This window comes from Danio rerio, chromosome 5 (assembly GCF_052040795.2).
Source record: "Danio rerio strain M-AB ecotype USA chromosome 5, GRCz13ab, whole genome shotgun sequence".
NCBI lineage: Eukaryota > Metazoa > Chordata > Actinopteri > Cypriniformes > Danionidae > Danio > Danio rerio.
The window spans coordinates 11199269-11343447 of NC_141025.1; the positions used below are offsets into that span (position 1 = coordinate 11199269).

Genomic DNA, 144179 nt, shown 5'->3' on the forward strand with positions numbered 1-144179 from the left:
AGAGAGAACATTACCTGATGAATCGTTGGTAATATTTCCGGAACATGATCGTGTCACAGTTTAGCAATTCAATTTATTAATTCACTCCTCCTCCTGAAGTGACTAACAATGCACCTTTGCTCTTTGCTTTAAACCAGCCTTTTTTTTTTTCGCTAGCTTTATTCATATTTCAGCATAAAAGAGAGTCAGTTCAGTTCTTCATTAACAGCTCTATTAAACTAAACATTTGGCTCACTGATTCAAACTAGAAAGTTATGCATATTGTACATTGAGTTGTTTTGGGAACAAAATGTTCAAATCATATTTCTGTATATATAGTGCCACAAAGGTGTCAAAGTTTAACATTGTTCCGTAAAATCAATCTGCTGTAACACTATTGCTGTGATGCTAATCTAGTATAACCCCAGGAGTCACAATCCAGTGGAAAAAAAAGAAAGAAAGGCGGATGACTTTTTTATTTGCATGATTTTTTAATGTAACTTTTAAATATTAAGTATAAAATATATTATAAGTTAAAACTATTTTATATTTTATATTCTGCAAGTTATGGATAAAATATGATAGTTCTATCAGTTTAATAAAATATATGGGATTTTTGGAAATCACCAGGCGACCCCATCCCCCCCTCCCTTTCATTGTCTATCGATACCCCAAGAGGTCCCGACCTCCATTTGAGAACCACTGCATTAAGAGAACCGGCAATATGAGTCTTTTGTTTATTATATCTAATAGTCATTGAAAAAACATTGAAAAAATTCTGAATATTTTCACAGATTGGGATGGTATGTTATGTTATGCTAAATGTTTTGTTATCTGTCTATCCATCCATCCAGGAAGAGGATTTCAAGGTATTAATTAATTCATTCATTCATTCATTCATTCTCTTGTCAGCTTAGCCCCTTTATTAATCCGGGTCGCTACAGCGGAATGAACCGCCAACTTATACAGCAAGTTTTTATGCAGCGGATGCCCTTCCAGCCGCAATCCATCTCTGGGAAACATCCACACACACATTCACACACATTCATACACTACGGACAATTTAGCCTACCCAATTCACCTGTACTGCATGTCTTTGGACTCTGGGGGAAACCGGAGCACCTGGAGGAAACCCACGCGAAGGCAGGGAGAACATGCAAACTCCACACAGAAACGCCAACTTAGGCGGCAGCTAATTTTAAAAGACTGTGGCATGATTTATTTTTACTATTTTTTTTTTGCCTACACGTTTAAAAAAATAAAACATTTTATTATAAAACATGCAAAGTGAGAGCTTTAAATTTTACCCCTGTCAAAGCATGGAGTATCATTTTGGCTGGTTAGTATACGTAGTCAATTTTACATGTAGATGTTGTATTATAAGCTAACTGTATTCATATTTCAGCATAAAAGCTAGTCAGTTCAGTTCTTTATTAACTCTACTGAACGAAGCATTCACTGATTCAAACTGGAAGTTACTTATACTGTACATTATTGGTTGTCTGAGGAATAAAATGTTCAAACCATATTTCTATAGCTGTATATTCATTTTATTGAACTGGTCAATGATTTTGATTCTGATTCGGACCACCAAGTTTTGATTCATTACAAGAACCGGCGAAATGAGTAATTTGTTTGTGAGTCTGATGTACTTAAAACAGCCTTTAGCAGTTCGTGAATCCGACTAATTTAGTCACTCGGTAGCCTATATGCACACCGCTTATTTAAAGTATCAGGACATTCATTCGTTCTTGAATTTTGCTTTATTTGTTTATTCTTTAAAGAACCGTTCGTCAGAGTTTGATTCACGTTCCTCACAAATTCACAAAATCGGCTCATACGAGTCATTCGATCGAGAATCGATTCACCAGGTGCGGTCGTGCTGTATGTTTATGAATCACTAAAATCACCGGATTTTAAGATCAGTTTGTTCGTGTGTCTGACTGCGTTGGTGAGAGTATGTTTTTATTAATTTTTTGTGTGCCGAAAAACAACCACAACGAGTCTTTTGTTCGTCATTCTGAATCGGATTTCATGCCACGTTGTGACCACGACCGCCGCGCCACGCCGAAGACTCAAATCTGAAAGACTTATTGAGGTAGGTTATGTATTAACTGCTTTTTAAATTTACGAGTCAAAACAGATTGTAAGCTCACTTTCAGAAGATGCTAATGATTTTGCAGTGGTGTAGTAGTACTCTGTTAAGTAAATGAAGGCTTTTGTAATGATTGTTTACAGTATAAACATATTATTTGCCTTTTATGTCTAATTTACAAAAGTGTCAGTTACTGTTGTACTATAACGTTACCTACAGTAATATTGCAATATATATATATATATATATATATATATATATATATATATATATATATATAATATTAATATATTAATATTAATATATATATAATATTAATTTATAAAGGACAATGTGATTGAACGTTGTTAATTATCTATTGTTTGTGCTACACTTCCTCAATACTACTACTTATTGAGATATAGATTGGTTTTATATTTACACTTTCAGATCTCCTCCTTATAAAATAATTTTAGAAATTATTTGCAAATTATAAATAGTGAAATCATGTTAGCCACCACTATCAAAGTACAACATGTTTACAGTCAAATAAATAGTGCTATTGTTGTTTTAAAGTCATATGTACATGTGTTTTCAGAACGAATATTTAAATTGCCATAACAATATAGGGAGCATGTCACAACTTGTAACTGAATGAATGTGCAAATATAAAATCAGCTTTACCACAATACTTTAGAAATACATAGAGTAATATCGTAGGAATATTATGTACAAAAATGTAAACCTCCTCAATACTTTTTAAAGGGCTATAGCAAATCAAATTTTAGAGCTTTTTTTACTTATTTTTTTACTACCTCAATAACTTAGTACTTTTCTTTTTAGCCATTTTTCCATTACTATAATACCATATCTAGCTAGCAAATTAAAGGTATAATTTCCTACACTGTTGTGTTAAACAATTTGTGGAAAAAACTAAAATAACTTCTTATTCATTAGATCTGTAAGGCATTCTGGCAGAGGTGACTGTCTTTTTTTTCTCCTTGGAAATTGGCAGCGTGTAAATTTATTCCTTTTGGCTTCGGGGCTATTTTGTTAATTGAGAAAACGAGTCTGTTGCTTCGTGCCTTATTAAGGGATTTTCTTAGTCTAATTCTTCTTATCTCCGCGCTTAGATCCAGCTCTAATCAGTGCTATAGGACTAGTATGCTGGTGTAATGCATATGGAGATAATCCCCTCCAGACTATCAGGTTAATTAGAGAGGCCAATTCTAATCACCAACTCATTATAGATATTAATTGCCACCGTACAAGCCAGATCAAGTAAATTATGGATGCTTAATTATCGATATAGTCTGAAATGAGACAGGAACTGTACAGGATCGAATGGAATCGTCATTATAATAGATGACCAAGCCCAAATGCTGTAGTTCTGTCAAGAAAACGCATATACTGTGCTGTCTGCGTATGTTAAGTTTAATTTTAGTACCTAATTGGTATTCTATGCAAATGTGCATGGTCAGGAGTTAGCAGGAGAGCTTATTGTTGCACTTGTGTCACAGCCACCTGTTGCTTTTATAAGCTGGACTGAAAATACGAGAGACTAATTAACATAAGCTTAAAATGTTTTCTGTGACATTCGTGTAAATTTTCAAATCATTAAATGGAAAGTTGGCTGTGTTGGAACTGTTTTGCCAATTAAAGTGTGTTTCTAAAATCAAATGTGCTTTTTAATTGCTGTACTTGTGTCGCCTTGGTTGTTAAAATAACTTAACTTACTAAATCTAACACTTGATGCTTGATATAAACTTTAAAATGGAATGGAATAAAATAAAAAAGGTAAATGGAGGGGGTTAAGTTTGTATATTTGCTACTAATAAAAAAAGTCCCTTTAATGCAAGTCATTTTACTTGGCGCCATCTTTGAAACGCCTCTTGTACAGTATGCTTGGGCATTCTGTCTAAATAGGGAAACATCAAATTCTCCAAAGCTGTTTACCAAGCTTACGATTACATTTCATTTTTGGAATCGGAAATAACATTAAACAACAACTGTCTCCTAATGCTGTGTTCACAACAGATGTGGAAGGCGCGTCAAGCACGAGTGATTTGAATTATAAGTCAAGGCAAATGTGCGAATAGACATCCGGCAGCATGATACGTGTGAATAGCGCGGCCCGAATGGCAGGAATTGCGCAAATGGGGCGGTGCGAATGACGCGATATGAATTGAGCGTTTTGCACAAGTTGCTTGAGTTTAAAAAGCGATTTGTTTATAGCGCTTTGAGTTTGAGAAAAGCGCAATATAAATAAACTGTATTATTATTATTATTATTATTATTAAAAATCTGAACTTAAGCGGACAGTCGTGATTGTGATTGTGATCGTGATGTACGCCTGTTGTTGGTGTTCCGGGGGAAATTCTCCAGCTGACACCGACAGTTTCTGGAGCAGTTTATGAGCTCATAGAGCTGGATGCACCTCTGAAAGGATCTAGTGTACTCAGACACGACCCTAAACGTATCGATGCTGTTTTTCAGCCTTCATAAAACACATAAACACTGTTATTTTCTTAATAAAATCCATGCTAGCCATTTAGCAACGAAGCTAGAGTCACCGGGCAGACAGAAGCCCTGCCCATCACGCAAATCCACGTCTGTTCTGAAGTGAATTTGATGCGGGAATGAAGCGTTTTTGAGAATTGACGCATGATTGAAGCGGGGTTTGACGTGTGAATGAAGCGATTAAACTCAAATGTTCAAGTGGCTATTTATGCGCTAATAGTGCGATTTATCAGCCATTCCGCGTCTGGTGTGAACACAGCATAAGTTTTGTTTTTGAATGTTCGAATCAAAGAAAATGTAGAATTTTTTCAGGTTACCAAAGCTAATGCACATGCGCACTCGAAAGAAAACGAGATCACGACACCAACCTCATTTAGGCCGTGTTACACATTATCATCCTCTGAATAATGCTTTGTATTGCGCTGGTATTCTGAAGTAATTCAGAACTTGGTCTTGATGGCAAATCCGCTTCAAATGACAGCGCAAAACCAGAACACTTTTGTTTTCAAGTGTAGTTGGTTAATTTAAAAGTACATATTTCAGGCTTTATGTGGTTGTATTTCTTATGTCTCTGAAGCAAGTATTCGCTGAGATTCCAGTGTGTTTGCTGACCACCAAACTGTCGTAAAAGCTCACGTCTGGTCTGAGCCCCTTCCTTTGTTGAAATGTCAGTCTATAGCAATCGATGATTGGCTCCTGTACTAGTAGGGGGCTTCATTCACCGTATTGACTGTTACACTTTTAAAACATGTTACACCCATTAAAAAACTACAGGATTGACACACCTTGTGTATTCTATAGTCTTTGCGGTCCCACTTTATATTAAGTGGCCTTAACTAATATGTACTTACACAGGAATTAATAATTTGTTACAATGTACTTATTGTGTAAATGTATTTACTGTGTACTTATGCTTGATTAAATACATATATGTAATTACATCTGTAATTAACTTTTGTAATTACATTTGTAAATACACTGTTGACCATCCCTTACACCTTAACCCACCCTTAAACCTACCCATGCCACCAAACGTGTCCATAACCCAACCTCTATCCCAACTCAAAAGCACCACAAGTGTTCTCAAATACATTATAAACACAGTAAGTACATTGTATTTATTTTTTGATATAAGTACATAGTAGTTAAGGACACTTAATTGAAAGTGGGACCGTCTTTGCTAATAATTATAAAAAATAAAATAAAAAACATTAATTAATAGGTAAAAAAAACTAATACAATTAAGCATAAATACAAAAATAAAAATATAATAAAAATTTATTTTGCAATAAAAAATAATTGGGTATAGGCTTGACAATGTTCAGTCTAATTTTTAATAATTAATGAATTTAGTTTTTTTTCTGAAAAAATACTTAAAATAATATATAAAAATTTGTGAACGTTATCTGATAATAATAATAATAATAATATAATATTTTTGATATAATATAATGATATTAATACTAATATAACAATAATGTGATATAATTAATATAATATAAAGATATGATTATAATAATAATGCTGATATTATTAATGTAATATAAAGATATTAATGTAATAATAATAATAATAATAATAATAATTACATGATATTATTAATATAACAATATTACTATAATAACAATATATTATTATATATATATTATTATATATTATTATTATTAATATTATTATTATTAATAATAATAATAATGTAATATTAATTTAATATAATTATATTAATATAATAATATTACTACTACTACTACTACTACTAATAATAATACTACTAATAAAAATAACAACAATAATAATAATAATAATAATAATAATAATAATAATAATAATAAAAATAATAGCTATAATAATAATAATAATAGTTGTAGGAGCCATACATTGTATATTGGCGAGTGGCCACAAGGTGTCAGTACGACACTATATAACTGTGGCTTCACTGCATGGAGGAAGACAGTGTTGGTAGGAAGCACACAGTTTTTGACCGTATCGTATTGTATCATCTCGTAATTGAAGGTAACAGAGAAGTGTGCTTTTAGATAAAGGAAGGCGATTGAGTAATTCTGTTGATTGGAAGTTGATTGGACAATAAATATGTTTTAATTTGCATCTATTTGCTTACGAACTCTGTCTTTTACGCGTTAAAAACTTGCTCACTCTACCAACAATAGCGGCATTGGTAAGCCGCTACAATAGTAATAATAATAATAATGTGATAATATTGATATATTGCAATATTATATTTTATATATTATTATTATTATTAATATTAGTGTTATTGTTAATATTTAATTTAACTTAATTAACATAAAAATATTTACATTTATTCTAAAACAAGTACATTTGAATTTACATAAACTACAGACACTAAAAATAACAAATAAATAATATATGACCGTCATAAAAACTAAAACAACAACTAAAACAACAACAACAAAAAAACACTAAAATAACAGTGGTTTTGTGAGCTTTTCTGTTCATTTCGCATTTGCATGCTTTTTCACCACTGTACTCCAGCTCCGCTCTTTTCATAATACACATGCATAATGCAGCCAGAGCCAACACGAGTAGCCTATTTGTGTTTTCATTTTCTCTGTCGCTGTTTACTTATTCTTTTCAGTATTATTTTCTCATGCCTTATTTGTTGTCATTGCCTTTTTATTTGTATGTAAAGTGGCCTTTATATTCCTTTCATAGTTCCCAGTCACCCCCAATACACAGATAATGAAAGGGAAACCGCAAAATTGATTATGATGCCACCAAACTTGAGGAGATTGTTTCTGCATTCTAATGTGCTCTTTATGCTGTAATACTTCATATGATCTAATAATCACTGCATCTTTTTTTTTAAATAATGGTCATAATTATAACATTATGGTAATATGGTGCATAATGTAAGCAGTAAAACCTTATTGAATCAGTGCTGCAAAGTATTAAGGCATTTTTAAACTTGTCAGTACTCGTAAGATATACCTAATAAAGTGGCCAATGAGTGTATGTATTAATTAGAACCAGGCCTATAGTCACTATAATCACTATGTCGACTCATTGCACAACACATGGACATGACCTCAATCATTTTTTGTTGATGCAATTATATATTGCCCATACATAAAAACCAATTCTAGCAACATTTTAGCTGATTGTGTAACATTTTCTGGAGATGCCAGTGTGGTAAAAAAAAAACTCTAGTATTTACTATAAATTACTTTTGTATATTTTCATGTAAGTGACTAACAACTGAGAGTAGATCTGGTAGCAGATATCACAGCCTCTGTCATTTTTTACCTTGTTAAAATGTAATATTTATTTAGGATATACGTTTTCACATTCTGATTCCAATGCCTAATTATTAAATAGTTAAAATTACTATAATTAAATGAAATATTCCTAAGAATAAAATATAATGTGTTCTTTGGAAGAGTGTACTTGCATTGTGATGATATTATATTGTCATTCTGGCATTATATAATGAGTGGCTAAAATGGTCTTAAAATGACAATAATATTGTTTATCACAATATATTTTGGTGCTATATATCGTACAACAAATATAGATATTGTTATGGGCCTAATTGGAACTTTCTTGTATAAATGAGTAGAACAAAATCTAGTACTTGACTTTGCGACATAATTAGGGCACACGTTTTGAATCTCCTAAGCTTTTTTTCTGGGTCTTTAATGCTTCAAAGTTTTATTTCGAAATGTAGCAGATATTACGAACTGCATACTGCTTTGCTAATACACTACCTGACAGAAGTCTTGACTTGTTTTGAATTCGCTGATCCCAGTTGTAAGAACACATATTAACTTGACTTGTAGTTGATCATTTGGAAAAGTGGCAGAAGCTAGATCTTTCTCATAAATCATCTGTCGAGCTGCATCCCAATCATCTCAAATACTGCAGAAGACCTCTTGAAACCTGCATGGACCCAATATTTGCAGAGTGGATGGCAACATCAACAGCCTGAGGTATCAAGACATTTGTGCTGCTCATTACATTACAAACCACTGGAGAGGGCAACTTTTACAGCAGGATAGCGCTCCTTCTCATACTTCAGCCTCCACATCAAAGTTCTTGAAAGCAAAAAAGGTCAAGGGGCTCCAGGATTGGCCAGCCCTGACACCATACATGAACATTATTGTGCATGTCTTGGGAAAGATGTAGGAGGAGGCATTAAAGATGAATCCAAATAATCAATATCTCAGAATCTCTGGGAGTCCTGCAAAAACATTTCTTTGCCATTCCAGATGAGTCATTGTAGAGATGTGTGGATGCAGTCCTCCAAGCTCATGGGAGTCATACACAATATTCATTCTTCTTCCACTGCAGCATGACTTTATATTCTATACTGGACATTATTTCTGTTAAGTGACAAGACTTTTGTCTAAGCAAAGTCAGACCTTACTGACCTAATTAAATAATTAACAATCAAGGGTATATTATATTTTATGTTGGCAAAATAAGCGTAATCTAGAGGCCTTTGCCTTTCATTTAAGCCACTTCTGATGCCAAATGATCAACTAGAGGTCAAGTTATTATTTGTTGTTTCTAAAACTTGGATAGGCGACAAGACTTTTGTGAGGTTGTGTACTTTCGTTTTGGTCTGTTACATTTACATAAAACTGTCAGTGAGCTCAATGTAGGATACACTACATATATATTTTCTTTATCATTTACTGAACTGAATCAACATTATAATCACTAGTGCTTGTAAACAACATTGCTGCCATTTGTGGAACAGCTGAATGTTGTATTGAACAGTGGTGAACGAGGTGTACAAATCTTGCTCTGGTTGTATTTGTTTGTATCAGTATGTGCATATAATTAATGTGGCTGGTTTATATGAATAATGGATTGTTAACTGGAGACTCGCTCTAAATGGATTGTTTGCTTGAATCACTGAATTTGTTACTATACTGTAGGAATTGTAGAAATTATTAATTGAACACTCCAATATGAAATCAATTGTATGGAATCAATTAATTGGACACTCCAATATGGATTATATGAATTATAAATTGTTAGCTGGAGACTAACAAGTGGATCATTTAAATAATTGAATTGTTAACCTGAGACTTGCTCTGAATGGATTGTTTTAATCATTTAAATTCTTATCTTGGGAATAAACTTGCTCTTAACAGATCATTTGAATTAAAGAGTTGTTTTTTAGTTACACTCAAACAACTCGTTCTGAATGGATCATTTGAAATCAATGAATTGTTAACTTGAGATTCAAATCTGACCGGAATGTATGAATAATGAATTGTTAACTGGAGAATTTTTCTTAATGTGGATCATTTGAATCATTGAAGTGTTAACTGGAGACTCGCTCTGAGAGAATTGTTTTTTAATTGTTGACTTTGTTATCATGGGAATTGCTTTAACCAGATCATTTGAATGAGTGAATGAATTATTGACAGACACTGACTGGACTGAATCTGTAAGTTGTTAACTGACGATTAATGCTGCGTCCAAAATCACAACTAGAACAGTAGAATTTGAGTTTACTACACGAAAAAAAAAAGTACTGGCTAAATAGTATGAAAGTTGGTATTATGAATGTAACTCGGACATACTGCATCACAATTTATCATTATCACATGACCTACTCGCGTCAGTTGCATCATTTCACTTCCATTTATGAGTCATCTCAGGACATGTAGCATCATGGGATAGCTTAGCGTCAAACAAAGGTATTGGGTTAATGTAAATTATGTAAACAATTTTTCAAACCAACAAGAATGTTGTAAGTTGTAGTATACCCCCCAACACTGCCACAAAAAAAAAAAAAAAAAAAAAAAACAGAATCAACTCAATTGAGTAAAATAAGACCTCTTTTATTCACCTTATTCTCCGTCGACGAGCGGGCGCTGCCATTTGAATCTTTTTGGCTTGAGACTTCCGGTCTCATTCACTTCCATTCATTTTTTGACGTTAAAAACTGCTCATTACGCTGCTTGATGTTGCAAATTGATATTTTCTTATTATATTATTCTACTTGGTCTGTATAGTCATGCAAACATTTGTTTGTAAAGCAAGTAGTTTGACCGTTTTCTGCCGTTTATTATTACTAGTCATTTCTCCCATAGGCGACTGAATCGGAAGTTCTAAGACAATCGCGAAAACAGGCGCACTTCTGCATTTTAGAATAAGGTCAATAGATCCTGTGAAGTGCTTTGAAATGTTTACTACACTTCAGATGTTTATGTAATGTAATGTGTATTTGTATAGCACATTTATTGTGTTTGGCCATACACCCAAAGCGCTTCACAATCATGAGGGGGGTCTCTCCACACCACCAGTGTGCAGCATCCACTTGGATGTTGTGATGGCAGCCACAGGACAACGGCACCAATGCGCTCACCACACACCAGCTATTGGTGGAGTGGATAGAGTGATAAAGCCAGTTCAGTGGATAGGGATGATTGGGGGGCCATGATCGTTAAGGGCTAATGGGGGAAATTTGGCCAGGACACCGGGGTTACAGCCCTACTCTTTATGAGAAGTGCCATGAGATTTTATTGAACACAGAAAGCCTCGGTTTAACGCCTCATCCAAAAGATGGCGCTCACTGACAGTATAGTGTCCTCTTCACTTTACTGCAGCATTAAGACTCAAACAGACTGCAGGTTAAGCGCCCCCTGCTGGCCTCACTAACACCACCTCCAACAGCAACCTAGTTTTCCCATGTGGTCTCCCATCCAGGTACTGACCAGGCTCAGCCTTGCTTGGCTTCAGTGAGTAACCACTCTTAGGCTGCAGGATTTAAATGTTAACATCTAAATAAACTTTATTTTAAATTTCATGGGACTTTTTAACTATAGGCCTGCTCTGAATCGATCATGTAACTCAGGGAATGGTGCAATTGCGAACAGGAGCAATTAGATCAGTTCATGAATGAATCGTTAAGTGTAATTTGCAAATTGATTGAGCAGGTTAGCTGAAAAGAATGAGTTTGTTCATCTTTTCACATTTATTTACATCAACAAATGGCAATTTGTTGTGAATTATAACCAAATTAATAAATCAATGCTTGATTGTTATACCGTTTAACCAGTTTTATCGACTGAACAATTGTGGTGTTGCCTTGTTTTGGTCCAGTCTTAGGGGCCATTCTCACAAGCTGCGTCCCAAATCGCATACTTATGCACTATGCCATTTTGTAGTATAAATAGTGTAAGTAGTGCATTCACACTGAAAACTCTAAAAATATTAAGTGCACTTTAATTACCCGGATGATGCACTCATTCAGCCGGTAAAATGAAGTGATGTGGAATGATGGACACTTCATGCACTCAACGACCCCAGGTTTGCTTACTTAGCGGAAGGGGCGGAGCTATCTGATGCCATGTTGCATAACTTTTATTTATTTTGGATGGTGAAATCAAAATTCTCCTACGAGATTGATTATAGCGCCTCCCGATGGTGAATGCGGTTATACTCACGGCAGGTATTATTTGATAATACGGTCATTTATTTCACTGATTTGGCGACCGTCGAACGTCATCAGGGAAACGGTTTGAATTTCCGCTTAGTAAAAAAACAGTGTGCCATTTGGGACGACACTACATACATATACTATCCTGTTGAGGGTGTATGTGCATAAGTACATAGTGCATGAGTGCATAGTGTATTGTGTGCCATTTGGGACGCAGCTATGACTGGATTTTTCCTCTCCAATGTGCTACATTTTATTGTTTTTCAATGTAAGCACATGCTGGATGGACATGTTTGATTATTAATTTGTTTTGAAGTGTTTTTTTATATGAGCACCACATTTATTAATGGCCAACTAGGGCTGCACAATACATACTTGACAAAAGTCTTGTCGCCTATCTAAGTTTTAGGAACAACAAATAATAACTTGACTTCTAGTTGATCATTTAGCATCAGAAGTATATGAAAGGCAAAGGCCTCTAGACTATGCTTATTTTACCAAAATAAAATATGATCATGCCTTAATTATTAATTATTTAAATAGGACAGTAAGGTCTGACTTTGCTAAGACAAAAGTCTTGTCACCTAACAGAGATAATGTACAGTATAGAATATAAAGTCATGGTGCAGTGGAAGAAGAGTAAATAATGTAAAGAGTAAATATATGACTCCCATGAGCTTGAAGGACTGCATCCATACATCTCTGCAATGACTCATATAACTGATTAATAAAGTCACCTGAATGGCAAAGAAAGCGTTCTTGCAGGACTCCCAGAGTTCATCAAGATTCTTTGAATTCATATACAATGCCTCTTCCTCCTTAAGCCTGGTTTATACTTCTGCGTCAAGTGACCGGCGCAACTCACGGCGCAGGCAACGCGCGTGGCTGGGCATTTATACTTCTGCGCGCTGTCTCCGTTGGTCTGCATTAACACTTCCGAAACGCTAGTGGGCAGTGAGGTGTAAATGTTCCTCTGTGTCAAGTTTTTTCGCTTCTGTTTTGCTATTCTGAACACTTCCTGGATGTACAAGTGACTCAAACTCGCTCATTTTGAGGCAGGAACCGGCAGACGTGCAACAACTTTAACCATGAGGTAAACACAGAACAAAACTTTCCATCCGGAGCTCCTTCACGGGACTCCACACTTGTAAACAATCGCTCGCGCCATTCGCGCGGCTCTCGGTCCCGCCCAGACTCGTCGGCGCTAGCAAGCCGACCAATCACAGAGCTTGCGCTACGCGTTGTTGCGACGTGTAGTTACAATTTTTGAGAGGTGCACGTCAGTGACGGCGACGGCCACGGCGATGGGCTATGCGTCAGCGCCGTAGCATACGCCGGTGTTTGACGCAGAAGTATAAATCAGCCTTTACCCCTGACTTGCTTAATAATGTTTACCTTGTGACTGGGTTGCCCAATCCTGGAGCCCCTTGACCATCTTTGCTATCAGGAACTTTGATGTGGAGGCTGAAGTATGAGAAGGAGCGCTATCCTACTGAAGAATTTGCCCTCTCCTGTGGTTTGTAATGTAATGGGCAGCACAGATGTGCTTGATACCTCAGGCTGTTGATGTTGGGACAACATGAATGTTGATAGTGCAGTACACTATCAAATTAGCAGTACACTATCATTGTAAAGTCATCGTAATCCAATATTGTGAACAATTTTTACTTGGATGTGTTTTTAAGGTCTACGATTGTAAGAATTAAAGCAAATTGGAAAAATCTAGGCACAAGAAATTTGGAAATTTTACTGCTTTTACAAAGATTAATTTTGTTTATAGAATGAAAATGGGTTATTTTAAATTTGATATTTCAATTTCTGTACTTCAATATTGTTAGATTCCACCGAAAACCATAAAGTGTTGTTCATTTCATCTTTTTTTTCTGTTGTTTTCATTTGTGCTTTAATTTGTTTAAGTTTTTGAATTTTTGGGATATTTTCTGCAGAACAAAATCATCCCAGTTCATGGAAAATTATTAATTATTTTCAAACAGCTACTTATGTCATTTTGTGAAATTATATTCATATTAGGGTTGGGTGATGTCGACCAATTTGGCATCGTGCAATATCAAATGTGAAACATCACGATAGATTATGGCATCGTCGTCATAGGCAGTAGTGAATTAATTATTTATGAATAATTAAGTCATAACAAATTAATTATTTGTAGCCTACTGTTCAACTATACCTGACCCGCATTGTCTTTGTTTTACCTAAAACCAAATCATAAATAACTAAAGATAAGTTACACACAAATTACCACCTGTCAATCACTGTTTCCGCAAAACGTTTTAATGGCGTCGACAGACTTGGTTGGTAAAAAAGGTGCACAACCAACAGGAACCACCGCTGACTGCTGGAACTCAGACACGCGCATACACAACAGTGCATGACAGAGTTTGTGTGTCTGTGTCTGTGTGTGTGTGATGTGATGATATGTTTTCAGTGGTATAGTGTGGACGGAGGACTTTTCATAAATGCTAGGTGAAACGCCAGTGTGGATGTGGATCGTTTTTGTTCTAAAATGACATTTTAAAACTAAGACGTATTAGTGTGAACGGGGCCATGTGTATTTTTCGCGAGCGGGTTGCTGCTGTAATGCCAGCGGGGCGGAGGATCGCGATGCCGACTCAGCATTGTCTATCGACCCAACCCTAATTCATATATATCGCAAGTTTTTTTTACAATATCATGCAGTCCTACTGGCAACCATTGTGAGCTTCTGTTTATAGTAATAAGTTGGCATTCATTTACTGTAACACCCATTGTGACTTTGTCCAGAATATCCTGAGGTATATGATGTATCTTTAAGTGCTCATCATATTATTTTCCTATTTCTAATGGCTTTATCATTAGCCCCTTTCACACATACAGACCTTTCCGGAAAATTATCGGCAATTTTCCGGAAAGGTTGTATGTGTGAACAGGTCCTTTTTGAAAATACCGGTAAATTCGTTCTGGCTATTTTCCGGAAAGAGAAGTTGTCACATTACCGGCATTTTGCCGGAATGCTGCGCTGTGTGAATGCAGAAGGAAGATTGCCGGAATAAGCGCGTGCACGTCTAGAATGGGCTGACGTGAGACGTCTGCTTTAGCTAATCACAACAGTCAGCCTATTAACGTCCGCGCGGTTTATGAGAATAAAAGCCTTTGAATATTTTTCCAGACACATTTAGCTGCTAGAAGTTAGTCAAATCACGATTAGCCGGCAGCTAGCTCTCTGCAACTCTCACATGGTCGCCCACTGAAGCTAAGCAGGGCTGCGCCCGGTCAGTACCTGGATGGGAGACCACTTGGGAAAGCTAGGTTGCTGCCGGAAGTGGTGTTAGTGAGGCCAGCAGGGGGCGCCCAACCTGCGGTCTGTGTGGGTCCTAATGCCCCAGTATAGTGACGGGAACTCTATACTGCTCAGTGAGCGCCGTCTTTCGGATGAGACGTTAAACCGAGGTCCCGACTCTCTGTGGTCGTTAAAAATCCCAGGATGTCCTTCGAAAAAGAGTAGGGGTTTAACCCTGGCATCCTGGCCAAATCTGCCCACTGGCCTCTGTCCATCATGGCCTCCTAACCCTCCCCATATCATGATTGGCATATCATCTCTCTGTCTCCTCTTCACCAATCAGCTGGTGTGTGGTGTGCGGTCTGGCGCAAAATGGCTGCCGTCGCGTCATCCAGGTGGATGCTGCACACTGGTGGTGGATGAAGAGATTCCCCCCCCCATTGTGTAAAGCGCTTTGAGTGCCCAGAAAAGCGCTATAGAAATGTAACGAATTATTATTATTATTATTATTGTTTATGTGTTCTTCTTACGCCCTATTCACACGGGGCATCAGCGTCAACGCTTACCATTCACTTTGAATAGGTGACGTCAGGCGTTGCCGAACTGCATTAAGGATCAGTCGGCGCCGCTTCAGAAGCGTTACTCGCTGCAGAAGTTGGGACTAGCTCAATTTTTCAAGCGCCGACGGAAGCGTCAGCCAATCAGATCGCTGTATGCAAATACACCAGCTCAGACAGTGGCCTATTGCTGACTGAATTTCATCGGCTGACGCTTTTATGACCATCGCTTCAGACCCAACTTCAGACATGCCTTCAGTCAAGCATTGACGCTGAAGCCCCGTGTGAATGGGGCGTTAATGCCAACTGTGTAAATAATCATCGATGAGATGCTTATAAGCCGTTGTTTGTTTACCTTCAAGCTTTGCGTGTGCCTGTGAAACAGCCTGTGAGCACCTGCACACGCACATATTATGAACATCTCGACATGCAAAAGTGATCCTGCGAAAGTTGTTCACAATATTGATCATCCACAGAGGTTGTAATGTAGTCAAATGTTTACAAATACAAGCGCAGCCGTTTAAAGATCATTTGTGGTGAATGATGTCAGAATTATGACAGTATTTTGTATTTTGGAATGGATGTGTGAATGCTCTTTTCCGGAAAATTTCCGTAACGTCCTCGCCTGTGTGAACAGCGCTTTTTTGTATTTACCGGTAAAGTCGTTCCGGAAAATTTCCAGATATTTACCTGTATCACTGTGTGAAAGGGGCTATTGTCATTATATCATGTTTATAATATCGTTTTTGTTTAAACCTTTCTTTTTTAAAAAACTATTTAAACATTTCTGAGCGCCATGTCAAGCTTTTTTAGAAGTGAAGACGCATTTAATGCGAACAAGCCCTTTATTAACGAACATTTCCAAAGCATTTGGGAGTTCAGTAAAGTATTGATATGAATTCTGCATTGACATCTGAATGTTTGGAGCAAAGCCTTCATCTCTCTTTCATTAACCTGATATATTCAGAGCGAATGGCAGAAAGCGAGAGTTCCCTGAGACAGACGGTGGCCTTGATGTGCCTAAATTCAGACGGTGTGACCTGGATCTCTATTCAGCCCAGATTCTCATCATTTATATTCGTGTGTGAGCACCGCTGTGCCGCTTTAAGCATCAGGGGTCTAACATTGACTGTTGGAGTTTTAATACAACACGAAACACAGGGCGCCGGAGCCGGTAATGAAGGGTCCTTTATCAAAGACCTGCTACCACCGGTTATCTTGTAATTGGGAGAGGAACAGTGACCTGATTCATGAAGCATGTCACCTGAATATAAATTCAGTGCACCATGCTGGCCTAAACCGTGGACTTTTAATTGTTTTTTTGAGCCCTTTTCTGTTTTATTAGAACATATCTGCTTTAAGTGCTTTAGAAAGTCAAGGAAATGTCCTAGCGTGACCTCACTTTGGAAATGTGTTGGACCGTATATGCTTGTTAAATAAGTCATGATGATTCATACACAGTGAGTCAATAGAGGCTCAAGTTGGGTGACTTCATGCGACTGTAAAAATTACATAAAAAACATTGACATAGTCTAAATAGCTGTCAAGAAATTACATAATAGGAAACCTCTCCCAATATTAAATTACAGTAAAAATTTATTAGATTATGCAGTAAAAACAGAATAAAAAAAATAATAAACAAGTCAATATAGGGTGGTAGTAGAAGTAGCAGTGGTAGTAGTAGTAATAGCCTCTAGAGATTATGCAGCACCATTGATGTAACCGAAGACCTGTGAAGAAGTTATGCCAAGGTATCCATAATCCTGGACCTGGCCGTATCCTGAGCAGATGCTGTGGTTGTCATGGTGGAGTGGAGACATTGAGACTGATTCCTGAAAGACCCCAATGACAGACAAGTCTCTGCATTGATCCCATTGGTCAGCATGATGATCACCTACCGGGGATTTACTCATGTCTGCAGTTCTCCATGATGGGAGATAGAGGTCTCCAGCTTCCAGCGCCTAGACTGCAGCTCTGCACAAGAAGTTTGGTCAGAGGAGGAATGGTCCTGCCCAGCTGAGCCTGGTTTCTCTTGAGTTTTTTTTCCCCTTAACTTTCATCAATTGCTGAAATTTTTTCATCGCTACTGTCACCACTGGCTTGCTTGGTTTCGGACTTGTGGAGCTATAGATCAATGGATTTGCTCTTTACTGTTTGGACTTTCAGCATTAAAAATGAAACCCCACTGAACTGAACTAAACTGAACTTCAACTCTGAAAACTGGACACAGTTTTAGTTTACTAGACTTCGACACAATCTACATTGTAAAGGCACTATAGAAATAAGGATTAATAATAATAATATTCATTAAAATAATAATAAATTAAAATGTACATATCACATTTCACTGGATTAATACAACCAAAAGGCAAAATTATAAAAAACTAGATTGATGGTAAGTTGTAAATGTCTATTTCGATTACTTTTTGATTAATCGCATAGCCCTACTTACAATGTTTCCACTGAGTGGTACAGTTTGTTACACTACAATATGGTATGCTTTGTTCAGTTTTCACTGTCAGAGGTACCAAAATAGCAAACTGCACTACCATTGTTAATTAGTAATATGTAATTTGTTTACAAGTAACTTTAACCCTGGTACTGAACCCTATTGCTCAGTGGAAAGAAAGAATAAGTGCTCCAGGAATTGAGAAATATTTTCTAACCCAACCTAGTTGGTAACAGCAGATGGCGCTCTAGGCTAGTTTATAACAGCAGATGGTGCTCTAGGCTAGTTTATAACAACAGATGGCGCTCTAGGCTAGTTTATAACAACAGATGGTGCTCTAGGCTAGTTTATAACAGCAGATGGTGCTCTAGGCTAGTTTATAACAACAGATGGCGCTCTAGGCTAGTTTATAACAACAGATGGTGCTCTAGGCTAGTTTATAACAGCAGATGGTGCTCTATGCTAGTTTTTAACAGCAGATGGTGCTCTAGGCTATTTAATAACAGCAGACGGTGCTCTAGGCTAGTTTATAACAGCAGACGGTGCTTTAGGCTAGTTTATAACAGCAGACAGTGCTCTAGGCTAGTTTATACCAGCAGACGGCGCTCTAGGCTAGTTTATAACAGCAGATGGCACTCTAGGCTAGTTTTTAACAGCAGACAGCACTATAAGCTAGTTTATAACAGCTAATGGCGCTCTAGGCTAGTTTTATACAGCAGATGGTGCTCTAGACAAGTTTATAACAGCAAATGGTGCTCTAGGCTAGTTTATAACAGAAGATGGTGCTCTAGGCTATTTTATAACAGCAGACGGTGCTCTAGGCTAGTTTATAACAGCAGACGGTGCTCTAGGCTAGTTCATAACAGCAGACCGCGCTCTAGGCTAGTTTATTACAGCAAAAGGTGCTCTAGGCTAGTTTTTAACAGCAGACAGCACTATAAGCTAGTTTATAACAGCAAAAGCTCTAGGCTAGTTTTTTACAGCAGATGGTGCTCTAGGCTAGTTTGTAACAACAGATGGTGCTCTAGGCTAGTTTGTAACAACAGATGGTGCTCTAGGCTAGTTTATAACAGCAGACTCCACTCTAGACTAGTCTTTAACAGCAGAGGGTGCTCAAGGCTAGGGTTTAATAGCAGACAGCCCTCTAGATTAAGTCTATGCTTGCTTTTAACAGCAGACAGAACTTTTAGTTTAACGTTGTGCTTTTTTTTAACAGCAGAGGAACATATAGGCTAACTCTATGCTAATTTTTAACAACAGATGGCATTCTAGGCTATAGTATATAATAGCGGATGATGCTCTATGCTAGTTTTTAACAGCAGACATTGCTCTAGGTTAGTTTATAACAACAAATAGTGCCCTAGGCCTGCTCTATGCTAGTTTTTTATTTTTTAATTTTTTTTTACTGCAGATGGCTCTTTAGACTAGTCTTTAATAGCAAAGGGCATTCTAGGCTAGTTTTTAAACCGCTGACGGTGTTTTAGGTTAGTTTTTATCTACAGATAGAACTCTAGGCTAGTTTATAACAGCAGACGGAACTTTGCTAGTCTTTAACAGCAGATGGTGCTCTAGTGCAGGGGTCACCAATCTCGGTCCTGGAGGGCCAGTGTCCCTGCAGGGTTTAGCTCCAACTTGCCTTAACACACCTGCCTGGGTGTTTCAAGTATACCTTGTAAAACCTTGATTAGCTTGTTCAGGTGTGTTTGATTATTGGAGCTAAAATCTGCAGGACACCAGCCCTCCAGGAACAAGTTTGGTTACCCCTGCTCTAGGGTATAGTATATAGTAGCAGACGATGCTTAAACACTAGTTTTTAACAGCAGACGGCACGCTAGGCTAGTTTTTAACAGTAGATTGGGGGCTAGGCCCACTCTGTGCTAGTTTTTAACTGCAGGCAGTGCTCTAGGCCAGTGGTTCCCAACCTTTTTCTTTGGGGCCCCCTCCCCATGAACATATACAAACATTGGAGCCCCCCCACCATATAAATACACACGCACGCACACACATATGTACTGTATATATATATATATATATATATATATATATATATATATATATATATATATATATATATATATATATATGTGTGTGTGTGTGTGTGTGTGTGTGTGTGTGTGTGTGGGTGTGTTTGTGTAATATTAATATATAGTAATACGTATAGAAAATATTAATTAATCAGTTTTAACTTGTCTTGGCCTTCAATAAAACCAAAAATTAGGTAGGCTTTGTCATACTGTCTAATCTTTTTCTTCGCCTCTGAAGAATCACTGCATTTATGTTTGTCTGCCCTTTTTGTTTTGATTTTGCCTTTACGACACGTTGACAAGCAGATTGCGCGAGTGAGCAAAATTTAAATAATTATTTAAAGTTATTTATTTTAATTATTTTCACTATTATGTTGGAATTTTAAGCATGTGTTTAGATTTTTTTTTGGTACTTAAAAATACATATATAAGAGTAGGGCTGCTCGATTTTGGAAAAAATCATAATCACGATTATTTTGGTTATAATTGTAATCACGATTATTCAAAACGATTGCCAGTTAAAGTCAAAATTATTAGCGCTCCTGAGATTTATTTATTTTTTTATAAATATTTCCCAAATTAAGTTTAACAGAGCAAGGAATTTAAACAGTATTTCCTACAATAATTTTTCTTCTATTTGTTTTATTTTAGCTAGAATAAAGACAAGAATAAAGCAAGATATATTTTTGATTGTCTGCAGAATAAACTACCGTTATAATGACTTGCCTTATTACTCTAATTAAGCCTTTGAACTGCACTTTAATCTTAATGCTTGTATTTTGAAAAATATCTAGTAAAATATTATGTGCTGTCATTATAGCAAAGACAAAAAGAAATCAGTAATTAAAAATGAGATATCAAAACTATTATGTTCAGAAATAAGTTAATAAAATATTCTTTCCATGAAACAGAAATTGGGCAGGAAAAGGTTTGCTAATATTCAAGAGGGCTAATAATTCTGACTTCAACTGTATGCATACAGTTTTTTTACACCCTGCAAAGGAAAGAGAAATAAATACAATAGAATAAAAATATGAAACAAACTGTGCTTTAAGTATCTTCACTGTAAGAAAAACACTTTAGCTACAGCAGTCCTTCAGTCAAGAGCAGCGAGGGTTTTCTCGTTGTTTGATTAATAATCATAAAAACAGGCGGCAGAAGGGTTATAGCGCGCTGTATCTTTAATGGTTTCTCTTTCACGTCTTTTGATCCTCAACTCGTTTGTTTATTACACAAATGAGGGTTAATTTAAATAATCACTAAACACCGCGTTTTGACACCTATTTGACCATTACAGCGCTCACGTTAAGATGACTTTAGATGTCTGCGCTCCTCTGCTCGTCTCAGTGTGTGAATGAGAGTGAATGCTGACCGGCCGCATGCTTCTGACTGCGTGATCGTGCTGCACACACACACAAGCATGCGCTCTTTCGCGCTTTTAAGAGAAACACGTGTACAACTGGAACGTGGCAAAATATGATGCAATAATCATTTATCTCGATTAATGCTTTTTTATAATCGTTTAAAAACCGAAATCTAAATCGGATTTTCGGTTAATTGCAAAGCCCTTTATAATAGTGGAGCACTTTTATGCCTTTTTCTACCTCAATACTTATCCTCTCCCGCGCCCCCCCTGTGAACTCTGGCGCCCCCCTTAGGGGGGCGCGGACCCCAGGTTGGGAACCACTGCTCTAGGCTAGTTTATAACAGCAGACTTCACTCTAGACAAGTCTTCAACAGCAGAGGGCGCTCTAGGTTAGTTTTTAATACCAGACCGCCTTCCAGGCTAACTCTATTCTTGATTTTAACTGCAGCCAGAACACTAGTCTAATTCTATGCTAGTTTTTAACCATGGTAGTGAACCGTACAGCTCAGTGGAAAGAAAGGATTAGTGCTCCAGGAATTGAGGAATACTTTCTAACCCGACCTCATGTCCCCTTTGCCCTTGTTTATCCTCCAGCCTGTGCTTTACCAATTATTCATAGAGTAAGTTTAAACCTTTCAATTGTGCTTCTAAATGGATGCATATTTTCTCTTTTCCACCTTTTAGTTTCTTTAGCGTTTTTAAAGCAGGAGAGACTTGGACACAGAGGATAGCCCTAGAGTGATGTCTCTCTACCAAACCGCCATTGCATTACTGCAGATCCTGGTTTTAGTTATGCAACGCTGCTTTTTCTGTAGGACGCTGAAGATGTGCATTATGTAAGCTGCTGTTCTTCAGCTCCGATGATTAGTTTGTCTGTTAAATGGACAAACTGGAGAACATTTGTTGATGCCTGACTTACAACTGCAGTGTGTTTATTGAAGAAATGTGGAAAAAGGACAGCGTATTTTAGATGGGCATCCTTCTTGAATTATAAATGGGAATCTTGGAGTCATTTGTGATGGTACATGCTTCTAGAAACACATCTTCCACCGCCAATATTGAATTATTTTAGTGTGGAAAATAATGTAGAAGAGGGAAGGATTTTGAAGACATGTATAGGAAAAACTTTGTGTATACATAAAGCAGCACAGCACATTCTGACATGACCTTCGTGATCTGGGTTGTGTTTGTTTTTTTAAGCTTATGAAATATGGACATGGTATTGGTGGTCTGCTAGTTTGGGTTTGATTAATGGTGAGTGAATCAGCTGTATGACATTTCCCCTCTGGGGTCATTAGGTACCAGACCTGTCTATAGAGTAGAGGAACTATGACGTCACTTTGTAGGCTAATCGGCTGCTAGCATAAAACTGGTTCCCTCGTGAAAATCCCTATAGGATTTTCCCATAGGCTTTTCGAAGATTGCGAATAATAAGCTCTGTGTTCAAACACGGTTCATTACACTTACATGTTTGTTCAGCCGGATAATTGTCACACGAAAATACAACTTTGAGCACTTTTTGATCTTAGATGCAAACGCAAGACTTGAAAAGCTAACATTAGGCTATAAACGGACTATAGCGCCCTCGGGGCGCTTGTCAGTGACGTCAGCCCCACCCTGCTACAGACGACTTATCAAGCTTATTTTTTAGAAATATTGTCCATGACAAAGAGTTAATCTCTGTTTATTATATTATAATCCACGCTATATATTATAAACTAATAAATACGCAAACACACATAGACCTTTGTGCCTTTTGGATTGTTTTTACGTGGGAAATACATGTTTTCTTTGCGGTTGTTCTAAAAGTTTTAAAAATGTGTATAAATGTGCCTACATAGTATTATTATGAGACATATTTAAATAAGTGTATCGCTCGCGCACACAGCCTGCTTACCTTAAACAGACGACAGAAATGAGGCTTGAGGAGAAACAAGTCAATCAAATGCCTGCAAGTTCCATCATCATGGACACAGAGCAACATTCAATATTCCTTTTATGTCACGAAGTACAGTGAAAAGCAGCCCATACAGTCACATCTGCTGAACGTTTTATGGAGGAGTGTAAATATTGCAGTTATGACTGAGTAAAATGTGTTCAGATGAATAAAAAAAGACGAAAAATCACTTGATCACATTAAAATGACAGTTAATATGCATGTATTTTTACACATTTATTCACACGTTTGCATTACTGAGAGCAGGAAAGAAACAGGCTGCACTGGTGAACAGTATCTTCATAATATCGTTTAATTAAAATAAATGATCAACAAATTAGTCTGTCTAGACAGCCTTTACATGTGAAGGAATTATCTACACACAATCTGAATTCTCAATTAGAATAATTCAACAAACTATAAAATACTATTCATGAAAATACCTAAATCACAGACAAATCCAAACGCCCAACACAAGCGAGCTGCGCTCCAGACCAGATCAGTTCGATGACGTATAATGTCCCCGACGCCGCCTGTAGTCCCATTTAGCAACTTGATAGCAACCGTCTTTTTAAAGAAGCATAATCGATTTAAAAGTTGAAGAGTGTGCTGTAACTGATGTGTTTTATGTCGTAGAACAAAACGTGAAAGTATCTTGAGTTGGTGTTAGCCACACGGACCTTATTTAAGCGATTTTACTGAAACCCCATTCAAAAAACCCATTGACTTTGGGACGAGGGAACCGGAAGTGCTAAAATGCTAACTCGCTTCCGGGTTTTTGCATACAAATTGACGTCATAGTTCCTCCACTCTATACCAGACAATAGCTCACTGGAGTCTGTTAATGAATTTCTTAGTATCACTTTTTGAAATTGAGCTTCACTGGTTGTCCTAAACTGTGCATTAGGGCTAAAGGTGTGTAATGGTCTTTCATTATCAGGTTTTGTATTGAATAAACATATCAAATGGGAGAATGATGGTAAATTAATGCAGATTTCAATGTCTTTTGTTGAATTTACAACAAACCCCCCCCCAAAAAAAGCAGGCAAATGTCAGGGTACATCTTACTGTGGGAAATAGAGATATGCAAAATATCATTTGAGAAATGTGCATCGATTTTTAGATTTTCAGATACATTGCTATTCCCTCATGAATTAATTCTGAGCTTTGTTATTATGTCAGATTTTGCTATACACTAGTTTTTAACAGCAGGTGGCGCTCTAGGGTAGTTTTTAACAGCGGTCTGCTCTTTAGGCTAGTTTATAACAACAGACAGCACTCTAGGCTAGTTTATAACCGCAGACGACGCTCAGGGCTAGTTTATAACAGCAGACGGCGCTCTATGCTAGTTTATAACAGCAGATGGCACTCTAGGCTAGTTTATAACAGCAGGCAGCGCTCTAGGTTAGTTTAAGACAGCAGATGGCGCTCTAGACTAGTTTATAACAGCAGGCAGCACTCTAGGCTAGTTTATAACAGCAGATGGTGCTCTAGGCTAGTATATAACAGCAGATGGCGCTCTATGCTAGTTTATAACAGCAGACGGCACTCTAGGCTAGTTTATAACAGCAGACGGTGCTCTAGGCTAGTTTAAAACAGCAGATGGTGCTCTAGGCTAGTTTATAACAGCAGACAGCGCTCTATGTTAGTTTATAACAGCAGACAGCGCTCTATGTTAGTTTATAACAGCAGACAGTGCTCTAAACTAGTTTATAACCGCAGACGGCGCTCAAGGCTAGTTTTTAATAGCAGACGGTGCTCTGCTAGTTTATAACGGCAGACTGTGCTCTAGGCTAGTTTATAACAGCAGGCAGCGCTCTAGGCTAGTTTATAACAGCAGACGGCGCTCTAGGCTAGTTTATAACAACAGACGGCGCTCAAGGCCAGTTTTTAATAGCAGACGGTGCACTAGGCTAGTTTTTAACAGCAGACGGCGCTCTAGGCTAGTTTTTAATAGCAAACAATGCTCTATGCTTGTTTTTCTTTTTTGCATCAGATGGTGCTCTTGGCTAGTTTATAACAGCAGATGTCTCTCTAGACCAATTTATGAAATCAGACAGTGCTGTAGGCTAATATAAAACAGCAGAAGGCACTCTGGGCTAGTTTATAACAACAGATGGTGCTCTAGGCTAGTTTGTAACAACAGACGGCGCTCTAGGCTAGTTTCTAACAGCAGATGGCGATCTAAGGTAGTTTATAACAGCAGAAGGTGCTCTAGGCTAGTTTTTAACAGCAGACGGCGCTCTAGGCTAGTTTGTAACAACAGATGGTGCTCTAGGCTAGTTTATAACAGCAGATGGCGATCTATGCTAGTTAGTTTTTAACAGCAGGCAGCCTTCTGGGCTATAGTATAAAATAGCAGACTATGATCTTTGCTAGTGTTTAACTGCAGCCAGTGCTGTATGCTAGTTCATAAAAGCAAATACCACTCTAGACTAGTCTTTAACAGCAGATGAAGCTCTAGGCTAGTTTATAACGGCGTTGTAGGCTAGATTTTACCAGCAGAGGACCCTCTCAGCTAACTCTATCCTAGTTTTTAACAGCAGACAAAACTCTAAGCTAACTCTATGTTAATTTTTAACAGCAGATGGTGCTCTAGGCTAGTTTATTGCAGCAGACATTGCATTAAGTTAGGTTTTAACAGCAGACAGCACTCAAGGTTAGTTTATAACAGCAGCTTGCACAGTAACTTTTTATAACTGTTTTACATGTACATATAAGGCTCTTTTGATTGCCTTTAAGCTATTGACCATTGCCATGTGTGTATCCTGTTGCAAAATGCAGTAAAAAGTCCGACAAGATTCCAATAATGTAACTAAAGTGCATGTCTGCACCACCATTAAGAATGATGAGCAAAGTGTGAGAAACTGCAGTGTGCCAATGGTTTGAGATGTGTAAATAGTTAATTGGCTGGGGGTTTTCTCCCCATGGATTGTGGCAGTCCTAAAGCACTCCAGCAGGGGATTACACATTACATGTTCATCATCTTATGACATTAGAAGCATGTAATCAAGCGGACGGCAAACACGCCAAGTCACTTCTTGATTTGGAGCATTGATTTGATGCAGAAAACGCAGCGTTGCTACAAACGCATAATTGCTTCTCAATAGACCCTCATTTTAAACCCTGACTTGATCTTTGAATGTCTTTCAGCGTCTGCAGCACTTCAAAGTCAGCATAAATTGGGTCATATTTGTCAGGGAGAGAATCCTTCCACTCCGAGGAAATGTATTCAGAGCAGGAGTGCGCAAAATTATTCCAAAAATTGAACCGTACGCCCTTTAGGAATAGCAAGTAATTTTGTTTACAAAATCCTGGGCTGAATCTCGGGTCACCGGCACGACTAAATCTTCGCCTGCTTTATTGTTCATTTGAAAGCGGCAGGCAGAAGGCTGATACTGAGCATAGATCAAACCCAGGAGAGATTATAAAGGAAAATCCGCCAGCTGTTGGTTGCGATGTCCTTTGGGACTTTTTTTCAGTCAGATGATATTATAGCGGCGAGAGGCTTTGCATAGGTCGCGTGGCCTGTCAACCTGTACTGTACAGTGTAAACTCATAAATAACGGTTTTATTTCCTCCATATTTACCGTCTGGTCCTTGCAGTCTGTTTGTAATGTCAAACAATTCCTCGCTTAGGAAAGAAAAATCCTAAATGAGGTAAATACAGTGTAATGATGGTGCTTCTTATGCTTTATTTCAAACAAGATCCAGCCCCGTAGCCAGCAGGGGTTCCGGTGGTTCGAAAAATCCATCCCCCATTGACAAAAGTCCAGGATTATTCCCAAACATAAGCTCATTTGTCCTGACTGCTGAGCCATCATATATTGTGAAAATAACCCATTAAAGGCTTTAAGAAGTGACGTCATCTTTCACTACTGACCTATTGTATTGTTGTTAAATAGGGAAACCATTTTACAAGGAACTTTTATTGACATTTCAACCTAACATCCAGGCTGTCTATAAAAAAGTTCAACAAAGACCGAGAAAATTAGATTGTTACAGGTTTGTACCTCTATGATGACACACACTGTTTTAAAAACAATCTATTGAATCTTTTTTATTTTTCGTGCAGCACAGTGGTGCAGTGGGTAGCACAATCGCCTCACAGCAAGAAGGTTGCTGGTTCGAAGCCTGGGTGGGTCAGTTGATATTTCTGTGTGGAGTTTGCATGTTCTCCCCGTGTTTGAATGGGTTTCCTCCGGGTGCTTTGGCTTCCCCCACAAGCCCAAAAAACATGTGGTATAGGTCAGGGGTTTTCAAATATGAGTATTTGAGGTGTGCACAATTATGATGACGATTTTTGTGCGTTCACTAGAGGGAATATTCTAGTGAAGTTTATTTTTTTCCTTTTGTTTTTTTCTCTTTTTAAAACATAAATTCTCTGACAATTTGTTGTTTATTCGAGATGCTATATACAAAAACAACTGAACTTGTGACTTTTGTTAGTCATGAGGTCGCGATTTGAGACTTTTTTTAGTCTAAATATTTTTTATTGTATTTATTGTTATTTTAGTATTATTTTATAATTGTATATTTTAGTAATTGTATGTTTTTTGTCTCTTAATTTGAGATTTATGTATTTATTAACATTTTTATTAATTGCGGCTTTACTCCACTAATTTTATCATTTTTTGCTGTTTGTTTATAACATTTTACATTCATTCATTTTCTTTTCAGCTTAGTCCCTTTATTAATCTCTGGTCACTACAGCGGAATGAATCGCCAACTTATCCAGCATGTTTTACGCAGCGAAGCCCTTCCAGCACATCCATACACTCTTAGTCACACATATACACTACGGACAACTTAGCTAACCCAATTCACCTATACCTATAGCAATTCTGTCGCTTAAGTCGCTTTCAATTAATTCGCTTTGGAAAAAAGCGTCTGCTAAATGACTAAATGTAAATGGAATATGATTAACGTATGACGCATTAACTCTACAAGCACCTGTAGAGTTTATGCGTTCAAGTAAAACATATACACACATAAAATGGACCGGCTGCTTTTTAAAATGATTGACGGTGAATGAATTAAAGTAAAACGGGTGAGTCGTCTAACGTGAAGTGCTTTTTGAATGTTGCGTCACCATGCTATCCACGTTTTCTGCACATTTCTTTTTTTATCATTCATTGCTGCTTTATTCCACTAATTTTATTATTTTTGTTGTTTGTTTGTTTTATAACATTTTACATTTATATATACGTAAAACTGATAATGTTTCACTTTAAAATCCTAAAATAGTTTTAATGTTTTTCAGTTGTTTTAATTGTTTGCTTTTTTTTTACATTACGTGTTTTAATTACTTTGTTTTTAAAATATTTTCACTAATATTTATGTATATGGGCGAAGTGGTGGCATATTGGGTTCCTCCAGGTGCTCCTGTTTCCCCCACAATTTCAAAGACATGCAGTATAGGTGAATTGGGTAAGCTAAGTTGTCCGTAGTGTATATGTGTGAGTAGAGTGTATGGATGTGCTGGAAGGGCTTCGCTGCGTAAAACATGCTGGATAAGTTGGCGGTTCATTCTGCTGTAGCGACCAGAGATTAATAAAGGGGGAAAAAAAAGAAAGAAAATGAAAAAGAAAATGAATGAATGTAAAATGTTATAAACAAACAGCAAAAAATGATAAAATTAGTGAAGTAAAGTAAAAATTTAATAAATAAATAAATCCTATCCTAAATAAATAAATCTCAAATTAAGAGACAAAAATCATACAATTACTAAAATATACAATAATTAAATAACATGTAAATAATACTAAAATAACAATGAATACAATAAAAAATATTTAGACTAAAAAAAGTCTCAAAGTGCGACCTCATGATTAACAAAAGTCACAAGTTCATTTGTTTTTGTATATAACATCTCGAATAAACAACAAATTGTCAGAGAATTTATGTTTAAAAAAAAAAAAACAAAGGAAAAAAATAAACTTTTAGGAAATCTATAACAAACAAACAAGCGAAAGTGAAGTATTCTTCGAACACCGCCACTGCATGAGGCCTTTCTCTTGTGATTCAATATTTATATTGTATTCAAAGGCCTGCGAACATTACAGAAAGAGCTGCTCAGAACTTTCTTTAACCTCCCAAGAGCGAGCGGGTGAGCGAGCGAGCGATCGACGGATGTATAGAAGCCGAGCTCAGATGTAAAAGGGCTGCAGATGTAGAGTCGCTTCAGGTAGGAGGTTTTTGTGCCCCTGTCTTTCAGTCTCTTTCCCCCTGGCGCTTGCACGAGTCAGCAAAGTAAATAATTCATCTTGCGCGGCCCCCTGTTCCTATTGCAAAAGATGAGACATGTTGTATTCTGCTCCACGGGAAGCGTTTGAGCTGGAGACAAATAGCTTGCACTGCGGCTGCGTAAAGTTTTTTTCACGGGCTAAGTGACAGTTGCATAGGACAGCGCTCCCTTAATAGACTGCAGAGCTGACACCGACAGAACGGGACCCTGGTGCTAAACGGCTGTCGTGATGGGAAAATGTGTTGTCACAAATGAAGAAAATGTGTCTCGTGATGCTCCGGTGGATATTGCTAATAGATGTACTGTAATTGTGTCGATGATGTTTGCTCAGTGAGGCCAATTCTGTAACACTAAAATGGGGACACTTTGAAGGAAACCGTGATGATGATGATGATGATGATGATGATGATGAGATGGTAAAGGTGAGATGTTTGTCACCCTTAGGGGCTGTACACATGGGGGATTTTCACGAAAGTCATTTGCCAACATTATTTACAACTTTTTTACGTATCAGTTATTACCTTTTTGAAAATTTTTTAACCAATTTTTAACCAAAACAAGTCATAAAAATATCATTACCGCAACAGAATCAATGCAAATTTTATTCGACGTAAAGAAAAATTACTATCAGTCATGTACAGTTACTTGAGATTCTGAAATATTTTTTAATTAGTTTTTTTAAAATTTAGATTTATTTCTCTCATTACCGAAATGAGCCTTTTACATGGGCGATTCTCATGAATATCGAACATAATTTTTTGTTAATGTTTATATTAACTCTATTCTCCTTCCAGATATTAGAAGCAAAGTTTGGAGTATTTGTCAATATCAGTTACAACATTTTTACTTAAAATGTACCACTTATGGAACATAGTTTATAAAATAAGTCATGAAAAATGTAATTACCGCAACAGTCTGCAAAATCAATGCAAATTCACTGTGATTTAAAGAAATTTTTTTATTATCAGTCATGTGGAATTACTTAATATTCTAAAATACATTTAGATGCATGTTTTATTAAAAATATATAAATTTATTTAGATTTATTTCTCTTATTACCGGAAGGAGCCCTTCACATGGGTGATTGTCACAAATTTAAAACATTAAATGTTTCAAATGTTTATATATTAGGAAAAAGATATTAGGAATAGAGTGTAGAGCATATGTCAGCATTTATTGTAACAGTTTTACTTAAAATATACCACTCTTTAACATCTTTTTTAAAACATGTCATAACAAAAAGTTATTACCGTAACAGTTTGCAAAATCAATGCAAATTCACTTTAACATAAAAAAAGATGAATATTTGTATGGGGTCAATTAAGATTCTGAAATATTTTTGAACTAACATTTATTTTTATTTTAAAGATTTATATCTCTTATTACCGAAATAGTTCTTTCACATGGGTGATTCTCACAAATTTCTAACATCATTTAATTTTTTTTTTTAAATTAACAAGTATTTTTTAACATTACAACGTTTACTTAACATTTACCACATTTTGAACATAATTTTACAAAATAAGTCATACAAAATGTAATTACCGCAACAGTCTGCAAAATCAATGCAAATTCACTTTAACATAAAAAATATATATTATCAGTCATGTGGAGTTGCTCAAGATATAAATATATTTCGCTTTGCCGGAATGAGCACTTCACATGGGTGATTGTCACAAATTTAAAATATAATTTTTTAAAAAAACATTTAAATGAACTTTTTTCTTTCTCCAGATATTAGGAATAAGGTCTGGAGTATTTGTCAGCATATATTGCAACATTTTACCTAAAATACCACTTTAAACATCATTTCTAAAATAAGTAAAAAAAAAAAGTAATTTTCATTTTTAAAAAATGTTTACATTAACAAAGTTTGAAGTATTTGCCAACAATACAGCATGTTTACTTAACATTTACCACTTTTTGAACATAATTTTTTTTATGAACATTAAATCATAAAAAATGTCATTACCGCAAAATTAGTCTGCAAAATCAATGCAAATTTACTTTGATATTTAAAAAAAATATATTATCTGTCATGTGCCGTTGCTTGAGTTTCTGAAATATGTTAATTTACAGCAGTTTTTTATTTTTTATTTTGGTTTATTTCTCTCAATACCAAAATGGTCCATTCACATGGCGATTCTCACAAATTTCAAACATTAATTTAAAAAAAATAATAATTAATTAACTTTTTCTTTCTTCCCGATATTAGAAACAAAGTTTTTTGTATGTCAACATTAATTGCAACATTTTACCTAAACTGTACCAATTTTTGTACCAATTGTACCAACAGTCTGCAAAGTCAATGCATATTTATTTTGACATTAAAAAGATTATTAATAATGTACAGTTACTTGAGATTCTGAGATACTTTTAGATGAACATTTTTTTTTATTAGATTCCTTTCTCTCATTACAGTAATGAGCCTTTCACATAGGGGATTCTCACGAATTTCAAACAACAATTTTTTAAAGGTTTAAATTAACTTTTTTCTTCTTCCAGTTATTAGAAACAAATTTTGAAGTTTTTGTCAACATTAATTGCAATTTTTTACTTGAAATGTATCACTTTTTAACATATTTCTTAAATAAGTCATAAAAAATGTCATTACTGCAAATCCTGTGAAATTAATGCAAATTCACTTTTCAAAAAATAAATAAATAAACAAATAAAATAAATAAATATATATTATTATATACTTGAGATTCTGAAATTTTTTACAATTTTTTATTATTTTTATCATTTATTTCTCTCTTTACCTAAACACCTAAACACACAATTGACAAGCATTAAAAAAAAAAAAAAAAAAATAAATAAATATATATATATATATATATATATATATATATATATATATATATATATATATATTCATAAAACCTGATATATTTTCAAAATGATGTGTCAAACCTGAACAAACATAATTAGTATATTCTGCACATGCATTGAAAGAATAAAACATTTTCTTTTTTTTAAGTAAGTGCATCATCATGAATGAAGAAAACATCTCTCGTGGCACTCTGGATGACATTGCTAATATATGTAATTGTGTCGACAATGTTTGCTTGAACAAAAGGCCCATAAAACTAAAAAGGAGACGCTTTGCAGGAAACAGTGATGATAATTGTAAGCTTTTTTTCCAAAAAGGTGAGACGTCCGTCACCCTTAGGGGAATTTACATGTGTGATTTTATATGTACATATACATCAATCCCATCGATCATACTTTTTTCTGAAAAATACATCCGAAACTAAAGTCAAATTGTCACATATTTTTATATTTGACAGTTCATTTACCTTTATAAAATAAAAAAAATACACAATAAAAGCAAAATTTACTAAAGTAAAAAGTATAAAAATGACCTGAAAACCTAAAAATGCGCCCTTTAACAGCATGTGCAGACATTTTTGTTAATAACTGCACATAATATTTCTTCAATAATATAATTTATTTCAGAAAATTTCTGAAATCTTTTCGAATAAAGATTTTAGCACATCCAGCATGAATTGCAATTCCCTCCCTCAAACCTCAAGCAAAAGCCTCTCCCTGGTTTGACAGGTGTCTGAAAAAGAGAAAGTTTCTAGACTCTCCAGTCTGCATGTGACAGTCCTTCATAGCACAGGAGAAACCCAGTTACTCGCATCTTTTTTGAGGAGCGCCGGTGACATGATTAAGAAGTCCGGTGTGTCTCAGTAGAGTCCTGTCTGGACCAAAAGAATAACCCGCGGTGTCAAAAGCAGAGGCGAAAAGAAAGTCAGAATAATGAGAAAATGTATTGTAATGTCAAGCGGCCTCTCTGGAGGTGGCTGTTTTTTTGACGCAGGGTATTAAAATGTACAAATACCTGACAGAAATTGTCCTCCGGGAGAGGTTTTCTTTCTAGAAGTGTTCCATTACCAAAAAAGACAAGGTGGAAACGTATTCGCACTGCACCTACAATGTGACGAGATGCTTTCTATTTAAGGGCTTTATACAACCGTAGGGGATCGTAACCTTTTCCATGATTACCATGCATGATTATGAGTCATATACTTGTAAATGGTTTGGTCCACAGAGACCCTTTACAGATGAGAAAAAGACGCACATGGGGGAATCGGATGTTCAGTGTTGTAATAAAACATAAAATTAACCCAAAAACTGAAAATTATCTATAAAAATAAATAAATAAATATATTTTAGCTACATACAGCTATTTATACAACAAAAACAATAGCATCAATTTACTATAACATTCAATTCAGGCTCATTTGAATAGCATTTTTTAACAATAATCATTGTTTCAAAGGAGCTGTGCAAAAGGTGCATGTTATCGTACTATAAACACATTAAGTTAAGGTACAATCAAATACAAGTTATTATATAAACATATATAAACCAGTGTTGGGCAGTAGCGTCACTACTAGCTTAACCACATTTCTCAGTAGTGTGGCGGTAGCATCGCTACTTTCTAAATCAAATAGCTTTTCAGTAGCGAAGCTTGTATTTTAGTTGAGTAGCACAGTAGCGTCCACAAGCTACATTTACTGATCACAGATCAGTAGGTGATGGAACTGACATTCACAGAGCCGTGAGGCCGGTGTCTAGCCGATAAAAGTAAATCCATATGATAGCAAGAATGACGGTTTCTTCTTCTTGCGGTTTTACGGTGGTCAACAACAACCTTTTTGGTGCATTACTGCCACACCTCACTCTAGTCGTGGATGTCTCCAACACATTAGCTAACACGAGAAGTTTGCTTGATGGGAAGATGCCTGAGGGAAAGGAGTTATCAGGCTAATATAGGCTTTTTTATAGGCTTATTCCTAAATATTTCCCTTTACTTTAAATTACTATTGTTTATTAAATGTGTAACAACCTAATTAAGTTAAAGGTACAATCAAATACAAGTTATTATATGAACGTGTATAAACCAGTGTTGGGCAGTAGCGTCACTACAAGTAGGGATGCTACTAGCTTAACTACATTTCTCAGTAGCGTGGCGGTAGCGTGGCTACTTTCTAAATCAAATAGCTTTTCAGTAGAGAAGCTATTATTTTAGTTGAGTAGCGCAGTAGCGTCCACACAAACTACATTTACCAATAAATGATCAATAAGTGATGGCACTGACATTCACAGAGCTGTGAGGCCGGTATCTAGCTGTTAAAGTAAATCCTTATGATAGCAAGAATGACAGTTTCATCTTCTTGCTGTTTTACGGTGGTCGACAACAACCTATTTGGTTCATTACTGCTACCTCTCACTCAGGTTGTTGATGTCGCCAACCAATTAGCTAACACGAGAATATGCCTGAGGGAGAGGAGTTATTAGGCTTATATAGGCTATATTATAGGCTTATTCCTAAATCTTTCCCTTTACTATAAATTACTGTAGTTTTTTAAATGTGTGACACCTGATTTTGTTAGATTTTTTTTTTTTTTGCCTTTATATATTATAATTTGTTTCTGTTTGGTACAGCATATTATTTGTAGTAAATATTTGAACTGAGAAATGATGTCTCATATATCCTTGACAGTTTTTTTTTCTTTTTTTTGATCACTAAAATAATTAACTGGGATTAAAGTTGCTTTGATTTAAAAATAAAAACGGAAAAAATAGCTTAGATGTAGCTACGCTTTTGCCATGTAGCTTTTAGCTTAGCTTACATTTTAAAGAGGGTAGCTTTTAGTGTAGTTAGGCTACATTTTAAGTAGAGTAGCTAATAGCTTAGCTTACTACATTTTTCAAGTAGCTTGCCCAACATTGATATAAACATAGTTAACCTGCAGTTTTATAGCATTTAGGTGATGTCTATTTGTACATGTTTAATGAAGTTTATTTAACTGTTTGTGTTGTCTTGGAAGTCCTCGATAATTGCTATCATTTGTTCACAAGATTTGGATTACATCAGTGGAGCTGCAAAATCTCTAGAGACCTCGGGATGGGCATCAACAGGTTAAAATAGAGACCAAAGAAAAAAATTAGAGTAGCTGCTGTTCATAATGTTTTTGAATAGGAGAATAAATGTAAATGCAAAAATGAAGTGCTATAAGTGAAAATAGGAGCATAACATATAAAGCATAGAAGTATTTCTAACAAAATGCGTGGTGCATTAAGACATTAGGAGTGTGTCCTACAGTTAGTTTGTCAAGCCCACTCACATGCATGGAGCGCACTCATGCATCCTTCAGTTATGTGAAGCATTGTGTCTATGCTTTACTGAAAAGGTAGGCATTTAATCTAGTCTTGAACTGAGAGAGTGTATCTAAGTTTAGGAACCATAAATTAGAAGGCTCTGCCTCCTTTAGTAGACTTTGCTATTCTGGGTACTACAAGAAGCCCTGAGTTTTGTGATCTTAGAGCGGGTTGGATTGTAGTGAGACAGATAAATAGGAGCTAGATTATTTAAAACTTCATAGGTATGAAGTGATATTTTATAATCAGTATGAAACTTAAAAGGCAGGCAGTGTAAGGAGGATAAAATTTGGGTGATATGATCAAATTTTCTAGTTCTGGTAGAAACTCTTACAGCTGCATTTGCCCTAACTGAAGTTTATTAATAGAGGATGCTGGGCAACCAGCGAACAGATCATTACAGTAATCCAGCCTAGAAGTCATAGCATGGACTAGCTTTTCTGCATTTGAGATAGATAGCATGCTAAAACATAAAAATAAACCCAAAATCTTAAAATGTGTGTATATGTGTATATATTAGGGGTGTCAAAATTAGTTATTTTTTCGGTGCACCGCGATGCAGACGCGGACAATTCGATATTGGTTCAGAAATAATCATAACTGGTTATTATGTACTGACATCATTTATCTGTGTGAATGAGAGAGAGCGTGATGCTGTGTGTAGTGTGCTTGGTGCTGTGTGTGTGTGATAGACAGCTTGTTATAGCACCGTGTGGAGGGCTTTCCCGCCGCAACCTGTTTGTCCAGTTAGCTCATCGTGTACATCTGCAGAGTCCGGGGAAGAGCGATTCCAGGAATCAGGTAAGACAAAAACAGAATTCAAAAAATAATGTGAACGAGTTCATAACAGGTTGAAAACGTGGTGAAATCCGAAAACACGGTCAAAATCAGACGAGGGCTTTGCTTTTTCTGGATGGCTTTTGTAAAACATTGCTTGGGTTTAGGGAAGCGAGCAGGTGGGTGGGCGGGTCAATTGGTAAAACCAGTTGGGTTTAGGGAAGGAGGAGGGTGGGTCGGCCGATTGGCCAGTCACCCAGTCAATCATTAAATCATACAGTCAGTCGGACAGACGGTCACTCGACAGCAGCCTTCGGCAGCTTTAATCAAGAACGTTGGCACCCACGAGCACAGCTGCCTCTCGCGGATTTGCGAAAAAAACCTCCAGAAACATCCGTGAGACTACGCTTCCAAAATGAGCCTGCGTTGCAAAACTGTGTATGAAAGGCACCGTCAATGCGACGTGATGCACCGAGATATTGAATTGAACCGAATCGATGACATGATAATCATAACCGAACCATGAGACCAGTGTAGGTTTACACCTCTATTATATATGTTTGTGTGTGTGTGTGTGTATATATATATATATATATATATATATATATATATATATATATATATATATATATATATATATATATATATATATATATATATCCCTATTATCTGCTGCGAGGATACTGGTTTGTTTTCCGCCATTTTGCTGTTTTCTTGACAGACATGAGACATGTTGAACTTGAGACTTAAACTTGTTGTTTGTCAACTGTCCTTGTAGATTTGCTTATTTTATCAATTGGAAAAATTGTTGGGACGTACTTTCAAAAGTAGAAAAGTTGATATAACCAATTTGATATAGTGTCAAAATAGGGTGCATTATAAGCACAAATAATGTACATCTTCATCTCCATATTACTAAACCAGAAGTCCCCGAAGTTTTCATTTTGATGCATTATTACTGCAAAGAGTTTGTTGACTTTCAATAGGTCAAGGAATAAACGTCCTTAGTCTTCATGTGACTCCTTTGAATATATTTTAACATTCTTCATCACCACACAGATTTCAGTCCTCTCTCAAGCAAACAGCTCTCATCCAGCAGGCCGGCTGTGAAGCTCAAGCCTTTACACATAGCTGTTATTTTCAGTGTGATGTTTTTTTTTTTTTTTTTGTGAGCACACCTTGAAATGGCTCCGAGGATGAATAGCCATCTGGATCACTGAATAATAGACGTGTCTCTTCTGCACCGGCTTTAAACACCCGTCTCGCGTGCGCAAACCAACCTGCAGGATTATGACAAAAACAAGAGCTGTGTCTCCTTTTCTGCTCAAATATTTAAGGGAACATTTACAAGACTGTTCTGTTTTTTTATGTATTTTAATGCATATAATAAATGTCAAGTTGATGTTCTTTTGACATCAATGTAGTATATTATATCTTATACAGTTGAAAGATTCATCCTCTTTTTATTTTCTTTTTTAAATATTTGCCAAATGGTGTTTTTCTGGAGAGAGTCTTATTTGTTTTATTTTGGCTAGAATGAAAGCAGTCTTGAATTTTTTTAAACCATTTTAAGGTCAATATTATTAGCCCCCCAAAGCAATATACAGTAGGGATTCTCAATGTCCGGACTCTGGTTCGGATCCGGGCCGTGAGGGTATTCATTCCAGACCCGACTCTATTTCGTATTGCAAGACCATGTGTAAATGATTCAAATTTGGAATTTCCTTCATTGATAAATTCACAGACCTTATAAATCAACTGTTTAGTTGTTTGTAAAAGAAAGAAAAAGAATACAGGCTGAAATAAAATCCAAGTTTTCCTGCTTGACTCTGTTGTCAGGACATCCAGTGATCATACAAGGCTTTAAATGATTGAGCGGGCTAATTGCAAGTGTCTGCTTTAAGGCACCACAGCAAAGTGATCATTTGAGTGGGTGAAGATGTAAAAGTAAAATTGATGAAGAGATTCGACAGTTCAAAGTTGAATGGACAGATAAATGTGTTTATTTTGCCACAAGCTAGCATCAAGCCATTCTGCTTGATTTGTAATGAGACAATTGGAATTATAAAGAGTGGAAATGTGAAACGCGACTATGTAACTAAACAGACAATTTTAACGGTAGGATCCACATAATACAGATATAAGGACCACAGAACTACAACATTTTCATTACTCGCCTTGTGATTTTTCAGCTTTTTTTGAGAGAGGTCTGGATGTAGACCTGGTGCAGTTGGAATTTCAGCTCCGCGCAATGCTTTTTAATGCCCACACCTAACCCTACCACTCACAGTGACATCACCAGCTCCACTGAGTGCATTGTGTCTGTCATTGCATCTTTGAGCTATGCAATCTCAGCTTGCATTATCATGGCTGCATCCAGATTCTATTGTTTTTGGCCTACCTTTTGTACAAAATTGCATTTATATTAGTGGTTTTGAGACATTTGCATTGTATTTAATGTGTTTTGAATGCAAATTCCACTTTAATAAAAAAATTAATTGTGTTGACGTGATGCATTTTATGGATGGTTATGTTACATAAACATATTATGTAATATCAATTGTTCTTTGACTTTAACCCTCTCAATGCAGGCTCTGCTGATTTGCAACACTTATTAACTACCTTATTACTCCAGATACATATTTTATGAGTTTTTATTTTTTTACTCAGAAGTACCACTGCAGGACTTGGTTGTCCATTAGCAACAAACAGTTACAAACTATTTACACACACACACACACACACACACAAAACTATTTTCAAAAAACAAAAACTGTTTCTTGGAGAACCACATGACAAAGTGACTTGGAAACATGACCTGCTCAATGAGGATTTGAGATATTGGATTTGGATCCCATATTGTTTTTGTTGTTGTTCTGCCACTGAAAAGCAATTTGTTTGAAAAGTTGTATATAAAAAGTTATTTTTCATATCATATTCAGTCGTCAGTGTGTAATTACCACACTGGGCTAATGTTGCAAATCTGCAACATCCCAGAACGCCTTGCATGTGAAGGTCTCTCTCAAAAAAAAAAAAAAAAGCCAGAATTATTTTGTACTACCCCATATAATAATTTTCCCCAAATATCAGATTTTTCCTGTTTTTAAAACTTAATTTGAGCCTGGGAGAGTTAATACATATCAAATTTGGACCTTTTAATGTAGACACTGAGAACCCCTGGTATATACCGACATCATTGCAAAGATTAAATAAATCAGTTATTAGAAATGAGTTATTAAAACCATTATGTTTAGAAATGTGTTAAAAAAAACTCTCTGTTTTACTGTACAAGAAATTGGGGAACAATATTGACCTTATTCTAAAATGCGGAAGTGCGCCTGTTTTCGCGATTGTCTTAGAACTTCCGTTTCAGTCGCCTATGGGAGAAATGACAAGGAATAATAAACGGCAAAAAACGGTCAAACTACTTGCTCTACAAACAAATGTTTGCATGACTATACAGACCAAGTAGAATAATATAACAAGGAAATATCAGTTTGCAACATCAAACAGCGAAACGAGCAGTTTTTAATGTCTAAAAATGAATGGAAGTGAAAGAGACCGGAAGTCTTGTGCCAAAAAGATTCAAATGGCAGCGCCCGCTCGTCTGCGGAGAATAAGGTCAATACAGGGGGTAATAATTCATGACTTGTTCAGGACTGTATATCTTTTTTATTATAATATTTTTTGGTCAAAAGGACATCAATGTGTGGATGTCAAATTTTTTCCACATTTTTCGAGTGGTTAATGATGTCGTTTTTGATGTCAAGGTGCCCGGTGGGATCTTTACAAAACATTATATGAATTGTACTAATCCCAAATCGTTGACTGGCAGTGCATCTTGTGCAAAGACATTGTTAACACATGCCAGTCCCCACTGCTCACTTTTACCTGTTATTCATTATTGATCAGACAAAAAGAAGCACAAAGGGAATTGGGAGTCAATATTTAATCAAGAGCGCTGATCTGGATCTGGAGAAGGGCATCGTTATAACACACGGACGTTCTATGATGGGGTTTCATCATGCTGTTTCTTTGCTCAAACAACTCTCTTTCAGTGTCGTACACAGGCTGCATTATAAATGTGTGTCCCCAACAGCATGTGCCCATTCCTTATGTTGACTTTTCATGATGAAAATGGGGGGAAAAGTGTGAGATGAGAGGACAAGGTCTTCCCGGATGATGCTGTTGACCTTGTTTTAAATATGACTGGTTTCAGATGGTGTAATGCAGTTTAGTGTAGCCTCCATCTTCAATATGACATGCTGGAAATCTGAGAAACAGGATAACAACTCTGTAGAGTAAGGTTTCATTAGTAGATGAAATGTTGTGCAAGTCGACTAAACGTATCTTTTGTAAGTATCACTCAAAGCATGAGTAAAAAATAGTCTCTTTTAAAGTACCTCAAAGTAGTGAGCATTACTGAACGTAAAAGGCTCGTGCGTGTGCATTCAATTTGTGCAGGGATGTGTAAACGTAACGTTCTGTAGTGCATTTAGTTATTGTTTTAAGGGGCACGAAACACCAAAACACATTTTCTGAGATGTTGACAGCTACATATATTCATTTGAAGAATTATTAGCCGCCCCTTTGATTTTTTTTTTCTTTTTTAAATATTTCCCATATCATGTTTAACAGAGCAAGGACATTTTCACAGTATGTCTAATAATATTTTTTCTTCCGGAGAATTTCTTATTTGATTTATTTCGCCTAGAATAAAAAATTAAAAAATTAAAAAGGTAAATTTTTTAAACACCATTTAAAGGGCAAAATTATCAGCCCCTTTAAGGATTTTTTTTTTGATAGTCTACAGAACAGACCATCGTTATACAATAACTTGCCTAATTACTCTGAACTGCCCAGTTAACCTAATTAACCCAGTTTGGCTTTTAAATGTCACTTTAAGCTGCATAGAAGTGTCTTGAAAAATATCTAGTAAAATATTTATTACTGTCATCATGGCAAAGATAAAATAAATCAGTTATTAGAAACGAGTTATTAAAACTATTATGTTTAGAAATGGTGAGGCAGTGGCGCAGTAGGTAGTGCTGTCTTCCCACAGCAAGAGGGTCGCTGGGTCGAACCTCGGCTCAGTTGGTGTTGGTGTCTGTGTGGAGTTTGCATGTTCTCCCTGCCTTCGCGTGGGTTTCCTCCGGTTTCCCCCACAGTTCAAAGACATGCGGTACAGGTGAATTGGGTAGGCTAAATTGTCCGTAGTGTATAAGTGTGTGTGTGTGTGAATGTGTGTGTGGATGCAGGCCCGGATTGGCTAATCGGGAGGACCGGGAGAATTCCCGGTGGGCCGGTCCGTTTTTTGGCCGCGGTGTCCCTAGCTGCAGAATCTGTTGCTCTCAGCAGTCACACTTTTTAAATTTATTTATTTACTTGACCACAGCCTTTTTATTCATTATTTTATCGCAACTCTTCTCTTTTCATCTATTTTTATGATTATAAAACTCAGTTTCGTCTCCCCTCTGAACACAGCTATTGTGGTCCAGCGGTTAGCACGTTAGATTAAGATGTCGCGGACCCAGGTTCGATTCTCGTTAGGGTAACTTATTGTTTTTATTTTTATTGTTAAGACATATAATACTGTTAGGGTTGTTGAACATTTGAAGTTCTAAAGCAGCTGTTTTCTCAAAAAAAGACGTGATAGTGTCATTAGAAACTGATTTGGAAATGACCTTATTTTAATATAGTCAGTCGTGAACTGAGGTGGGCCGGTCTGAGGCTTGAAACTCCAGGGCTGAAAAGGAGTCCCACTCCGGCCCTGTGTGGATGTTTCCCAGAGATGGGCTGCGGCTGAAAGGGCATCCGCTGTGTAAAAACTTCCTGGATAAGTTGGCGGTTCATTCCGCTGTGGCGACCCCGGATTAATAAAGGGACTAAGCCGACAAGGAAATGAATGTTTAGAAATGTGATGAAAGAATCTCTCCGTCAAACAGAAAACGGGGAAAAAAATAAACAGGGGCGAATAATTCAACGGGCGAATAAATCTGACTTCAACTGTATGTCCCACATTGCTAAAAACACTATTAGGACATATATTTCACTGAAAAAGTGACAATTGACAAATTCATTCTTCCGGTTTGAAAATAAATTTTGAAGCAACTTCCCGCCGATAAGATTATTGTGTATATTCCAGCGTGTAGACTGGCTGTCTGTACCAGCCGGAACAAAGAGACGTCTTTGAGTTTTTAGCACATCTGTTAGTTAATTAAAGAGAAAGTCTTGGTTCAGACCAATCAGCATGTTCTATTGTGATCAAGTCAATGCAGTTTTATTAATATGCATGATATAGCTTTGAAGACCTTTTACCTGTTACAGTGTTCAGAGAGACGCCCCGTTGTGTTGCCAATCGTAACTCAAACAAATAGTAAAAGAATTGTTCGGAGACATGGATCGTCAGTGTTGCATTTTAAAATGTGCTGCAATGAAGGTTTTGTTTTCATTTGCCCACGATGAGTGCACAGCACATATGTGGATTAGAGTGGTCTGCTAACACTCTGCAAAATTGTGTTTGTAAGAAACATTTTTACCTGAGAGCTTTTTGCATCTGGAAATGGTGTAATCCGGATTTGCTGCTCGTCTCCTTTTAAAAAAGTTACGCGGTTCCAGTTCTTGTTGATTGTCCTGTCTACAGATTTGGTAAGTGTGTGATCAATATTCTTTGTTTATGTTTATTCAGATGGCAATGTTATTTCGTATCGTCAGCAGTAGTTTTTAAAGACATATCTTAGTTAAAATGATGTAGTTACTAAGTTTACAGTATATCACTACTAGGCTTGGGCCGATAGACTGTTCCATCGCCAATGGCCGATAGACAGCACGATGCTGTGCCAACATCGCAATCCGGCCCCCGTCGCAAACCCGCTCACAAAAAAAAAACAAAAAACACACTTGGGCCCCGTTTAAACTAATACGTCTTAGTTTTAAAATGGCATTATAGAACAAAAATTATCCACATGCACACAGTGTTTTGCCTAGCATTTCTAAACGACCCTCCATTTGCTGAAAACGCACATCACGTGATCACACACACACAAACAGCCACTCACACTATCATGTGCTCATCTGAGATCCAGAGAGCAGTGCTCGTCGGACAGTTTATCAAGGATGTACCGCTGTATCACGTCTCACTATAGTTTTTAAACGTGATATTTAATTAATCTTGTCTCTTGTCTTTCTTTTGAATCTACCAGGTAACGTGTCACAGCGTCAGTACACTGCTTCAATCATTCACTTTCACAATTGTACTTAGTAATTTTAGCGAAAACCTCAGAGACTGTTGGTTGGTTGCTGTTGGTCTTGCACCTTTTTACCAACCAAGTTTGTCGACGCCATTATGACGACACAGATCACTCTGCTACTTCATGCCAGAGTCCTGCGGAAACTGATTGGCAGGTGGTAATTTGTGTGTAACTTATCTTTTATTATTTATGATTTGGTTATGGGTAAAACAAAGACCATGCGGGTCAGGTAGTTGAAACGGTAGGCTACAAATAATTTATTTGTTATGAATTAATTATTCATAAATAATTAATTCACCGCCGCCTACAACAACGTCATCGTCCATCGCGATGTTTTACATTAGACATTGTACGATGGCAAATTAGTCGACATCACCCAACCCTAATCACTTCAGTATTATGAACTGAATATCCTCCACTTACTTGCAGCTCTCTGATCTACTGTAAATGCTGCTCTCCGAATCATCATCAGACGGATTAACCACACAAGTACTTAAGCTGTGTGCTTCTCAGTTAAGTGGAGTACTGCTGAGGATCTTTAATTTGAGCCTCAGTATTAAGAAAGTTCCTGTGATGTGGAAAACATCATGTCTGGTTCGGTACCCAAGAAGGCGCGACCTAGTGTTCCATCAGACTACAGGCCAGTAGCACTTACTTCACACAGTATGAAGGTCTTTGAGAGGCTGGTCCTGGGCACTCTCCGCCCCCTAGTGAGGTCAGCGCAAGATTCTCTTCAGTTCGCTTACCAGGCCAAGATTGGAGTGGAAGACGCCATCATTTACCTGTTACATCGTGCCTACAGCCATCTTGATAAACCGAGTGCATCCCTGAGGATTACATTTTTCGATTTTACCAGTGCCTTTAACACTATTCAGCCAGCCCGGCTAGGGAGCAAACTGTCTGCTATGCAGGTTCATGCTCCTTTAGTTGCGTGGATTATGGACTATCTGACTGATAGGCCACAGTACGTACGGCTACAGGGGAATAAGTCCGATACGGTACTGTGTAGCACTGGAGCACCGCAGGGACCTGTTTTGTCACCGTTTCTCTTCACACTGTATACATCTGACTTCCAATATAACACAGAGGGCTGTCACCTGCAAAAATTTTCAGATGATTCAGCAATAGTCGGATGTATTAAGGGGGGGGGACGACTTGGAATACAGGATGGCTGTGGACAGTTTTGTGGACTGGTGTGAGCTGAATCAGTTGCAGCTTAATATCCAAAAGACCAAAGAACTGGTGGTGGACTTGCGAAGATCACGGCGATCTCCAGTTACTCCCTTGTCCATTAGAGGGGTGGATGTGGAGATTGTTTAGGACTATAAATATTTGGGTGTGTATATTGACAATAAGCTGGACTGGTCCAAGAACTCTCTGGTCACATATAAGAAGGGTCAAAGTAGGCTGTATTTCCTACGTAAACTCCGATCTTTTAGAGTCTGCAACACCATGTTGCGTATGTTCTATGAGTCTGTAGTGGCCAGTGCCATTTTCTATGCTGTGGTGTGCTGGGGTGGTAGTGTAAAAGTGGCAGATATGAAGAGATTTAACAAATTGATTAGGAAAGCTGGCGCTGTGGTGGGTGAGGAATTGGACAATATGGAAACTGTGGCCGAAAAGAGAACATTGTGCAGACTTCGGTCAATTATGCACAATGTAGATCATCCTCTTCATAATGTGGTTGACGAGCTGAGAAGTACCTTTAGTCACAGACTTACCAGCTTAAAGTGTTCCACTGAACGCCACAGAAAATCCTTCCTTCCCACTGCTATCAGACTTCATAACGTCTCCCTCAATCACTTACCCTTACAGTAATCTATGCAATACCTTGCTGCTCGTGCCATATATTAATTAATTATTACGGGTTTTAGTGTGTGGAAGTCTGTGCATTATGTTCTATGATGTGCAATAGTCTATTAGGTGCAATATTTGTACGTTTTTTTTACTGGGTCTTAAATATTTTTAGTGCAATATCTTTGTTTTTTAAATGAGTGCTGAATGACTTTACTACTTGAATTATTGTATGTGTAATTGTTTTATGTGTAATATTAGTTTTGGTTAATATTATTTTCATTACTTTATATATGACTTATTAGTATTAGTTACCACTGATTCTTTTAAGTGTAATATCTTATATAATAGTTTGTATACTTATGTATTGTGGCTGTTTCCTTTTATAGATTGGTTGGATTTATGTCACTTATTTCACTTACTTAATTTATTTATTCTGTCTTGTGGTTTTGTGTTTCTGTGTTTTGTGTGTTATGGCAGTCATTACATAAGCAATTTCCTGCGGGATAAATAAAGTTTTCTAAGTCTAAGTCTAAGTTCTAATTGTCTATCTCCTCTGCGTCTTGTGCTTGTGTTGCCGCTGTGAAAATCATCTGTTGTACACATAATGAAACTCTCCTTTTCATGCAAACCCTTCCCTTTTTGTCACTCAACAAAATGTTTTATGACCCTTTTAAAGCCATTTATTAAAGCCAACATCCTTCATCTTCTCATCAGTGTCTGGGTCAATGCGTGTAAAGATTTTGGACATCATCTTGGACGGTCTTAATGCTTTCAAACGATTTGCTGCATTTATAAAGTGCCCGTGTTTTGAGGTTGTTGCTTTCTATCTATGATTTATTTGGACATGAATCACAGGACAGATTTTTCTACCTAGCTAATCCCCATAGACAAGAACAAAGCTAAAGGTTAAAGGAAAATAGTGGATAAAAAGTAGCGATACGGCACTAAAAATGTAATCAAGGGAAAGTAAAAGTACACATTTTTAAAACTACTAAGTAAATTACAAGAAGAGAGAATAACTACTCAATTATTTAGTATTTGTATCTTCTTTCTTTACACCACTGCTAAACAGTGCAATACCATTTCACAATTTCACACAACTGTTGACCTAAGTAAACAAACTACTTAAATGTTTAAACTACTAAATGTTTCGATCATGGCAGCACAGTGGCTCAGCGGTTAACGCTGTTGCTTCACAACAAAAAGGTCGCTGGTTTGAGTCCCGGCTGGTTCAATTGGCATTTCTGTGTGGAGTTTGCGTGTTATCCCCATGTTGTCGTGGGTTTCCTCTGGGTGCTCTGGTTTCCGCAACAGTCCAAACATGGTAAAGATGAATTGGGTGAACTAAATTGTCCATAGAGTGTGTGTGTGTGTGTGTGTGTGTGTGAAAGCGATATGGTATGAATGTTTTTTAGTACTAAGTTGCGGCTGGAAGGGCATCCACTGCGTAAACAAATGCTGGAATAGTTAGCGGTTCATTCTGCTGTGGTGATCCCTGAATGAACAACACAATCTCACAGCAATTCATAGCTTTTTGATGTAGTGGCTAATTCGTATGAATTTGTAAGATCTAATTGGTACAATATAGTACAAATTGCTCATCACCCAATGGCGGTTGGGTTTAGGGGTAGGGATGGGTGCCACGCCTCCTTTTTAAAATCGTACAATTTCATAGACTGAACTCGTACAAATTCAAATGAATTAGCCATAAACTGACAAAACGTAAAATACTTACGTTTTCTCCTGAGATCAGGCTGGAATGAATGAATGTTTCAATCATCTCTAAATCCAAGATTTTCATTGCCTACAAAAGACAGTCCAGTGTAAAATGGCTTTCCTCCTGATTTTACAAATATTCAGCATCATTAGCCATAGGATCATTTCATTTTTAAAGCGTCTGAATGTGCCTTGTGACTATGAATGTAACGCAAATGTAAAAAGGTCACAGAAAGCTTGTGCTGTCTGTGATATTAGCAGCTCGTTCTGTTGAGACAGCATCTTACACCAACAATCGGCTTTCTTTGTGTAATAGGACTGCTGTAGGCTTGCGAATGTCCTACTTTCATTCTCACTTTTTTTTTTCTGCCTTGTCTGTTAGTGGTGAGAAAAGCGGTGGCATGTTTAAATATAGTAAGGCACAGATGTTTGATTTTCTCCAGGGCCTGTAGGTGATATTAGCGGATTCATGCTGAGCCATGTTTAATGTGACCACAGCACAAAAAAAAAAAGACAGCTTGTGCAAACCGGGCCCTTGTGGTTTAACTTGACGTGTCAGTCAGAAGCGCTACATGAACGTCTGTCGCACCTGAAATTTTTAGCTTATTCTGTGGTAGTCAATGGATATTCGACTGGGCTGTTAAAATTGGCTAGAATAGTTTTAGAGTTGTTATAATTGATGATATTTCAGCATGTCTCTGCTATAATAAGTGCTGTGAGGTTCACACTTGTCTGACAGTCCTGACCGTATGATTCTGACTTGACCTGCACATGATCCTTCAGAAATCATTCTAGTATGGACTAGGTGTGGGAGGTATAAGATTCTAACGGTATGATAACCTGGAACCAAAAAAACATCATTCTTTCACAGTATTGTGATTACTACTGTGATAAATATTCTTTTTAAATGTCTGGGTAAAAACAAGATTTTTTTTTATCGCTTTGAACACAAAGCTGCGTCCGAAATCACATACTTTTATACTGTATAGTGCTAAAAACAGTATGCAATCCAATTAGTACGTCAGAATTCATAGAATTCAAAAAGCAGTATGCAAGAAGTACTCTGATGACCTACTTCTTCCGGTGAGATTCTGTAGTGCACATCTGATGGACGCCATTCTATCCCATGATGCACCGTGAGAGAATTCATGAATGGGAGTAAAGCGGGTAGGTCATGTGATCATGACAAATGGCCTGTTTCCACTGAGTGGTACAGTACAGTATGGTACGGGTCATCTTTATCAGGCTTGTTGTCCACTTAAGATGAGAGGCTATGAAGCTTGCATTTGTATCATCCATAATCAAGAGTGCTGTTGAATTGGATATAAAAATCACAACAAGGAGAGGTAATTTGATTAAAATAAATATTATTGTTTTAGAGCTTAAATAAACTTCATTTATTCATTTTCTTGTCGGCTTAGTCCCTTTATTAATCCGGGGTCGCCACAGTTGAATGAACCATTATCTTATCCAGCACTTTTTCACACAGCGGATGCCCTTCCAGCCACAAGCCATCTCTGGGAAACATCCACACAGTCATTCATACACACACTACGGACAATTTAGCCTACCCAATTAACCTGTACCACATGTCTTTGGAATGTGGGGGAAACCGAGCACCCGGAGAAAAACCACGCAAACGCAGGGAGAACATGCAAACTCCACACAGAAATGCCAACTGAGCCGAGTCGAGGTTCTAACCAGTGACCTTCTTGCTGTGAGGTGACAGTACTACCTACTGCGCCACTACGTCGCCCTTAAATAAATTTAATAACGCTAAAACAACATTACGTACGCATATTAATACAGCTGTTCTGTGTAAGTTAAATCAGTTGACTGTTGAAATAAAAATTTTTAACCCAACTTGAGTTATTTAATAAATAAACAAATAATGGTTAAAAATAACCCAACATAGCACCAAATATGTTAAATGTAACCATTGGTTAAAAATAAATAAATTGCAGCGTTACACTTTTTTTTTTTTTTTTTTTGGTGTAATAATTTTGCTTACTTTATTTTTGATTTGTTGTGGCTGGAGGGGCATCCGCTGCATAAAATATATGCTGGAATAGTTGGCGGTTCATTCTGCTGTGGCGACCCCTGATAAATAAGGAATGAAGTTGAAGGATAATGAATGACTGTTTTTGTTGTTATTTATTTATTTGCAAAGTTCTGTTTTCACTGTCCGCCACTTACCTTTAAAAAGATTTAAAAAGTCAAAAAGGTTTTCAGCCATTTCTATAGTGAGACTGTGACAGTGTAATGGCTTAAAACATTTTAATGGACAGTCATACCTCGCTTTCATGAATCGAATTGGTTTATGACCAAGAAAGCGGGACAATTTCCACTTAATGATTTTGTTTGCCACTTAAATGATGGTGTTATAATGTCCGACGTATTGATTCTGGTTGTAAGTGTCAGCGCTGGACAAATTAAATGTGGGCCTTATGGAGAAAAGCAATTGGATTATCAGCCTCAATCTTCAGATCGTTACATTAGTAATCTGGCGGTCAGGCATTTATGTGAACTTCCCAAATCATATTCACACAGAAGACCGAAGTCCAGGACAGAAATTACACTTAATACTTAAAAACAGATCGATACGTCCTGGGCTTCGTTAATTCAGGGGTGTATTTTCAAAGCTGTAGCCTCGATTATTGTTGAAGAATTATGTTTGCAGAGTTTTAGGATAGACCAGTCAATAAATGTTGAATGGACAGTTTGTGGGCTCAAAATGAACACCAAAATATAATAATCACCCTGAAAATAATCAAACTTATTAATTTTAGTAATTTCAGACTATCATTTTATTGAAATAACAAAATATGCTCACTTGACAATAAGGTTTCATTAGTTAAAGCTGCAGTAGGTGATCTGCTAAAATGCTAACCGCGTAGCATAATATCTTTACATCAGTTATTAGAAATGAGTTATTAAAACTGTTATGTTTAGAGATGTGTTGAAAAAATCTCTCCGTTAAACAGAAATTGGGGGGAAAAATATTAAAACTATTATGTTTAAAAATGTGTACGTTCTCCCTGTTAAACACAAATTGGGGAAAAATATACAGGGGGGATAATAGTTCTGACTATAACTGAAATAAACAAAAACAGTGACTGAAATCTAGCAAAAAATAGCCCATCAATGGCAGTCGGACGCAGCCAACAACATCAGAGAGACACAGAAAAGGAGAATGTGGCCTATAAACCGCAGTCCTACAGAGAAAAAAAACAACCGCAATTTTTGGAGGCAGCCTCTCGGCGGGGCGCGATCACGGAGGACACACAGATACAGAGGAGACGTCAGGATGAAAGAGTGCTGCAGGTGACGGGCCAAAAGGTGGAGCACAGATGACCAGAAGGAGAAGAAGACTGAGGCAAACTGGAAGTGCTGCAGGTGCAACAGTGGCCGACACACATCTGGCACGGGAATGAAGATGACAATAGGAAAGAAATAGAGAGAGAGAGAGACACAGATGAAAATGACAATAGAAGAGAGTGAGAGTTTTACTTTGATCATTTCTTCACAAACAAAGCTGCATATTTTCATAAAAAACAGAAATATTAAATACGCAACAATAAAACCATCACCTGTGGCAGCAATTACAGCCTCAAGTCTTTTTGAATTTGATGCCACAAGCTTGGCACACCTGCCTTGGAATTTTTGCCCATTCCTCTTTGCAGTACCTCTCAAGCTCTATCACGTTGCATGGTAAGCGATGGTGTACAGCCATTTTCAGATCTCTCCAGAGGAGAGATTTTTAATTGGATTCAGGTCTGGGCTCTGGCTGGGCCACTCAAGGACATTCACCAAACTGTTGTGAATCCACTTTGCACTGCAGAAACCTGCGAAACTTAACGCATGACCCTCCGTTTCCGGTCTGACGCATTCGCATGCGTATGAATGGAAGTCTAGGGGAGGAAAAGCCCAGTGTGACCGCAGCTTAAGGTTTGAGTGTCCACATACGAGGACAGCACATTAGCTCTTAAGTGGCTATTTAAAATACTTTGAATGCCATATATTTAGTTACAGACATGCAGTGTCATTCTGCAACTGTTTTGCAGCATATGAAATGTCTGAAAACAATATTTTTAACTGTCCAAAATGGAAAAAAAAACATTAGTTTTTACTGTCTGATAGTCAAAAAAAAAAAAATTAATTGATTAAAAATGTGTATCTTATATATGCATTAAAAACAGTCAGGAAAAAGTGTTTTGTGTAAAATCGGACCGCGAGTCCACATATATGGTCATCAGTTTTCTCTAAAAGTACATCATATCAAAATATGATACTTGGGTTTTTATTATATTTAGGTTCCAAAAAGCCCAAATAGCAAAGAGAAATAAAAAATGCATGTAAAAAATACCTTGGGCCTTAAGAGGTTATAAAACTTCAGTATGTAAAAAAAAATCAACTTTAAACATGATTTCAAGAGTTCACACTTAGCTGATGATTTATAAAAGCTTGTTTGGCATGCTGTCCCGGGAGAGGGCCTCGAGCTCAAGGGATCCTCGAGCCCGGGGTTTCCTCTCATTGGCAGAGCAAGAAGGGAGCCTGAGCTCGGTGGATCTCAGAACTCCCCGACTGCGGTAGCTAAGGGAACAGAGGGGTTAGACAAATGCTTGATTGTTATACGTGTTGAATGTCTTTGGATGGTGGGAGGAAACCGGAGAACCCGGGGAAAACCCATGCTGACACTGGGAGAACATACTAACTCCTCACAGAAACACCCACCGGCCCTAAGGGACCAGGGCCGGCAGTGTTCTTGCTGTGGGGCTCACAGTGCTAACCACTGGGCCACCGTGCCGCCCAATCAGAGGTAAAGGAGGAGAATAGGGGAGGAGGGGGTTTCTTCCAAACGAAGATAAAAAGAGCTGAAAACTGTGGTTATTTATAGTAGCTTAGGGCTCATATGATTGGAAGATAGTGATTAGCAAATACGGGACCGGTCGGGATAAATCATAAGCATGTGATCCTCTCGAAATTAGTTTATGAATAAACTTCACTAAAACGAAACACCTTTAAAATAAAATAACATCATATTCCAGTAATCTTGCTTTTTCACAACCAAAAAAAAAACTACTTTGCTTGGCTAAATAGAAAATGTACTAAAACATGTTCCCATTTTTGTTGCGTCTATATTAAGAACTGTAGAGAAAGAAAGCTTTATTAAAAAACACAACAACAACATAGGAACAAGACTTTCATAGTCAGAAAACAAATCTTTCTTATTTCATATATAAAATGGATGGATGGATGGATGGATGGTTGCATGGTTGGTTGGTTGATTGGTTGGTTTGTTGGCCGCTTGGTTGGTTGGTTGGCTGACTGGTTGATTGCTTGGTTAACACAGGTTATTAGGTTGTTTGTTTGGTTCAGTTCAATTCCTCCTTGTTTCTATAGCACTTTTACCATGTAGATTGTGTTACTTAGCATAGAAGTTCTAGTAAATGGAAACTGTCAGTCCAGTTTTCACAGTTGACGTTCGGTTTAGTTCAGTTCAGTCACTGCTGAAAGTCCACTTGATTGGTTTGTTGCTTGGTTGGTTGCTTGCTTGATTGATTAAAGTTAACAATAATTATTTATATTATTTATTAAATTACCTTTTAATTGTATTTTATTAACACCTTCCCCAACCCTAAGCCCATCCCTCATATAATGTAAAACAAATTCATTAATGTTGTAATGCCACAAAAATGCTATGTTGGTGTGAGTTTCTGAGGCTGTATCACATCTAGACTTTCCGGTAGATAACACAGGGAGGTCTGGGAAGGGCAGGGTCACTGTTTCCTGATGCGAGGAAATATAATGCTGAACAGAACTTATTACATATATGTGATCTCGCATTACAACACCTGTACAGCTGTAGTGGCAAATGCCCCACACTGGACGAGAGATTCTTTCAGTCACCTGTGCTGGTGGAAATGAGCAATACAACACCTCCATATTATGAAAGGAAATGTCAAGAAAGAAGGAGGTTATTCAACGACCTGCAAATATAATTTCATCTTGTTCAATGTTAAAGTTGCAAACAGGATTTGCAAAAATATACATTTTTCAAATAATGGTTTCAATTCAGTTTTTTTTTCAAAATGTCATGTTTTTTATGCCTGTTCGTTACATCGTGTGCTAATGGGGACATCGGGGGAGAGGCTTTGTTCTTTCATTATCTAATCACTTTCAAAATTTATATCAATTATTTTCATTCGCAACAAGTTTAAAGTTTTTTTTTTAGGCATTATTTCAGTGATGTGTGTATGTATGTAAGAATGCATGTATGCATACACAGTGTAAATATTTGTAAAATGAATTCACCAAGTCATTCTAAAAAATTCCCCCATGATATGGTTTTATCCCAATACTTATATTAGGGTGGAGGAAAATATCAGTACACCATAGTATTGTGAAATATTGTGAGTGTTGTTTAATAGTTTTAGGAGTAGACATGGGCTGGTATAAGATTCTGAAGGTATGATAACCTTGGATAAAAATATCACGGTGTTGTGAGCACTCCTATAAAATATGTTCTTTTTAAATGATTGGGTAAAATAACAACATTTTTTCCCCTTTGAACACAATATATTTTATTTTAAGAACCATTTATAATATTTGAAGCGGTAAACATGTCAGGCTAAATAATTAAAATAAATTATTGACTCCTGCTATCTTCATTAGTTTCTAAAACACAGATTTCTTTACAATTTAAAACAGCATATTTGGAGATGAAGCTCTAAATTGAGCTCAGGTACATTCTGTTCCCACTAATCATTCTTGAGATGTTTCAGCAGCTTAATTGGAGTTCACCTTATTTGGACAATTCAATTGATTGGACATGATTTGAAAAGGCATACCTGTCTATATAAGGTCCCAGGGTTGACAGTGCATGTCAAAGCACAAACCAAGCATGAAGACAAAGAAATTGTTGTAGACCTCCGAGACAGGATTGTCTCGAAGCACAAGGCTGGGGAAGGTTACAGAAAAATTATGCTGCTCTGAAAGTTCCAATGAGCACAGTGGCCTCCGTCATCCAAAAGGAGAAGATATTTGGAACCACCTGGACTCTTCCTAGAGCTGGCCAGCCATCTAAGTTGCGTGATCGGGGGAGAAGGGCCTTAGTCAAAGAGGTGATCAATAACCCCATGGCCACTCTGTCTGAGCCCCAGCGTTCTTCTGTGGAGAGAGGAGAACCTTACAGAAGGACAACCATCTGTGCAGCAATCCACCAATCAGGCCTGTATAGTAAAGTGGCCAGACAGAAGCCACTTCCTGCCTGGAATTTGCCAAAAGGCATCTGAAGGACTCTCAGATCATAAGAAACAAAATTCTCTGGTCTGATGAGACTAAAACTGAACTCTTTGGAGTGAATGCCAGGCATTACGTTTGGAGAAAACCAGGCAATGCTCATCACCAGGCTAATACCATCCCATCTGTTTTTCAGCAGCAGCAACTGGACGACTAGTCAGGATAGAGGGAAAAATGAATGCAGCAATGTACAGAGACATCTTGAATGAAAACCTGCTTCAGAGTGCTCTTGACCTCAGACTGGGGCGATCTTCCAGCAGGACAATGACCCAAAGCACATCACCAAAATATCAATAGAGTGGCTTCACAACAACTCGGTGAATGTCCTTGAGTGGCCCAGCCAGAGCCCAGACCTGAATCCTATTGAACATCTCTTGAGAGATCTAAAAATGGCTGTACACCGTCGCTGCCCATCCAACCTGATAGAGCTTGAGAGGTACTGCAAAGAGGAATGGGTAGAAATTCCCAAAGACAGGTGTGCCAAGCTTGTGGCATCATATTCAAAAAGACTTGAGGCTGTAATTGCTGGTAAAGATGCATCAACAATTGAGCAAGGTTTTTTAGGATTTATTTTTAATAAGTTTGCAAAAATTTCCAAAAATATTTTTCACTTTGCAATTATGAGGTATTGTATGTAGAATTTTCAGAAAATAAATAAATTTAATCCATTTTGGAATAAGGCTGTAACATTAAAAAAAAATTGGAAAAAGTGAAGCGCTATGAATTCTTTAAGGATGCACTGTATCTAATGAAATGTTCTGTACTGTCATCATGGCAAAGACCAAATAAATCAGTTATTAGAAATGAGTTATTAAAACTATTATGTTTAGAAATGTATTGAAGAAAATCTCTGTAAAAAAAAAAAAAAAAAAAAACTTTGAAAAAAATATAAGAGAATTCAAATATAACAGGAAGGCTACTAATTCTGACGGTATACATTTACTTCAGCAATATTTGACTTGTGCAATCAGAGTTGAACAAACACCACAGAAGTGTCCAGTAGCTCCACAAACTGAGCCGAAGCCAGCAGACGTGTATTCTTAAATTCAGAAAAGAGCTCAAAGGCATTAAAATGATATATTGCTGTAATTTCCCTTTTATTTCATTCGAAACGAATCATTTGTTATGTAAAGCAGTTGTTTGGGAATAAGACGAGTTTGGCACATAACCGGCTCATTTAACCAATGAGAGAAGCACTGAATGTTTGTTTATAGTTCACTGTAGCATAAATCACATACACCAACATTCATCATGATCAACAACTGCAGTCAAACTTCATTGGAATGTCGAAGAATGCAAAAATGTAAACATTTAAGAGCTCTCCCAAATAATAATCACACGTATATAGTCTTGTCGCTGATCCCTGTTGTAAGAGCAACAAATAATAACTTGACTTTTAGTTGATCATTCGGAAAAGTGACAGAAGGCAGATTTTTCTGATGAATCATCTGTTGAACTGCATCCCAATTATCACTAATACTGCAGAAGACCAATTGGAACCAGCATGGACCCAAGATTCTCACAGAAATCAGTCAAGTTTGGTGAAGGTAAAATCATGTTTTGTGGTTATATTCAGAATGGGGGCTTGCGAGGGATCTGCAGAGTGGATGACAACATCAACAGCCTGAGGTATCAAGACATTTGTGCTGCCCATTACATTACAAACCACAGGAGAGGGCACATTCTTCAGCAAGATAGCGCTTCTTCTTATACTTCAGCCTCCACATCAAAGTTTCTGAAAGCAAAGAAGGTCAAGGTGCTCCAGGATTGGCCAACCCAGTCACCAGGCATGAACATTATTGATCATGTCTGGGGTAAGATGGAGGGGGCATTGAAGATGAATCCAAATAATCTTGGGAGTCCTGCAAGAACACTTTCTTTGCCATTTCAGATGACTTTATTAATAAGCGATTTGAGTCATTGCAGAGATGTATGGATGCAGTCCTCCAAGCTCATGGGAGTCATACATACTATTCATTCTGTTTCCACTGCAGCATGACTTTATATTCTACACTGGACATTATTTCTGTTAAGTGAAAAGACTTTTGTCTAAGCAAAGTCAAACCTTACTGACCTAATTAAATCATTGAAGATCAAGGCATGATCATATTTTATTTTGCTAAATAATCGTAATAGGCCTTTGCCTTTCATATAAGCCACTTCTGATACCAAATCAACTAGAAGTCAAGTTATTATTTGTTGTTCCTTAAACTTGGATAGGTGACAAGACTTTTGTCAGGTAGTGAATGAAAAACAAATATTATGAAGGTCAAAGGTTTCGGGTTTCCAACATTCTTTTTTCAGTATATATCCTTTTGTGTTTAACAAAACAAAAGAAAAAGCTCAAACTAACTTGAAACAAGTTCATGATTACATTTTTATTTTTAACCAAACTATCTCTTTAATGCAATTTAAAATAAAAAAACACTGGTATTAAATGTTTAATTTTTATAGCTGTATCTTTTTGAAAAGCATGCATCTGATCCAATTTCAAAATGTTATTGCTGTTTCTAGTTTAACCTTTCTTATTTGTCCTCTTTTTTTGGAGACTTTTATTTTGAACTTTGTTCAGGCCACCTGATGACTCAAAATGGTGTCTACTTTGCTCAGGTACACATGGAAGACACACTGATTTGGGATTTTGGTGAAATTTGATGTGATCGGCCTGCTTGCTAGTTTGTGTTCTGTCCTGTCCTTCGCCTACCAGCCTTCATATTTCACATCACTTTCGACACAGGTAAGACTCACAACCAACACAGTATTAGTTACAGGAAATGTGTAACTAGACAGCATCTTAGATGTGGTTTTATTGCTTTTAGTGCAACATTAGTTTTATATGTAAAACTGAGATGGAATAGAGGAGAAAGGAACAATTAGAAAATTTTGCCTTGTTTGTTCACTGAAAATGTGGTTAAAAACAATACTGTTATTAAATGTTTAATTTTTACAGCCGTATCTTTTTGAATATCCACTTCAAAACACAACACAGTATTAGTTGCAGGAAGTGTGTAACTAGACAGCATCTTAAATGTGGTTTTATTGCTTTTAGTGCTTCATTAGTTTTTTTATAATTGTATATAATTTTTTTTAGATAATTTATTTGAAATTAAAACTGAAATGGAATAGAGGAGAAAGGAACAATTAGAATATTTTGCCTTGTTTGTTCACTGAAAAATGTGGTTAAAAACACAAACTCTAAATTAAATGGATCTGTGACCAGCGCTTTTTGAATGGCTGTTGCCTGCATCGGATCTCCACATCCCCTGTTCCCTTTTCCTGTTGCAATGTTTTGTTAATGTTTATGTGCTTGTTGCTGGGGCTTTTTTCACTGCCTGATCTCACACTGCCCTACTTTAAGGCCAGTCTGGGAGGGGCTTTTTTATACCACCTTTTCCCCCAATGCATCTTATCTACTTTCTATGCTACCTCTCAACTGACCTCACCTGGAATATCTGATGTGTGTGTATGGTCTGAGGGGTCCAATTTCGCTGCATGTAACAGTGTTGTGACAAATAAATGCTCATCATCATCATCATCATCATCATTGTTATCATCCATGTACAAATCGTGCAATTTTTGTAGTTTGTTTTCATTTGAATTGCAGTGAAAGTAAATTGAATACATTTTATATGAATAGCATAATTTCAAGACTAAAACTTCAACTAAAATTTTAATAAAAAACCGGAAACATGAAAGTAAAGACTAATGCAAAAGAATGATGCACACTCTAATTGGACGTGGATGACAGGAGGTTGCTTAGTGGTTGCTACAGTAGGGTTTATCTACACTCTCAAAAATAAAGGTACGCGAGCTGTGACTAGGGTGGAACCTTTTTAAAGGTACACATTTGTACTTAAAGGGTCCATAATGGTACCTCAAAAGTATATTTTAGTACCTAAAAAAATTAAGAGTAACACTTTTGTACTTTTTAAGTACTAATATGTACCCTTGAGGTATTAATATGGACCTTTTAGGTACACATTGTACCTTTTGAAAAGGTACCACACCCCAGTGACCTCTCTCGTACCTTTATTTCTGAGAGTGTAGAGTAACTGGGTGGTTATTTTGTAGATCCTAGTGTGTTATCTGCAGTTACTTACTTGCTAGTATGCATTATACATTTTTTTCCATGTTTTATATTAGTATATATAAAATTAATTATTTAATAATTAGTGTATATTTTTTCTAGTATATAATGGTCATTTTGAACTTTGGAAGCTTTTTGTTTGCTTCACAAACAATCATCAGCTTTTTACATTTTAACTGAGAACAGTTAAAATTATACATTTAATCTTTTTATTGTTTTATCATTTCATACATTTACTTTGTATGTAAATTAGTTTTAGATATCTCTTTTTTGAAAGTAAATATACATATATACAACAGCTTTTGTCTGGTTCTTGAATTTAGTTGGCTGATAGCCGTGCAATATTCTGCAGTATCAGAACTCCTACAGCCTCTTAACTTTTCTGTATTAGTCCACCCACATAGAGTGACAGCAGATCAATAAACTCACTACTGAGAACAGTTAAAATTATACATTTAATCTTTTTATTGTTTTATCATTTCATACATTTACTTTGTTTGTAAATTATTTTTAGATATCTCTTTTTTGAAAGTAAATATACATATATACAACAGCTTTGTCTGGTTCTTGAATTTAGTTGGCTGATAGCCGTGCGATATTCTGCAGTATCAGAACTCCTACAGCCTCTTCACTCTTCTGTATTACTCCACCCACACAGAGTGACAGCAGATCAATAAACTCACTACAGTTTGACAAATATTGCAGCTGCTGGACAACATAATGTACTCAAGATTTTTTTTTTTTGGTGAGAATGTAGTTGTTTATATTGCAACTATGCAGTTTATTCATAAGGATAGTGCAGAGCAAAGACAGTTGACATTCTGCCACAAGATAGCGACAGAGACAGCATAATAAGTCCTTAGGAGAGAAAAACAGCATTTTCTCAACGTTAATTTCAAATTATAACTAATCAAATCATTAAAAAACAGGTAAGTGACTTTCTAAGTTGATCTCTCTTTTTTAATTCTGTTGTGCTGTATATATGCTATATCAATCTGCTAATATTTGCTTTGTTTTTTTTTTATGCAAATTATTGTAATCTCCCGATTTCAACAGAGAAATACTGGGAAATCTCTGTAGACTGATAGCATTTCATGCTGTTCAGCTTTATAATCTAAATATGCGAGTATATGTGTATCACCTGTTTTGTCATCACTTTAAACATTACGCTAGGGAATCATTCATATAATAGCTCTAAAGTGAAGTTTGTAAACTGGCAACGATTTCTGCTGTTCTTTCAGTCAGCTGCAGATGTGAACAAATGTCAGAAAAAAGTAGTTCCTCGTACAAAAGGATTTTTCACACACTCCGTGTTTGATTTTGTTTTTATATACACGATTATACTGTCAAACTGTTATACAAACGCAATTTCACACGAGTAACAGTGCGATATGGCTGTATATCACCACTGGTGAGACACTAAGGCACTTGGCCCTCAGCCTCGAGCCAATGCATTCCTCACACCAGATATATAGCCATATCACACTGCTAAACTTGTGAGGTTGCTTATATGTATGTATACATGTATACTGTGTGTGTGTGTGTATGTGTATATTGTTGGAATATCTAGCCAATTCCATGCGTGTTCAATAAGAAAATTTCGGGAGTGTTTTTTCTTCAATGCCAAAAATATTAGTAATTTATTAGATACAAATGAATAATTCGATGACAGAGCTCTGGGTTACATTACCCCAATGCAATACAAGAATTACATTCAAGAGGTTCGCGACTATCATACATTTCCTGACTCCAGCATATATACACAACTGATATTAACAGGTGGAGTTTTGGTGTAACGTCATTTGTCAGTCATTGTTCAGTCCTCCATTGGCCGCACCTTCGACATACTTCCTCTTTTTCTACGAATTCTCTGCACAACAACAAAGCATACAACTTTCTGTGTTCTGTGTTCAGTTTTAAAACCTCTCTTCAGACAGGAAGTTTCTGCAGAGCTGAATTTAATTTTGGACCCGCATCTATCTACTTCTGCAAAAATACTAATTAGCATGCCCAGCACTCACCCACAACATTAAAAGTTCAGTTAATTTATGACCCTTACATGACCAATACAAATAATTGTTTGATTAAAAGAAAAAGAGACAAAAATTATAAAAAAATGATTCCTATTTTACAACAGACATATATATATATATATATATATATATAGCTGCAGATTAACTATGTGTATTTAACTGCTCCATCTTGCAATACAATAAGACACAGCACTCTCCCACATATTTTGCTTTTCTAACCCAACTTATTTCTGACTTTGGTATAAGATTGCAGACGGTGGGTTTGACTAGACATGTACACTTTTTACACAATGACACCACAAACTGTGACATGACATGTGATGAAGGCTATAAAGGCAGCGCACAACATTTTATTAGTTTCTTTTAGTTTTTATTTCTGCAAATTTTTTTTGTTTTTTTTTTTCCGGCAAAACAATGGTATATATTACTATAGCAATCATAACCTCAGTTACAGATTATGTGCTTTATTCAATGTTAAATGCCACCAATGTGGGTTTGAATATCATTATATTTGACATTTATTGCACACTACTGAACGCAGCAGCAGATAGTTAGGACTGATGTGTTCTTTAGCTAGTATTGTTCATTCTTAGGTAGTAAATACATTAACTAATGATACCTTATTGTAAAGTTTGACCACACTGCTTTACAGCACCTTCAATGTACAGTATGGAAAAACTACCATCAACATCATGCCTAATTTTTTCCACAAAATAATTAAAACAATATGTTTAGAACAATGTGAGTCAACGATAACACACAGTTTTTTTGGGGGGGATAAACCAACCCTTTAAAGGTCATGTTCTGGTCAAGATGTACTGTACTGTGCAAAAGCTGTAATAATGATCCATTAAAGAGTGGCTTATACTCTGCTCTCTCTCTCTCTTTCTGGTCACTGTTATTAGTGAGCACAGATTTTACTTAAGTAATGCTAAAGTGCTCATATTTAGCTTCATTTCTCTTGGGTCGCTGAGCTTGACTGCTTTGGGCGCTCTGTTATGTTATGCTATATAACCTGCTTGTCAAAGCGAGTCGTTCTGAATGGTCTCCTTCACAGTTGCCATGACTTTGGCTGTGATTGATTTCTCAGTGTCTTTTCTGACAGCTTCGCTCCAGCATATATTGAAATGGCAGAAGTGTTCGGACCTTCACCCTCTTTATGAGACGGCCTATTCTTCACAGTTAAAGATGCTCTTCCGCTTTGCTTATGCAGTGAAGCTTAAACTACCTTCACTTTTGGTACTTTTGTGCTAAATCAGTGTCTGAAAGCCTTGAGTAAGCGGCTACAGAGCCTGCAGCCATGCTTTCCGTTTAATTCAGATCAGATGTGTAATATTTTTCGATTAAAAATGAGTCAGTTGAAGGAAATAATTATGCCAAAAATGCATTTTGAAATTAATTGAATATATTTCAATTATTATAACTAAAAAATAAATTTATTGTTGTGATGGATTGTGGGTGAGTGAATTAACAGGAAATGTTCTTTCTTAACTGAGCTCTCCTTATAAATAATTTCATTGTCAAGTATTCTGCAAATTACTTATGGTTGCAGTTGTTTTTGTGGTGGCTGCTAGGGTGTTGCTATGCAGTTTCTAGTTCGAACCTAATAGTTGCCAGGGTGTTGCTGGAGTAAATTGGGTAATTATTCTGTATAGATGCGCATGTGTGTTGCTCTGCAGTTGCTAACTTGCTATCATGCATTTATACATTTTCTAATATTAATAAAAATTATTATGATAAATAACTTTTAGCTTTGCTGGACACTCAAAGTGCGTTACACATTGGGGGGAATCTCCTCATCCACCACCAGTGTGCAGCATCCACTTGGATGACGTGACGGCAGCCATATTGCACCAGAATGCACACCACCTGATTGGTGGAGAGGAGACAGAGTGATGAAACCAATTATGATATGGGGATGGTTAGGAGGCTATGATGGACTGAGGCCAGTGGGTAAATTTGGCCAGGGTCCGGGGTTAAACCCCTACTCATTTTTTTTTTTTTTAAAGGACATCCTGGGATTTTTAACAACCAAAGAGATCAAGGACCCTCACTGTAATGTCTCATCTAAGAGATTAACTAGTCCTCTTCAATATACTGGGATGCACTGCAGGTTGGGCGCCCCCTGCTGGCCTCACTAACACCACTTCTGGCAGCAACCTAGCTTTTCCATGTGGTCTCCCATCAATAATTTACAAAATAACTTTTTGTAATAACAGCGACTAGTGCTTGTTGTTTCAAGTTATCTAGAGCTGTATGAATTTACAAATCTTAAATATCACAATAGTATTAAATATTACAATTGTAACAACATAGACAGCAACACTCTTGCACAATCAATACCCAGCTGATTCAGTCATTTCATAGTGACATAAAAAAAAGGATTGCGCCTTTTTTTCCTTGTCAAAAGGAGTGAGGTGCGCCTCACTTTTTTTAGAATGGAAAATCACGTTTGCTGTGATCTGACATATTTGTTAACTCACGGGACGATAACGTATGACCACACTTGCTTACAGACATTTTTGCCAAAGAAGCAAAATGGAAGAAGAATATTGCTGTTTGATGCAGACGAGTTGATGCCAAACCAGCGCTGATGCTGATGGCCTCCCTGATCTGCGTCATAAACAAAACAAATAGGCTTTAGCTTTCATTTTACAGCTTATAAAGCATGTATGCAAATTAATGCAATTTCATATTTAAACAACAAAACTGTTTACGAAAAGTGAGCATATGCAATCATTGTCATTGTCTTTTCATCACGCACGCGCGCACTTGAACCGTGAGAGAGAGAGAGAAAACCATATATCAAGACATAATCTTTAAAATAATGATTTCTATTAAAAATGTAAAAAGGTTTTGTGATATAATAATAACAGCACGGCATTAAATAAATGCATATTTTCCATGGAGCGAGTGATTTGAGGAAGTCTGCTATTTTTATTTGACGGAAGAAAAAAACAAATGATTGGGAAAAAAACAGCCTATGCCGGTTCTTAAAAAGGATCAGTCAGTGTTTTCGTTTTCTTCTCTAAATGAATTATTTAAGTGAAAATAATTTAGGGCAGGCCAATTTATTTTATTCATTTTATTTATTTTATTCTTTTTTTCTATGCCGTTGGAAACACTGCAGGTACGTGAAGATGCTCTTTTGTTATGTTCTGTTATTAATATGTTCACATGGTAAAATAAATTAGTATTTTAAAATGCAACATTTACAGCACAATCTCACGGCAATTTGCAACTTTCATTTAGTGGCTAATTCCTACGAATTCGTACAATCTTTTTTGTACATTTTAGTACAATATGCTCTTCCCCCAGTAAGGGTTGGGTTTAGGGGTGGGGTTAGGTGCCACGCCTCCTTTTTAAAATCGTACTATTTCCTACATCTGAACTCGTCCGAATTAGCCACTAAACTGCCAAAACGTAAAATACTTACGTTTTTTCGTGAGATCAGGCTGATTTTTAATGTGTCAGACACAAAATAGACACGTCAATTAGTTTTAAAAAAATGTATAATAATTTATTAGTAATCTGACCAGTTAACCGCTAATAACCGATTAACGAGCGTTGTCGATTAGCAAAATTAACCGAACTGAGCATACCTAGTTGCTTTCATTTTTTTTGTAACAAAAGAATCTTTTTCTAATCCAGATAGTTTTTTTCAGTTTAAACATTGAAATCAAACATGAAAAAATCTCTTCCTAGTGACAGATCGAGGCAGATCTGTATGGCTTGACCCCGACACTGCCTCGTAATCTTTGTAATCATACACTTTCCCTCCCTTGTCAACCTCAACTCTTCTTTTATGATGATGTGTCAATCACAAGAGATTAATTGACCATACTGTATGTGTGGTTACTCTGCATTTCAATTTGCCAGCTCGGGCATTTCCGGCAAACTGTCATGTCATGTTGTACTCACTGCTATAAATAAATAAAAATACAGCCATCCATAGTAGAACAAATAAAGATCTGACCTTTTTCAAGTCAACTAAGATATGAAAACAGTGTTTTCTATGGATGTTCATTATCTTCCCTCATGTGGATGATCTTTCCTTTAAACATCTTTTGACTTAATTTTTCACTTGAGCTATGGTAAATGAATGTTTATTTAACCAACTATATTCTGATTGTATTGCACTGTCTTTAATTGTATGAGTATAATTTTACAGCATTGGTAACGTACGGCCAATCTTTCAATATTGATTTAAAGGGAACTTTTTACAAGATGTAAAATAAGTCTCTGATGACCCTAGAGTGTGTTTGGCATGAAAACGCACTCCTTCAGGGCTGTCCATGATAATGTGGTAGAGATAGTCACTAATGGGAGGGGATTTCCCTCTCTGGTGACACGTACAAAGGGAGAATGTCAAAGTGTTTCTGCAGACTGTTTTTTAAAAATGGGATTTAAAAAAACACAGAAATAATTAGGTTGTTTTCACAGACTGTTGCCACACAACTGGGTTTAAACCCCTTATAAAAGTGATTTTTTGCATTATAGGGCTCCTTTTAAGAATGTTTAATGCATATGGTCAAGTATAAGCTAAGTGAGTCAATTTCTCTATCACAGTCGAGTCATGCAGAACGTTTTACTTATTTATTTATTTATTTATTTTTATTTATTAATTTATTGTTTGTTTGAGAGACCGTTATACTCCCATACATGTGACAATAGGGAAGAAAAGACCACTGAAACTTTAATTTCATGCTGACTTGGAATCCTTTTGGCCCTTTATTATCTGTGCGAAATGCAGCACAGTGTTTTTTTTTTTTTTTTTGATATGGCTTTGTATATAATTTCTCTTTTTAAAATATATCTATTTTATTCTATAGAAGAATGCTCTGTGAATTTGGAATGAGACAGTTTTGAAGTTTTTATTCTCTTCACAAAGACCACTTTAAATAAACCATTTTTTTCTTACTTTAAGGAACATTAACCATTTAATTAAAAAAAAAAAAAAAAAAAAACTTAAATCTCCTTAACTAAAACAAACAAACAATATTTTAAGGTAAGTGGTTGCAAGCAATTTATATGGGCTGAATTTAAACAAATTAAGCTGACCATTATTTAACTTGTTTGTTTAAATTCAGCCCATATAAATTGTTTGCAACTTACCTTGAAAAATGTGTAAATCCAATGAATATTTTATCAGTGTGTATCTTAGAGGAAAATCTCAGTACATTTTAAGGTTCTTCATGAAACTATACACACATGCACACTGACACACACTCCACCACCTAAAAATCCAAAAAGTTTCTTACATTGTGCAAAAATTAAACATTTGAAGTGTATACCCTGATTGTTCTGCTGACATTTATGTGGAAACTGTGAATTTTTATTTAAATTTAAGATTAGCTTTTTTTACTGTAAAGAAACTTTAGTTAAACAGAAATGTTTCATGGATGTTGAAGATGTTAATGAAGAACCTTGGTGTGAAAACCATTTTAATAATTTAGAGGATGTTTTTCCCCCTCTCGACTATATTGTAAAGAAACTTTTGGACTATAAATATTCTGTGGATGTGAAATATTCTGTATGTATCCACCAATGCAATACAACCTTTATTTATGTATTTATTTATTTATTTATTTAAAAAAAAAAAAACATTTTCTTGCTGAAATGTTTTATTTCTAAAAACTTTTCAACCAAAAAAAAATTTTTTTTAAACTAATTTTATTTTTAACTCTCTGGTGTGTAGTGGTGTTTTGGGGGACTGGAGAGGTTTTCATATGCCCTGACATTTGCCCTTTTTTGTGGCTAAAGTGTAATCCCACTGTAAACAGCACTAACTGGGCTACAATAATACTTTAGCAACATTTAAGTACAAAATTGTGTTTTTGAGAAACGTTCATGTGTGGTTAGTGAAAATCAAAAATTTTGAAGTTGCTCTATTTTAACGATCTAGGCACAAAGACTAAAGCGCATAATGCAAAAGCATTAAGGGCGTGTCCGAATCCACTTTCACTATTTTAATGACAAAAAAAAAAAAATGCTCTGCCCCCTGACGCATGGTCTAACAGGGTTGTGCTTATTCTCTTAATGAGTTCTGGGTTTGTTTTGAGCATAACGATAATGATGTCTCCAAAGCCTGACAGGTGGACAAATCTGATTATGTTTTTATTAAAACAAATATAAATATACATATAATAAATAATGCTACTAATAATAACAACATTAAACAAATGCAAATTGTCATGAATGAACTGAAAAAAGCCTCCCGAGATGAAGGAAGCAGTGTTTTTTACATTTATTTAGAAAGTAATAATTTTCATTGTATTTCAATCTTTTAATTTTTTTTTCTTCTGTAAAAAATATTTGTGTATTGTTGTACATCCTGTGTGTATTAAGCGATGTGTAAGCGTTTGGACCTGCATAGACTCATAACTAACGTGCTCTGTGCTGGACTTTAGACATGCTTTTAGTTGGATTATGTCATGGTCTATTTCAGTTACTCAAAATAGCAATATGCTAACAATGTGCCTTACCACACTTCCTTTTTAGACCAGCACACCCATGAGTCCACAAAGTGGCACAAATAGGTTTGCTATTTAAACAACGTGGTGCAAAACGTGAAAATTAGTGTTGCGCTGGTCTGAAAATTGTCACAAATTGCTCCAAACACATCTTGCACCTTGCACTCGGTGTATGATAGGGCCCTGAGTATTTGTTTACAAGACATTTGAGAACTTGTTCCTGTAGTGTATAGTATTAGCTTTAAAATTATGTGAAAATCATCTTGTTTACTTGCTTACAGGATATAATATAGTGATTTAAAATTTCTAAGAAATTGAACAGTACTATGTCCATGCTAGAAGTGGTGAACTATCATTACTAATGCAGTCATTCACAAATGTGAGAAGACAAAGACCTGCATGATTAGATGAACAATGGGCCATGTGACTGAGGGGAGAGGAGGGCGACAAAATGAGTTGCAACTTTTCTGTTTTTAGTTTGTTGCACTCCTGAGCAGTAGGGGGCAGCGTCTTCGAGGCTGTTTTGCATTTCTCTCTCCTCCAGCTCACTCATTATGTTGGAGACTCTTGGGATTGGAGCTCAGGCAAGGCTGAGAGTGGCTCAGTGCCCGCATTGTTTCTACTTTCATCCCCATCCTTCCTTTCTTCCATCACTTTCCATATTTGTACCTCAACTAAACAAGGAGCAGGGGAAGTTTTCGGGGGAGGCTCTGGAGAGGAAGGGCTCCGTTTAATTGCTCTGAGCTGTTCACACACATAAACGCATGTCTAAATGGGAAGACGAGTCCCAGATGCCTGTTTCCATCGTATTAGCCTTTCATAAGCCCCATGTGCATCGATATACTGTGATCTACCGTACATCTCATATAAATAATCTTCACGATGAGGGCTTGTGGATATGCCCACATCAGCATTTACTGAAGTGGAGTTCCCAGATTTGGCCAACCTTCTTTCCCATATAGAGCCACACATTAGTGATTCAATTCATGTTTATTCCTGAAGAGCTTTTACAACGTAGATTGTGTAGAAGCAGCTTAACATAGATGTTCTAGTAATAGTTGTAGTATTCTAGAGTTGAAGTTCTGTTTAGTTCAGCTCAGTGTGGTTTAATTTTCACTGCTGAAAGCCCAAACACTGAAGAGCAAATCCATTGATGCGCAGCTTCACAAGTCCCAGACCAAGCGAGCCAGTGGCGACAGTAGCGATGAACAAACTTCACCCATTGACGAAAGTGAAGAAATAATAATAATAAAAAAAAAATCCAGGCTCAGTTAGGCATGACCATTTTTCCTCTGGCCAAACCTCTTGTGCAAACCTGCAGTCTAGGCGCTGGAGGCTGGAGACCACTGGATGTCCATTGTTGGAGAAGCTGCAGGTGTGAGTAGGTCACCTGCCGGTGATCAGGCTAGCCCAAGGGACCAATGCAGAGACTCATCTGTCACTGGGCACAGGAATAATGGTCTCCACTCCTCCATGACCACCAAAAGCATGATGTCACAAGCTGTCAAAGACAGGTCAGTCCTCACCTTTAAGTTGATTCCATGAGCCCTCACATTTCATAAGTTTGACGCGTTTCCCTCCGCACACACAACTTTTGCAAAGCATCTGCTGCATGTTGGTGTGTCAAAATCCTTGCTTGTAAAATACAGTCATACTTTAGAATGCTTAGTTTAAGCAAATTAGATGAATGTGATCATGCGTGTTGATGAGGGGAGTCGCTCATCACTGCTCGCTTTGCCTTCTATAGGCAAAAAGAACAAACGCCTGACATTGCTGACATCTGTATCCCTCAGAGCTGTTTATAATTAACAATTTAGACATGGTGTGACACAAAGCGTACTTATGTGCCTTTGATGCACCCATTGATGCTTACATTCTTGTCGCAGCACCAGTAATAGGCACCTACATTCATATGCTGATTCGGTCCAGTGCATACTAGTTACAGGGTTTCGGTACCCAACCCTAATTAAATGATCTCTATCGGACATGTGTTGCCCCTTTAAGACACTTCTCATTTGCTTTTCAATAGATGCGCTTGAGCTCAAACATTCTCACTGGCAGAACTGTGAAAAAACAACCATATTGGCTTTTTTTTTAAGGGGAGGAGCTACTATATGACAGGGTGCATCTGAAATCGCGTACTTCCATACTATACAGTATGCTAAAAGCAGTATGTGAGATGAATAGCATATTTAAATTCATAGAATTCCAAAAACAGTGAGCGAGAAGTATTCGGATGACTTGCTACTTCTGACGAGAATGTAATAAATTACATTTATTTTTAAATTTAAATCCATATTTTAAATTTCTTATTTAAATTGTCTCACACAATCACCTGATGTGATTTCCCAGGTAAGAATTCACCAAGCTTTAACTTTTGAAGGCAGGGAAATGCGAAAACACGTGCTTGTGTTTCTGGTCTGCCACATTCACATGCCTATGAATGGAAGTCTATGGAGCAAAAGGTGCAGTGTGATCGTGGCTTTATAATAGACTTAGTTTAAACTACTATTACTATTTTAACAAACTATTGAGATTATTTAAAATTTGTTTGAAAAATATAAGTGTATCGGAATGGAGGTTAGTTGTTTTTACTTTTCATTTCTTGGCCAAAAACATGCTGACATTATTAGTGCTGTGTAAGCATCATCTATTTTACATACTGTGGATATAAATAGAAACTATTGCTTGAGATATGCTGTAATTAATTTGAATGTTTCTTATGATTTACCATGTATATATGTGTTAAATAAAACATTAGGTCATGAAAATTGAAAGTCCTGGAAAAGTCATGGAATTTTAGTAGTAAAAATGTGTGTGAACCCTGATAGCGAGTACATCTTTGTATTTGGGCGAACGGTAACTTTATTGTGTGAAAAAGTTGGGGGCTCGTCCGGGATTGAGATGCATTTTTTTTCACTTTTTCTTCCAAATCACTAATCGCAAGCACTCAAAAAATGATGAATGCTATTTCAAACTACTTATTTAAAATGAGCTAAAACAACACAATTCTTGAGGTGTATGGGGGGAATAAGTGTTTTCCCAACACAAATCAATCATCTGGATCCCAGCATTATTTACAGTGAAATTTGTGTTGACTTCCTTTGTAGTTCAATATGTTTATATGCCCTTTAATATATTGTCTTTTGTAGTGTTTTGCAGATTCTAGTGGAACCCCTCCATTGGGACTTTATGGGGTGTTTTGTAAAGAGTCCAGATTGTTAATCGTTTGTGATGTCCAGCTTTCGAAACAACACAAACCCATCTTGTCGAATCTGGAGTGCAATTAAACCGTTTATATCCTCCCAGGAAAGTGACTAATCATGAGCCCAAGATTACGTTTCTGCTCTCCCTGATTATAAAGCTGTTTCTTGTCCTTCTTTGTATGTTTAGACTCCTGGCTAGCGAGCATAGCTTCTTCGCAGTGGCATCACGCCCACTTTTGGTTCTGGCAAAAGGACGTGGGACTAACCTGAGGGCATTTGGCACGTCCGCACAGTGTCTGCTATCTGCCCCAATACCCAACACCGCTGCTTCTCCGCTCCGCTTCCCAGCATTAATTAAAGCTGGATGCATTTGAGGCGCTGCGGTTTAATACCCGCTGAAACCTCGGCACCTGCTGCCCTCCAGAGACCCTCCGCCTGTGAAGTCATGAATAAAATTCGGTGTTGGTGTTTGGGATTAGTCGACTTCTCATTTTATCCTGACCCTTAAAATGTCCCGTACTTTAATAGACGTTTGTTGACTTGTCAAACAGAGCGGGATTTCTACTCGCAGTTCTCCGGGTTTTAATTATCTAACTGTCCTTGGTTCTTCAACTGGTGGATTAGTCCTTGTTTGATTGCGGGATGATTTCTAAGTGTCAAAAGTGCACTCTGATGATGTGTTTTGTAAATAAAAATGAAATGCTTGTTGTAATCAATATGATAATGAGATACACTGTAAGAAAGAAAGTTGTACATCAACACTTTTCCATATTTTGTGATTTCATGGGTTTTTACATTTATGTGTGTTTTTGAGTTGCATTGCAGGATCTGGATATTTTCAAGAATAAGTGATTTTATTTATATTTTTAATAGTTTAAAGTAATTTATTGGCTGTTTCTCAATTCCAAGAATGAGGATATCTGAATTCACGTTCAATTCAATTCATCTTTTATTATGGTGGCTTGAGAAAGTCAACATACTGTTTACTACATAAACTTCTTCTTCTTAGACTATTTTAAGAAAGCATCTCCTAGACAGTTCATACTACAACCACCAAACTGACTCCAAACCTCCAAAGTATGCTGAATCGAGTTGCTATATCTTTTTCAACTGATCCGACTTGCGGTTTTCCGAAAACTGACCTAAAAAGTCTCATTGACTTAACATTGGACTAAATTTTGTGACTTTGCGCCAGACTGTCATACAGGCTTAAGGTTGGGCTCAGTTAACTCAGACTACCTGCCAATCACTGATCTTTTAACTTACAAGCCACACCCTAGCAACCACTTGCAGCACTCTAGCAACTGTACTATACTAACAATATGCTAATGCATGGAAACATACAAACAACATACCAATCCATACTGGTAACATACTAGCAAAAAAAAATCATGCTAACATGCTAATTCATACTGCAAACATGCTAGCAACATGCTAATTCATTCTAACAACATGCTAATTTATGCTAGAAACATGCTATCATACTGTTAATTCATACTAGAACCATGATTTATGTTAGCAACTGCCTAGCAACAACTCAGAATACCTTAGCAACCCCCTAGCAACACCTTAGCATGGCCTTAGCAACCATCTAGTAATCACTTAGAATACCCTAGTAACCAACTAGCAACACCATAGCACCGACCTAGAATACCATAGCAATGGCCTAGCAACACCATAGCAACCACCTAGCAACACCTAAGCAGCCACTGAGAACAACCTAGCAACCACCTAGCAACACCTTAACAACCACCTAGCACACCACTCAGAAGACCCTAGCAACCGCCTAGCAGCAAATTGGCAACCACCTAACAACATTAAGAAAACCCTAGCAACTGTCTAGCAACACCTTAGCAACAGCCTAGCAATGACTTGGCAACTACCTAGCAACTACTCAGAACACCCTTGCAACCATCTAGCAACACCTTAGCAACCACATAACAACACCTTAGCAACTGCCTAGTAACACCTAGGCAATGCCTTGGCAACCACTTAGCAACCGCCTAACAGCCACTCAGAACACCTTGGCAACCGCCTTGCAGCCACTCAGAACACCTTGGCAACCACCTAACAACACCTTTGTGAACACCTTAGCAACCACTGAGCAACATCTTAACAACCAGTCAAAACACTCTAGCAACCGCCTAGCAACCACTCAGAACACCATAGCAATGCCTTAGCAACCATTCAAAACTCCCTATCAACCACCAATCCCATAAAAATCCATACGAGAAACCTGCTAATATATATGTAGTTATCTGTGCAAACTTCGTCAAAACCTTGTGTGTACGCGAGACGTACCTGAAGAGCGGTGGAGAGTACATTTGCAAGATACTTCTAGTCTTAGCAACTGAATGAATGTAAACCACTGAGCAAAATTGTTTCTACTTTATAATTAATGTTCTAAACTCTTCGCTTTCAAGCAAAAGAGAATTGGGACACCCCTACCCCTTCTCGTGAACTCTTAAAACGAGGGGTAAGGGGAAGGGCTAAGGGGAAGAACACTAAGAACAACTTAGCCTAACCAATTGACTGCAGGTAAAACCGGGCCACCCGGAGGAAACCCACACTAACACGGGGAGAACATGCAAACTCCACACAGAAACGCCATCTGTCCCAGCTGAGGCTGGAACCAGCAACCTTCTTGCTGTGAGGCGACAGTACTACCTACTGTGCCACCGCATCGCCAGAGCACATGTATAGGGTGTTTAATAATTGTATTTTCATATTTTGTTAATGAGTCATTGTTCAGTACTATAGTAAGTATTGCATTATTTACAAACCATTTATTTAAGAATAGTTAGTGGTTTTAAAGATCATTTAAAATGCATAAATAAATGAGTAATAAACTATTCAAATGAACTCAAATTAAAATGTACCCATACATTTTATACATTTTTGACCTCTAGGACAAATGGTGTATTCACAATTCTAAGACCACAGAAGGGTTGAAAGGAAATGGCAAATATAGAGAATTTCTTTCTGTCTTTGCTAAATTTACTGTAGTGATTAAATCAGCAGTAGCTGTAAAGTTAGCATACTCTCATCTGGTGTAGAGGAACTGGGCCAAGTGCTGTACCAGAAGCCAAATGCCTGGAGTATTCCTCCTCCTGTAAGGGTTTACACCCTTCCCAATTTAGCAACGTTGATTCACACCCCGTCTCTCTTGCTGGAGAAACTCCACAAGATGAGCTTCATTTCAGCTGAAGAAGACAGAAATGCATTCATGCTGAAGCAGACCCACAAACACAAGTTGAAGTCAGAATTATTAGCCCCCCTGAATTATTAGACTGCTTGTTTATTTTTTCCCCAATTTCTGTTTAACTTAGAGCAGATTTTTTCAGCACATTTTTAAACATAATGGTTTAATAACTCATTTCTAATAACTGATTTATTTTATCTTTGCCATGATGACAGTAAATAATATTTGACTAGATATTTTTCAAGACACTTCTATACAGCTTAAAGTGACATTCAAAGGCTTAACTAGGTTAATTAGGTTAACTAGGCAGGTTAGGGTAATTAGGCAAGTTATTGTATAACAATGATTTGTTTTGTAGACTATCGGAAAAAAATATATAAAGAGGCTAATAATTTTGTCCCTAAAATAGTTTTTAAAAAATTATAAACTGCATTTATTCTAGCTGGAATAAAACAAATAAAGCTTTCTCCAGAAGAAAAAATATTAATAGACATACTGTGAAAATTTCCTTTCTCTGTTCATCATCGTTTAGGAAATATTCAAAAAAGAAAAAAAAATTCAAAGGGGGGCTAATAATTCTGATTTCTGACTGCTCGAAAGATGGAATATCAATGGGAAAAGTAGGAATGGAAAATAGGAATGACAAATAAATGTAGAATTTTACACTGGGATATAAGATGGGATGTGTGTATATTTAGGATGCAAATGTAAGATGTTTAAATTTTTTATGTAAACATTGTTTGCCATATGATTTGGAAGTAGTAGTTGTAGAGTATTAATTTTCATATGAGATCAGATGATCACGGTTGCTGTAGTTATTCATATATTATGTCATTATAACAATCTAATGTGGCAATAAGATCGTAACAGTACTGTGCATTACCACAGTGGCCATATTCATTTATGTAAACACACGAAAACAACATTAACATTGCAGCAGACAATGTAAGAAGCCCATTCTCAGCCACTAGACTTCTGATAGGGTATTCCAGTGTCATCGAGTGTCAAAATGTTGTGGGACAGCTATACAGGGGCCTGTTTCAGAAAGGAGGTTAAGTGAAAACTCAGAGTATTTTAACCCTGAAATGAGAGAAACTCTGGGTTTTCGGTTTCAAAACGGCAGGTTTGTTAAACTCAAGAAATCGGGGTAAGTCAAGCCTGTTTCTGAAAGAAAGGTAACTTTAACTCAGAGTCAGTTACTGTGGTAACTTACTCTGTGAATCTAACCTGGTCCGGAGCAGGTTTTATTCTCTAAACTCAGAGTTTCTGTCGGTGTCCTCCCCTTTTTTAAAGTTGAAGCGTATTTCTCGCATTAGTCTTACAATTCCACACACCTATTTTAGAGCTCATTTTGGAGATGCCCATAAAAAAGATTGATGGAAACGTCATGATTCACATAACTTTTGAAAATATTCATAATAAAACATTTGCATAACTGAGTAGGTTAAACTTTTATTTGATAAGAAAAGATGCGCATAAACTACGAAGTGCACTTAACAAATTACAGTATGTACATTAAAAAAAAGTTTGTTAGAGATGATGATGAAAATGTGTGTAAATGGACAAACCAGCTGACTGAGCACACTGCAGAACATCTTAAATGTTGTATTAGTCATTCTAAAATGCCTTTACTGTTTCAGTATTAGTGTATATTATTAATTACCTCCGAGCGTCTGGAGCGTGTCAAGATCGGCCGCGTCTGGCTTCAAACGCCCCCATGTGTTCATTGTGTCTTCTGAAGCGCAAGTATTAAATAAAAAATTATTAACGCAGCTTGTTCTACCACAGTAAATTCTGTTTTTACTGTTGATATTTGGCGCAAGTTAATCAGGAAGTGACGATTGTGTTCTCTTTGACTCGTTGGATAAAAACGCTGCTTTATTCGCATCTTTTAGGCATTATTCCAGTTTTGCACAAATTTATGTAAGCCTGTATTTTGATGGAAACACAGCTATTGCCTACATTTTTGTCACACACAGAACAAAGTCACGTACAAGGCTTGTCCTTTTTTCCATAAATATTTAGCTTAACCTTCGACATGTACTGTTACTAGATTAATGGGATTATTATTCTGTCTAAAAATTATTTTTAGCACTGCTTAGGTTCTTAATGTTATATCAACCTCTATCACTTGATCAATAAAAAGGCAGACACACAAGTGCACTGTTAAATCTATTAAAACTGATAAAAGTGTATAAAAGTTCAGAAAAAAGTATAAACGTCACACATTATATTACTTATTTTATTATACTTAAATGTTTAAATAATTTAAATAAAAAATTACGCATTAACTTGAGCAGCTGTTTTCCCAGGCTAACTGTTTCTGTTTCACTGATGGTTGCTTCTTTTTAAGTATATACACTCATATTTGCTAAAACTTTGCATGAGCAGATCAAGTTCAGCTGGGGACAGAAATGCTGATCTCTTTTTTTAAGATCTTGCCTTGGTCACTCATAATATCTGCGCTCTATTGATAATGCCTTTTTAAAGTCACGGTGTGCGCGCTTAACTCTGAGTTGGTCTACTCAAAGTTGATTGACCCAACTCAGATCAGCTGTTCTGAAACCGAAAACTCTGAGTTTTTAATCTCTCGGTAAATCAACTCAGAGTTCAAGTTTAAACTCCGAGTTGTTTGAACCTTCTTACTGAAACAGGCCCCAGGAGTTATTATTAGGGATTATAGATCGAAAAGTTACAAATTTGTGGATCTCATTACTTCTAGGTGCTGCTGTGGCTGGTGCATTCTGGGATATTTTTCTTACCCCTTGGTTTCGAGTGTGGTCCAGAAAAATCTTCATTTGAAGGGGTGTATACGGCTTGCCCTTAGCCCTATGCCTTCAAGCTAAAGAGAATTTTGACACCACTACCCCTTCACGTGCACGCGCAAAACAAGGGGTAAGGGGAAGGGCTAAGTGGTAGAATTGGGATTTGGCCTTAATTATTCCAAAAAGCATTTTTTCTAAAACACATTACTAGAGTATAATAATAATAATAATAATAATAATAATAATAATAATTATGGTAAGGAAAATTCATATTTATTTGTTTATTTATTTATTCCCAGGAAAAAGTTTGTTTTTCCAAAATAAATGTCCAGTGTAAATTACATAATAATAATAATAATAATAATATTAATAATAACAACAACAACAAAAGCAATATTAATGATAATAAGGAAATATTTGTCTTTATTTATTTATTCATTTACTTTTCCCAGAAAGTATTTTTTCCAAAAAACATGACTAGAGTAAATTACAATAATAATAATAATAATAATAATAATAACAAAAAACAACAACAACAAAATAATGATAATAAGGAAATATTTGTATTTATTTATTTATTTCCAAGAAAGTATTTATTTTTCCAAAATACATGTCTAGAGTAAATTACATAATAATAATAATAATAATAATAATAATAATAACAACAAGGAAATGTTCATATTTATTTATTTATTCATTTATTTATTTATATATTTATTTGTTTTTCCCATATAGTATTTATTTTTTCAGATCGCATGTCTAGAATAAATAAATAATAATAAATAGTATTTAATATAAGTACACATTACACATACCTCACTTTGAATAAATTGTAGTTCCAGCATCATCCAACAGGGGCTGATATTACTTCCACTTCACTTCAGGAGCAAAAAGTAACTCCAGTGACATAGCTGGCCATTGTCCTTCCTCATATCCTGCAAATGATGAAAAATGTATCCAGTCAAAATAACCCCACTCAGTATGCGCAGTATACACACTATATCACATAAAGCAGTGCCCAAGTACCAAAACAAAGCCATAGTTAAAGCTTTATAGGTTCTTCTTCATATCAGAGAGCTATACTGAAACGAAAGCTCCAGGAATGATGAATTAATGCAGCTATAGATTCACAACACACACACACACACACACACACACACATTGCTTTATTCCAGAATGACCAATTACATGTTAACCAAACCTAAGCTTAGTCTAATTTATTCACCAGATGCTCACATTTGTAATCTAACGGTCTGATTTGAGCTTGTTAGCAAACTAATTCATCCATTACAATGTACTGGAATAGTCTGTTTATTGGGCAGCAGTGTCAAAATGCATTGTGTACCTGTTTCAAACACTGCATATTGTCAACTTAAAGGGACAGCTAACCGTGTTAATGTAAATGGACTATTCACTCACCCTCAAGTGGTCATAAACCTTTATGAGTGTGTTTTTTCCCTTTTACACGAGTAGATATTTTGTAGAATGGTGGTAGCTGGCACTCATTGACATCCATTGTAATTTGTTTTTTTCTGCTGTGGAGGTCAATGAGTGCCACCTACTCAAATTTTGAACAGGGGTGAGTAAAATGATGGTGGAATTTTCATTTTTGGGGTTAAAGGGAAGTGGGATGGTTTTGTTAGACCTACAAAAAGCCTTTGATACAGTTGTGCAATGTCCTGTAAATGGATAAAATCTTACCTTGAAAACAGAAGTCAAATAGTAGATTTAAGATCAGATTATTAGCCCTTCGCTTATGGGGTTCCACAAGGCAGTGTTCTAGGTCCGTTGCTTTTTTTTAATATACATTAATGATTTGAAAATTGCTTGCTGAAAAAGCTTTTGTTACATGAAAGGAGGGAATTTATTGAAAACGAAATAAGTAAACAAATCGGGGAAGTCTCTAAATGGTTTTGCCTTAAGAAATTGTCCTTACATTTGGGTAAAGCTGAATTTATTTTATTTGGTTCAGCTGCGAAACCAAGAAAATGTGTTGGGTCAGAGATAAAAGTAGGGCATTGAATTGTTACTCCAAAACAGGAGGTGAAATATTTAGGTTGCATATTAGATAGTAATTTGACAGGTGAAAAGATGGCTGTTATAGTCCATTCATAAATGTGTTCTAAAATTAGGTTTTTAGCAAGACAGGCAGAGCTCCAAGATACCCAAACTTTAAAGGGCACCTAGGTTACCCCTTTTTTCAGATTTAATATAAGTCTTTTGCGTCTCTAGAATGTGTATATAAAGTTTCAGATCAAAATACCCATCAGATTTTTCATTATACCTTTTACAAGATGCTGTTTTATACTGATTTCCAGCAGGGCGTGGTTTTGTCGTACTGCGCCTTTAAGCCGAGTTCTGCCCGCCTACTGTTTCTATATGCCTTCCCACGTGCTTTAATCTCCTCCCTCAGCTGCGTCAGACAACAGACAGACTTAAAGGAAGAAGGTCTCACGTAGCGTTTGTGAGATACTACAGTAAGAACTAACCTTTACTAATCAGTATTGTGAAGTTGCATTGAGTCACACACAATATCGTTACAAAGTTAACGCGCGCACATGCACGCACGCACACACACACACACACACACACACACACACACACACACACAGATACACACGCAGACAGACAGAGCGCGCTTAGCTTAGTTAAGGCTAACCTCAAGTACTGTGTGGATATCTGTTATGCTAATGTACAAAATAAACCTGATTTAACTTCCACAAACCGGGATTGAAGCGTCTTCTTTTATAATTATTCGGACACGCGGCTGTGCTGATGAAGTAAAGCTGAAGTAAAACGCTGTAATTAATTACACACATATTCTGTTTTAAAACACTTTAAACATGTGAAACTTACTCTTAATCACATTTGATGATGATTGCTGATCCTAGCGAACAGAACAGACCATTTATTCCCGGTTGCTTTGCGTATGTCTGTCTGGTCTTGTTGACATATACACGTGACTACCGGAACATGTTAATGCGCGCAGCTGTCAATCAATTCGGTGTCAAATCAATTTGAAAACAGCTCCAATTGGCCGACCCTTTTTTTTGTAGTTAAATTGAAAAAAAAGCACTGGGTGTGTTCATATCACCCTAGTATGACGGTCTATACACTATACCAACACACAGATCTGTCCAAACAGCTTGAAAAGTAGATTTTTTACCATAGGTGCCCTTTAAAAATGTTAGCTAGTGCATTAGTGCAGCCATACTTTGACTATGCTGCAGCTTTTTGGTACAGCGATAATTCAAAAAAAAAAAAGAAAGATAAATTGCAGACGGCCCAAAAAAAGTTCTGTAGATTTGTTATGAAAGTACCTCCACTGACACATTTAAATAATGAACTTCAGAGTCAAAGTAATTTTTTTTTAAAGTTGAGAAAAGGGAAAAAAAATTTAAATTAGTGATGGTTTTTAAGATTTTAAAGAAAATGGTCCCAAATTATTTTCTTAATTATTGTGTTTTAGTTAGTGAGGTGCACTGTCATTCTACAAGAGCATGTAGCAGGGATATTTATCCTTATAGATTTAAGAGTAAATCAGATTTTTTGTGTATTTTCTCTGCTCCTTGGAATGTTTTGCCCACAATTTTTAAAGAGATTCAATTTAAGAGTGTTTTTAGAAGGGAAATTAAAAAGTGGTTGTTTTACAGTTGATGTTGAGGATTTTGTTGTGCTGAGTTGCTGAGATGATGATGTTTGCACTCCATTTATGATTTACTCATTCATTTTTTAAGATTATCGAGGACCACAATGGAAATAAGCCTGTGGCTTTTTTGTGTATTTTATCCTCAACAGTTTTCAAAGTATGGTAGAATTAGTCTAACTGGACTTGTTTGTATATTTTTTGTTAAAATTGTCATTAAAAATAATACAAAATAAAATTAATCAATCAATAAATTATCCCTTTCTATTTTTGGCTGTGCTTCGGTCCACTTTTAGACATGAACTCAGAAACTTTCCTTCTCTTTCCCATTTTAAAGTGTATTCCACTACATCAGGTGAACAATGGATTTTTACATGGACATACCCTCGATACCTGTATTTTTTTTCAGAGGGAGAGAGTTGGCTTCATATGTCCAATGCTGCACCTGCTGTACCCTATATGACAAAGTCTTGTCGCCAATCTCCGTTGTAAGAGGTACACATAATAACTTGACTTCTAGTTGACCATTTGGAAAAGTGGCAGAAGTTTAATTTTTGCTGAAGAATCATCTGTTGAACTGCATCCCGATCATCACATATTCTGCTGAAAAAGTATTGGAACCTGCATGGACTCAAGATTCTCACAAAGAATCAGTCTAGTTTGAAGGAAAAATCATGGTTTGGGGTTGCATTCAGTATGAGGGTGTGTGAGAGATCTGCAGAGTGGATGGCAACATCAACAGCCTGAGGTATCAAGACCTTTGTGCTGCCCATTACATTACAAACCACAGGAGAGGGCAAATTCTTCAGCAGAATAGCGCTCCTTCTTTTACTTCAGCCTCCACATCAAAGTTCCTGAAAGCAAAGAAGGTCAAGGTGCTCCAGGATTGGCCAGGCTAGTCATCTGATATGAACATTATTGAGCATGTCTGGGGTAAGATGAAGCAGGAGGCATTGAAGATGAATCCAAAGAATCTTGATGAACTCTGGGAGTCCTGCATGAACGCTTTCTTTGCCATTCCAGATGACTTTATTAATAAGCAATTTGAGTCTGCAGATATGTATGGATGCAGTCCTCCAAGCTCATGAGTCTTATTAATTCAAGAGTTGCCACTTAGATATGCTTAGCATTTACAGCAGGTTTGGCATGCTGTCCCGAGAGAGAACCCTCAAGCTCTGAGATACTTAAGCCCAAGGCTCCCGCCTGGTCAATAAGCATATAAGGGGATCCGAAATCTGGTAGGTCTCGAGAGCTCCCCCTAAGAAAAGCGAGGAAAAGGAGGAGATGGGGTGGAAGGGGGGATTTAAAAAAAAAAAAGTAGAGAAAAAACGATTCATTTATAATAAGCTTGCATCACTCTGATTGGGTTAATACTGATTACAGATGATCATATCATATCATGTGCTCCTCTCAAAATGAGTTTGTGAAAAATCTGTGCATATAATCTGGCCAAATTTCTCTGTAAAAACATCTACAATAATATTATGAGTAAATGTCCTGCTAAAGTTGAGATTAATGGTTCAGTAAAATGAAATACACTTATTTTGAGAAAACATCTTTTAAAAACAGGTATTGTAACTGACACAACTTCATAAAATGCAAAAAAAATTATTTACATCAGACAACAAACTTCATAAAAGACCCAAGTTGTTTTTTTAACCTGCTATTAAACAGGCCAGTCAATTGAAGCACAAGCTCATACTTTATGCATTACAGAACAATATCTTGTGTCTCAAGATCACAGAGACTCACCTTTGACCCCTAAACAGGAAAAGCATAGTGGGCCGGCGCTTTCAGCATGTAGTGTGCACTTAACAAATCCTTGGATACCACTCAGTTTAAAAGGTTCGTGCTAGTCTTCCTCTAGGTCAGCTGTCCTACGCTCTTATATGGTATTTGTTTTCCTCAAATAGAAACTTTTCTAATGCATTATTTGCATCGATCGCTTGTCCAGCAGGTTCCAGAACTGCTTTGGACCTTGTTTGATGCAGAATTGCTAACATACTGGTGAAGTCTGAATTATTAGCCCTTATGTATATTTTCTCCCTAATTTCTGTTTAAAGGTGAAAAGATTTTTCAACACATTTTACACATAATAGATTTAATAACTTCTTTAAAAAAACTGATTTCTTTTTCAATTCAATTCATCTTTATTTCTATAGCGCTTTTACAATGTAGATCGTGTCAAAGCAGCTTAACATAGACGATTATAGTGAATTGAAACTGTGTCAGTCCATTTTTCCAACGCAATCTCATGGCTATTCGTAACTTTATAATTTAGTGGCTGATTCGTTTGAATTTGTACAATCTAATACGTACAATTTAGTGCGATTTACTCATCACCCAATGACGGTTGGGTTTAGAGGTGGGATTGGGTGCCCCGCCACCTTTTTAAAATCATACATTTTTGTACGACTCAACTTGTCAGACTTCAAACAAATTAGACACTAAACTGACAAAACATTAAATACTTGCGTTTCCTCGCGAGATCAGACTGATTTTTTTTTAGAGTTGAAGTTCAGTTTAGTTCAGTTAAGTGTGGTTTTATTTTGAAAGTTCAAACACTGAAGAGCAAAACCATCGATGCCCAACTCCACAAGTCCCAAGACAAGCCATCCAGTGGCGACAGTGGTGAGAAACAAAACTTCAGGAAAAAACCCTCAAGAGAAACTCAGTTGGGGATGACCATTTCTCCTCTGGCCAAAATTTTTGTGCAGAGATGCAGTCTCTATATATGCATATAAATAAAGGGCACTAATAAAATTAACCATAAAATGGTTTCTAATAAATGATTAAAAACTGCTTTTATCCTAGCCGAAATAAAACAAATAACATTTTCTCCAGAAGAATATTGGCTGCTGGCAGCTAGTTCTCTACAACTCTCACATGGTCGCCCACTGAAGCTAAGCAGAGCTTCGCCCGGTCAGTACCTGGATGTGAGACCACATGGAAAAGCTAGGTTGCTGCTGGAAGTGGTGTTAGTGAGACCAGCAGGGCTGCGGTCTGTGTGGGTCCTAATGTCCCAGTATATTGATTGAGACTCTATACTGCTCAGTGAGAACCATCTTTGGATAAACCAAGATCCTGACTATCTGTAGTTGTTAAAAATCCCAGGATTTCCTTGAAAATAAGAGTAGGGATTTAACCCCGGCACTCTGGCCAAATTTGCCCACTGACCTCTGTCCATCATGGCCTCCTAACCATCCCCATTTTATAATTGGCTTCATCACTCTGGCCCAATCACAGTTCTATTCTTGTACCCCTTCCCCTAGCCCTTAAAACCGAGTGTGTAGGGGAAGGGCTTCAAAATTTACCCCTAAGAAATAGGACAGCACTGCAGCACCTGCACACGTTATCATATGTCATCTCAATCTCTTGCTTCATATGAGATCACACGATCGCGACTGCTTTAGTTATTCCCGTTGCATTATTATTTGTTTTTTATCTTCAGGTAATCACTGAAGGCATACTGTATATTATGTTGTCATAATGATCTAATGTGGCAATAAATTCGTTACTGTACTGTGCATTACTGTGTACATACACAGTGGCCAGGTTCATATGTAAACACATCAAAAACAACGTTATAGCAGACACTGTAAAAAGCCCATTCCCAGCCACTATACTGTTGTGACAGGGTATTCGAGTGTCAGAATGTTGTGGAACTGCTATACAGGAGTTATTATGGATTATAGATTAGCCTTTTTTATTTTAGCGTTTTTTTTTAATAAAAGCATGATGGTAAAACATGAATAAGGTATGAATGTTTTAAAACATGATTGTTCGTTGTAAAAATTCATAATAATGGCAAAAAAATACAAATTTGTGGATCTCCTTACTTCTGGGGGCAGCTATGCTGCCGCTGTGGATGGTGTATTCTGGGAAATTTTCTTACCCCCTGGTTTCGAGTGTGGTTCTGAAAAATCTTCATTCGAAGGGTTATCTACCCCTTCTGCGAGGCCCTACGTCTTCAAGCTAATGCCTAGTTCACACTAAAGGATTTTAAGCCTGATTTGAGCCCGATTTGGAAGTTAACGAGCTCGCCGACAGATCGGGCTGTGATCGGGAAGAAATCTGCGGGTGCTCGGCGCTCGCCGCTCTTTATGTGTGAACTACTGAACAACGCATCAACGAGGCTCGCTGACGCGTCGCGGACACCTCGCAGACGGAAATCCAACATTCAGCATGCTAAATATTCCAGAGCAGTCGGCCGACTCAACCCCACGTGTGGTCAGATGTAGTGACGAGCTGCAGCCAATGAAAGAGCATATCAGCATGAGCCGCGTGCCTGTGTGTTCAGGAGCTCAGCAGAAACATCTGTGATTGGTCAGAATGGGCATCGGTGCACTGGCTTTATTCTGCGTTAGCACAGACATGAGAGTAGGCTATATTAACAGTGGAACTAGAATTCTGTAACTATTAGAATTACCATACTGCTCATTCTGAACGTTCTCATATAAAACGCCATATTGTCACAACATATTTACATTCAAAGCTATTATTGAGATATTAAAATTAAGCTTTGAATGTCTGGCATCATATTTAATGACACCATTACCCTAAAATATAATCTTTTTTGTAATACAGCCTATAAATATGTAGTTAAGATACTAAAACACTTAAAGGTCTTGGCTTTCATTTTCACTTTCAAACAGGAGCTATTTAACAGCACAGAATATGCTGTTTTTAAAGATATCTGAAGTAAATTGATGTTTTTGCCATGTTTTGTTTATGTTAGCAGGAAGTTGCTAGGCAAGAAAATGCACACATATTTAAAGTCACAGTGAAAAGTATTAGACATGCATGCAGTTATTTTGACCAATATGGTAATTTAAGGCAGAAATGCTCAGTTCTTTACTGTTTTGTAATAAAAAAAAAATAACAATGTCAGAAAGAAATACACTGATAGTTAGAAAGCGGCAGGGTGTTATAAATATGTTAGTTTTATTTCAAAGAGTTATAAAATTACAAAAATTAAAAACTCTCTGTGTATCTATCCACTGGAACCTGCAGATGAGTGATTTATCCGCCGAGAAATCAGCTGATTTGACGATGTTTTTAAATGCTTTCTCCAAAGCTTGAAACGCTGTCAGTGATGTAATCCGCACACAAGCAGCCAATAGTGTTCAGCTTTTTCTGACGACTCCTCCCTCAAAATTTCATTGGCTGTGGTTTGGTAGCTTGAATGAACTGATGGGGAATGAGTTGTTGTCAGATCATGTAGTGTGTGACCCCCTCTTGTGGATCGTTCACGGAGTGTTGCGTAGTGTGAACACCACAGAGATTAAAAGACACAAAGTCAAGTCATGTAGTGTGAACGGCACAGCGATCTGCTGATGTTTAAAATCCTGTAGTGTGAACTAGGCTTAAAGAGAATTGGGACACCTCTACCCCTTCACGGGAACGTGCAAAATGAAGGGTAGGCGTAAGGGGAAGTAAGGGGTAGAATTGGGATTGGGCCTTTGTCTCCTCTTCACCGATCAGCTGGTGTGTGGTTGTGTCATCCAGGTGGATGCTGCACACTGGTGGTGGATGAGAATACCCCCCCCCCCAAAAAAAAAAAATTAAAGCGCTTTGAGTGTCCAGAAAAGGGCTATATAAATGTAAGGAATTGTTATTATTATTAAAAAATATTATCGGAAATGCTGTGAAAAAACTGAAATATTTTTATAAACAAAAAATCACAGGAGGGCTCATAATCTTGACAAAATGTACAAGGGTGCTTCTCAACTTTTATTTGTACATCCATTTACATTCAGTCATGTAGCAAATATTTTATCCAAAAGCAACACACAAATGAGGATAAAAGAAGCACTTCACAAAATCAGAGAGTAGCAGTATTTAAATGCTATGAAAAGTCTAAGTTACTAAGTCTACAAGTGTAAGTTTTATTTATTTTAATTCATTTTTTTCCCGTTTTATTAAAATGAAGAGAAAAGGGCGGCTTATTATGCAACTTCAACTGTATGAGTAAATGATTCGCATTTTCATTTTTGGGTGAAATATCCCATAATGGAATCACAGCGGAATGAACCGCCAACTAATCCGACATATGTTTTATGCAGTGGATGCCCTTCCCAGTTTTGGGAAACACCCATACACCCTCACATTCACACACATACACACTCATGTCTTTTGACCGTGGAGGAAACCGGAGCACATGGAGGAAGCCTAATCTAACTTGAGGAGAACATACAAACTCCACACAGAAATGCCAGCTGGCCGCGCTGGGACTCGAACTAGTGACCTTCTTGCTGTGAGACAACAGTGCTAACCGCTGAGCTACTGTTCCGCCTGGTGGAAACATTGATTTTCTTATAGCATGTGATGCTATGCACATACACACACACACACACACACACACACACACACACACACACAATGCACTTCGCCCACAAGATGAAATCTTTTGTTAAGGGCATAAATCTGAAAATAATTTCTAAAAGCAAGGGTAACGTCCTTCACTTTCAGAGCTACTGCGCCGCCACATGCTGCGCGGCTCTCAGCGGACCCGCAGAAATGTTTTGAACAATATATTGTCAAACATAATTCGGTTTCCCTCCACCTTTGGAACGAATGTGAAATATGTGGGAAAAATAAATAACATCCGCACAATGTCAACCCTGGGCAACATGAGAGAATGATCGTGCTTCAAAGCCACAGCATTAGCAGCCGTGATATTGCAACACCTCCATTACAGGCCGCGTTACGTGAATCATTACCGCCGGTGACTTCTGATATTCGATAACATCCATCACGGAAGATTCGGAAAATAAAAACGTAATGCATGAACATTCAAAGAAGTGCGTAGTCAGGAGTGTACCTGATGCTCCTTTAATCAAACCTGACTTTTTTACATCGCCAAAGGGATCCAGGGGGAATCAAAATGTCATTATTCTGCAGGGAAGTGTTCAGTGAACCAGGCTGACCTGTTGTGCTGTTCAAGTAGATGCTTTACAGACTTCAATTCTTAGGTGAGTTTGTGAATGCAGGATTTTGAGTCATATTTGTTTCTGAGACAGGGCAATGGTATTTCAGCCTTTTATATTATGTGAAGGATTTCTCTAGACTCACATGACACTGGAGTAATGATGCTTATAACGCCTCGTTAAATTACAGGAATAAATTACATTTGATAATATTTTTGCCTATAAAACATTTATTATGAATAAAAAAAGTCAGTTTAGACATCACATTAACAATCTCAATTTACAAATCTACTCTCATAGAAAAACATTTTAATACAAACTATATTTAACATGGTGGAGTTTTTGCTGTATTTTGGATATAATATAATAATTATAATATAATAGAATATAATATCATAAAAATAATATAATATAATGTATTATAATGTAATATAATGTAGTATAATATAATATATTATTTTAAAATATAATATTGTAAGAACGGTCTTTAAACCACAGCGCTTCGAACCTTAGTTCTGCCGAGTGACTAAAAAGCAATCAGCATGATGGTAAAAAAATGTACATTTCTAGTCAAACCATTCTTCTGCAATTTTATACCAAAAATGGAAATAAGGGCAGTATTAATAGCTATAAATGTGGGAGAGCGTTGATATTATGTGATTGTATTGTATGGCTATATAGAACAATTAAGTGTTGATGTTAAATCAAAAGTAATACACAAATACTTGAAAATGAAATGATTTAATGACAATAATTCTCTATGGTTACAACTGAGTTAATAACAAAATACTGTATAAAATGATAAAATATGAAATGATAAAACATATGATATAAATTGTACCCAGCTTAAATATAAAATTAAAGTTACCAGAGGTAGAAGGAGAGACATAGAGGGAGGGAGAGAGAGACAAAAAGAGCTGGCCCAAAAGCCTGATTGCAGTAGAGTCAGAGAAGACAGACTCCAGAGAAGGAGAGGAGCAGAGCAGGAGAGATGCAGCCCAGGAAAAGAGAGGGCAGGAAAAGAGACAGAGCTCGAGTTTACCACCTATTTTGTATCTTTCTTGACCATGTGACTAAAGCCATTCAAGACATTCAAACTGACCAAACAACATGTAACCACACTACAAAACCCCCAAAGTCCACACAACAGGCCCTGATCTTATCAGTATCTGCCTTTGTAGTCAGTATGGACCTTCTTGAGTCAAAAAGCATGTTTTGTCATATAAACAACTGCATATGATAATTTAGCCTCTTACAATATAATTAAAATATTTAAAAAATATTATAATAAAATATAATGTAATATAATAAAAATAATATAATGTAACATAATATAATATAATATTTTAAAATATAATATAATAATATATTGGATAATATAATAACAAGTAATATAATAAAATACTATGATAAAAATAATATAATATAATATAATATAATATAATATAATATAATATAATATAATATAATATAATATTTAACTATTAATGAAGCTAGCAGGGCTGCACCTTGTCAGTAACTGGATAGAAACCCAATGGGAAAGCTAGGTTGCTGCCAGAAGTGGTGTTATTGAGGCCAGCAGGGAGCACTCAACCTTGGGTCTGTGTGAGTCCTAACGCCCCAGTATAGTGAATGGGACTCTAAACTGCTTAGTGAACGCCGTCTTTCAGATGAGATGCTGAGGTCCCGACTTTCTGTGGTTGTAAAAAATGTCCCTCGAAAAAGAGTAGGTCACTCTGTCTCCTCTCCACCAATCAGCTGGTGTGTGGTGTGCGGCCTGGCACAATATGGCTGTCATGGTGTCATCCAGGTGGATGCTACACAAACATGAGGAGATTCCCTCCAATGTGTAACGCGCTTTGAATGTCTAGAAAAGCGTTATGTATAAATGAAACAAATTATTATTATTATTATTACTGTCAGTAACAATAATAATAATAATAATAACAATAATAGTAGTAGTAGTAATACTACTACTACTACTAATAGTTGTAATAATAATAATAATAATAATAATATGCAGGAATTGATCCATTATTGATGTCAATTGGAAGTTAAACTAAAGTGTTATCAAAATAGTTACACTATTTACTGTATATTTGATCTTTTGTGCTGGTGAAGCAGATGTTACACAGACAAGAAAGTTCTCAGACATTACACGACTTTATAAATGCCGTATTTTAAGTCATATCTGTTTCTTAGACAAGAAGAAGGCATTTGAGCCATTCAGATTATGAATATCAGTCTGGATTGCAGAGCTCAGGCAAATACAAAAGGCTGAGCGATGAAGCTTATAACTCAATGAACGTATAACAAAACAGAGGAATCCGAGGTCAGATCTCTACCTTCAGACGTCTGCCAAGGCTCTGCTGAATGGATTCAGAGGTCTTTTGAAGTGACTTCTGGGTTGTTCAGGCCACTTGTCTCCACTAAGGGCTTGTGAACACAGCTGTCGTCGGCAGAAAAGGCTGTCTGGAAAAGTGAAATAATGACGCCGGCCTTGGCTATCAAAGACTGTCTGTGAAACATCTGATGATGAACATAAAATGTATGTTTAAGTGAGCTAAACCTTAAACATATATATCCCAAACTTTGTGTTTTTTTTTTTATTTAGAGACACAAAATACTTTGCTCTGAGCAGAGATGCACAGTAACTAAGTAGAACTAATTTACTACTGTACTTAAGTGCTAAAAGGCTGTATCTGTACTCTACTGGTGTATTGTTTTTTCTCCTACTTTCACTTTTACTTCAGTACATATTTTTGATGAGTTTAATACTTTTACTCCGATAGATTTTTTCATGTGCTGCATCGTTACTCGTTACTAGGTGTGTCAAAAATATAGATATCGGTTCAGTAATAGATAATAACCCGTTATTACGTACTGTTATGACTGTTGTGAGTTTGCTGGACAGTCTTTCATTGACAATGAAGGCGGCACAGCACACGAGCCGATATTTCACTATTCTGGAGAAATGCTGTAAAACTCCATCTCTGCCTCCATCTCTCACTTTGGACATTTGACCCGCTGGCGTGTTTGTAAAGTAACTTTTCCTCTTTTCTTGGCTGTTAAAGCGATACTTGTGGATCCTGACATGAGCGTGCCTGTGGTGCGAGTTTTCTCCACTGTGTCTATTATGGATAACCTGTGATAAATGCATATTATGCACATACAGGCTGTTCTTCCCGCCATCAGTGAACAGCGCTTTCTTTCTAAAGCTAATCGCAGCCCATTCTGTTGAGCAGGTGAAGACAATAACCAATCATAGGAGTGTAAAACCTTGCCTGTCAGCGCTCAAAAAGCAAGCGGGATAATATTGACATTATTTTATTTGCTAAAATGCTCATGCTGTCTATTTTGCATGTATTGGAGTTTTGTTTGATACAGAAAGAGTGTTTTCTTTGAGCGGGTCAAATTAAGGATACAGTTCATATATCATATAACTGCTGTGTTTTAGAACAAAATTGTATTACAAATAATATATAAATATAGATTTTAATAAAAAAAATAATAATTCTTGTGCTGTGAAGAAAAAATCTAATTATGTATGGAAAGCATCGTCAATGCACTGAGATGCAACAAGATATCGAATTGAACCAAATCGATGGCATGATAATCGTAACCGAACCAAACCGTGAGACCAGTATAGATTCACACCTCTTATCGATACAATTACAGACCTTTTTAGCTGCTGCATGGAGTGCGGCATAGAGACCAGCGTCTTCCGGTAGAATGCTAAGAACTTCCATTTACAATGTTTAAAACTGGTAATTTGCGATCCGATAATGAGTTTCAATATCGTTTTGAGTGGATTACGGAATGTTTTTGTGACACAACTTTAAAAGGTGTGTGTTAAAGCCTTTATAATCTGTCAGATCTGTGGTTCAAGCGTGAGAGAAAAATGTTCTCCTAGTTCATATAAATTGTAAGCCATGTTTTTTTTTATTCTGCTTAATCACGTGCCCCCAAAAAAGATATTTAAAATAAACAAAACAATATGATGTCTTTTGACTGCTTTCTTTATTAACTACATTACACAATACTTGTAATATTACTTTCAGTATTTGAGTAGTACATTTTGAAATAAACTACTTGCAATACTTAAGCACAAAAAATGTTGAATACTTTAGTACTTCCACGTAAGTATGGTGCTTAAAGAGCACTTCTACTCAACTCACTTTTTGATAAAGCACTTGAACTTTTACTTAAGTCTGGGTCTCTAGTTCTTTATACATCTCTGGCTCTGGGTACTTCTCGTCTACATTTTTTTGCGAATTTGAAATGAAATATTTGAGGTACTTTTGGTAGGGTTTTATAATATTAAGCTTTATTTATAAAATGTAAGAGAGCTGAACATTTGCTGGCAAGTCCTTTTTCATGATTATTAAAATCATAAAGATGTAAAAATCGTAAAGAATCGTAAGGATACGTTTTTCTGAAATTCCTTACTTGGGCTACTTTTGTTAAACATTTCTGAAATATGCCCCACATTCATAAGATCAGATCATAATGTCAGATCACCCTGGGATCTAGCTATACACTAAACACTAGGTATAGACGATCCATCTGAACGCTGATTTACACTTTTGCGCTAATTACAGTGCTTAATTTAAACCAGATCTTGCCGGATCATGTTCCGAAAAATGTCACACATTCGTGTTTTGTGTTCCGGTATTTATTTTAATGGATCCGGCATTAACTTGTGCATGGTAAATGTCTGTGCTCGCACTCGCATGTGTGAGAGAGAATGAGCGCAAGCGAAACACACATGATGGCCCTCAATAATATTTTTTATCCAATTGACTTTCTTGTGTTTACATTCAATCTCAATAATTGGTGATTTTTGTTTCGCACGTAGTGAGCAGCAAAAATAAATAATGGCATAGTGGCCTACCTGAATATTATTTGTATTTTCAAAATTGCAAAGATGCATGCATATTTTCATTTTTAAAACGAGTGAATCTGATAATGAACTTGATCAAAAGAGATCTCGAGAAGTTCTGTGCGAATGGATCAGGTTAGTGGGAGACAGAAGCAAAACGATTTCAAGTCAGCCAGAAAACATGACAGAAAAGGTAACTGTGGGCTCTTCTTGAAGAGTCATTTATTATTTTTTTTCACTCATTACGTTCTTGTGAAATAAACTGAATAGTGATTGTTCAAACAATTTATGCTTGTAGCTACATATTTTTATTATCCATGACTGACCCATAACGTTATATTAGTATATTATAGTAGCTGTGATGAGTGTGGGTGGGGCTGAAAGCCGCGAGGCTAATGGAACGAGAGTTTGCAAGTGTCGAGTTCAGTAAAGGAGCTCCAGATGGAAAGTTTTGTTTTGTGTTTACCTAATAAAGTTGTTGCACGTCTGCCGGTTCCCGCCTCTGAATGAGCAAGTTTTAGCTACTTGTATATTAAGGTAGTGTTACAACCTCTTTGATGTTAGTCTAGGGTAAAAGTAATAACATTTAAGAGGTGTGGTACCTTTACAAGATGATGGGTGAAAACAAAAGACACAATCAACAAAACTGCCAACAAAAGTGATTTAATGTACAAAAAAGTGAAATCAGAATAATGCCCAAATATATATACACTCAGAAAAATATTTACAATAATAAAGTAACAAATTAAACAAAGTATCAAACAAAATTAGGTCAACTCAAGAGTAAGGGGACGCCAGTGAAGCCAAATCAAAAAAATAAATATAACAAAACAATTCTAACTCATAAGCAAAACCCTTACCTCACTAGAACATGAAAAGAAAAAGAAAAGAAAAATCTTCAGCGCCGAGCGCCGTAAACTTACCTATTCTGAACTAAAAACAAAACAAATACATAAGTGGCATTCCAACACATTCTCACTCCCAACTCGTCATATACTGACGCTTGGTCAGGAACCCTCGGCGTAAGTTATTGACGCACAGGGTACACCTTTAGCGTCACATTTAGACGTGCAGGGATTCCCTATAGAATCTGTACCTGAGCCTGAAGCGTCATAGGGAGACGCTGGAGGCTCGTATAATTACCAATAGATGTCAACGCACTTTTTAAAACCTGATTTACGCCTATTATCGCAGTTTTCTTCTTTTAAAAATATGTCATTTTTATTTTGTTCATGAAAAGCGTCTGTAAACTGGGTCGAAACTACTGTATGAATAAACTTCGGTCCACGTGACATCCCTTCACGGTGAGTTTAACGCCGCTCTGCTATTGGTCAAACTGCATCCACGGTGAGTTCTCAGATGAGTTCAACTGTCAACATTAAATAGTATGTTAATGCTGCATAATGTATTTTTATTGGAGATTAGTTGGTTTTTATAAATATGTTATCATTTACTTTATATTTAATGAGTGAAAATATATTCGGTTGTCCAGTTTAGGTTAACTATAAAACTATACTACTAATAAAACTTTGATTCATTCATATTATTTATTTTTTTATTTTAAAAAATATTACATTTCAAGTACTAAGTTTAAAAATGTTTTCGGCTGATCTTTTTTCATTTTAAATTATTCATTGAAGTTGGGGTCATTGTATGTGGCGATCTATTTTTTACAGTCTATGCTCGCTATCCCAAGGTTCATTGCGATCCCAAGGTTCACTGCGGTTTTCCACAAGGTAAGTAAAAAGTAAATAAAGACGATTTGTTAATAAAGCATATACTGTAAACTAGCGACGTTATGTTATTACATCAAGTTCATTTATTAAAAACATATTTTTCTCACATATAACGTTGGTCATGCATTAGAACAATAAATACATTTTAAGATGAGGAACAGTGTTACCAGATTGTTGTTTTCCACAATAGAATTCGTGCAAAATCTATATATAATATGCAGTATGCAACTCTAATAATACAAATGTATTCGTAATTGTTTTAATATTAAAGAACATCAAGTGTTTCCAAAGGTTTAAAGGCTACATTGTAAAAACAATTATTTTCTTAAAACACACACACACACACACACACACACACACACACACACACACACACACACATATATATATATATATATATATATATATATATATATATATATATATATATATATATATATATATAAAACACACACACACACACACACATATATATATATATATATATATATATATATATATATATATATATATATATATATATATATATATATATATATAACATAACAAAAGCTCAAGTATAACTTAAACTTAAGCTGATGTATGTCACAATGAATATCTTACACTATTACAAGTATAATTTGGCCTTTACCAATTTATTTAATAAAAGAAAGAATCTATCATCTCTAAATTTTGGTAAAGAGGCACAACAAGCTGTCTTCTTTGTCAAATATTATGTCAGTCAGGATGGCAATGGTAAAACTCAAGGATTACCTTGCACCTTCTCAGAAATTTACCATTGATCATATGTATTACAAGTGGCTGGATTGTTTTTAACACAAGCAACGTTTTTTAAATCATTATCTTAAACAGATTAAGGCTCATTTTGGACTACACTTACATTACTTTACAACTGCTTAATGCAGTACTGATGTATCTAGTAGTTTAGTGGGTTTAACTAATGTCACATCTGTTTTTATTCATTTTAGATGCAGAAACTTTTGACATATGAATTCATCTTGACTAAGGGTAAGGTTTTTGTTCAGAATTAATCATTATTTAAAATCATTGTATTTTCTTTGTTATTATGTACAGCTTTTAAAAGAATGTACTTTCTTTTAATAAAGAACTCTTCACAGCACTGCATCTGAACAGTCACAACCTCACAGAGCTGCACAACTGCCCATCTCAGATCAGTGTTGAAGCTGGAACCTCATCTTGTGTACAGCAAAGGCAGAGCTGAAAATTCACTGTTTGTCTTGTATTGTGTGGTAAGTCATAGTTTTATTTTTATTTTTTTATTGCAACACTAAGTAGTCCATTCTGTGGCCAATATGATATAAAAGGCCTAAAATGGGACTAACGTGATTATTGTTTTGATTTCTAGATAAGTACTTATGGGGCTACACATGCAGCTGAAGTTAGCTACATGGAGTAGGACATTTCTTTCAGTATACTCTTAAAGAGATTCACCCAAAAAGGAAAATTCTGTCATTAATGACTCATACTTCACTTTTTCCAAATATGTCTGAGTTGCTTTCTTCAGTTAAACACAATTTATATTTTAAAGAAAGATGAAAACCTGCAAACATTAATTTCCATGGTATTTGTTTTTTCCTACTATGCATGTCAATGTTTTCAGCTTTTCAGCTTTCTTCAAAAACTTCCTTCATGTTCAACACAAAGTAACTTGGAAGTTTTTAAAAAAAGGTTTACAACCACTTGAGGGAGAGTAAATAGTGAACTATTCCTTTAACCCAATCTAGTTGACTTTACTAGAAAATTGTATAGAAACCCAGTGGCTTAAACCCCTTACATTTTACACAGGGTACAACTTAACAGCCATACTTGAATTAAAATATTACTGTAAGTCCAAGAAGATTGTAGCGGTTCTAGGTTAATTTAAAGAGGGCTGTTTAGTTTCACCTTGTGTAAAAACATAAAGGGTTTAAGGCAACATGTTTCTATGCAGTTTTCTAATAAAGTCAACTAGTTTGAGTTAAGAGTGTAATGGTTTACAGTAAAAGCAGTGAATCATGCAGGCATAAAATAAATGTTTAGCCTTGTAAAACAATAAGCTTGTTATAATTTAGAAATATTTTTAGGGTGGAGCACAGTATGCTGTAGTAGTTTTCATATAATTGATGAGTCAAACATGAGGTGTGTTTTCAATTGCAAGAAGTGAATTAACAATATGTTCATCAAGATTCAAATCTTGCATCTTATATTTTTTAAGGTTTTGGCCCAATAATACCCATATTCTGCTATTTAAAAAAAAACTTGCTGGAATTTGTGTCAGCATTCCCTTCAATGAAAACTACAGCAGTGGACATCAGTGGTGATAAAAATGTTTGAGAAGGATAATGGTGTTCATAATGAGAAGTGCAGTCACTTTCCTGATCTCTGAGTTTGTAGAACTGACAGATCTGCTTGGAATACATGGAAACATGCTGAAAAATGTTTAACCTATTATACAGTTAATTCAAGAGTGCCAGGTTTAATGACACTTTACATATATAAATAAATATCACTGAACTTTCTAAATGAAACCTAACACTCATTCTTTGTTCAGTAATGATATTGTGCACTTCTAATACTTTACAGTGGCAAAACCTGGAATAACACATGGGAGCCCTCCAGGAATTGCTGACACTTTACGCCCAAGTCTCCTCATGCTAACCGGATTGCAATATGACAGTCTAGTCAGCATAAACACCTGGACTCACCAAGCACACTTTGGTTCTCCATGTTTTGTACAAATTGTTTTTGCTATTCTTCAGTAAATACTTGAATATGTTTTGAACTTATTCTACTTTTGATGTTTAAGTTCAGAAAGTTGTTATTATAAACATAATTTGCATTTGTCATGAACTTGACTTCTTGTTGTTGTGAAAGCTGTTTATTATAATGGCATTTCCAAAGGCATCGTTTAAAAGATTTTTTGCAGTGCAGTTTTACTTGAGCTTGACATACCAGATGTATGACATGAATAAATATCACAAAACAAATATAATAATGATAATACAAAATATAAATTTCCTTCAATTATAATTGTTTTTAATCATTTATATATGTATGGTAATATATTATTGCATTAAAAACTGTTATAAATATATATACATTTTTGGTTTTTGCATGTTTGCGTGATTTTTTTTTTTTTGTGGCATTATAAATAAATTATAAATGTTTCATTAAAAATGTATTGTGTTTATTTGCATACTCATTTACAATGAACTACTATTTTTACTATTTAATGGGCACTATATTTGTCATTTAAGTTTGACATATATTTATATTTGTATACCTACATGATGCAGGGTTTAGTTACAGGAAATGCTGGAAATGTTTTCAAACATGATGCTTTTTTTATTATTTTATTATTCGTTTCAAATTTACTATACTGCCTATGATCTGGTTTTACTATGATCATTTTGCACATCAGGTTACCCCCACAAAGGAATCTCAAGGTAAATATACATTTGTATTTTTAATAAGACAATAAATAACATGTAATATTAATACACATTTTGATATTTAAGTTATATTATAAGGTTATTATAATCTACCTTCAACCGGAAGATTACCAAATAGAGACAAAGTGTGACGTAGATTGCGACATTGTGATTGGACTATAACTTCTAAGCCAAATTAAAAGATCCTTCGTGTTGCTAACTATGTTTTGCCAACTTTGCCACTTTACTAACAGTGTCCTTTATCAATGAGTTATCGCTGTGTTTCAAATAGTTACCGATTAACCAAGATCGTAACCCTAAACTTAACCCTAACTACAGCTTTCAATGAACTACAATTTGTAGCGCCATGTCTTTCCCGTCCCATCTATACAGCGACAAAGGATTGTGGGTAATGTAGTTTAAAGCCTTTTTGTAATAAAATGGAACAAATACTATTTTTAATGAACTAAAGACTATCTGAATAAGGTCATTGTGTATATATTTATGACATATATGAATGCCAGACATAAATTTGTTATTTTACAATGAGTATTTTTTTAAACAGCTTTTATTGACTCGATCAGTATATATCAGACTATTATATCCAACATTATTTATTGAACATAGCATAGATAATAGTCTTGCTGATATTCTCTCACTCATTTCTCGTTTGAAATGTGAATACTTTTTCCTTTTCTACGGGGCTCTACTCATCCCCTTTGAGTAAAAGGGCAGTTAACATATGTAGATGTATTATCTTCAACATGGACAAGAAATTGTATTGTCACATGTACAGTTGTGGTAAAAAAAAAAAAAAGCTGTAAAAATAAGCTAAACATTAGTATCCTCTTTAATCACAAGTTATTAGCAATAGTGATCTATGTTCATCACAAATATTATGAGTTCAGAATAAAATGTGTGGATGTAATTCTGTAAGTGTGTTTCATTAATGGTCATTATGTGATGTTTAATTGTTTTCACTTTATTTGAAATATGGATAAAAGCTCTTAAAATATGTAAATGTTTATAAATATAACCTTTTTAAAGACATGTATTTGTTTGAAAACCACTCTTTATCTGATTATTTTTACTTTCTAAATCTTCAACTGTTTGTGTGACAGTATGTTTTGATGACAATGGATGAACTTTGTGTTAAATAATGATTCCACATCATGTCTTTGTCCTGCATGTGGGTTAATTTGTTAATTATTTTCTTTATGATCAAATGATTTTAAGATTTGCTGCATTGTAAGAATCATGAAAATAGTGAGAAATAAGGTAACAATGACGATAAGATATCCTTTCAAATGCTGTGAATAGTTCAAAATGATTAAAAATACATAGCCATGAACCAACAAAATAAATATGCAAACCTTTAAATTATCTAAACTAGAAGTAAAAAGTTCTGTGCTGTACTTATAAGTTACTGTGAAGTTCTATGTCTACAAAAAATACATATTTTATTTTACTTTTTGGCTTAGTCCCTTTATTAACCAGGGGTCGCCACAGCTCTATGAACCGCCAACTTTTCCAGCATGTTTTTATGCAGCAGATGCTCTTCCAGCCGCAATCCATCTCTTGGAAAATATTTTATTTTTTATCTTGCATTCAATAAAACATTATACAAAGTTATTTTTTATTTTCAGCATAACAACAGTGGCACTGTTGTCTCACAAGTACAGTAGTTTTTTGTTAGACATTCTAACAAATTAATAAAAATGTTTCAAAGTAAAGACAAAAATAAAAGGAGATTATTATTATTATTTTTTTTTTAAAAGAAAAATCCATGAGGACCAAATGGATCCATCAGATCTTTGATGTAAATCATAGGTTAATTTGTTCAGAGGTAGAAGTCTGGTTGCCTGACTCAGCCACATATTGACTGGAGGTATCTGAGCAGTTGACCATAATAATGTACATTTTTTGGCCAAGTATATGCAAAAATTTAATTTATCATAAAAATGTATCATAAAATTAATATTTTAAAAGCTCTTAATGTCATTTAATGTAATAATTTTATTTTATTATAGAGTTCCTTAAATCGTTATATGTTGTAAGCAGTTGGGCATACAATAATGCTCTTAATTTACAACACTGATTGATTTTAGAGGAATGCTTACATACTGTACATGTCTATGTATTTTAAAAAAAAAAGAGACAACAATTTGGTTATAGATGATGAAAATTTTATTTGATTTTTTTACAGATTTTATTACATGCTTTAGATTCAGGGTTAAGGTCATCCTCTTCTGGATTACAGTAAAAGAAAATCCACAGTCAATGTCATACTCATCAGCTGGAGCTTTATTTAAAAAATCTATGTTCTCTGCTCCAGCCAAAACTTGCAGGTACCTTGCAGGTCTCTAGATTGCACCATCGTATTGTTGTTTATTTCTCAGTTATTTTGTTGCTTTCTGAGAATGATGATCCATAGACCTTTTAACCCCTCTTCGTTTAGGCCACATGTCGAATCTTAAAAGAAGAACACAACAACATAAAAATATATTAACATCCTTTGGACTGGGTAACCTTATGCTTATGTCTGTGCCAAATAATACAAATACATACTTTTCAGTAGCAAACAAGCAGGAAAGTTCTTTGAAGGAACCAGGATGAGTTGAAAGGTATTTATAGTGGTTGGCCATCTCTGCCACAAGAATCCTCTGCTTCTCCTGAAGAATCCTGACTAGCAGGATGATGTTGAACACCCTCCTCTTTGTTGCTGGGTCAGCAGAGTCTGAAATATATTTATAAAAAGAAAGTTGTATAACAAGGATTATACATCAACTTTTAAAGAATTAACACTGACAGAAGTCTAGTGTACATACCATGCCATATCTGTTGTTTGTTGTCTTTGCTTCTGCTACTGAAAAAATGACAGTAATAGTAACAGTTACAATTTTTCATGACTACATTTAATATTAATAAGATTTTCCTCACCCTCTGCCCACTCCTCTACGTCACAGACCAAAGTCTTCCAACTGGTTTCCGGTCACTGCCAGTTTCATGGATTCTGTTTTCCAACTTGCTTTGCAGAGCTGTTGTGGTCTACAGTGATAAGCAATCAAAAATCACAATACTATTTAAATAGGTTACTGAACAACTAAAACAAATTCTACTGGATATCGTTACCTTCTGATATCAATAGGTCGGCAAGATGGCCAAATTGTTGAATATCTGCTAATTCCAGCACATGACCATGAGAGTTACAGTAGCATGTCTGGTCACTGCAATCCTATAGAAGAAATATTGCACTGTTCAACCTCCTTCCCAAGAGTAAAACCAGGCATATCCTGGTATGCCTCACTCCATTTCACCTGGTTAACATATACAAAAAAACAAACAAACAAACAAACAAACAAGCAAATAAGTAAACCAATAAGTTTTGGCATTTACCTGTAGATCAGTTTAAGATAATCATATAGTTCATCTATCTCAGATATAAACTCATGTGCTTAGGCATGAAACACACTAAAATCATGGGATTAAAGATGGTGCTGAAACTTTGGACAGCTTTTTGCAACTCTTTGGAGGTAGTGTCATTAGTTGATGTAGTCCACAAATCTTCCTGTCAATCCTTAATCCTTAGCTGTAAACAAACCTTCAAAATATTATCTTCTAATCTAATTTTACTAGGTGAACATCAAAGAGCTGTTTTCTTGTTAATTTAGTTTCAACACATACAGTTTAAAGTACCTTGTGCATTCATGAAATGGTTATACTTATGGTTCACATCTACTTAAATTGGCAGTATATCTAGTGTGGAAGCAGAACAGATGAAGGGCTCTTCCTTGCAAATACTATCCACCTTGTATTGCACAGACTCCCACTCAAGAATATCTAAGAAAAATGTCTGCTGAGAACTTGGCAGTCTATTAAAAATAATTATACCAAACTCTTTTCCACCAATGGAAAGAATATAAAAATATTTTAGGATATATTAATACTTGCATGACCAAATCTGAGATAAAAAAGGCCATCAGTATGCCTTAGTTTAAATAAAAACAAATTTTTACTCTAGCCCACTGTCACCTAGATCTACAGATACAGGGACTAATGGAAACATTAAAGTACACACCAACAGTCACTGGAGCAAGGCCCTCTCACAGTTGGGAAGATTGGAGTTCCTATGAGCTGTGCCAGATAAAAACAACAAAGAAATTAACATTTATAACAATTCTAACTTATCCTAAGACTAGTAGACAAGCAGCATTAGTAGTTTAATTTCCTAAACCCCAATGTGGACAGTTGATGGCCTATAAGTTGTCATAAAATCAGACAAAACAAAATACTTTCTGAAAAAGAAAAAAAAATGGTTGGCCACTATCAACACCCAGAACAAATAGTTTTAAACAGTTAGGCCACAATATTTTGTGAGCTTATACTGTAGTTTATAATGTTTTTCATAAACAATAGTAATAGTAAAACTAATGCGTCTCTTTCTGTTATTACAATAGTAGTGAACGAATAAATGCATTTTATCTCATACAATCATATATGCCTAAACAATGTAGATATTTAAAATACATGGAATGAAAAACTTCACTAACCCTTGACTGATTCCAGAGTGGTCTTGGCCCTCTATACATGGTGGTGCTTCATGCAGATCATCAAGTTGTCATCAAGACTTGAGCTTATAATTGAGATCTTGATGAAAAATCTGAGTATCAAGGAATCACTCATGGTGATAGGCAGAAACAAGCTGAAAGACACAAGAATTAATCAAACAAATACAAATGTGTTAACAGAGATAGAGAGAAAGACAAGTTCAATTTAACATATAGACATGGGTAAAGTGGCTTTACTTTTTGCTTATTAGAAAACAAAATTGGATTTTTAAAGAAATCTAAAGAACCTGAAAAGAGCAAAGAAAAAATATTCATATACATACATATGTGTGTGTGTGTGGTAGATTAAAATAAAAATTAAATTAAATTAAAAATGTGCTCAGACGGCCAAAATTTCTGCCTTTTTTCCTTTAAAGGCATGGAAAATAATTGTTTTTACAATTAACCTTTGGAAACACTTGATGTTCTTTAATATTGAAACAATTACGAATACATTTGTATTATTAGAGTTGCATACTGCATATTATATATAGATTTTGCACGAATTCTATTGTGGAAAACAACAATCTGGTAACACTGTTCCTCATCTTAAAATGTATTTATTGTTCTGAGCTATGCATGACCAACGTTATATTTGAGAAAAATATGTTTTTAATAAATGAACTTGATGTAATTGGATAACGTCGCTAGTTTACAGTACATGCTTTATCAACAAATCGTCTTTATTTACTTTTTACGTACCTTGTGGAAAACCGCAGTGAACCTTGGGATCGCAATGAACCTTGGGATAGCGAGCATAGACTGTAAAAAATAGATCGCCACATACAATGACCCCAACTTCAATGAATAATTTAAAATGAAAAAAGATCAGCCGAAAACATTTTTAAACTTAGTACTTGAAATGTAATATTTTTAAAGTAAAAAAATAATAAATAATATGAATGAATCAAAGTTTTATTAGTAGTATAGTTTTATAGTTAACCTAAACTGGACAATCGAATATTTTTCACTCATTAAATATAAAGTTAATGATAAAATATTTATAAACACCAACTAATCTCCAATAAAAATACATTATGCAGCATTAACATACTATTTAATGTTGACAGTTGAACTCATCTGAGAACTCACCGTTGATGCAGTTTGACCAATAGCAGAGCGGCGTTAAACTCACCGTGAAGGGATGTCACGTGGACCGAAGTTTATTTATACAGTAGTTTCGACCCAGTTTACAGACGCTTTTCATGAACAAAATAAAAATTACATATTTTTAAAAGAAGAAAACTGCGATAATAGGCGTAAATCAGGTTTTAAAAAGTGCGTTAACATCTATTGGTAATTATACGAGCCTCCAGCGTCTCCCTATGACGCTTCAGGCTCAGGTACAAATTCTATAGGGAATCCCTGCACGTCTAAATGTGACGCTAAAGGTGTACCCTGTGCGTCAATAACTTACGCCGAGGGTTCCTGACCAAGCGTCAGTATATGACGAGTTGGGAGTGAGAATGTGTTGGGCATTCACTTTCTTACCTGGTGTTTTAAACAATGGATTAACTACGTGTATGTAAGATGGAAGTCGTACGAATTCTTCCCTGTCCGCCTTACTCTGAGGACAAAGTCAACTCTCCATGATCTGTTTTAGGTTTGAGCAGGTAAGAGATGTGCCAAAGTAACAAACAAACAATCGAATATAAATGTATAGAAATCACAATCTTGTTCAAAAATGTGTAGTAAATATACTAAATAATTTTATCCAAACGAAAGTTAAGCAAATTAACGAATAACAAAATCATGTCCGCAAAAATACACAAAAACGGGATCAAAGGAAAAGCGTGCTGTCATCCGCTCGCCCTGGCGTCCTTATATGTGACAGCGCCACGTTACCCAATGATGAGTGACTGGTCTCCTGACCAATCAGATTCCGCGAAGGCGGACCTAAAGGATATGACAGGTAGAGATGGGGAGATAGAAAGAGAGGGAGAGAGAAAAAGAGAGAGAGAACGGGACGCAAAAATTCCACCAATATACGGCAACCGTTACAGTAGCATTACAGATATAACAAAACAACCACAAAGAAAAATGACACAGAGGAACATAAAACCTCGCTGCCAGCAAGTGTTTCAGAAGTGTTATTGCAGAGCAACTCAAACAGAACACAGAAGTATAAATACACAACTGCGCAAGGCAGTCACCGTGGGTCATAGTAATCACTCAACCCAGAACTATAAACCAGGCTTGAGCTGCAGAGTTCTTGACCATTTGCCTCAGGTGAAGGGCAGTTTAATGTTTACACACAAATCTACACTCTGCAGTAATGCATCATTATTTGTATTTAACAGTATATTGCATGGACTTCAATTCATGGGGAAATTTTCACCCAAAAACTCAACAAAAAGACTGAATTAAGGCGAATTTCGCGATATAGGCTGGTGCACGTTCATGGAAAACGTGTTACACATTCCATGTCATTTGCACCAATCAGTTCAATATTAATAGCTTTTTGTAGTTGCAAATTAATGGATGTTTAGAATCGATGTGTGAAGTTTGCACCTCATGCAGTTTAAGTTAATCGATGACGTGATTACCTTTGATTTGGCATTGCAAATGAGCAAACTCTAGATCCATTTGTAATCATTTCTCACTCTTGTTTTGTAATTGTCTGCTCTAATAACTAAATCTTGACCACCATCAGCTAGTATGACAAGCAGCGAGTCTGTTCATTAAAAAGCATTTAGTAGCGTTTTAATTCGCTTAATTGCAGGCATTGAAAAGAGCTGCTTTTGAGTGGCAGTAGAACAATAGAGCAGACAGGAATTTTAAATCTAATGAAATACTTGAGGCTAAGTACGCTAAAAACATTTTTATAGAAGTAAAAAACACAATAATTGATCCAATAAGAGTTTCTTGTCTTTTTTTTTTTGGTTGTCTAACCAATTTCTGAAAATAAAAACCAGAAAATAATTATGCCACAATGTTTTCAGTGCTGTTAACCCTCAACCTAATGGGCAAAAATGCAAGTCTCATTAGAATTTAATTTTCATAAAATCTGTTGAAATCTTCTGCGTTTTTTATTACTACATTTATTGACAGGGCAATGCAGAACGGGCAGGAAATGAGAAGCTAAAATGACAAGTTGCTTTAACTTGCGTCACCCACATGAGCAGCACACCTCATGTCAGACCACCACTAACTACAAGAACTCTCTTATTCAATGTAGTTGACTAGCATGACACACAACACCTCATAAAACCAAAATTGAGCTTGTTGTGTTTGTTTATTGTTCTAAAAGTATTTCTTAGCCTACTATTTTGAGTGCTTGTTATGGAAATAACACACTTTAAAATATTTATTTCAGTACAAGCTGTTTTTTTTTTTTTTTGGAAACTGAATTGCATGCTATTTGCAATAAATGGGATAGTTCACTCAAAAAATCTTAAATGTATTTACGATTAGCTCACTCTTACATTATTTTAATTTGTTGGTTTTGAACACAAAACAAGGTATGTTTGAGAATGTTTGATACCAGTAACCACTGACATTCATACTAGGAAAAACAAGCACTATAGAAGTCAGTGGTTATACTCTACCTGGCAAAAGTCTTGTCGTGTATCCCAGTTGTAAGAGCAACAAATAATAACTTGACTTCTTGATAGTTTTGATCATTTGGAAAACTGTCAGAAGCTAGATTTTTTTTTTTTTTTTTTTTCTGATGAACCATCTGTTGAGCTGCATCCCAATCATCACAAATACTGCAGAAGACCTACTGGAACCTGCATGGACCCAAGATTCTCATAGAAGTCAGTCAAGTTTGGTGAAGGAAAAATCATGGTTTGGGTTTACATTCAGTATGGGGGCGTGCGAGAGATCTGCAGAGTGGATGGCAACATCAACAGTCTAAGGCCCTGTTTACACGAGTGTGTTTTAGTTTTAAAACGATCCGCGTCCACACTAGCGTTTCACCTAGTGTTGCTGAACATATCTCTGTCCACACTACACCACCAAAAACGTAGATCACGTGACCATTCGCGCACTCTGGGCATGCACGTTCTAGTATAAACAGGAAGCATGTGTCTTGCTCGGCATTTGGTTATTGTTTGTCAACAAAAAACGGTTGAACAATGAACGCGATGACAAAGAAAGCAAGAGAGGTAATTGTGTGGACAGTAAAAGAGGTTGAGTTGTTACTAAACGTAACAAATGAATAACTGCACAATGGTGCCTTAAACAGACAATAGTGCAAACAACTCTCCCATTTCTGTGTCCATGTTGTTGTTTACAGTGAAGGCTGGTCTGCTGTCTTCCGGTAGCGTTAAAGCTGTGTTATAGTCATGTTATAGGGGCTTGAGGAATAAGTGAAGGATACACAATGACACAAAAGCCGGGGGCCTGATGTATCAAGGCATTTGTGCTTCCCATTACATTACAAATTCTTCAGCAAGATAGCGCTTCTTCTCATACTTCAGCCTCCACATCAAAGTTCCTGAAAGCAAAGAAGACCAAGTTGTTCCAGAATTGGCCAGCCCTGTCACCAGAATGGACATTATTGAGTATGTCTGGGGTAAGATGAAGGAGGCATTAAAGATGAATCCAAAGAATCTTGATGAACTCTGGGAGTCTGGCATGAACGCTTTATATATATATATATATATATATACACACACGGCCACTTTTTTAGGTACAACTGCTTGTAAATGAATATTTATTTATTCATTCATTCATTCATTTTCCTTTGGCTTAGTGCCTTAATTCATCAGGGGTCGCCACAGAGGAATGAACCCCCAACTTTTCCCGCATATGTTTTAAGCAGTAGATGCCTCTCCAGCTGCAGCCCAATACTGCAGAACATCTATACACACTCATCTATACACACTCATCTACACACACACACACACACACACACACACACACACACACACATACACTACGGCCATTTTTTTTTTATTCAATTTTTTTTTACTGCATGTCTTTGGACTGTGGGACCCGGAGGAGCCCACGCGAACACGGATAGAACAAGCAAACGTCACGCAGAAATGCCAAATGGCCGGCACTCAAAACAGCCACCTTCTTGCTGGCTAACCACTGAGCCACCGTATCGCTCCTATATATATATATATATATATATATATATATATATATATATATATATATATATATATATATATATATATATATATATATATTTTTTTTTTTAATTTTTTATTTAATTTTTTTTTTTTGGAGTTTAAACTGACAAGGCTTAATTGTGCCAATTTTTAGTTTTTGTTTTAAAATGGGGGGGTTAAAGGCTCTATCCCCTTCTCTTTAAATTTGCATTTAAAGAGACACACACAAAAACAGTGTTTTTGCTTTCTCCCAAAAAGGGGCATTTACAGCACGCTACCATAAATGATCCATGTGGTATTTTGAGCTAAACCTTCACAGGCACGTTCGAAGGACACCTGAGACTTGCATTACATTTTGTAAAAAGGGCAAAATATGACTCCTTTAACATTCAGCAAAATTGCATTGAATGAAATCCTGAATGATGGCACAAGGTCATATTGTAGCAGCTGGCGCAGTAGATCTCTTCAATGGAAAATAGATCTGACCCAGTTATCTTTCCTGCAGTCACGACAACTGGCTGATCAGTCCTGTGGCCACATTGCCAGTCATCGCCAGTGTGGACACAGGACAACAGTGTCATGAATAGATACGTACGCAACATTGCCCCTCATTTCATCTACAGCTGAAGTCAGAATTATCAGCCATTTTCTTCTCCATTTTGTGTTTAATTCCAGCACATTTTTAAATAAGAAAAAAGAAATAAAAGAATAAAATAAGATAAAAGAAATCAGTTACTAGAAATTAATTATTACAACCACCTAGCAACGGCCTAGTAATGCCTTAGAAATCACTCAGATTTTAATAGATTTAGCTAGATACATTTCCTAAAGAGAACATGAGTGGGGTTTGCTGTGGCAGTTTACTGGGGTACAGTGCGTTACTGTGTTAATTGGTTGCAAGGCGGTTGCTAAGGTGTTCAGAGTGGTTTCTAAGCAGTTGTAAGGTGTTGCTAGGTAGTTGCTACGGTGTTCTGAGTGGTTGCTAAGGTGTTGCTAGGCAGTTGCTATGTTGTTCTGCTTGGTTGCTAGGTGATTGCTAAGATGTTCTGAATGGTTGCAAACATGTTGCTAGGTGGTTGCTAGGGTGTTCTGAGTGGTTGATCATTAGTTGCTAGGCTGTTCTGAGTGGTTGCTAAGGTGGTTACTAGGGTGTTCTGTATGGTTGTTTGCTATGTGGTTGGTAAAGTGTTGCGAGGCAATTGCTAGGTTGTTCTAGAATGGTTGTTAGGTGATTATTAAGGTGTCCTTTGGCGGTTGCTGAGATTTTCCGAGTGGTTACTAGTTGGTTGCTAAGGCATTGTTAGGTAATTGCTAAGGTGTTCTAAGTAGTTGCTAAGGCTTGCTAGGCAGTTGCAAGGTTGTTCTGAGTGGTTGCTAGGTGGTTGCTAAGGTGTTCTGATTGGTTGCTAGGTGGTTGCTAACGTGTTGCTTGGTGGTTGATGGGGTATTCTGAGTGGCTGCAAGGGTTTTCTGAATGGTTGTTAAAATGTTGCAAGCCGGTTGCTAGGTTGTTCTGAGGGGCTGCTAGGCAGTTGTTAAGATGTTGCTGAGATGTTCCTAGCTGTTGTTAGGTGGTTACTAAAGCATTGCTAGGATGTTCTGGGTGGTTGCTAGGCAGTTGCTAAGGTGTTCTTTGTAGCTGCTAGCTTGTTGCTAAGGTGCTGCTAGGCAGTTGCTAATGTGTTCTGAATGGTGGCTAGGTGGTTGTTAAAGTGTTGCAAGGTGGTTGTTAGGTTGTTCTGAGTGGTTGCAAGGAAGTTGCTAAGATGTAACTAGGCGGCTGCTAGGGTGTTCTGAATGGTGGCTAGGTGGTTGTTAGGGCGTTTTCAGGCGTTTGATGAGATGTTCCGAGTGGTTGCTAAGGTGTTGCTAGGGTGTTCTAAGTGGTTGGTAGGCAGTTGATAAGGTGTTGCTAGGTGGTTGGTAGGGTGTTCTTTGTGGTCACTTACTTGTTGCTAAGGTGTTGCTAGGTGGTTGCTAGGGTGTTTTGAATGGTGGCTAGGTGGTTGCTTGAGTGTTGCAAGTCTGTTGCTAGCTTGTTCTTAGTGGTTGCTTAACTGTTGTTAAGGTGTTCTTAGGCAGTTGCAGAGATGTTCAAAGTAGTTGCTATGGCTTCGCAAGGGTGTTTGGAGTGGTTGATGGGCAGTTGCTAAGGTGTTGCTAGGTGGTGGCTAGGGTGTTCTTTGTGGTTGCTGGCTGGTTGCTGAGGTGTTGCTAGGCAATTGCTAAGGTTACCTAGGTGGCTAAGTGGTTGTTAGGTTGTTCTAAGTGGTTGCAAGTCAGTTGCTAAGGTGTTACTAGGCGGTTGCTAAAGTGTTCTGAATGATGTATAAGTGGTTACTAAAGTGTTGCAAGGTGGTTTCTAGGTTGTTCTGAGTGGTTGCTAGGCGGTTAAGGCATTTCTAGGTGGTTTCTAAGTTGTTAAGGTGTTCTGAGTGGTTGATAGGCAGTTGCTAAGGTGTTGCTAGGTGGTTACTAAGGTGTTCTTTGCGGTTGCTATTTGGTTACTGAGGTGTTCCTAGGTGGTTGATTGGGTGTTCTGAGTGGTTGCTAAGTAGTTGCTAAGGTGTTGTAGGCTGTTACTAGGGTGATCTGAGTGTTTTGCTAGGTGATTTCTATGTGATTGCAAGGGTGTTCTGAGTGGTTGTTAAAGTGTGGTAAAGCAGTTTCTAGGGTGTTCTGAATGGTTGCTAAGGCATTGCTAGGTAGTTGCCAGGGTGTCAAGTGGTCGCTAAGCAGTTGCTAAGGTATTACTAGTCAGTTGTTAAATGGTTGCTAGGTTGTTGTAATGACTAATCTCTAATTACTGATTCTTTTATCTTTGCTATGATGTCAGCTCATAATATTTGACTAGATATTTTTCAAGATACTATTCAGCCTAAGGTGACATTTAAAGAAATTCCTTGCTCTGTTAAACATCATTTGGGAAATATTTGAAAAAGAATTTAAAAAAAAAAGCTAACAGAAGGGCAAATAATGTTGACTTTAACTCTACCTGCCTTTTCAGGAGTCTAAAGCACAGTCTAATATTGCTGTGTAACGTCCAGAAGAGGTTTTGGGTTTGCACAGCCTGCTAGCGCTGTTTATTATATATCATATAACTCCCAAGGGAGATTAAAAGTCGACTCCGTGAGATGGATGTCTCTGCGTTTCTTTATAGTTCTTGATAAAGTGAGAATCTCACAGTATTTGGAGGCTAAATTTCCACCTGAGGGGAATTGGACTGCTGTTCAAAACTGATGTCTGTGGAAGCAAACAGGACCGCTGGAGATCTGAATGGAAAATGCAGTGACAAAACAAGCAATTCAAAGCTATGCAGTCACACAGACACCTAATTGCCCCAAAGGAAAGATTTTGTTGTTGTGACTGAAAAAGGCTTATCTAGACAGTAGCTGGACAGCAGAATTTGGACGTTAAGACTTCAGCTTTTGGTCATATTCTGTGATAGCATCATCAATGTTGAAACTACATAGAGATTTTGTAGCACAATATGCTGCTGCCTTTTCCAGGGACACCCATGCATATTTCATTTACAAAGTCCTGCTTGTGGAGGAACAAGATACAGGTATTCACTGGCCTGTTTGCAGTCCCGACCTGTCTCTGATAGAGAATCTAGGTCACATTTTGCAGGAAGGTATTTTTGAAAAAAAAAAATAATAATTAGATTCTTGAATTTGTTGACTCATTTCCAAGAATCATTTATTCACTGTTTTTGCATTTTTAATTATTAGTTGTTTTTTTTTTTACTTAAATAATTAGTTCAACCAAAATGTTAATTATTAATTATTTACCCTCATTATGTTCCAAATCTTTGTTCATGTTCGGTAGATTTATTTCATTTAAAAAAACATTAAATGAAATAAAATGTAAAAAATACATTAATATATGGTTGATGGCACTTTTAGCCTTCTTGTGATTTTCAAGTGCAGTTAAAAGGAGAGAATAATATTCTTTCAAGTTTTTTTTTTTTTTTTTTTACTCCAAACCAGTAAAAGTGGGGACTGTATGGAAAATCAAAAATAAATAAATACATAAATAAAGTAGTGACTTACAAATTTACATTGGCTTGTATTTCATTGCAGACAATAAAACAAACATTATTTCCTTGTGATTAATATTATTATTTTTAAATAATCACTTATTCCAATTTTGATTCTTGCAACACATTTTAAATTAAGTTGAAACACTAAAGCATTTACCACTTTGTAATGTTGTCATTCCTTTTCACAACACTTAAAAGAGGTTTAGGGACTGTAGACACCGAGTGATGAAGTGTTTCAGGTGTTATTTTGTCCCAAAATTACTTCCTGCAAACAAGTCTTAATGTGTGCAACAGTTCGAGGTCTTTGTTGTTGCATTTTGTGCTTCAAAATGTGACAAATATTCTCTATTGAAGAATTGCAAGCAGGCCAGTCAAGTACCTGTATCCTCTTCCTACGCAGCCAGAACTTTATAATGTGTACAGAATGTGGATTTACAATGTCTTTTTAAATATGCATGGGGATCCCTGAAAAAGAAGGCAGCATATATTGCTCCAAAATCTCTATGTACTTTTTAGCATTATTGATGCCATTACAGAAATGCAAGTTACCTTTACCAAGGGCACTGACACAACCCCATATCATGACAGACTTTGGGTTTTGGACCTGTTGCTGGTAACAGTCTGGATGATCCTTATCTTCTTTGGTCCAGAGCACAAAGCATCTCAAAAATCCCCCCAAATATTTATTCATCTGACCACAGTTCACATTTCCACTGTGTGATGGTCCATCCCGTATCTTAGGCTTCCCCCTTGTCCTTTATGCATGGGAATCCTTCCAGATTCCTAGAATCTTTTAATGATGTTATGCACTGTTGAAAGTGAAATATCCAAATGTCTTCCTATTTTCTTTGAGGAACATTGTTTTTAAACATTTCAACAATTTTCTCATGTATTTGTTGGCAAACTGGCGATCCTCAGCCCATCTTTGCCCCTAAAAGACTAGACCTTTCTTTGATGCTGCTTTTGCAAATCCTTTTATTTTATCATTCTCATTTAATTACAATCACCTGTTGACAGCCAACACATTCTCACTCCCAACTCGTCATATACTGACGCTTGGTCAGGAACCCTCGGCGTAAGTTATTGACGCACAGGGTACACCTTTAGCGTCACATTTAGACGTGCAGGGATTCCCTATAGAATTTGTACCTGAGCCTGAAGCGTCATAGGGAGACGCTGGAGGCTCGTATAATTACCAATAGATGTTAACGCACTTTTTAAAACCTGATTTACGCCTATTATCGCAGTTTTCTTCTTTTAAAAATATGTAATTTTTATTTTGTTCATGAAAAGCGTCTGTAAACTGGGTCGAAACTACTGTATAAATAAACTTCGGTCCACGTGACATCCCTTCACGGTGAGTTTAACGCCGCTCTGCTATTGGTCAAACTGCATCAACGGTGAGTTCTCAGATGAGTTCAACTGTCAACATTAAATAGTATGTTAATGCTGCATAATGTATTTTTATTGGAGATTAGTTGGTGTTTATAAATATTTTATCATTAACTTTATATTTAATGAGTGAAAAATATTCGATTGTCCAGTTTAGGTTAACTATAAAACTATACTACTAATAAAACTTTGATTCATTCATATTATTTATTATTTTTTTACTTTAAAAATATTACATTTCAAGTACTAAGTTTAAAAATGTTTTCGGCTGATCTTTTTTCATTTTAAATTATTCATTGAAGTTGGGGTCATTGTATGTGGCGATCTATTTTTTACAGTCTATGCTCGCTATCCCAAGGTTCATTGCGATCCCAAGGTTCACTGCGGTTTTCCACAAGGTACGTAAAAAGTAAATAAAGACGATTTGTTGATAAAGCATGTACTGTAAACTAGCGACGTTATCCAATTACATCAAGTTCATTTATTAAAAACATATTTTTCTCAAATATAACGTTGGTCATGCATAGCTCAGAACAATAAATACATTTTAAGATGAGGAACAGTGTTACCAGATTGTTGTTTTCCACAATAGAATTCGTGCAAAATCTATATATAATATGCAGTATGCAACTCTAATAATACAAATGTATTCGTAATTGTTTCAATATTAAAGAACATCAAGTGTTTCCAAAGGTTAATTGTAAAAACAATTATTTTCCATGCCTTTAAAGGAAAAAAGGCAGAAATTTTGGCCGTCTGAGCACATTTTTAATTTAATTTAATTTTTATTTTAATCTACCACACACACACACATATGTATGTATATGAATATTTTTTCTTTGCTCTTTTCAGGTTCTTTAGATTTCTTTAAAAATCCAATTTTGTTTTCTAATAAGCAAAAAGTAAAGCCACTTTACCCATGTCTATATGTTAAATTGAACTTGTCTTTCTCTCTATCTCTGTTAACACATTTGTATTTGTTTGATTAATTCTTGTGTCTTTCAGCTTGTTTCTGCCTATCACCATGAGTGATTCCTTGATACTCAGATTTTTCATCAAGATCTCAATTATAAGCTCAAGTCTTGATGACAACTTGATGATCTGCATGAAGCACCACCATGTATAGAGGGCCAAGACCACTCTGGAATCAGTCAAGGGTTAGTGAAGTTTTTCATTCCATGTATTTTAAATATCTACATTGTTTAGGCATATATGATTGTATGAGATAAAATGCATTTATTCGTTCACTACTATTGTAATAACAGAAAGAGACGCATTAGTTTTACTATTACTATTGTTTATGAAAAACATTATAAACTACAGTATAAGCTCACAAAATATTGTGGCCTAACTGTTTAAAACTATTTGTTCTGGGTGTTGATAGTGGCCAACCATTTTTTTTTCTTTTTCAGAAAGTATTTTGTTTTGTCTGATTTTATGACAACTTATAGGCCATCAACTGTCCACATTGGGGTTTAGGAAATTAAACTACTAATGCTGCTTGTCTACTAGTCTTAGGATAAGTTAGAATTGTTATAAATGTTAATTTCTTTGTTGTTTTTATCTGGCACAGCTCATAGGAACTCCAATCTTCCCAACTGTGAGAGGGCCTTGCTCCAGTGACTGTTGGTGTGTACTTTAATGTTTCCATTAGTCCCTGTATCTGTAGATCTAGGTGACAGTGGGCTAGAGTAAAAATTTGTTTTTATTTAAACTAAGGCATACTGATGGCCTTTTTTATCTCAGATTTGGTCATGCAAGTATTAATATATCCTAAAATATTTTTATATTCTTTCCATTGGTGGAAAAGAGTTTGGTATAATTATTTTTAATAGACTGCCAAGTTCTCAGCAGACATTTTTCTTAGATATTCTTGAGTGGGAGTCTGTGCAATACAAGGTGGATAGTATTTGCAAGGAAGAGCCCTTCATCTGTTCTGCTTCCACACTAGATATACTGCCAATTTAAGTAGATGTGAACCATAAGTATAACCATTTCATGAATGCACAAGGTACTTTAAACTGTATGTGTTGAAACTAAATTAACAAGAAAACAGCTCTTTGATGTTCACCTAGTAAAATTAGATTAGAAGATAATATTTTGAAGGTTTGTTTACAGCTAAGGATTAAGGATTGACAGGAAGATTTGTGGACTACATCAACTAATGACACTACCTCCAAAGAGTTGCAAAAAGCTGTCCAAAGTTTCAGCACCATCTTTAATCCCATGATTTTAGTGTGTTTCATGCCTAAGCACATGAGTTTATATCTGAGATAGATGAACTATATGATTATCTTAAAGTGATCTACAGGTAAATGCCAAAACTTATTGGTTTACTTATTTGCTTGTTTGTTTGTTTGTTTGTTTGTTTTTTTGTATATGTTAACCAGGTGAAATGGAGTGAGGCATACCAGGATATGCCTGGTTTTACTCTTGGGAAGGAGGTTGAACAGTGCAATATTTCTTCTATAGGATTGCAGTGACCAGACATGCTACTGTAACTCTCATGGTCATGTGCTGGAATTAGCAGATATTCAACAATTTGGCCATCTTGCCGACCTATTGATATCAGAAGGTAACGATATCCAGTAGAATTTGTTTTAGTTGTTCAGTAACCTATTTAAATAGTATTGTGATTTTTGATTGCTTATCACTGTAGACCACAACAGCTCTGCAAAGCAAGTTGGAAAACAGAATCCATGAAACTGGCAGTGACCGGAAACCAGTTGGAAGACTTTGGTCTGTGACGTAGAGGAGTGGGCAGAGGGTGAGGAAAATCTTATTAATATTAAATGTAGTCATGAAAAATTGTAACTGTTACTATTACTGTCATTTTTTCAGTAGCAGAAGCAAAGACAACAAACAACAGATATGGCATGGTATGTACACTAGACTTCTGTCAGTGTTAATTCTTTAAAAGTTGATGTATAATCCTTGTTATACAACTTTCTTTTTATAAATATATTTCAGACTCTGCTGACCCAGCAACAAAGAGGAGGGTGTTCAACATCATCCTGCTAGTCAGGATTCTTCAGGAGAAGCAGAGGATTCTTGTGGCAGAGATGGCCAACCACTATAAATACCTTTCAACTCATCCTGGTTCCTTCAAAGAACTTTCCTGCTTGTTTGCTACTGAAAAGTATGTATTTGTATTATTTGGCACAGACATAAGCATAAGGTTACCCAGTCCAAAGGATGTTAATATATTTTTATGTTGTTGTGTTCTTCTTTTAAGATTCGACATGTGGCCTAAACGAAGAGGGGTTAAAAGGTCTATGGATCATCATTCTCAGAAAGCAACAAAATAACTGAGAAATAAACAACAATACGATGGTGCAATCTAGAGACCTGCAAGGTACCTGCAAGTTTTGGCTGGAGCAGAGAACATAGATTTTTTAAATAAAGCTCCAGCTGATGAGTATGACATTGACTGTGGATTTTCTTTTACTGTAATCCAGAAGAGGATGACCTTAACCCTGAATCTAAAGCATGTAATAAAATCTGTAAAAAAATCAAATAAAATTTTCATCATCTATAACCAAATTGTTGTCTCTTTTTTTTTTAAAATACATAGACATGTACAGTATGTAAGCATTCCTCTAAAATCAATCAGTGTTGTAAATTAAGAGCATTATTGTATGCCCAACTGCTTACAACATATAACGATTTAAGGAACTCTATAATAAAATAAAATTATTACATTAAATGACATTAAGAGCTTTTAAAATATTAATTTTATGATACATTTTTATGATAAATTAAATTTTTGCATATACTTGGCCAAAAAATGTACATTATTATGGTCAACTGCTCAGATACCTCCAGTCAATATGTGGCTGAGTCAGGCAACCAGACTTCTACCTCTGAACAAATTAACCTATGATTTACATCAAAGATCTGATGGATCCATTTGGTCCTCATGGATTTTTCTTTTAAAAAAAAAATAATAATAATAATCTCCTTTTATTTTTGTCTTTACTTTGAAACATTTTTATTAATTTGTTAGAATGTCTAACAAAAAACTACTGTACTTGTGAGACAACAGTGCCACTGTTGTTATGCTGAAAATAAAAAATAACTTTGTATAATGTTTTATTGAATGCAAGATAAAAAATAAAATATTTTCCAAGAGATGGATTGCGGCTGGAAGAGCATCTGCTGCATAAAAACATGCTGGAAAAGTTGGCGGTTCATAGAGCTGTGGCGACCCCTGGTTAATAAAGGGACTAAGCCAAAAAGTAAAATAAAATATGTATTTTTTGTAGACATAGAACTTCACAGTAACTTATAAGTACAGCACAGAACTTTTTACTTCTAGTTTAGATAATTTAAAGGTTTGCATATTTATTTTGTTGGTTCATGGCTATGTATTTTTAATCATTTTGAACTATTCACAGCATTTGAAAGGATATCTTATCGTCATTGTTACCTTATTTCTCACTATTTTCATGATTCTTACAATGCAGCAAATCTTAAAATCATTTGATCATAAAGAAAATAATTAACAAATTAACCCACATGCAGGACAAAGACATGATGTGGAATCATTATTTAACACAAAGTTCATCCATTGTCATCAAAACATACTGTCACACAAACAGTTGAAGATTTAGAAAGTAAAAATAATCAGATAAAGAGTGGTTTTCAAACAAATACATGTCTTTAAAAAGGTTATATTTATAAACATTTACATATTTTAAGAGCTTTTATCCATATTTCAAATAAAGTGAAAACAATTAAACATCACATAATGACCATTAATGAAACACACTTACAGAATTACATCCACACATTTTATTCTGAACTCATAATATTTGTGATGAACATAGATCACTATTGCTAATAACTTGTGATTAAAGAGGATACTAATGTTTAGCTTATTTTTACAGCTTTTTTTTTTTTTTACCACAACTGTACATGTGACAATACAATTTCTTGTCCATGTTGAAGATAATACATCTACATATGTTAACTGCCCTTTTACTCAAAGGGGATGAGTAGAGCCCCGTAGAAAAGGAAAAAGTATTCACATTTCAAACGAGAAATGAGTGAGAGAATATCAGCAAGACTATTATCTATGCTATGTTCAATAAATAATGTTGGATATAATAGTCTGATATATACTGATCGAGTCAATAAAAGCTGTTTAAAAAAATACTCATTGTAAAATAACAAATTTATGTCTGGCATTCATATATGTCATAAATATATACACAATGACCTTATTCAGATAGTCTTTAGTTCATTAAAAATAGTATTTGTTCCATTTTATTACAAAAAGGCTTTAAACTACATTACCCACAATCCTTTGTCGCTGTATAGATGGGACGGGAAAGACATGGCGCTACAAATTGTAGTTCATTGAAAGCTGTAGTTAGGGTTAAGTTTAGGGTTACGATCTTGGTTAATCGGTAACTATTTGAAACACAGCGATAACTCATTGATAAAGGACACTGTTAGTAAAGTGGCAAAGTTGGCAAAACATAGTTAGCAACACGAAGGATCTTTTAATTTGGCTTAGAAGTTATAGTCCAATCACAATGTCGCAATCTACGTCACACTTTGTCTCTATTTGGTAATCTTCCGGTTGAAGGTAGATTATAATAACCTTATAATATAACTTAAATATCAAAATGTGTATTAATATTACATGTTATTTATTGTCTTATTAAAAATACAAATGTATATTTACCTTGAGATTCCTTTGTGGGGGTAACCTGATGTGCAAAATGATCATAGTAAAACCAGATCATAGGCAGTATAGTAAATTTGAAACGAATAATAAAATAATAAAAAAAGCATCATGTTTGAAAACATTTCCAGCATTTCCTGTAACTAAACCCTGCATCATGTAGGTATACAAATATAAATATATGTCAAACTTAAATGACAAATATAGTGCCCATTAAATAGTAAAAATAGTAGTTCATTGTAAATGAGTATGCAAATAAACACAATACATTTTTAATGAAACATTTATAATTTATTTATAATGCCACAAAAAAAAAAAAAATCACGCAAACATGCAAAAACCAAAAATGTATATATATTTATAACAGTTTTTAATGCAATAATATATTACCATACATATATAAATGATTAAAAACAATTATAATTGAAGGAAATTTATATTTTGTATTATCATTATTATATTTGTTTTGTGATATTTATTCATGTCATACATCTGGTATGTCAAGCTCAAGTAAAACTGCACTGCAAAAAATCTTTTAAACGATGCCTTTGGAAATGCCATTATAATAAACAGCTTTCACAACAACAAGAAGTCAAGTTCATGACAAATGCAAATTATGTTTATAATAACAACTTTCTGAACTTAAACATCAAAAGTAGAATAAGTTCAAAACATATTCAAGTATTTACTGAAGAATAGCAAAAACAATTTGTACAAAACATGGAGAACCAAAGTGTGCTTGGTGAGTCCAGGTGTTTATGCTGACTAGACTGTCATATTGCAATCCGGTTAGCATGAGGAGACTTGGGCGTAAAGTGTCAGCAATTCCTGGAGGGCTCCCATGTGTTATTCCAGGTTTTGCCACTGTAAAGTATTAGAAGTGCACAATATCATTACTGAACAAAGAATGAGTGTTAGGTTTCATTTAGAAAGTTCAGTGATATTTATTTATATATGTAAAGTGTCATTAAACCTGGCACTCTTGAATTAACTGTATAATAGGTTAAACATTTTTCAGCATGTTTCCATGTATTCCAAGCAGATCTGTCAGTTCTACAAACTCAGAGATCAGGAAAGTGACTGCACTTCTCATTATGAACACCATTATCCTTCTCAAACATTTTTATCACCACTGATGTCCACTGCTGTAGTTTTCATTGAAGGGAATGCTGACACAAATTCCAGCAAGTTTTTTTTTAAATAGCAGAATATGGGTATTATTGGGCCAAAACCTTAAAAAATATAAGATGCAAGATTTGAATCTTGATGAACATATTGTTAATTCACTTCTTGCAATTGAAAACACACCTCATGTTTGACTCATCAATTATATGAAAACTACTACAGCATACTGTGCTCCACCCTAAAAATATTTCTAAATTATAACAAGCTTATTGTTTTACAAGGCTAAACATTTATTTTATGCCTGCATGATTCACTGCTTTTACTGTAAACCATTACACTCTTAACTCAAACTAGTTGACTTTATTAGAAAACTGCATAGAAACATGTTGCCTTAAACCCTTTATGTTTTTACACAAGGTGAAACTAAACAGCCCTCTTTAAATTAACCTAGAACCGCTACAATCTTCTTGGACTTACAGTAATATTTTAATTCAAGTATGGCTGTTAAGTTGTACCCTGTGTAAAATGTAAGGGGTTTAAGCCACTGGGTTTCTATACAATTTTCTAGTAAAGTCAACTAGATTGGGTTAAAGGAATAGTTCACTATTTACTCTCCCTCAAGTGGTTGTAAACCTTTTTTTAAAAACTTCCAAGTTACTTTGTGTTGAACATGAAGGAAGTTTTTGAAGAAAGCTGAAAAGCTGAAAACATTGACATGCATAGTAGGAAAAAACAAATACCATGGAAATTAATGTTTGCAGGTTTTCATCTTTCTTTAAAATATAAATTGTGTTTAACTGAAGAAAGCAACTCAGACATATTTGGAAAAAGTGAAGTATGAGTCATTAATGACAGAATTTTCCTTTTTGGGTGAATCTCTTTAAGAGTATACTGAAAGAAATGTCCTACTCCATGTAGCTAACTTCAGCTGCATGTGTAGCCCCATAAGTACTTATCTAGAAATCAAAACAATAATCACGTTAGTCCCATTTTAGGCCTTTTATATCATATTGGCCACAGAATGGACTACTTAGTGTTGCAATAAAAAAATAAAAATAAAACTATGACTTACCACACAATACAAGACAAACAGTGAATTTTCAGCTCTGCCTTTGCTGTACACAAGATGAGGTTCCAGCTTCAACACTGATCTGAGATGGGCAGTTGTGCAGCTCTGTGAGGTTGTGACTGTTCAGATGCAGTGCTGTGAAGAGTTCTTTATTAAAAGAAAGTACATTCTTTTAAAAGCTGTACATAATAACAAAGAAAATACAATGATTTTAAATAATGATTAATTCTGAACAAAAACCTTACCCTTAGTCAAGATGAATTCATATGTCAAAAGTTTCTGCATCTAAAATGAATAAAAACAGATGTGACATTAGTTAAACCCACTAAACTACTAGATACATCAGTACTGCATTAAGCAGTTGTAAAGTAATGTAAGTGTAGTCCAAAATGAGCCTTAATCTGTTTAAGATAATGATTTAAAAAACGTTGCTTGTGTTAAAAACAATCCAGCCACTTGTAATACATATGATCAATGGTAAATTTCTGAGAAGGTGCAAGGTAATCCTTGAGTTTTACCATTGCCATCCTGACTGACATAATATTTGACAAAGAAGACAGCTTGTTGTGCCTCTTTACCAAAATTTAGAGATGATAGATTCTTTCTTTTATTAAATAAATTGGTAAAGGCCAAATTATACTTGTAATAGTGTAAGATATTCATTGTGACATACATCAGCTTAAGTTTAAGTTATACTTGAGCTTTTGTTATGTTATATATATATATATATATATATATATATATATATATATATATATATATATATATATATATATATATATATATATATGTGTGTGTGTGTGTGTGTGTTTTATATATATATATATATATATATATATATATATATATATATATATATATATATATGTGTGTGTGTGTGTGTGTGTGTGTGTGTGTGTGTGTGTGTGTGTGTTTTAAGAAAATAATTGTTTTTACAATGTAGCCTTTAAACCTTTGGAAACACTTGATGTTCTTTAATATTAAAACAATTACGAATACATTTGTATTATTAGAGTTGCATACTGCATATTATATATAGATTTTGCACGAATTCTATTGTGGAAAACAACAATCTGGTAACACTGTTCCTCATCTTAAAATGTATTTATTGTTCTAATGCATGACCAACGTTATATGTGAGAAAAATATGTTTTTAATAAATGAACTTGATGTAATAACATAACGTCGCTAGTTTACAGTATATGCTTTATTAACAAATCGTCTTTATTTACTTTTTACTTACCTTGTGGAAAACCGCAGTGAACCTTGGGATCGCAATGAACCTTGGGATAGCGAGCATAGACTGTAAAAAATAGATCGCCACATACAATGACCCCAACTTCAATGAATAATTTAAAATGAAAAAAGATCAGCCGAAAACATTTTTAAACTTAGTACTTGAAATGTAATATTTTTTAAAATAAAAAAATAAATAATATGAATGAATCAAAGTTTTATTAGTAGTATAGTTTTATAGTTAACCTAAACTGGACAACCGAATATATTTTCACTCATTAAATATAAAGTAAATGATAACATATTTATAAAAACCAACTAATCTCCAATAAAAATACATTATGCAGCATTAACATACTATTTAATGTTGACAGTTGAACTCATCTGAGAACTCACCGTGGATGCAGTTTGACCAATAGCAGAGCGGCGTTAAACTCACCGTGAAGGGATGTCACGTGGACCGAAGTTTATTCATACAGTAGTTTCGACCCAGTTTACAGACGCTTTTCATGAACAAAATAAAAATGACATATTTTTAAAAGAAGAAAACTGCGATAATAGGCGTAAATCAGGTTTTAAAAAGTGCGTTGACATCTATTGGTAATTATACGAGCCTCCAGCGTCTCCCTATGACGCTTCAGGCTCAGGTACAGATTCTATAGGGAATCCCTGCACGTCTAAATGTGACGCTAAAGGTGTACCCTGTGCGTCAATAACTTACGCCGAGGGTTCCTGACCAAGCGTCAGTATATGACGAGTTGGGAGTGAGAATGTGTTGTGACAGCACCAGTTTGACATTACATCATTATACATCACTAGTCCTAAATTGCTCCTGTCCCAGCTTTGTTTGGAATGTGTTGCAGGTCTGAAAGCCAGGAAATGATGTATATTTACAAATGGAATGAAGTTGACCTGATAAAACATGAAATATGTTGTGTTCATATTGTCTACAATAACAAACAAGTAAATTCTAAGTAAATTAGTAAATCACTACTTTCTTTTTTATTTGTGTTTTCCAAACCATCCCAGCTTTTTTTGATATGGGCTTGTACTTTTTTCTAATCAATTTATTTTGTGACAGTACATGATATTTTGCTAGTTATTTTGCAAGATACTAGTATTCAGCTTAAAGTGCAATATAAAGGCTCAAAATTAGGCAACTATTAGGCAAAACTAGGCAAGCCATTGGGCAAATATGCTTTGTTGTTTAGTCTAAAAAAATAATTTATATTAAGTATTAAAGTTAAATAATTTTTAAAAATGTGTTTAATAAAAACTCATTTTATTCAAGCCAAATTATTTTAAATATTGTGAAAATGTCATCGTTGTTAAACATCATAGGCTCTATTTTAACAATCTAGGCGCTAAATCTAAAGTGCAGGGTGCAACAGCACTAAGGGCGTGTCCGAATCCACTTTTACTATTTTAGGGACAGAAAAAAGGGGCTCTGCACCATGGCACATGGTCTAACAGGGTTGTGCTTATTCTCTTAATGGGTTATGGGTGTGTTTTGGAAGTAAACCAATCAGAGCCTCATCTCCCATTTCCTTTAACAGCCAGTTGCACCGTGCCATGACGCATTTGATGTTTACATTGCAGACTTTGTAAGTAGAAAAACTGAACACTTCACTGGCGAGAAAACAGTTAAACAGACCATCTGCAGCGCAAGGATAAAGAATGACCCTCTTCCATTTGGCCTCTTTACTTTCTCTCTCTTTTGTGGACAAGAAAATGGTGTTGTACGCTCTCCACTAAAGGCATCCATTAGCCTACATATTTAATTTTGTTTGTTAGGTGCAAAGTTTTGCTCAAAACTAATTCTAAATTCAGTTCTAATTTCCAGCAAACGAATAAATGAACAACAATAATGAAGTGTGATCAAAAAACTGAGTTGTATCCAAATACACATGCTGTGCCCCTTATGGTCTAAAACCTGACAGGTGGACAAATCTAAGCTTGTTTTTTATAAAACAAATATAATTATGCATATAATAAATAATACTGCTAATAATAATATCATTATACAAAAGCACATTGTCATGAATAATCTGAAAAAAAGCCCCCTGAGGTGAAGGAGGCATGGAGGCAGTGGTTTTTATATTTGTGTACAAAAAAATTAATTCTTTAATTCTGTTTCATTTGTAAAGGTATTTGCGTGTGGATGCTATACATCCTGTGTGTATTAAGTAAAGTGTATGCGTTTAAGATGCACAACTAGCGCACTCTGCACTGGACTTTAGACCTGCTTTCAGCTGGTCTATTGCACAGTCTATTTTAGTTCCTCAAAATAGCAATGCACCAGTGATGTGCCTTAACACACCTCTTTTCCGGAAAAACACACCCAATAGTCCACAAAGTGGTGCAAATGGATTTGCTATTTTAACAACGTGGTGCAAAGCATGAAAATTACTGTTGCTCTGGTCTGAAAATAGACACAAATCACGCCAAACGCATTTTGCGCCTTATTGTGTATAATAAGGCCCACATATTTGAAAAAGAATATACATTTCATACAAGGACTAATCATTTTGATTTCAAGCATACAACATATGCATGCATATAAAAATTCCATCCACAAATCACTTTTAAAAAGAAGTCAAATAATTATAGCAGAAAGTATTATTTTTTTCCATGTTACTGTTCTTTCAAAAATAATGCAAAACAATGAAAGAAATCTCACTTCATTAACACTTGCAAATAAAGTTGGGTTCTTTAAGCCTCAACAGGTCCTACAGACTAAATTAGGGTGTGATTGATTTTAACATTATGTGATGTGACAGCTTTACCTGAGGAGGTCTCTCACATCCGCAGCCCACTTCTACTGTAATAGCGCTCAGAACTCTATAAATAATCCTGATTAGACAGAGATGGGGGGCGAAAAGGGCCTCCTATTGAATTCATTACCTGTAAATCGACAGGTAAGAGGAAAACGCCATTTAGGAGCAAAGCTAATCACAAAATTAAAAGATGATTACACTTAAAAAAGGAGGGAAAGCAGTTTAAGCAGATCCCATGTGCAGGAAATGTGCTCCACTGGGAAGAATTACGTTTAATGGCAGATGAAAGGAAAGCTTGAGAAGTTAAAGATATCATACTGGGAGATGATTCATTATACATGTGCTGATGGTTTTGTGTAGACTGGTTTATATACATAGCAGGAAAAAAATGAGAGCATCCTCTGTGATTGCATTAATATTCTAGCACACAAACAGATTCACTGTAGACAGTTTGGATTAAAAAAAAGACCTTTGATCTAAAGTTATTTTTTCTTAAATAAATAAATATATATATATATATATATATATATATATATATATATATATATATATATATATATATATATATATATATATATATATATATATTTTTTTTTTTTTTTGAAACACTACAAACGGTTGTTTTGTTGATAAATAAAGAGTGTGCCTGCATAGGAATGTTATGATCTTACTAATGAAATATAGTTATAAAATAAGTTGCTTCAACAACTCAAGGAAGTTGTCAAGTAGTGCAAGTGGAAGTTTTTACCTTGAATTTACCTTTTGCTGTTTCCGGCAATATCATAAACTCTTGTCAAATGTCTCTCTTCTAGTATAGTCGTACAGTTTGTGCTTTGTGAAAGTTCACTCCAGGTTCAGATTTTCACTTTTGCTTGGTTACAAATTTGGCGGTATAAAATATATAAAATGTATAAAATGAATGTGCAGCCTTTAGTATTCAGAGTAATATTACTTCCTTTTCCATCAACCAGGGCAAGTCATGTGATCCGTGGCTATAGGATGTTGTGAAATTAAAATTGCAGTAACGGGGGGAAAAAACAAAGGATGAATTGAATTTTGCCTATTAAGAATTGATAGGATAATAATTGTTTGCTGTTGGTTGCTATCATGCAAGTTCAAGGTTGATCCCAACCCTGTTAATAGATGTTGTTGTTGAAATATTTAAATATTCATTGAAGGCAGTGTGGGAATATAAATTTGTATTCCAAAGTGTCAGTTTCACAGCACGGCTGTGTAACTTGTTTTCTTTTTTCGGTCAACTGGTCAGGCGGTTTCTGTCTCCAGAACATGATGAGATCAGGCCAAAAAAGGCAGTTTACCCTGCCGACAACAACACTTCATTTGCATGCTTTGTTTAGCGATCTCCCCTCTTCCTAAGAACACAATATAGACATGACATCTTTGTCTTAATTCAGACTTGTGATAAAACTTGCAGACTGCAGACCTCTAGTAGACTCTTGCAGAAACATGGACTTCTTGAAAATGCTGTATGACTGCAAATTAACCAACACGTCTCAATAAAGGAATTCTGCTTGTTTTCGAGTCTCCTGGACAGGGTTCTCTCTATTTCACTCATTTATTTTTTTTACAACAACGGCAACACCAAAGCCCCAAAAATACAAATTTATTAAATCAAATGTACAGTTTTTCAGTTGTTCCAGCTAAAAATAAAAGAGACTTTCTCTCTTGAAGAAAAAATATAACAGGAAATACCATGAAAATTGTATGTAAATAAAAATGAAATGTTTTTATTAAAATATATTACAAATTCACAAGAGGTACTGCAATTTCCACCTTGTTTAGAATTTATTTATTAACAAGAAAGATGTCAAATGTAATTCATTTACTGTGACAAAATAAAACTTTTGAATTGCAGAACTGACTGTCAATCATATAAAAAATATATAATTAAATTTACAAATCAATGAATATACATAGCATATGCTTTCAGCATAACTGAATAATTGACTATATAAATTTATACAACACTTCTGTCTGGTTCTCAAATCTGACTAATAGCCGTGCTATATTCTGCAATATCAGAACTCATACAGCCTCTTCACTCTTGTGTATTACTCCGCTCACATAGAGTGACAGCAGATCAATAAACTCACTACAGTTTGACAAATATTGCAGCTGTTGGACAACATAATGTACTTTTGAGGCTTTTTTAGGCAAGAATTTAGTTGTTTGGATTGCAACTATACAGTTAATTTATAAGAATAGTGCCTATTTTAATATTCATAATTTCGGCCATTAGCCTAACATACTGAGCAGAGCAAAGAGGGTTGATGTTTTGCCACAAGATGGCAACAGAGACCGCATAATAAGCCCTTAGGGGAGAAGTTTAAGTTCTTAGCGTACGTTCCAATATACAGCAGATCAAATCATTGTCAAACTGGTAAGTCACATTCTAAGTCGATCTCTCTCTTTTGTATGTAGTAGTGCTGTATGTATACTATATATAACCTAGTAGTGTTTGCTTTGCTTTGGCTTTTTTGGGGTTATTTATAGTGGTGTCCTGATTGCAACAGAGAAATACTGGTAAATCTCTCCCTTATAATCTTAAAGTGTGTTTTTTTAAATAATTTTAGAAATTACGCTAGAGAATCATTCAAATACTAGCTTTAAAGTGACATTGGTGAATTAGCAACAGTTTCTGCTGTGTATCATATATATATATACAGTATGGCTGTATATCGACACTGGTGGGACACTAAGGCATTGCACGCCTCCCACCAGTGCCAATACACCGAGATATATATACAGTTGAATTCAGAATTATTTGCCCCCCTGAATTATTAGCGCCCCTGTTTATTTTTTTTCCCCAATTTCTGTTTAATGGAGGGAAGATTGTTTCAGCATATTTCTAAGCATAATAGTTTTAAAAACTTCTTTCTGATAACTGATTTATTTTATCTTTGCTCTGTAGATTATCGATAAAAACATAGCTTAAAGGGGCTAATAATTTTGTCCCAAAAATGGTTTTTAACAAATGAATAACTGCTTTTATTGTAGCCGAAATAAAACAAAGACTTTCTCCAGAAGAAAAAAAACATTATTAGACATACTGTGAAAATTTCCTTGCCCTGTTAAAAAAATCATTTGAGAAATATTTAAAAAAGGAAAAAAAATCAAAAGGGGGCTAATAATTGTGACTTTAACTGTGTGTGTGTGTGTGTGTGTGTGTGTGTGTGTGTGTGTGTGTGTGTGTGTGTGTGTGTGTGTGTGTGTGTGTGTGTGTGTGTGTGTGTCGTATATACAGTATATATATATATATATATATATATATATATATATATATATATATATATATATATATATTTTTTTTTTTTTATTTGCTTGTTTATTTTACAGGGACACTACACTTGACATTGTTATACAAAGATAACCGATGTTGTGTACATAGGGCATATAGCATAAAGCTAATTTGCAGCCCTCGTCTCTGGTTAGGCTTTACATTATAAAAAAAAAAATAATAATAATAATAATAAAGAAAACCGGCAAGAATAAAACACAATACAACAAACATGTACAATATTTACAGAGCCATAAACATAAGATGCAAGTCCATATGGATAAAGAGAAATGTAAATGGGACCAACCTGAAAGAGTAATGCTTAATGTTCACATTGCTGTAAAGATTTCAACCATTCTTTCAGCTTTACAGCAAAAACTGGGAGTTCTGATTGTAACTTTAAATGAACAGGCATGGCATTCCATAGATGTGAACCTTTTACTGAAAAGGATGACTGACCCACCGCAGTTCTGCATCTGCGGATTCTACAATTCCCACTTACTGCCCCTCTAGTCTTCGCCCCATCACTACTAAATTTATTTATTAACTCACAAACTACTTTAGAAGCAAGACCATGTATACACTTAAACATGTTTTTTAAAAACGAAAACTTTAAAAAACTATCAAAACTTAACAAATTATATTTTTTAAGAATTTGACAATGGTGCCATCTTATTGGTTTCTGATCCATTACTTTTAAAGTTTGTTTGTAAAGAGATATTACAGGCTTAACAACTGACTGGGTTGCTTGACCCCAGATTATTGCACAATAAGACATACGTGAAAATATCATAGCATGCACAAACATTTGCGCTGCTTTAAGAGATATATATGGTCTTATCATACGAAAACAGTTTAAATTTGTCTTAATAGCCTTAGACATTTTCTTGATGTGGGCATCAAACTTAAGCTTCGAGTCTATGATGACACCTAGGTATTTATATATATATATATATATATATATATATATATATATATATATATATATATATATATATATATATATATATAAAATGAGTAATGAGTGTTTTGATGGATAATAGCATAAATTAATAATGATTTAAAATAATTAATTAGTGTATCGGAGCTCACAGTGATCCCAAGTCTTATCAAATAATTTTGTTTTAAAATTTTATAGGTACGTTTTGCCATTTGTGCAATTATTACCTTAAATGACATTTTACTTGGTGGCTTCTGTAATGGTTAACATGTAAGGCATTATTTTTATATTCTGCTCAGAAAAAAAGCAAAACAAAACCTGTTTTATTGTTTTAACGCTGAACAATGAATCTCGAACAGCACATTTCAGTGCTTCTGCTTTAATGCTGTGTGAAATTAATTTGAAAGTCGAATGCAGACATTACCCAGCCAACCTTTGTTACTCATCTCTGCCATGCCTTGGGATGAAACACAGAAAGAAGAGCATTTGTCTTCTGTTAAAGGCCTGGTACTGAGTAACCGTGAGGGTTCCAACTGTTGTCTTGGCAGGGTGGTATTGCAACCCCTCTTAAAGATGCATCATAGTGATGGATGGCAGGTTATTTGCAAGAACAAAGGACAGACTGCAAAGGAGAGAAAAACTAGTTTATTGTGGACGGCCCGCAGATCATTCGAGAAGATCTGCCAAGAATACATGCCCTCCATCATTAGCTCAGGACGGATGAGAGGCGCAGATGGTAAAGCCGTGCTACCATATGCCACTTCAGGGTACCCACCTGTCTGGACATGCAATGACACCGGGGCTTTAGATTACACTTAGATTAGCCATTAAGAACATTTTCGGTTTCATACAGAGGTCTATTGTGCATCGGTAAATGCGCTTTGTTGCTTTATAATGAGAACTGAATTTATAATTCACACTTTTGAATATGTAATCTAAGCTGTTATGTACTGAACTGTTTGTACAACAATAAAACTGTGATTAAATTTGAATGTTAAATGACCGTTGCAAAGACAACAAAAAGAGCCTAACAAATGAAAACCACAAACGACCTAAAATTACATCAAAAGACAGGAGAAAAATGCTTATCGATTTGATGTCAGTCGACTAGTTTGATGCCAAAATGACATTTAACATTAGTCTCAAAAACAGGCAAAAAATAATTCCTGGACTGTGCTGTGTTCTGGAGTCAGCGGGGACTTTCACTAATATAAAAATATAGCACTTAAATGATTTCATTTTAAAAATCAGCAACTGTAAATGTTTCAGCTTGGGAAGATGATTTTTGAGAAAGGGAGAGAAGGACATCGACATAGCCTCAGAAAACTTTTTACAGTAATCTCATTTTGCATGCTATCTTCATCAAATTTAAAATATAAACATATGAAATACGTGACTTTCAAGTCATATTTTTTTCTAGGACATAACATTAATGTTTTTTTGTGTTTCTATATGGAAAACTAAAATTAAACACAATACAACTTTTTTTTCTCATGACTTCATAATGTATAACTTTTTATATTTTTTTAACATACAACTTCTCCTTTTACCACAGTAAAGCTCAAAGTGTATACTTTCCAATGATATGTTTTCAATGTTTTCTTTCCAATTTGTGTTTGTAGCTTACTGGAGTCAGGAACTGTTACTATTTAAAGTTAGGTAGGTGTAAATCCCCAAAATTGAGTGCTGGCTAACAGGTTTTAAATTGCACAGTGGTTTTATGTCAAAAGTTGATAATGATATAAAACTACAGTTTGATGGTAAAATATAACCTTTTAAACGATGTTTGATATTTGTTTCAGTATTCAAACAATAAGTTTAAGTTTATACTGTGGTCCCACTCGCCATCTGCGGTTCCGAGAAAGACGGTCACGCTGTCTGTGCAGTGAGTTTATCGGACCAGCTCACCCAGCCTCAAGTTCAGTCTACTGCAAGTTGTTAATAGAATAGTTATATAATGTGATGCAAGCATCAAACTGACATCGCAACATATACACGTAAGTGGCATAATTATCCATATTTTTAGACTTTATTAATGATAACTATATGATAACTAAAGAACTGCTGTTTAATGGAATAACTGATTAGCCCTGCACACATTAGTCATTTAACCATTAAAAATATAACATCTAAACATTATTTTTAACATACAATTGCTTTAACAAAAAGATATTATCAACACATTTCTATAGTTTTAATATCTCATTTCTAATAACTGATTTCTTTTATCTTTGCCATGATGACAGTAAATAATATTTGACTAGATATTTTTCATGGTATTAGATAATTTTTCAAATGACATTTACAGGCTTAACCAGGTGAATTCGACAAGTTAGGGTAATTAATGATGGTTTAATATGTAGACATTCAAAAGAAATATTGCTTAAGGGGGCTGATATGTATATATATATATATATGTATATATATATATATGTATATATATATATATGTATATATATATATATATATATATATATATATATATATATATGTATATATATATGTATATATATGTATATATATATGTATATATATATGTATATATATATGTATATATATATATATATATATATATATATATATATATATATATATATATATATATATATATATATATATATATATATATATATATATATATATATATATATATATATATATATATATATATATATATGTATATATATATGTATATATATATATGTATATATATATATATATATATATATATATATATATATATATATATATATATATATATATATGTATATATATATATATATATATATATATATATATATATATATATATATATATATATATATATATATATATATATATATATATATATATATATATATATATATATATATATATATATATATATATATATATATATATATATATATATATATATATATATATATATATATATATATATATATATATATATATATATATATATATATATATATATATATATATATATATATATATATATATATATATATATATGTATATATATATATATATATATATATATATATATATGTATATATATATATATATATATAATTAATCATTTAGCAGATGCTTTTATCCAAAGCTACTTACAAATGAGGACAAGGAAGCAATTTACACAACTATAAGACCAACAATGAATAAGTGCTATAGGCAAGTTTCAGGTCTGTAAAGTCTAAGAAAGGAAGCTTTAGTAATTTTTTTTAGTATTGTTAGTGGTATATCCAGAAAGGCAATTGCAGATTAGGAAGTGAAGTGGAGACTAAATAGTTGAGTTTTTAGTCGTTTCTTGAAAATAGCGAGTGACTCTGCCGTTCTGATGCAGTTAGGGAGTTCATTCCACCAACTGGGCAGATTGAGCGTGAGCGTTCGGGAAAGTGATTTCTTCACTCTTTGGGATGAAACCATGAGGCGATGTTCATTCACTGAACGCAAGTTTCTGGAGGGCCTATAAATCTGCAAAAGTGAGAGCAGATAAGGAGTAAAGCCAGAAGTCGCTTTGTAGGCAAACTTTAGAGCTTTGAACTTGATGCAAGCAGCAACTGGCAGCCAGAGCAAATGGATGAGCAGCGAAGTGATATGTGCTCTTTTAGGTTCATTAAAGACCACTCGTGCTGCTGCGTTCTGGAGCAGCTAAAGAGGCTTGATAGAGTTAGCTGGAAGCCCAGCTAGTAGAGAGTTGCAGTAATCCAGTCTGGAGAGAACAAGGAGTTGAGCTGCATGTTCAGATAAGAAGAGTCGGATCTTTCTGATGTTATAGAGTGCGAATTTGCACGATCGAGCAGTTCTAAAAATGTGGTCATATATATATATATATATATATATATATATATATATATATATATATATATATATACTGTATATATACTGTATATATATGTATATACTGTATATTTATATATTAAATTAAAAGTAACTACTAACTATTTACTTGAGTAATTTTTTCATCAGATACTTTTTTTTTTACTCTTACTCGAGTAACTTTTAAGATTGTTACTTTTACTTGAGTAAAAATTTCTGCAAGCACTTGTACTTTTACTTGAGTATAGATTTTGGATACTCTACCCACCTCTGATAGTTAGTCTGAGCTCGTCCTGATTTAATAATGCATTTGATTTTTCAGGAATATTTTTGCACATAGATTGACACCAGGGCTTTAGATTACACTTAGATTAGCCGTTAGGCCATTTTCTGTTTCCTACACAGATTTATTGTGCCATGCAAATTCAACTTTGTTGCTTAAATTTGATGTTGTTTTGACAAAGTCAGTTTGTATGCATTATAGGGATACAAAATCCAGTGTACATTTGCAATTGATGCATTCAGATGACTAAAATGTTGATGTTATAACACTTTTTGTGTCGTTATTTCAGTAATCAAAAGGGCATCATTTTGTGGATATCAAATAGATGTCAAAGTATTGTCATGAAATCAATTTACATCTTTGACATTTTTTCTTTACTTGTTATTTTGATATTAGGTTGGCTACTGGGAAGATCTCTGATGACACTTTTACATTATCCTATAGTATAATACATCTGCTTTTCCAGCAGGAATTTTTCTGGACATACAGAAGAATACAGCTTTAGATTACACTTATATTCGTCATTAAGAACATTTTCGTTTTTTTTGTGCCTCTGTAATTACGCTTTCTTCCTTTATAAAGAGAACTGAATTCATAATTCACACTTTTGAATATGTAATCCAAGCTGTTATGTACTGAATTGTTAGCAAAACAATACAATTATGATTACATTTGAATTTTGAACAGCTGGTGTTTTGTAAGACAGCTAAGAGCAAAATGAAAGATAAAACGCATACAACCCTTAAAAAAGGGGACAAATGCATATAAATTCAATATCAATTAAATATTTTCTGATAATGGCATAAAAAAACATTTCAAAATTGCAAATAGATTTGATGTCAATTGACCTTGATGTCAAATTGAAATCAAATTGCCATCTAACATTGGTGTCAGAAAACTAGACTTTTTTAAATTAAATTTTTGGTTTGATTTTTGATGTCAATATTGGATGTCAATGTGATGTCATTTTGACGTCAAGGTAGTTTACATGCATTGTAGGGATACACGATATGGAATGGAGGCTTTCAGTTGAAGTTGAGTTGAAAGTTCAGTTGAACTTTGCTTGTATTGTGATGTTTTTGAGTCATTATTTTGGTGGTCAAAAGAGCATCAATGTGTGGATGTCAAATAGACATCAGGGTTTTAAAATCAAACTCAGTTTTTTCAAATTTCAGTTGAATAAAACTTGTTGCTGTTATAACACCTGTTTTTCAAAAAAGCATCAGTTTGTGGATGTCAAATAGACGTCAAAGTTTTGACATCAAATCAATTTCCTTTCTTTCTGACATAAGCATTCTGGATGTGAAAACGGAATAAAACATGTCAAATATGCAAATAGATTGGATGTCAATTGACTGCCTTGATGTTAAAATTACATCTAACATTGGCATCAAAAACTTGGCTGTCTAATAGATTGTTTAATATGTGTTTTTGATTCCAATATTAGATGTCAATGTGATGTGATTTTTAGATCAAGGCAGTTTACATGTATTATAGGGATACAAAATCAATTGTAAATTTGGATTTGAAGCTTTCAGTTGATTAAAACTTTTTGATGTTATATCACCTATTTTGTTTTTCAAAAGAGCATCAGTTTGTGGATGTCAAATAAACGTAAAAGTTTTGACATCAAATTAATTTTCTTTTTTATGACATCTAACATTAGCATCCTTGACGACAAAACGGCATAAAACAAATCAAAATACATGTAGATTTGATGTAAGTTGACTACCTTGATGTCAAAATGACATCAAATTGGCATCTTACATTGGCATCAAAATGCCTGGCTGTTTTTTTGACGCCAATATTAGATGTTAATGTGATGTAATTTTTAGATCAAGGTAGTTTAAATTAGGTATGGGAAGTTCAGATCATTTTACTGACTCGGATCTTTGAGTCTCGTTCATCAAGATGAACGAATCTCTTTTCGAGTCATTTCGGTTCAGTTTGCGGAAATATTATTAAAATGTTACGAATTGCTTCCAAACACTTCTACAACTAGCCCAAAAGGTTGATCACATGACAAATAAGTCATAAATAGGATACTATAAGAAGAAGAAAATAATAATTCAATGTTTAACTGCTCTTTTGTCTATGAAGGTATTGTTGTCTCTTTGCTCAGCTCACCTATTCATGTTTTCAAATGTCAGTGGTTCGTTCACGTTACACTGACAGTCACATATAATCTTAACCAATGTAGGAGGAGTTGATAGGAGCCATGATAATTAGTTAACCTTTTAAGTCTTCTGGTTCTTAAGTTGTTCGTTCATCATGTGACAGAATGACTCAAACCCGAGGACTCGAGAGATGAACGGTTCGATTCTTTTTCCGACTCTAAATGCAAATGATAGGCTTCTGCCTTTCTGCGATGAACGACTCAAAAGACTTGAAACGACCTGCACAAATGTGCGCACGCGCGGATGAACGAATCACTCTCCGAGAGGATTCGTAGTTCCCGTATCATATTGAAGATTCATTCAAAATGAACGAATCGTTCATGAATGACCCATCACTAGTTTAAATGCATTATAGGGATACAAAATCTATTGTGAATTTGCAATTGAAGCTTTCAGTTGAATAAATCAATGAATTAATTAATTAATTGTACATTTTTGATTCATTTTGGTGGTTAAAAGAGCATTGGTGTGTGGATGTTAAATAGATGTCAGGGGTTTTGACATCAAATTGATTTTGAGTTTTATTTTTTCAAGGTGTCCGCTGTGAAGATAAAACTTTTCACATTATCTTATAGATGGTATATGTGGTCGTCCCACACTGATAATAGTTTTGCTTTTTCAGCAGAAATATATACAACAGAAGCTATTAGCTCAGACAAAAGCGAAAGGGCTATTTCTAAAGCAGGAAGGTTGCCAAAAATCAGTATCACGCCTCAGGAATTGATTGTGTCAGAGAGAATGTGAAGCAATAGATGTCTGCAGTGATAGTGTCAGAAATATACGTTCAATAAGCAGTAATCCCGCAGCGACTGATTTCACGGCATGCGTTGGTAATGGTAGACTCAAAAAATGATGGCGCATTATTAAGTTTTCAGTCTTTTCCACCTCAAACTGACTGCACGTTATTATGCATTCAGTATTTTGCTCGTGAGATTGCCATTATCGAGCTGAATACTGTAATTATTTTCAATGCAGCTATTATGCGTGAGATATTACAGTGACTTCCTCTACTGTGCAGACACAAAGGCAACTGTCCTCCCTCGGATTTTACATTTCATATGATTTTCTGTGATTCATATGATAATTTTCAACAGGCTATTAGCCTTTTTTCAGACATGCTTACTGTACCATTCAAACGTTAAGGGTGTGTATTTTTTATATCTTATGCTCACCAAGACTGCATGTACAGTATTTGCTAATAAATATATTAAAACTGTAATATTAACAAATATTATCTGCTGATTAAGTGTGACGTCACGCAAATCGGCTTCCAGGTCCAAGCGCTAAATCAAACTGCATAGGAATGGTAATTATAAACATTTACAAAGTAATGTATTACTTTTGAAAATCACATTTGCAATATATATGTATACATGTATGTATATCATGCCCATTATGATGCATCTTTTGAAAAAATTCTGAGGTGGACCTGAACCGAAAGTGGGGTGTGTCATGACCCTTTACACGCAAATAAGGACTAAATATATGCTGTGTGTAGTTTTTCTGTAGTTGGTAACATATCAGAGACTGTATGGGTCTGTTTGTGTCCATATATGTTGCAGTTATTTATTTATTTTATAAAATTGCAGGGGTCCGTTCTTCGTACCTCGCTTAAATGATCTAAGATTATTTGGCAGATCCTGGATCTTTTAATCTTGATAACTGATCTCTCGCTAATTTGGTTCTTCATACAAGTTCGCGAATCAGATTAGAATGTCTGGATGAACTGATCTGAGATCGCTGCGTGTGTTATGAAGGACAGATCTATCGATCCTCGAATTCATGATCAGCAATGCAACGATTGGCTGATGGCATAGCAGCGTAATGACATCATCTGATTAATATTCAATTATCCATGTGAGTAAAATTACATCAAATTAGCAGTAAATGGTTTGTTAAATATGACACGCAAGAACTTTACAAATTTGTTGTGAGCTGCAGGCTTTACACTTTCATTTATGTCAAGACAAGAGTATTCATCATGTATTTCAATGCAAATCAATGTATTTAGTTCTGCATTTAGAAAATATTGTCTATATTATAGTAGCCGTTTTTTAATCGGTGTAAAGAATAACTGGTTGTTTACAAAAGCATTTTGATATTGGTAAAGGCGTCTGCAACTTTTGTGAAGCATCAAATCACTATTAACTGTCAAAACAGGTTTATGACTGCATAAATGTATTATTGCTTTTAAAAAAAGTAACATATTCTGCATTTCTATTATACACAATTTGTACTAAAGTGATCTAAAGCGTTCATATCAATAAGTTTTCTCTTTGCACCACCAGGTAGCAGTCTTTGTACTTTCATTTCGAGGGTGCAGATTGCATACGTTTTATTAATATGTATAACTTTATTTATTTTATTAATGACTATAACTTTATATATATATATAGTTTAAAAATATGTACCATTTTCCCAAGCGTATATAACTACTACTGTAAGAAAATATCAGAATTCAGAACATACATTCTGTATTATCTTTGCTTGAACTGAGCCGATCTAATCCTGTTTATATGAACTGAACCTGCTCCCGATCAGGTTTGACCTAGCAGAACTGTTGCTATGACAACAACTCTCGGATCAGCTTTGAAGAACGAAACGATCCTAGATCGTGTCAAATCGTCAATATTTAAATCCAGCTAATTGAGAAATCCACGTACGAAGAACGACCCCCAGATGTTACAGTAGGCTATTATTGTAGGCCCTATCATTGATCTGCAGTTACAATCAAACCATGTTCTTAGAAATGTCAGTAATTAAGCATTTGTGTGTATATAGCATCTGTTTTGTGAGAAGTGTTTCTCATTTGATATTTGAACGACCCATACAACTTTTCTTTGAGCAAGATTTCCTTGTGCGTGAATGACTTTGACTGAAACTTCTGGATAACATTTGTTATCATAACATTTTGTCTGTGAAAACGCAAGCTTGATAAAGGTGACCCATATCGACCCGTACCATACTGTACCAGTCAGTGGAATCGAGCCAAAAGACACAGAAGTCGTCTGCGCCGTCATACTGCCCCATAGCATACGTTTTAAAGACAAAATACCGCCCTACGTAGCTCTGGCTATGTAATATATCCAGTAGGGTTGGGCGATGTCGACCAATTTGGCATCGTACGATGTCTAATGTGAAACATCACGATGGACCATGGCATCATCGTCATAGGCGGAGGTGAATTAATTATTTATGAAAAATTAACTAATCCATAATGAACTAAATATTTGTAGCCTACCGTTTCAACTACCTGACCCGCATGGTCTTTGTTTTACCCATAACCAAATCATAAATAAATAAAGATAAGTTGCACACAAATTACCACCTGTCAATCACTTTTTCCGCAGGAAGTTGGTCGGTAAAAAAGGTGCACAACCAACAGTGTCTGAGGTTTTCACTAAAATTACTAAGTACAAGTGTGGAAGTGAAAGACTGAAGCAGTGTACTGATGCTGTGACACATTACCTGATAGATTCAAAAGACTAAAGACTCGCTAGATAGAGACAAGATTAATTAATATCATGTTTAACAACTATAATGGGACACGATCCAGCGGTGCATCCTTGATAAACTGTTTGACGTCCACTGCTCTCTGAAGCTCAGACGAGCGCATGACAGTGTGTGTGGTCACGTGGTATGCGTTTTCAGCGGACGGAGGGCTGCTCAGAAATGCTAGGTAAAAAACGGTGTCTGATGTCGATCATTTTCGTTCTAAATTGGCATTTTAATACTAAGACGTATAAGTGCAAACGGGGTCTAAGTGTTGTCTATTGGCCATCGGCGATGGACGATGGCATTGTCTATCAGCCCAACCCTATTGTCCAGAAATGTATACGTGGGAACGTTTTCACAATGAGCTTGTGTTGAATTTAAGTCTGTTTCAGGATTCATGTCTTTTTAAAGTTACAAACAAACAAGGAAATGTCCTGCTTTCATTGCAAACATGCACTTAAAAGTTCAACTGCATTTGTTTTAAAGTAAACTTTTCACCGTTCATTCCAACACGATTTGTTGTACTGAAATGTTGAGCATCGCTGTCGCCTCCCATCATTTCCAAAGTGATCGGGAGCTGTTTGGAGCCGTTTAGAAATGTGTTTGTCATGTTTATTTCTTTCTGCTGTCAAATGCACTTGAATTACTCCCTTTAAAGCTCGCGCACTAGCTCTGGGTGCTTCTTGCACAGATGCAAGCTTAAGCCAAAGCCTGTGCCACTTACTCTGCATCTCCAAAGATGACTAAATCGTCCCCTTAAAAAGCATGTTGGCCCACTCCACAATATACACTCATCCCTTCCGATATATTTCACCGCTGAAATAGTGACTTGTTTTTAAATCGACTGTCACTCTCTGAAGTTCAGTTGGATGGAGGTAATTGTTTCATTTGCTGTAGTTCCTAAGCTACTAAATCTGCGAAACCTGCCTTCGTCTTTTTCATGACTGCTCTTTTTCTGAATCTGACAGGTGGAGCTTTGCGGTGCTGTCTTGCTTGAGACTTTGAAACACTTTAAACCATGACATTTTCATGCAATTTTCACAAAATGTAGACTCTGTTCTCAAATCTACTGAGATGCCTTACATAGGCAGCATCCAGACTGAAACGAAACCTCATAGGAAACCAATTTGAAATGCTCTGTCTGACTAAAAGTTGGTGTAAACAGTGTTTAGGTATCTGTAACACTTTACTTAAAGGGGTGTTCATGAGAATGTGAATGAGATTTATGCATGCTCATAACAACTGCCATTTAAGTGTCATTCGTTCAATTATGTCATTTTAAATGCAAAGGTGACATTGACATAACAAAAGTGCTCATACACACACACACACACACACACACACACATTAGCTAATTTATTAGGTACACCTTACTAGTACCGGATTGGACCCTCTTTTGTCTCTAGAACTGCCTTAATCCGTCGTGGCATAGATTCAAAAAGGTAATGGAAATATTCCTCTGAGAGTTTGGTCCATCAGGTAGGCTGTGGTGTTGACATGGTGCTCAATTGGCATGAATGGGCCCGAATTGTGCCAAGAAAACACCTTTACACCACCCCCTTTACATGCCCCTTGGAAAGTCTCTGCACTGTACTGCCATTGACCACAATATTCGTTTTTCCTACTGTGGAAGTACATGATTTAATTTTTTCAAAATAACTTCTTTTGTGTTTAACAGAAGAATGAAACTCACAGGTTTTTATTTACAAGCACTTGAGGGTAAGTAAACAGTAAGTACTGGTACCGGTCCGTGGATCAATTGGTAACAGGCTGCACAAGAAGTCATTAACTATTTCCGTTTTGTTTATTATCAGAGTGTGAACGATCTTTTATTTTGAAAAATTAACAAATTCTCTCTTACATCTTGTTCGCTTAAGCGCCAAATTAAACTCACTAGCAGCAAAATGAGTAAGAAGCAGACATCTTTGAAAAGTTTCTTTGCTAAAGGGGAAAGGCCCTGTGAAAGTCCCAAGAACAGCCAAGGAATAGATCCGCACCCCCTTTGTCAATAAATCAGGTGAATCCAGCATGTCTGTGCAAGAAGATCTACTGATGGAGATCGCAAATGACAGCGGCCTTTATGGTCCATTCGCATATCGCGTCTTTTCTAAAATTTGCAAGTTTTCCAATGAAGCTGTGTGTGAAACGGCATAAAGCTCTCGCGCCTTTTAGATGCACCTAGTTGAATGATTGCCGTGAACGCACTGTGAGTCACATGACAAGAACTGACCAATCAGCTTCAGCTTGTAGAGAATATACACATTTTGGTCGACTAATTATCTCGGACAAACACAGAACACCCAAACACTGCAGTGCTTTGTAATCTTCTCCAAAAATAAAACTTGTATCAGAGTTGCAGAAATGTTTTGTCTGAGAAAACGGTTGATGGTTGCCTAGCAACCTACGAATAACCACACACCCCACCATCCACCCAGCAGTCCATGGTAAAATTGTCTTGTGTGACCGGTCTGTGGTAATAAAAAGGTTGGGGACCACTGCTTTAAGGCACTTAATAGAAATTTGAAGCCTAGTCGAAACTCTAGCCCAGTGGTTTGTGCGTCAAAATATTGCCCAACAGTGCTTCGGGCATTTTAATTATGAATCCCAGCATGTGGAACTTTCCTAAATGTGTACCCCTCTCTCTGCCTCATCACTTCCTGTCATTCTCCTTTCCTGCCAAATAAAGGCAAAAAAGATGAGATTTCTGTTAAAGCACTAAACCATTCAGATTTGAGCTGTAAAAGTGTTAATAAGACCACAAGTTTGTCCTTCTAGAACTTTCTATTTTTCACCAATGCAATTTCACTGCCTGTCAATCCAACAAAATAGCCTACATAAACGTGAATTTGGTTTTATTATCTAGATTTTTTTTTGGGTTGTTTCAAGTTCAAATACCTAAAAATTCTTCAATCTTTCTTTCTAAACAAGCAAAAACATTTGTTAAAATAAAGTGAGTTTTTTCTGAAAACAAGCTGAATGATTTGCCAACAGAGTAAACAAAAATAATCTTAAATAAAAAGAAAAAACAAGATTATTTTGACAGATTATTCTAAATTTTTTGACATTTTTTCTTCAAAAAATATGCAATTCAATTCAATTCAGCTTTATTTGTATAGTGCTTTTACAATGTAGATTGTGTCAAAGCAGCTTCACATAAATGGTCATAGTAACTGGAACAGTGTAGTTCAGTTTTTAGTGTTTAAGTTCAGTTCAGTTTAGCTCAATTCAGTGTGGTTTGAAGTCATTACTGAGAGTCCAAACACTGAAGAGCAAATTCATCGATGAGTAGCTTTTCAGATCCTGAACCATGCAAGCCAGTGGCGACAGCGGAGAGGGAAAAAAAACTTCACCAATAGGAGAGTGAAGAAAAATAACCTTGAGAGAACCAGACTCAGTTCGGCACGACCATTTTAATTTCTCCGCTGGCCAATAGTCTTGTGCAGAGCTGCAGTCTCAGCAGTAGAGGCTGGAAGCTGGCCTCAGCGAAGACTCGTCTATCCCTGGAGCATCACTGGAATCAGTCTCATGCTCTCCACTCCAATATGACCAACAGCGCAGCAGCAGCTCAGGAGACGGCCTGGTCCCGGATATGGACACCTTGGGATCATCTTGTCGCTGGACCTGGATCCAACCAGTGACTCCACATAATCTGAAGACCTTGGGATGAGTATCCACAGGTGGAAATGGAGAATAAAGAGAATAATTAGCGTAGCTGCTGTTCATAGTGTATATAAACAAGATGTAGAAACTTGTGTGTAAACCCGCTAAGTGATGCATTGAGTGTATGTTTTACTAAACAGATAGGTCTTTAATCTAGTTTTGAACTGAGAGAGTGTATCAGAGCCTCACAGCAAGAAGGTCGCTGGTTCGAGCCTCGGCTGGATCAGTTGGCATTTCTGTGTGGAGTTTGCATGTTCTCTCCGTGTGGGCGTGGGCTTCCTTCAGGTGCTCCGTTTTCCCTCACAGTCCAGAGACATGTGCTATAGGTAAATTGATTTAACTTAAGTGGTCATTGTTATGTTTGATGTTAGTTTTCTTTCTTTGTGTATTTTTTTTTTTTACCAACCTCTCCGCTTACTCAACTCTTAGGTTTTTTAATGGTTCTTCATCTGTCCATCATTATTATGACTGTGTCGGTTCCACCTATTCCCGGACAAGCCGCAAGCATTTAAAGCGCCGACAGACCAGTGCACGCTCTGCCTCGGCGTACCTTTTGTGCTCCACGCAATTTATTTGTGAAATGCTTGGGCTGTGTAGTGATTTATTATCTCCGTTTGCTGTGGTAATTCGAGTTTGCTTGCTAAACTTCGTTGGCTTTAAGTAAAATAATGTGATGGTTGTGGTGTGACTATAAACTGAGCCTTTGATTGTCTTGTGCGGTTTGCTTTAGCTTAGGTGGATTTTGAGTTTTGTAGTTTAATTTCTTTAGTTTGGGTGTCGTGCGCACTGAAGATCTCGGGTTTTATTTGTATTTCTTTGTATCGCCTAGTTCAGACTTTAGATTAAAGGATTGTTTTGTTTTTGTTAATTTCTTTGATTTGGTTTACTCATTGTTTTTGTTTAAAGAGAATAATTGTAAAAGTTTATTTATTTATTTTTTTAATTATTGTTACATATTTTTTAAACCATTGAGTAAAAAAAGCTTAAATAGAGAATTTATTCCTGCCTCATCCTTGATCTGCCGCACACAATCTCACCTAAATGTTACAGCATTCCACTTAAACATCTTAAACTCATAACACCGTATGTGTGTGTGTGTGTGTGTGTGTGTGTGTGTGTGTGTGTGTGTGTGTGTGTGTGTTTTCCAGTACTGGGTTGCGGCTGGATGTGCATCAGCTGCATTAAACATATGCTGCAATAGTTGCCGATGCCTGATAAATAAGATACTAAGCCAAAGAAAAATGTATAAAATACAATAATTTTTGCTTGTCTAGAAAATGCATCATGATTTAAGAATTTGTAGATGTTTGGACTAGAAACAAGACAAAAAATCTAAGTAAGAAACAATATTTTGCAGTGTAATTTGCTGTATGTTTGGCAGCAGAACTAATTCTTAAAAAGTGCCGAGGGCTGAAAATGTACAAGCAGCTCTGTATGCTGAACCAGATAAAATACACACGTCTCCGTATCGGTAATACCAGAACAGCACTATTCAAGAGCATATGTTAAGCTATATTAATGGTCACAGTTGAAGGGATTGGATTTCTTAAAAACCCCTGTAACATCGATATCTCACTAGCAGGGATGCTTCTTTGCTCTATCCACTTATCCGTCCTCCTATCCACACACACATGAAATTTTAATACTATTCCCATGACACGCATAAATCTAAATGATCCAGCGGACATAAGTGTCCGTGTATTAGCATCCCATCTCACGGTATCGGATGAGTAGGCGCCGTTTGCCTTTGCGTCTGTTTCTCTCTTGAGCCCCCTTCCCGTCTATGCGTTTTGCAAACATTTTTTGATCACTCATCCATCTTGCAGGTGCAATGAGGACTGGTGATTTCACTGTTGATTACCTCTGGGGTTAGATTTGATTGCTTAATGTTGAGTAAATAGCATGAGCCGTCTGACAAGATTACAACTAACGGCTTTTCAGGACAATGTAAATAGAAGAATAATTACTACAGGGAGACAATATGAGCCTTGGCTATTGGAGCCTTAATAAAGCTCTTAAATGGAAAAAAACACAGGGAGAAAGGCTCTAGAGATGCTCAAGGTTATGCTAAATCTAGCAGAGCAAAGGTGAACGTGTATGTCAATGAAGATTCTGTCATTTATGAAGTCGGCTGAGTGTATAAAAGTACATTTGTCAACCAGAGGTCCTATCAAAATCAGCCATTCTCGGCTGGGCTTGCTGCCTTTCTTAGACAACTTAGAAAGACA

General features: G+C 35.7%; 5 long non-coding RNA genes across 15 annotated transcripts; 3 read left to right on the forward strand and 2 right to left on the reverse strand.

Annotated features, from left to right (window-relative positions):
• The first annotated feature begins 1820 nt into the window (after positions 1-1820).
• LOC147843868 (uncharacterized) lies at positions 1821-71157 on the forward strand. Its single transcript, XR_015490826.1, has 4 exons — positions 1821-2077; positions 57494-57620; positions 70629-70789; positions 70870-71157. It is a non-coding gene; the product is annotated as an uncharacterized LOC147843868 (long non-coding RNA).
• A 22539-nt stretch (positions 71158-93696) lies between these two features.
• On the forward strand, positions 93697-97019 carry LOC147843869 (uncharacterized). 2 transcript variants are annotated; one of them, XR_015490647.2, is made up of 4 exons: positions 93697-93842; positions 94811-94850; positions 94961-95092; positions 96426-97019. It is a non-coding gene; the product is annotated as an uncharacterized LOC147843869 (long non-coding RNA). The 2 variants fall into 2 exon arrangements; XR_015490646.2 differs by having other exon boundaries at positions 93700-93842; positions 94949-95092.
• Positions 97020-99447: 2428 nt separating this feature from the next.
• Positions 99448-103673, reverse strand: LOC147843870 (uncharacterized). Of its 5 annotated transcripts, none has more exons than XR_015490649.1 (9): positions 102973-103673; positions 102583-102642; positions 101824-101975; positions 101352-101407; positions 100406-100590; positions 100214-100321; positions 100102-100136; positions 99842-100010; positions 99448-99745 (listed from the first exon to the last, which is right to left on the reverse strand). It is a non-coding gene; the product is annotated as an uncharacterized LOC147843870 (long non-coding RNA). The 5 variants fall into 5 exon arrangements; XR_015490648.2 differs by having other exon boundaries at positions 100102-100139; positions 102973-103604; XR_015490651.1 differs by lacking the exon at positions 102973-103673 and having other exon boundaries at positions 100102-100139; positions 100406-100508; positions 101356-101407; positions 102583-102618.
• An 8349-nt stretch (positions 103674-112022) lies between these two features.
• LOC147843871 (uncharacterized) lies at positions 112023-115899 on the forward strand. 5 transcript variants are annotated; one of them, XR_015490655.2, is made up of 9 exons: positions 112023-112385; positions 112716-112775; positions 113383-113534; positions 113951-114006; positions 114768-114952; positions 115037-115144; positions 115219-115256; positions 115348-115516; positions 115613-115899. It is a non-coding gene; the product is annotated as an uncharacterized LOC147843871 (long non-coding RNA). The 5 variants fall into 5 exon arrangements; XR_015490656.1 differs by lacking the exon at positions 112023-112385 and having other exon boundaries at positions 112743-112775; positions 115222-115256; XR_015490657.1 differs by lacking the exon at positions 112023-112385 and having other exon boundaries at positions 112743-112775; positions 114850-114952.
• A 2502-nt stretch (positions 115900-118401) lies between these two features.
• Positions 118402-121653, reverse strand: LOC147843872 (uncharacterized). 2 transcript variants are annotated; one of them, XR_015490654.1, is made up of 4 exons: positions 121507-121653; positions 120509-120548; positions 120267-120398; positions 118402-118933 (listed from the first exon to the last, which is right to left on the reverse strand). It is a non-coding gene; the product is annotated as an uncharacterized LOC147843872 (long non-coding RNA). The 2 variants fall into 2 exon arrangements; XR_015490653.2 differs by having other exon boundaries at positions 120267-120410; positions 121507-121651.
• Between the last annotated feature and the right edge of the window lie 22526 nt (positions 121654-144179).